This window comes from Ovis aries, chromosome 1 (genome assembly GCF_016772045.2).
Source record: "Ovis aries strain OAR_USU_Benz2616 breed Rambouillet chromosome 1, ARS-UI_Ramb_v3.0, whole genome shotgun sequence".
Lineage (NCBI taxonomy): Eukaryota > Metazoa > Chordata > Mammalia > Artiodactyla > Bovidae > Ovis > Ovis aries.
In genome coordinates this window covers 33,169,987-33,314,165 of record NC_056054.1, presented here as the reverse complement: position 1 = coordinate 33,314,165, position 144,179 = coordinate 33,169,987, and the positions used below count along the sequence as shown (strand labels likewise).

Below are 144,179 nucleotides of genomic sequence, written 5' to 3'. Positions count from 1 at the left end.
ATAAAGATTCTCAGGGCTGGAATGAGTTGTCTTGTGGGAGAGAATGGATGATTCACCAGCCCAGGTAATGCTTAAGCACCTATTTGGGATTTGGAGAAGAGATTTCTCTCTTTGGGTGGGAGACTGGGATAAATGACCTCTGAAATCCTTTTCAATAATTCTAAGAAGCATCACTTGGACAAGGCTTGCCCAGAAAAGCAGGTTAGTGTAGGGGTGAGACCTCGCACCACCTGCCCCCAACTCCAGAACAGCTAAAAGTGCTAAGAAACAGCATACACCTGCATTCCCCTCTATGAGGAATCACACATCACCTGGCCAGCTCAAGGAAAGGAAACGCCAACACCATGATTCATAAGTGTGGGGTCTGGGAAACTTGGCTGCCTGGGGAATGTTGTGACAACATTACCCAATCTCTCCTCATTTGTTGCCAAGTCTCACCGGAAACTGATGTGCTCAAAAGCCAGTGAGATTAACTACACAGTTACTAAACATAGAACAACCATATGACCCAGCAATTTTACTACTGGCACATACCTTGCTGCTGCTGCTAAGTCGCTTCAGTCGTGTCCAACTCTGTGCAACCCCACAGACGGCAGCCCACCAGGCTCCTCCATCCCTGGGATTCTCCAGGCAAGAACACTGGAGTGGGTTGCCATTTCCTTCTCCAATGCATGAAAGTGAAAAGTGAAAGTGAAGTTGCTCAGTCGTGTCCGACTCTTCACGACCCCATGGACTGCAGCCTACCAGGCTCCTTCACCCATGGGATTTTCCAGGCAAGAGTACTGGAGTGCAGCGCCATTGCCTTCTCTGGCACATGCCTTGAGAAAACCATAATTCAAAAGGACACATGCACCCTATGTTCACAAAAGCACTATTCACATTAGCCAGGAGATGGAAGCAACCTAAATGTCCATGGACAGATGATGGATAAAGAAGATGTGATACACATATACAAGGGACTATTACTCAGCCACTAAAAGGAACAAAATAAGGTCATTTGCAGAGATGTGGATGAACCTAGACTGTCATACAGAGTGACGTAAGGCAGAAGGAGAAAAACAAATATATTGATACGTATGTGTGGAATCTAGGAAAATAGTAGTTAAGTTGCTTCAGTCGTGTCCGACTCTGTGCAAGCCCATAGATGGCAGCCCACCAGGCTCTGCTGTCCCTGGGATTCTCCAAGCAAGAACCCTGGAGTGGGTTGCCATTTCCTTCTCCAAGCGTGAAAGTGAAAAGTGAAAGTGAAGTTGCTCAGTCGTGTCCGACTCTTCACGACCCCATGGACTGCAGCCTACCAGGCTCCTCCGTCCATGGGATTTTTCAGGCAAGAGTACTGGAGTGGGGTGCCATTGCCTTCTCCGGGAAAATAGTAGAGATGAACCTATTTCCAAGGCAGGAACACAGATGAAGACACAGAGAATCAACATGCAGACACTGGGTGGGAAGGGGAGGGAAACTGTGATGGACATATATACATACCACGTGTGAAACAGCTAGTGGGACTCTGCTATGAAGCACAGGAGCTTCAGCTCAGTGTCCTGTGAAGATCTAGATAGGCGGGATGGGTGGGGGCTGGGAGAGGTGGGAGGGAGATTCAAGAGGAAGAGGGTATATGTATACACACAGCTGATTCACTTCACTGTACAGCAGAAACTGAAACAACATTGTAAAGCAATTACATTCCAAAAAAAAAAAAAACAAAGTTACTAGGTGGCTTTTCTCCAGTGCTAAAGCCCTGGGGGAAGAAGTCAGCTACCTCTAGAAGAAGAGACCTGAATGAGACGGGAGCCACTTAGGGTTTGCCATTTGTGGCATGGAAATCATGACAAGATCATGAGAAGAAGATGGTGAGTGGCAGATACGGAAGTGACCACAACACAGAGTTTTCGGGTGAGAACGCAGTCAAAAAACAAGCAGAGCCACAGACGTCATAGCCAACCTCTCTTTTAAGAAAAGGAGTTAAGCCCCACCCAGATGAGCACACGCAAACAGAGAAATATGTTGTCTTGCCAGACAAGTGAGAAATCAGATTCCATTCCCTAGGCAGCTGGGTCCCAAAACACACTCAGTTCGCTAGCCCAACATCTTCAAACTACTCTCACTCACTCAAGACTTCAGAAAGAGAACAAACTGTGCCATGGAAGAGTGCAGATCATGTTCAAACTCCTCCCCTATTGATTTCTCGCTGAGGGATCTTAAGCCTCAGCTTCCTGATCAGATGAATGGGGACAAGAATAGTTCATAGAATTGTTGGGGGGATTATATGGAATTTATTTATAAATAATAAATAAAAGCATTAAAGTGCCTGACACAATGTTGGTGATAAATAAGTGCCAGTTCATATTAACAAGAAAAACCATGGAAATGGGGGGGGAAAAAAAAGTAGAAGCAAAAACAGGAAACTTTACTCCAAGTATTTCCTCCAAAACTTAATTTGAAGGATTAACTAGATTTAAAATTTTTTATTATAAACATTTTCACGATAGCAAATAAGAAAATACAGAGTTCCCATTGCCTGGCTCTTTTGAATTCTAATGGTCTGCAATACTTGAGTTGCATTTTTAAAGAAATGAAGCATTGAAGATAAGAGTCCTGTACCTCTTGTCTATTTGATTCTCTGCACCTTGTCCCCAGGCCCTGGGATGACTTCCCATTCTTTCTATGGTTCGTTTCTTGGAGCCTCTGTCCTCTTTCTACCCAGTGATCATCACAGCCACCTTCTCTCTGTAGTTTCTGCATTCTGGGTGGCAGGACCACCTGATTCCTCCAAGACTCCAAGCTCCCTCTGAGGAAGAAGAGGAAGCCTGACCAACTTTCAGGCACTGTCCACCATCTCAGTGGCTGCTCCTTATGGAGCCTAAAGCTGACGCTGGTCAGGCCAGAAATAAGAGTGAGGGCTCTTCCCAACATGGCACTAGGCAGCTCCACGGACACCACACCACTGAATCCTCACGTCTCTATGACGCAACCATTATCCCTGTTCTATAAGGAAAGAACACGGTGAAGCACCTGCTCGTAGCCTGGCAGCCCAGAATTCAAATGGAGGCTGCTTTTTCTGCAAAGCAGAGACGTCAGGGACCACTTTCACTCCAGTGTGGGAGGAACGAGTGATTAGCGGCCTAAGCCCTAGCGTTTCCAGGTGTGAGCTCACTGGTGCGCCCTACACAATTTTAATAGCTATTTTGTGCTCTTCATAAAAGCAGAACTTTCTAAAAAGTGTTTGTATAATTAAGGGAAAGAAAAATAATAAAAGACAACCCAAGGAACGTGAGATGAGATTCTAACCCCTTCATACTTTCAATTCCCTTCCATCTTAATTAATTGACATGTGCATCTGTAGTCAGGAGAACTGGATTCTAGACTGGGCCTCTCTACCTATAAACATGTGACCATGAACAAGCCCTCTTCCCCTCCACAGGTCTCTACTTCCACATCAGTAAAATGGGGATAATAACATCTTCTCTGCCTTCCCCTAGGGTGTTGTAGGTACTCCAACAGAAAATGGGAGTAGAAATGCTAACACACTCTAGATCCTCTCTAGATACTCTCCGTATTCCTGCATCCGGTGGGGCGGGGCAATGATAAGGGTTCTCGGGCAGCTCCCCTCCCTAACACCAGCTCCATGCACAGTCCTGTCAGCAATCCACACAATCACCAGCTTTGTGCTTTTATGATCTTAAAGCATCCTCACATTCCTGAGAGGGCTGATAATAATAGCTAAGATTAATTCCACCTAGAATATGCCAAACACGCTGTTGAGTTTTTTTATATTCTTTATCTTGAAACATTAAAATAATTATGGATGATTAGTATTTTATTAATAAACACACTTTTATTTTTGTGTTTTGTTTTTGCGAATCACCTCCTTGAATAGAAAACTGATGTGTTGGTATTGGTCTAATACCAAGGAAAACCAGAACATCAACAACAGATTAGAAAAGAGTACAAGAATAGATGAAGTTCAGTGGAGGGGGAAAGCATGTTCTCAATAATAAGATGGGAAATTATCCTTTTTCCAGATGTTGGGGAAATGTAGGCATTATTATCCCCATTTTATAACTAAGGAAATTGAGACTCAGGGAGGTGAAGTAATACACAGACAGTAAGTGATGTAAAACCAGAATTGGAGGCAAAGTCTTACTATAGAGCCAAAGCTCATTTTCTTTCAACCACACTACACTGATTGCCTCCAGAATCCTTGTCTATTCTAACCCTCATCAGACTACAATCTTCCTTCCTACAGTTATTAAAAGTCTGGAAGTGAAGCTGCTCAGTTGTGTCCGATTCTTTGTGACCCCAAGAACTGGGGCCTGCCATGCTCCTCCATCCATGGGATTTTCCATGCAAGAATACTGGAGTGGGTTGCCATTTCCTTCTTCAGGGGATCTTCCTAACCCAGGGATGGAACCTGGGTCTCCCGCACTGCAAGCAGACTCCTTTCCGTCTGAACCACCAGGGAAGTATATTAAAAGCCTGGGATAAGAGCAAAAATAGCACTCAGGTATCATTACCTGGTCTTCCTTGAAATGAGGTGCTAGGAAGGTAGGTTATGGTGGGGACAGAGGTTTGTGGCTGGGGTAGGTGATGAGAATTGGCCCAGAAGGGAAATACTGAAATGGTCAACAGGAACATTCCTAAGGGTATATGTTGATACTACAATACTCTGGGCACAACTCAACATTAATTAAGCCAATAAATATATTACTGAATACTTAACACATGCTGTCGCTGGGGCTACAGTGCTCAGATGTGGTTCCTGCCCTGATCTACTCTTGTGAATCCTGAATTCATATAACCCTTTTGTTAAATATTTAAAAGTTAAAAAAGAAAAAACAGAACTAAAGCTAACACATGGCATTTTGCAGACCTGGGTGGGAAACAAAGAATGAAGTGGGTGTCAGAGCTGGGGCTTCTCTTAATAAACCCATCTTGGTGTTTGTGTGCTTGTTAGGAAAAATCTGCCAGAACCACAGAATCTAAGAAAGTGTGTGGGGGGTGGGGAATAGGACAGGGGGCAAGTCATCTTTGCTTCTCCCCATCTTCCATAGACGTTACTGAGGATGGACTCCTGTTTATCCCCTTCTTTGCAACACATAACATGGCTGGAAAAGCCAGGGGTTTGGAGACAAAGCACTAGCCCAAATAAGGCCCAGGCATTGGGGCTGTCCTAGCTAAGTAGACACCATTGTATACATTCCTCAGCTTTGAGACCCTTTTCCCTTCAGCTTTCCTTTTGCTGGTCTGGGACCCATTGGAATATCAAGCAGGTGGCTTTCAGTTATAGGGGATTGTGGCTACCTAGTCACTAGTTGGAAGAGTAAGATAGCTATTTAAATACTAAAAAGGCAGCCTACTATTTTTAGAGTGTCTTACAGCTTATAAAGCTTTGGGATCTACCATCTCATCTATTTATACTGGATCCTCAGGATGATTTATGAAGTAGAGAATTGCTATTATCTCCATTATAGCGGGGGGTTCACCAAGCCCAGAAAAGTTGGTGGTGTCATTCTGGTGTTAGAGGAATTATGAAAGCACAGAGAAGGGGCATCATCCTGACTGCAGCAAGAGGATCAATCAGGGAAGGCTTCCTGGAGGTGACCCAAGAGCTGAGTGTAAAAAAAAAAATCCACAAAATAGGTGAAGGAGTAGAGAGTCCAGGTAGATGACTTCACAAAGGTTTGAAAATATGACGAAGCCTGGAGAGGCAAGACGAAGCAAGATAAACATGGTGATGGATGGGGACCATGACAATAGCTAACACCTATCTATGCTTACGAAGTTTGGATATTGTTAGAACACACACTTTCCTAAGCGGTTTTTTTGGCCATGAAAGTAAAAGACGCTTACTCCTTGGAAGAAAAGTTATGACCAACCTAGACAGCACATTCAAAAACAGAGACATTACTTTGCCGACTAAGGTCCGTCTAGTCAAGGCTATGGTTTTTCCAGTAGTCATGTATGGATGTGAGAGTTGGACTGTGAAGAAAGCTGAGCACCGAAGAATTGATGCTTTTTCACTGTGGTGTTGGAGAAGACTCTTGAGAGTCCCTTGGACTGCAAGGAGATCCAACCAGTCCATTCTGAAGGAGATCAGCCCTGGGATTTCTTTGGAAGGAATGATGCTAAAGCTGAAACTCCAGTACTTTGGCCACCTCATGTGAAGAGTTGACTCACTGGAAAAGACTTTGATGCTGGGAGGGATTGGGGGCAGGAGGAGAAGGGGACGACAGAGGATGAGATGGCTGGATGGCATCACTGACTCGATGGGCGTGAGTTTGAGTGAACTCTGGGAGTTGGTGATGGACAGGGAGGCCTGGCGTGCTGCGATTCATGGGGTCGCAAAGAGTCGGACACGACTGAGCGACTGAACTGAACATTAATTCTCACACCTATCTCGTTAGGTAGATACTTTTATTACAGATGAGGATAGGAAACTAAGGCACAGAGAAATTACATAACTTGAGAAATATGGCCAAAATCACATACGATCTTGTGTGCTAACTTAAGAAGTATGAGTTTCATCCTAAGAGCCAAGGGCACCTCCCACTCTGTGCATGAAAGATTCTCAGCAGAGAGAAGATGGTCACAGATTTGTGATGTAGAAAGCCTTCTGGTGTTCAGGGTGGACTGGGTGTTGGGGAGGAGAAAACTGAGGAGGCTCCTGGTTCAAGAACCTAAACAGAGACAGTGGGAGTAGAGAGCAGAATGCCAGTTCCTTGTGGGTAAGAAACTGACCCCCACGTTTCTGCTTTCTCTGCCTGTAAAGGCAGAATAATATATATCCACCTACCCGCCTCAGGAATTGCTAGAAAATTAATAGGGTAGAAACCTGACTGGCTTTCATGTGTTAAACAACACCCTGAACCACTGTTGGTGTTCTTTAAATGCTGAGCATATAAAATGTGCTCTGACTGGAGGAGCCAGGGATAATTATAGCTTGCTAATCATTGTTAATTTTACCACAGATTTGAAATCCTGAACTTTCTCAATGATTCAAAAAAGAGATGGCAACACTTGCATCCCATCCCAGTAGCCACACAGAAGCAGACAAGTAATTTCTCACAAGCTCCATTCATTATTTGCAGTGGTTCGGCTACTTACATGGGGCATAGTGAAAGAAAAGCAATGATTTGTTCTTTTAGAATCAAATTATACAACGAATTCCTTATAGTCTTGCTAGTTCTTTGAAAGAATGTGCTCCTTTTCATCTCCCTATACTGACCACGTGCATAAATATTCCCAGTTCGCGGTGTTTGAAGGAGAGGGGGGAAAGTGTTAACAGAACTTCTAATATCCTGGCCACCAGGACACTTGGGTTTTAACTGTGCTACGGTAACAGACCTGTTTCTAAACCTTCCTTCAGATTCGGTACCACTATTTCCATAAGCACTTATTTAAGGTGTCAGAACAGCCAGGCAGAGTTGCAAAGGCATCTCCAAGGAATATGAGGAAACTGTTGGCCCGGCGACTTTAAATTCTCTAAGCCTCACCTACACCACCTATGGAATGGGTCTGATAGACAGTGAATACCCGTCAGGACCTGACGTGAGGATGAGATAATGTTTGTGTACTGTAAACTATATGCTGCTGCTAAGTCACTTCAGTCGTGTCCAACTCTGTGCGACCCTATAGACGGCAGCGCACCAGGCTCCCCCGTCCCTGGGATTCTCCAGGCAAGAACACTGGAGTGGGTTACAAACTATTAAGGGAACTGTAAGACTTAAGGGGGTTCGATCCCTCGGTGGGGAAGAACCCATGGAGGAGGGCATGGCAACCCACTCCGGTATTCTTGCCTAGAGAATCCCATGGACGGGGGAGCCTGGTGGGCTCCAGTCTACAGCTGCAAAGAGCAGGACGCGACTGAAGCGACTTAGCACGCAAGCAAGGGACTGAGAAAAGAAGCGAGGAAGTGAAAGAACTTAAAGGAGGGACCAGGGCTGGAACAAAACCTGACAGTCCCACGCCATCCTTCTCAATACAATTTCTGAGAACTCCAGCCGGGGAGAGAGGCCTGGACGCCCAAGGTTCTCGGCTGGAGGGCGCGCCTAGGGCGGGTCCCTTCTCGGGTGGGGCCGCGCGGGCCGGGGGCGGTACTCCGCCCCCCGCCCTCAGCCGAGTATCGGTTTTCCTTTCCCAGGCTTTCGGTCCAGAGGAGACGGGACAGCCTCCGCCTCGCTGATCCTATCGCGGGCGGCGCAGGGCCGGCTGAGCCTTCAGTGAGAAGGGGACGAGAACCCGGGAAGGGGCGGGCGGGGTATCTATCACCCAAATACCAGCGGGTGAGTCGGCGGCCAAACCAGCCCGGCAGGTCTGGCGAAGTATAAGAGCTGGAGGGAGCGGCGGGCGGCAGACGCCTGGATACCGTCGCACACGCCGGAGCCGGAGCCCTGCGGAACCTCCAGTCCTCGCCAGCCCGCGCCGGCTTCTCGCTCCTCCGCCCCACCATGGCCCGGGGCCCGGGCCTCGCGCTGCCGTCGCCGTGGATCCTGATGCTGGCGGCGGTGATCGGCCACGCGGCCGCGCAGAACCAGTGCGTGTGTCCCACCAACAAGATGACCGTGTGCGACGAGCGCGACCCGAGCGGCCGCTGCCAGTGCCGCGTGCTCGGCTCGAACCAGGCGGTCAACTGCTCCACGCTCACGTCCAAGTGCCTGCTGCTCAAGGCGCGCATGCGCGCCTCCCACAGCGGCCGCGCGCTGGTGCGGCCGAGCGAGCACGCGCTCCTGGACAACGACGGCCTGTACGACCCGGACTGCGACCAGCAGGGGCGCTTCAAGGCGCGCCAGTGCAACCAGACGTCGGTGTGCTGGTGCGTGAACTCGGTGGGCGTGCGCCGCACCGACAAGGGCGACCTGAGCCTGCAGTGCGACGAGGTCGTGCGCACCTACCACATTCTTATTGACCTGCGCCACCGCCCGGACGCCCCCGCCTTCAACCACTCGGACCTGGACGCCGAGCTGCGGCAGCTCTTCCAGCAGCGCTATCTGCTGCAGCCCAAGTTCGTGAGGGCTGTGCACTACGAGCACCCCACCATCCAGATCGAGCTGCGCCAGAACTCGTCGCAGAAGGTCCCCGGCGAGGTGGACATCGGCGACGCCGCGTACTACTTCGAGAGGGACGTCAAGGGCGAGTCGCTGTTCCTAGGCCCCCGCGACCTCAACTTGCGCGTGGGCGGACAGCCCCTGGTCCTGGAGCAGATGCTCGTCTACTACCTGGACGAGAAGCCCCCCCAGTTCTCCATGAAGCGCCTCGCCAGCGGCCTCATCGCCGTCATCGTGGTGGTCGTGGTGGCGGTGGTCGCCGGCGTGGCCGTCCTGGTGATCACCAATCGGAGGAAGTCAGGAAAGTACAAGAAGGTGGAGATCAAGGAACTGGGGGAGATAAGACAGTAACCGACCTTGTAGGTACCGGCGGGGCTGGGGTGGGGTAGGGTATCGGATTTCAGCAAGGTTCCAGACCCAAGTGAGTCAGCCAGCCTGCTTGATTCTTGTCCCCCCGCAGGAGACATTTCTCGTCTCACATTCCTGCCTCCCCCCACCGCCACCATGTTTAATAGATCCTGTTCTCAGGGTTACCTCGCTTTCTGACTTCTGTCCTGAAGAAAGCATTTCTAAAATTCCTTCCCTTTCGGTCCAACCAGAAACCTGACTCCAAGAGTTAAGGGCAGTTTGGCATAGGGTTATGTATAAGAATCAAGTGTCTGTATGACAACCCAGCCTGGTTTACAAATGCGGAAATCCATGCTGAAGGCTTAAACGCTTTTAGCTGGGAAACAGCTGCCGTCTTGGGTTTAAGTTATTTCATTAGCTCCACTTGTCTCGTGGCCTTCCTGATGAGTTCGCTAATTGGGCCCATGTTGTATCTTCATTTCCCATCGTTTGTATTACTGACCACACATGCTTGTTACTGGGAAAGAAGCCTGTCTGAGCTGCCTGCACACATGTTAGATGTCTTTATTGGAGGACAGACTTTGGCCCAGAAACTCAGCATCTGTTCTTCAACTTGCCCTTATTACAGCTGATACTAGTAATGTTTCTTTTATAAAATGTTTGTACATAGGTTGTCTTTGATAATGCTGTTGTGATTTTTTTTTTAAAAAAACATGAATTTAATAAAATATGGAAAAGGCACAAACCAAAAGATGGAATTTGTGAAAACTTGCTCCAGATTTATATGATTTGGGACTACTCTAATTTCCTATGACTCAGATTTCTTACTTCAAATTCTAACACTTCTTAGCAGGATGGACCTTTCCCCATAGCCACTCTGGTGTTTCTGAGATCCCTGAGCTGGCCAGTGTAAACACAGGTGTTTCTAAATAAGGTTGTTTGGAAACCCCCTGCAGGAGGGTAGGTCTGAGGGAACCGCCTAGAACCGGACAGTGTTGTTAGGAAAGGGGACCAGCCTAAGGTTATCACCAAATGAGAATTCTCCCCTGGAGAAGAAGACTCTACCTTTGTCTCTGAGTTAAAGGACTTTCCCACATGGGCACAGCCAGTCTATAGCCGGCTCGTGCTCTGGCTGTGTGTGTGCATGTGCCCATGTAGTCTGTTTTCCTAAGATTTTACTAGTAAGGTGCTTTAAAAACTTACTGCGTTTTAGCTGCAAAAAGTCTTGTCTCACGTTTATCTGCTTGTTTTTACTCATTCACGCTTATTTATGTGAAGCAGGGTGTGTTAGAAGGTCGCTGTGGAGTAGCCTAGTGGTAAATAAGTTGCTGCAGTTCCTGGGAAGTTGCTGCAACCATGGGCATGTACAAAGGACAGAGTGGTACATCCAACCCCAAAGAGCTAGGTCCAGGACCTCATTTTCTTCCCCAGAATACATCTCACATTCCTCCTCTGACTTGCACTCTGGTGTATGCCTGCCCCTCAAGAAAGAAGCACCAGTAAGATTTGGGGTGAGGGAACGCTAAGCTGCTGCCTGGGCAGCTTGGGGCGGTGACTGATGTGTGCTGAAACAATGATACCTTATGGTCCCCAGAGTCTCTTCAGCCTGCAAGCACTCCTGCTAAGGGAAGGCTCCAAACATCCTTTCAGGTAAAAATGGGGCTTAACAAGGGGAGAAGGCTGATGTAGGCTGGCTGTGGAAAGGACAGCTGACGTGCCTGAGGTTAGAATGAGAACCTTAACAATGAGAGTGAAACAACTCTCAGGCCAACTTCCCACCCCTCACCCACCCTCCGCACCCCCACTCCCCCCATCACTGAAATACCTTAGCTAAAGAGACCTTGGCTATCACCTCTATCCTAACCTCTCATCTTACGGATGAAAGGGTGAGTGACTTCTCAAGGTTAATGTTTCTGTGACCCAGCTGAAACTAGACAGATTCTTGATTCCTCATCCAGTATTCTTTTCACTGTATCACACTGCCATTGTTTCAAGAGTTACTTCAGAAAACTATCACTTGACTGCCCAGAAAGTAAACAGATTAAGGATTGAGTGGGCGGCTCAACAAAGGAAAAAGTTCTGAGCAACCCCATTCTTCATCAGAATGTGGCTTTTGAATAATTTCTAAATGTCTGCATTCTGGGCTGAGTCATTGATTGCACTTTATTTACAGTTTGTAAAGCACTTTCACTTGGATCGTCTCTGAGCTGCTGGCTTACTGACAATCAAGTGTTGACAAACCTGGGTTCAAATCCCACTGTACTGGGCAATAAGTCACTTAACTCTCCAGTTGCCTCATCTGCTAAAAACTACAAATCTCTATTATAAAAATTAAATGAGGGTAATTGATAGGAGTGCCTAGAACTTGGTGTTCAATTTTTCCCTCTCTTAAAGATTAGGTCCCTCATAGCTCAGTTGGTAAAGAATCTGCCTACAGATGATTCCTGGGTTGGGAAGATACCCTGGAGAAGGAAATGGCAACCTACTCCAGTATTCTTGCCTGGAGAATCCCACAGACAGAGGAGCCTGGCAGGCTACGGTCCATGGGGTCACAAGAGTCGGGCACAACTTAGCGACTAAACCACCATAGATTATGTTCATTTCACATGTCAGGAAACAGGTCCACAGAGGCTGGGGCTGAGTGACTCATGATCACACGTCCTCCAGGTGCCAAAGCCAGAATGCAGAACCCTTGTTTCAGCTTTCTAGCCCAGGTTTCTACCCCAGGCACCAAGCAGGTTCAGTGTCTGTGTGCTCAGTTGCTAAGTCATGTCTGACTCTTGGTGACCCTGTGGACTGCAGCCCACCAGGCTCTTCTGTCCTTGGGATTTTCCAGGCAAGAATACCAGAGTGGGTTGCCATTTCCTCCTCCAGGGGATCTTCCCCACCCAGAGACTGAAGCCACGTCTCCTGTGTCTCCTGCATTGCCGGTGGATTCTCTACCCACTAAGCCACTTGGAAAGCTCCAGCAGGTTGAGACATCTTTCCTATTCACTTCTTCCAAGGAAGAGCTCCTCATACTCTGTTCTGTGTTCTGTACTCAGCTCACTTCTGTCCGTCACAGAAATATACTATCCAGAATTGGCTCTCGCCAGGGGTTTAGCCACCACCAGATTCTCACCCCCCACCACCCCCTGCCCCAACTTAACATTTACTATTTTGAGCTCTAGCCTGGGGCTGCTTTTGACAGGAATGTGAAGAGCAGGTATGATTCACCTTGCAGGTCACAACTTGTCTTCTGAGCCCTGCAGGAGGTTCATTTGATTTCCTTGTTTTGGTCACTAGGGCTCTCTCCACTCTTGCTATTTCCTTAATTGGAGCAATTTTTTGGGACCCGCCTCATGGCTTGTGAGATCTTAGCTCCCCAATCAAGGATTGAACCCAGGCCCTCAGCAGTGAGAGCATGGAGTCCTAACCACCTGCACCACCAGGAAATTCCAAGAGCAATTCTTTAAATCACATCCTTTTTACCTGCTTACATACTTTTGGTGTCAGCGTTTTCCAAATAGAATCACAACGTCAGAGCTGGAAAGAGGACCATTTAGTCCAAGAGTCCATTTTCTGGATGAAGAAACTGAGGCCCAGAGAGGAGAATGGGCTTACCCAAGTCTTGCAGATAGTGGCTGAGCTACCCTCTAGCTCAAGTACCCTGACTTCTGTCTTGTCTAATGTCTGTTCCACTTGTCTCCCTAGTCTCCTCTTTATTTTCACTCTATCATTTCTGTTCTTAAATTGTAGTGCATTTCCTTTAGTTTCTTAATATCACTGAAATGGGAGTGATACTTTGGTCAAGTGTAAAATGTGTGGGTTTTGAATTTACCTGGCCTTTCAGACCTCTTTTTTCTTGTTTGTAAAACAAGTGAGTCTTGTCTACTATGCTTGGTTTTAAAAATTAGACATAAGAAGAGATTGAGTACATATTTAGTAAATGATTGGTCTTGATAGAATGACAGCAAGACCCTTCAAGATCCAACTAACTAACTAGTCACAATTAAACTCTCTCCAATGCAAGGCAAACAGCACTTTCAGACTACTTCCCTATAGGGACTTCTCTGTCCCTAGGTGTCTGCTCTCAGGAAGATGACAGCAATCTTTGAGGTTACCTGTTTATAGAGGTGAAGTCACAGTCTACCTGGTCTGTATGAAATGGCTGCCAAAGCTGAGCGAGATACCTTCGACTCTGATGTGAGAAAGAAATGCTTTTGTTTTCAAATTATGTCATTGTTGGGTCTCTGTAAGAGTCTTTTATTTTAGCATAATCTTTTACCCAGACAAGTATTGGTGGCCATATTATTATTCCTGTAATAGACAAAGGAAAAAAAAAAGACACTGAAAGTTAAATTACTTGCCTGTAGTCACACATCTAATAAGTGGCATATCTGAGTTTAGAGGGCAGGCGCACTGGCCCTTAAACCCAGGTTCTTAACCAATGTATTATACTGTCTCCTAGAAATTATAAATTTGCTAGCCAGAGTATACTAGCTTCTGCTACAACATATTACTACAAATCTAGTGGGTTAAACAGTACACATTTATACATAGTTATTAGCTTACAGTTCTCTAGATAAGAAGGCTAGAAAAGAGATAGGTTTCACTAGGCCACAGTCAAGATATCTGCATGTTGCATTCCTTTCTGAGGGTGCTAGGGGAGATTTTGTTTCCTGCTCATTCAGTTTATTGGCAGGATTCAGTTCCTTTTCAGTTATGGGACCTAGATGTTTGGTTTCTTCTCACAGGCTGTAAACGAAGTGCTTTCCCTGGTTTGTCGTGGCAGCCTATGTTTCTTACCTCGTGCCCCACTTTCTTCATCTTCAAAACCAGTGATGGCAAGTAGAATCTTCACACTCAATCTTTCTCCATTGTCTCATCTTTTTACGAAAAATGTCTCACTTGTGAGGACTTAGGTTGGGTCACCCAGATAGTCCAGGATAAGATTATCTTCCCTCAAGTCCTCTAACTTTAATCATATCTGCAAAGTCCCTTTTGCCATTAATGTAACATGTCCACAAATCCTGGGGATTAATTTGTGGGTACCATGACTGGGGAGGGCATTATTCTGTCTACCCCTCAGAGAATGCCCTGCTCCCCACAAACCCATGCTCTTAACCATTATGCTCTTTCAGGCCTGAGTGCAATGCTGTATTTTGTGATAAAAGATCTCTCTCCCCCATGGCCCTCTGCTTTGTCCCTTTTTGAGCAAAGCCTTCACAAGGAGTAAAATGAACTCTTGGGAGAATTATTCCTGTATCGCACACAGGGTCATGCAAGATGCTTAGCACTGAACAGGCTCTCAAGAAATGTGTTGAAATGAAACCATACCAACTACTGGCATTTATTGAACATGTATAATGTGCCAGACACTGTCCTACAACTTTACCCTGATTATCTCATCCACTTCACAACAATCCCATGAACAGAAGATATGTTCTGTTGTTGCTGTTTTACTGCTGAGGAAACCAAGGTATTAATAAGTGACTTGCCAGAAATCACATTGCTCGTAAGGAATACAGCTAGAATGTAAATCCGGGGCTGCCTTCCCCAGAGTCTGTGCTTTTATCACTATGCTCTACAATACCACAGGGTAAAGAACCATGTTCCATGCCAAAAAGTGATGATGCAAGTTGAGGAGCTTATTCTCGGGGACCCGGAGGGAATCCCCTGAAGGACCACGTGGGAACTTAACACATGTCTTTTATAATCAACAGCATATCCTGATGGGCATCTTCCAGTTGTAATTTCCCTCCTGGAGCCATTCTCTGTCATTGCTAAACACCATCGGAGGTGTTGTTACTGCTTTATATGTTGAACTCTAGGAAGGAATTATTGGAAGGGTGGGGATGCGTACTGGGTCCTAGTTTCATTCAGCGTTGAGAAGTCCACTGGGCTCAGGAGAACTGTGTCCCCTGATTCCGCAGTAAGCTAAGATATTCTCAATCGCAGTGGAAATTCTCAGGTCCATGCTATACCAGGAGGGGAAGGGGGGGAAGAGAAATGTCCCAGAACAACAGTCTGAACACTCTGCTTACCGACACATCGTGTCTTCTTGGACAGACAGGGCCAAGAGTCTCTTGACTAGATCAGTTTAACCTTTCAGTACCTTAGGTCCTTGTGGCTCCCACTCTGGAGCATCGCAGCCCCTTTGGGGTCCCACTACTCTCAACTCGCTGGTTGGTTGGTACTGTTGGAGGAAATGTTCCGATCACTCAAATATTTTGATGGGAAGCACATTATCATGTGCTATCGAAACACAGCTTGATACAGAAGGTGTCAATTCAACTAGGTCAGCAAGGAAGCTTGATGCCTTGGTTCTTTCTTTTTAGCTGTGTGATCTTGAATCTGGTAGTTTATCTCCCTGGTCCTCACATTTACATCATCTAATGGACCTAATAATATCCACTCACTCTGGTTCATAGCACTCTTATCTTCTAATCTCACCTCACTGGGACTAAGGTAAGTGTGACCAAGAGGCTAGTTTGGCCAGTACTAGCCAAACTAGTTGGAGAAGGCAATGGCAACCCACTCCAGTACTCTTGCCTGGAAAATCCCATGGATGGAGGAGCCTGGTGGGCTGCAGCCCATGGGGTCGCTAAGAGCTGGACACGACTGAGCGACTTCACTTTCACTTTTCACTTTCATGCATTGGAGAAGGAAATGGCAACCCACTCCAGTGTTCTTGCCTGGAGAATCCCAGGGACGGGGGAGCCTGGTGGGCTGCCGTCTCTGGGGTCACACAGAGTTGGACACGACTGAAGCGACTTAGCAGCAGCAGCAGTAGCCAAACTAGTACTAGGGAAGAGGTCTTTGCGACCCCATGGACTGTAGCCCACCGGACTCCTCCATCCACGGGATTTTCCAGGCAAGAGTACTGGAGTGGGTTGCCATTTCCTTCTCCAGGGGAACTTCCCGACCCAGGGATCGAGCCCAGGTCTCCCACATTATAGGCAGATGCTTTACCATCTGAGCCACAAGGGAAGCCCGTTACCTGGACACCCTCCGAAACTGGATGACCTGTGTCCTTAAGAATTCTGAAGGTTTATCATTCACTCATTCTCTCAAGTTTTTTTGTTTTTTTGTTTTATTTTATGCCAGATATTGTACTAGCTTTGAGAGTATATGATGCACTGAATAGACATGGTTTCTCTGGTGTTTGTTTTTTGCTTACCCGGAAACCCTGCAACCTTCTCAATGAGGAGACACACCCATTATTATGTGAGTCTTGGTGAGAGGCTAGGTGGTCCTGCTCCTGGCTGATGGAATATGCGTGTGTGACCTGGCTCACTCAACTGAACTCTCCTGCCTGGGACATTGATCTAGAGGACATGAAACCATCCATCACCTGATAAATTAGTCCCAGCAGCGTTAACTTTGCCAACTGTACAATTGCTTCACAGATGTCAACTGTCCCGTGGCAGCACACCAGTGGGCCATACCGATTAGACTGTCCCATTGCTTGCCTCTGGCCATATTCCTACTGCCCAGCCAACCTACTTCCTGACTATTTCCTGAATCTGGTTCTCCAGTCTTCCCACTGATTCTGTATATTTACCCCAAATCCTCCAATAAATTACTTTTATGGTTGAGTTTAGCCAGAATCAGTTTCTGTTGTTTACAACCAACAACCCAACTGGTGGAGTCCCCTGACTTTGTATAACTGAAAGTCCAGCGGCCAAGACAGTCTTTAAATATATGATCATAAAGGTAAGGGCACAATTGAAAAATGAGATAAGTGCTCTGAAGACAAATAGCACATATGGAAGTTCTGACTCTGCCTTGGAGGGAGTCACATCCTTAAGGAATTAATGCTTGATCTAAGAGTCAGGATATGGGTAGATGTTTTTTATGTAGGGAAGGAAGGATTTTAGCAAAGGAAAGTAGCAGGTGGGAAGGTCCTGAAGCAGAGGGAATATGGCTTATCTGAGAACCTCAGAGTAGGCCAGCATTCCAGAATGTAGATAGCAAGGAGAAGGGTGATGCTGCTTGAGGCTGGAGAAGTGGGCTGGGGATAGACTTGTTGTTTAGTGGCTCACTTGTGCCCAACTCTTTTGCAACCCCCTGGGCTACAGCCTGCCAGCTCCTGTGTCCAGGGGATTTCCCAGGCAAGAATACTGGAGTGGGTTGCCATTTCCTTCTCCAGGGGCTCTTCCTGACCCAGGGATGGAACTCATGTCTCCTGCATTGGGAGGCAGATTCTTCACCACTGAGGGAAGCTCCAAGGACAGACTAAGAGAGGCCTTTCAAGCAAATATTTTGAACTTTGTGCAAATTAGTAGGGCATGCCCTCTGTATAACGGCCCTTCTGATAAGCAGAAACAGGCCTCCTGTCTAGTTGGACTTACCTCTGTAGTGAAGGGCTTGGCAAATGGGTGAGTGGGATCCTGACCCCATTCAAGAGTAGCAATTTTATAATATATTGTTGTGGTTGTTCAGTTGCTCAGTCGTGTCTCTTTGCAACCCCATGGAATGCAGCATGCCTGGCTTCCCTGTCCTTCACCATCTCCCAGAGTTTGCTCAAACTCATGTCCATTGAGTCAGTGGTGCCATCCAACCATCTCATCCTCTGTCATCCCCTTTTCCTCCTGCTTTCAATTTTTTCCAGCATCAAGCTCTTTTCCAAGGAGTTTGCTCTTTTCATCAGGTGGCCAAAAAATTAGAGCTTCAGCTTCAGCATCAATTCTTCCAATGAATATTCAGGATTGATTTCCTTTAGGATGGACTGGTTTCTTCTCCTTGCTGTCCAAGGGACTCTCAAGAATCTTCTCCAACACCACAGTTAAAAAGCATCTGTTCTTCGTCACTCAGCTCTCTTTATGGTCCAACTCTCACATCCATACGTGACCACTGGAAAAACCATAGCCTTGATTAGATGGACCTTTGTTGGCAAAGTGATGCCTCTGCTTTTTAATACACTGTCTAGGTTTGTCATAGCTTTTCTTTCAAGGAGGAAGTGTTTTTAAATTTCATGACTGCAGTCACTATCCACAGTCATTTTGGAGCCCAAGAAAACAAAGTCTGTCACAGTTTCCCCATTTATTTGCCATGAAGTGAAGGGACTGGATGCCATGATCTTCATTTTTTGAACGTTGAGTTTTAAGCCAGGTTTTTCACTTTCCTCTTTCACCTTTATCAAGAGACTCTTTAGTTCCTCTTTGCTTTCTGCCATAAGCGTGGTCTCATCTGCATATCTGAGGTTTACAATATATACAAACATCAAATCATTATGTTGTATACCTGAAACTACGAGGAGATAAAAAAGCCCAGAAAGTAAACGTACATTTCAAACAAAAATAAGTAGGGCTCCATGACAGTTTTGTTTCTACTATATCTATGTGTATAGGTGGGTAGGAGAGTTGGGTGACAATGTAAATTGTATTTCGTCTTGTGGATTTCTTGTTCAAAAGAGTCTAAATCCTTTGATATAAAGCTTCTTAAATTCCTGTGCAAAGTGACACACGAGCTGCATTAGTAACACAGGATCATGTAGTTCATAACGTGTTCAACAAGCAATTCATTTAGTGAGAAAAAAGTACAGTAAAAATCATTGAACATACATGTATACGTGTACACACACACACATACACACATATTTACACAGACATGACATAATCCAATTTTGAAAAAAAAAATCACTCTGGCTGGAGTCTGGAGAATAGATTGAAAAGGAACAAGAGTAGAGGTGAAGAAACAGGAGAAGACCAGAATCTCACGTGAGAGATAAAGGTAGTTTAGCCTGAGAACAAGTGTAGAGGATAGTGATGGGGATGGAGAGGAATTAATGGGTTGCAGGGATACCCAGGTCACCAAATCAGTAGGAGTTGGGGCTGGAGTCTACCCGGTGGTGAGGAAGTGGGAGGTGTCAACAACAGTTCTCTGGTTTCAGGCTTTCATGACTGGTTGGAGATACCATTACCCACAATAGAGGACTCAGGAAAGAGAATGTGTTTGGTGGGAGGAAAATAATGTGTGGCATTGGATATGTTGAGTTCAGCCAGGAGCTGGATATAGATGTCTGACATATTATGTATGGGCAACAGATGGGGATTTGGGAGAAGCTGGCATATAGGTTTTGGGAAGCACTCGTATGTAGGTAGGATGAAAATCTATAATCACAGATGTAAGTGGCTAGGGGAAAGCGATAGATGGAAAAGGGGAGAGAACTAGTTCTAGGCGTCTGAAGACTTCAGCGCTTCAGGACATGAAAGAGGAGGATGAGCTGGCAAAGGAGCCAAGAATGGTCAAAACCAGGCATGGAGATAAAAGGACCAGCCCAGTCTGGCCTCAGGAGATGAGACCGAGTCAGAAGGTGGGGGATACTGAACAGATGGTTGAGGGGAGCATTGGTGGGAGCAAAGGCCCAGATTAAGAGGCACCTGAGTGTCTGATACTTACAGTTTTTGTCCACCAGCTGCCTGGTCTTTGGGGACAGCTATATGGGAAAAAGGAGAGGTTTTGAGCAGACATTTCAAGAGACTAATCTGTGAGCTGGCTGGGGGGACACAGGAGGCTGAGATTGCCAAATGCAGCTTCTGGTAAAGTTCCTTTTCAGCATATGATTGGACCAAATTGCTTAAACTTCCTGAGCTTCACTTCCTTACTTGTAGAAGGCAATGGCACCCCACTCCGGTACTCTTGCCTGGAAAACCCCATGGAGAGAGGAGCCTGGTAGGCTGCAGTCCATGGGGTCGCTAAGAGTTGGACATGACTGAGCGACTTCACTTTCACTTTTCACTTTTATGCATTGGAGAAGGAAATGGCAACTCACTCCAGTGTTCTTGCCTGGAGAATCCCAGGGACGGGGGAGCCTGGTGGGCTGCCGTCTCTGGGGTCACACAGAGTCAGACACGACTGAAGCGACGTAGCAGCAGCAGCAGAAGGGCTTCCCAGATGGCTCAGTGGTAAAGAATCCTCCTGCCAAGCAGGAAACTCAGGTTTGATCCCTGAAGAGTAGGGAAGATCCCCTGGAGGAGAAAATGTGTACTGAAGATACCCTGGAGGAGAAAATGGCAACCCACTTCAAGTATTCTTGTCTGGGAAATCTCGTGGAGAGAGGAACCTGATGGGCTATAGTCTATGGGGTCGCAAAGAGTCAGACACGATTTAACAAGTAAATCACCAAACCAATGTACCTACCTCCTCATCAGGTTGGTGAGAGAAGTAAATAGAACAGGTAAAGCACTTAGACTAGTGCCTGGCACACAGGGACTGCTCAGAAATGTTAGCTCTTATTAATCAATGTATTGAACTTGCATACATAGTGTCCAATGCAAGCTCCCCCAAGGGAAGAACTGTTTCCTTTTGCTCACCTCTGCACAGTTCATGGAAAGTAGCAAGTGCTCAATAATGAATACTGATTCAATGATTGTACAGAGGAGATGGGTGGACATCTCCCAGAAGGACTAGCTCTGCCTGGAAGTTTAAATGGGGCCAAATATGTCCCTTCAACATCCGGAATTAACTGTTCAAGAGGGTAAATTTCATTTGCTTCTACCTATATCTCACCATCCAAAATAATACTCAGGAGCAAAAGAAAGAAAAGGAAGCTACTTAGAACTCCAAGAAGGTTTTTTAAGGGAAAGCAATGTGGACCGCATTTAAATCATATATGAGTAAACTAATACAAAACAATGCGCAAGCAACACAGTCAGCACAATATGCAAAAAGTTACTGTCCTTCCTACGTGGAAAACGGAGACAAATTGATTAGAAAAACAATGATCTAATCAAGGCCTCAGCTAGATACCTTAGTCAAATTAGAAAGGGTAACCACCCCACCCCCCCGCAACACACACACACACACTGAGAAGATAAATCAGAAAAAGTCACTCCATATATTTGGACCCAGTCTTGTGGTACAGACTTGCCAAGGACACAGGTAGGTAAGTACTTTTGTAAAGAGAAAATGACTGGAGTCAGACTTGATTTGGGCTACTGCACCACTTGGGCTTCCCTTGTGGCTCAGCTGGTAAAGAATCCTCCTGTAATGCAGGAGACCTGGATTCTATCCCTGGGTTGGGAAGATCCTCTGGAGAAGGGAAAGGCAACCCACCCTAGTTATCCTGGCCTGGAGAATTCCATGGACTCTATAGTCCATGGGGTCACAAAGAGTCAGACATGACTAAGTGACTTTCACTTCACTTCACCCCTTGGCCTTGGTGTAGCACGTACACAGAATGACTTTACAAGATGGCCAGTTTTCAACTAAAAAAAAAAAAAAAAAGACAAAGGTCACAAATAGACAATTCTGGAAGAGAAACTAGAAATGATAATAAACATGTTCTAAAAATATAGCTAGGACTTCACTGGTGGTGAAGATAAAATGGAGGAAGTCCTGTTCAGGCTTCAGAAGCAGGAGAGCAGACCTTTGAACTTGCTTCTGACCTGCTTGGACATAGTCCAGATTCTGTGCCTGCCCGCAAGCACAGCTAGCCAGGCGACACTGTAGATAAGAGAGAAATGGAGTGTGTCTTGGAATTCTTGAGCCCCTGGAGGCCTAGCCAACCCCCAGTATCTCGTGAAATCCTATGACTTAAAAGGTGAAAAAAAACAGCATTGTAAAAATGTTACAGGAAAACCAGAGCTGCATTTTTGCATGCAAGATCCTTGGGTCAGGAAGATTCCCTGGAGAAGGGCATGGCAACCCACTCCAGTACTCTTGCCTAGAAAATCCTATGGACAGAGGAGCCTGGCAGGCTATAGTTCATGAGGTCACAGAGCCAGACACAACCGAAGGGACTTAGCATGCATGCACAAAGATTTACATAAGACATGTTCCCTGCAGCAATTGTATAATAACAAAAAGCTGAAAATAATCTATCCAACAACAAAGGGACGATTACACACATCCACAACTCCGAGATCCAATGTGTTTCAGAATCTTTGAATTTGCAAAGAATAATTTTGTGCATAAACTATTTAGCATTCTTAGTAAGGTCTGGAGCAATATCATCAACACATCCAGATTTCTGCCATGAAACTTACTAATAGCCACACTAATTGGTATAAATAGACCATAAATAGCTATAGGCCACTTCTGGTCATTTGTCATCAAATGAGTTGGCACTAAATTTTCAAAAGTTTTCAGAGCATTCTGAATTGGTGGATAAGGGATTGGGGATCTGTATAAATTATGGTATAATCTTTTAGGACTTTTTAATATGGGGAAATGATTACAATATATTGTTAGCTGAAGGAGCGGGGGAGGGGAGAGAGTGCCAAAGTGACACAGTGGCCCCCCTCCACTTTAAAAGAAAAAGTGGGAACAAATTTGTTCATTTAAATGCAAAATTGGCTGTTTTAAATCCAAACTGACCATAGCTGCTTTTGTTTTCCTCTTTTTTTCCTTCTGTTTTTAATCTTCAAGAGCAATAGTATACTTTTTATCAGTGTAGAAATCAGTCATTACTTCACTCAGCTTTTTTTTGAATAATTTTTCTCTTTTGGCCCCACTGCCTGGCAACGTAGACCTTCTCTGACCAGGAATCAAATCCATGCCCCTTGCAGTGGAAGCACAGAGTCTTAGCCACTGGACCACCAGGGAGGTTCACTGGTTTTCTTTGAATGGTCTGCTGGGGCAGGAGAAAGGGAATCCCTCCATCCCACCTCCTACTTGGTGAAGCAAAGGATAAGGTCAGCTAGTAAAGAATCCACCTGCTATGCAGGAGACCAGGGATTGATCCCTGGGTCGGGAAGATTCCCTGGAGAATAGAATGGCAACCCACTTGAGTATTCTTGCCTGAAGAATCTCCTGGGCAGAGGAGCCCCGTGGGCTACAATCTATGGGGTCGAAAAGAGTCTGACATGAGTGAGTGACTAAACCCTTGCTCCCAGGACTGGAGAAAGAAACTAGATTGCTTTGCACAAAGAAGTGGGAGGAAATTTGGGGGGTGTTGAGTGGAAGCAGGGGGGTGGGTGTGGGGTAGAGAGGGTGGAGAGGTGAGAGAGGAGATCACTCAGCATGGGGCTGACCTAATGTGTTCTGGGGTTGCCATAATTATGCACAATAAGTCTAGTGGCTTAAAATAATACAAAGTAAATTTCTCACAGTTCTAGAGGCTAGAGACTAAAATCAAGGTGTCAGCTGGGCCGCATTCTCTCTGAAGCCTCTAGTGAAGCAGCCTTCCCTGCATTCTCTAGCTTCTTGGTTTCTTAGCTTCAGTTCAGTTCAGTCGCTCAGTTGGGTCCGACTCTTTGCGACCCAATGAATCACAGCATGCCAGGCCTCCCTGTCCATCACCAACTCCCGGAGTTCACTCAGATTCACGTTCATCAAGTCAGTGATGCCATCCAGCCATCTCATCCTCGGTCGTCCCCTTCTCCTCCTGCCCCCAATCCCTCCCAGCATCAGAGTCTTTTCCAATGAGTCAACTCTTCATACGAGGTGGCCAAAGTACTGGAGTTTCAGCTTCAGCATCATTCCTTCCAAAGAAATCCCAGGGCTGATCTCCTTCAGAATGGACTGGTTGGATCTCCTTGCAGTCCAAGGGACTCTCAAGAGTCTTCTCCAACACCACACTTCAAAAGCATCATTTCTTCGGCGCTCAGCTTTCTTCACAGTCCAACTCTCACATCCATACATGACCACAGGAAAAACCATAGCCTTGACTAGACGGACCTTTGTTGGCAAAGCAATGTCTCTGCTTTTCAATATGCTCTCTAGGTTGGTCATAACTTGCCTTCCAAGGAGTAAGCATCTTTTAATTTCATGGCTGCAGTCACCATCTGCAGTGCTTTTGGCTTATGGCAGCCTAATTCCAACCTCTGCCTCCTTCCCACGCCTGTCTTTCCTCTGTGTGCTGTGTTGTGCTCAGTTGCGTCTGACTCCTTGTGAGCCTGTGGACTGTAGCCCACCAGGCTTCTCTGCCCATGGAATTTTCCAGGCAAGAATACAGAAGTGGGGTGCCGTTTCCTACACAAGGGGATCTTCCCCACTCAGGAACTGAACCCACATCTCTCGTGTCTCCTACGTTGGTGGGTGGATTCTTTACCACTACTGCCACCTGGGAAGCCTCTCTTCTGTGTGTGTGTCTGTGTCCAAATTTTTCTCTTCTTATGAGACACCAGGCATTGGATTGGGCTGTGCTGCAGTTTAGTATGACTTCATCTTAACTTGATTGCATCTATGAAGAGCTTACTTCCAAATAAGAGAACATGTACAAGTTCCAGGTGGGCATGAATTTTGGGGGGATACTTTCCAACTTCATCCAGACTATTAGTGTGTGATTTGACTAAGGAATGGAAGTTCTAATATTCCATTTTCAAGAGGAATGAATGAATGAATGATGAATATGGAATTGTGATATAAAATTTCTCTTTGTCTTTACCCCCAGATTTTTAGGGTAAGTTGGTTATGTAAGTATGGAAATCAAGGAAAAGGCATCTCTCTGCTTCTGTGAGATAAGAAGGGGACACACATGAGAAGTGAAATCAGGAATGCTGGAGGGGGGATCCTGAGAAAGTAAGGCCAGGAATGTCCCTGGGGACAAGAGCCAGGATCTGAACTGATCTGGTTACAGATATGCAGAGAAATAAAACACAAAGATTCATCAGTGAGGATAAGGGGGCTTCTCATTTTCTCCAACTGTACTTCTATGTGTATTCCAAATTTTCTATGATGATTATAATTTGTTTCAACAATCAGGGAAAAAAGCAAAAGTTATTTAAAAGAAGCCCATTTAAGGTCATGGATTATTTAGATTTAAATTCAGATCTTCAGAAAATGCCTAAAGAACTGCAAACTGAGCTCTTCCTTTCTTTAAGTCTCATCAGACTGCTCAGTATTATTAAAGCCGTAATCTTCATCCTCCACGAGTATAATTATCCTTTTCAAATTATTCCCTTTGATCAGCTTGGGAGTTTTCAAAAAATTATTACGATGATTTTATTAAGAAATCCCTAAGTTAAAGCAATTAGTAGTTTCCATACTAAAAATTAATCAGGACATATTACAGTTGTCCAGTAGCCACACAGACAGACAGACACACACATGAAGTAGCTGTGACTTATAATTGGTCATAGTCTATTGTACCATACTTTGAAAAACAGACGAAGATTGAAGTTGTGAATAAACAGACAATAATCACCTACTACTTTTCATCACTATGCTAGAAACTGGAATATAGCAATAAACAGATTTTTTTCTGTTCTCAAAGGTCTTACATTTCAGTACAGAGGAAGTGTTAGGATTGTTGTTGTTTAGTTGCCAAATCGTGTCTGACTCTGCAACTCCATGGACTGTAGCCCACCAGGCTCCTCTGTCCATGGGATTTCCCAGGCAAGAATACTAGAGTGGGTTGCCATTTCCTTCTTCAGGGGATCTTCCCTCCCCAGGGATCAAACCCACCTCTCCTGCACTGGCAGGCGGACTCTTTACCACTGAGCTACCGGGGGAGGAGGGGGCGACAAAGCATGAGATGATCGGAGGGCATCACCGACTCAATGGACATGAGAGAGCAAACTCCAGAAGACAGTGAAGGACGGGGAAGTCTGGTGTGCTGCCGTCATGGGGTCGCAAAGAGTTAGACATGACTTAGTGAATGAGCAACAACAACCAGGGAAGCAACTTTAGGATAGGGGAATAAATTAAACAGTTACAATGATGTGATGTAAGTGTTATGATAAAGGAGTGCCAGGCTATGAGAACATCCATCTGGTAGAACTGATGTAATCCGGGGTGGAGGTGGGGGAAGTTTAGGGAAGGTCTACTCCAGAAAGTTGGAACTGAGATCTAAGGATAAATAGGACTTTGTCAGGTATAAGAAGAGAAGGGAAAGCAGATCCATCAAGGAAGAAATTAGATGTGTAGTACTTGATTGTATTAGCAAGTAAGAACTGTTTCAGTTGCTGGTGTTAGTGACTCAAACTAGTTAAGCAAAAGGAATTTGTTAATTCATGTAACTTGAAGGTGAAGAGGAAGTGTTAGCTTCACATGCGGCCAGATCCAAGGGCTCAAATAATGCCAGGTTTCTGTTTCTCTCTTTATATCTTTATTATGCTCATGACTTGGCATCATTTTCTAGGGCAGCTTCCTCCTCATCTGGAGCAACAGGGCCACCAGCAGTTGAGCCTCTTATTCTACTAATTCAAAAGCCACATAGAATGCTTTCTCCTTCCAATTTCCACTGGAAATAGTATTTGTAGATGTTAACTCCTCTTGGTGATGTTAACTCTGGGAGATGGTGAAGGATAGGGAAACCTGACATGCTGCAGTCCATGGGGTTGCAAAGAGTCAGATGCAACCTAGCAACTAGACAGCAACAACTCCTCTTGAGAGGAGATCATTCTCACCGAGGGAGGGCCCTAAACCAATGACTGGTGTCCTTAAAAGAATAGAGGACACAGAAACACAGAGAAAACAGTGATATGAAGACCGAGGCAGAGCTTGGAGCTGTGTCTCTACATCCAAGGGACTCACTTGTATGGGAGCATGTTAGTGGTTTCATCCTGGGATTTGGAGTCAGGAGCCAGTCTGGGTCTCAGAGCCACTTACAATCTCTTAGTAGGAAAGACATAACAAAGTGCTGCTGGTGCACAGAAAAGTGGAGCAACTCACCAGGCTCGCTGCGTATGCATGCAGGACCTTTCAGAGAGGGTGATTTCTGCCCTGTGTTTTAAAGAACGCATTAGCTGGGTGACGGTAGAAAAGGCATTTGTAGCAGATGTTAGTGGTGCCCACTTATACCTCCCTGGATGTTGCTGCCTGGCCCAACAGGTGTATTTCTGCACATGCTCATTATACTTGCAAAAATCAGCATCTGAACGCCTCTGCTTGAGGCTTCTGGACCTCCCAGAAACATATGCAAGAGGCTGAAAGTGCAGAGAATTAATCAGCCTCGGAACAACTTTCCCTCAGTGACTGGATAGAGTTGGTAGATAAATAACCAAGCAAATTCATCCTTCAGTTGGGAAAATTCTGAGTGTGTGTTACATAGTACCCCCATACTCATTAGAGAAACTCCGCTTCATTTGACTCCATCTGTAACCAGTTTGTTAATGCATCATTTATTGGCTTCCCTTCCTTTCCCTGTCTCACTTTTCTGCTTTGAACCTCAACTGGTACTTCCTGGGATCATCTTCCAAGTAAATCACTTGCATTTGATTTCTTGTCTCAGGGTATCCTTCTGAGGGAACCCCAAATTAGATAACATTCCACACAGAAAGGACAGCATGTACAAGTGCATGAGAATGTAAGCATGGACGTCTCACAACATATTTCAGACATTATCCAGATTATTTGAGAGTCTGCTGCCTGGTCTTTTGGTCTAAAGTGTAAAGAATTATCTGGAGCTTAGAAATAAATGTGTAGCATGTTATAACGACCCCTCTTTTATTCTGGAAATTGTTGGAGTCCAGAAGAAAAGCTGGGGATTGTGTATGTTCCCTGGAGCCCTCAGACCTACACAGGGCCCAGCCTATGGTGTGCACTTAATAAGTATTTTTTTTTAAAAAATACTGTATTGTTGATTGATTGACTGGTTTTTGGCTGTGCTGGGTCTTTGTTGTTGTGCGTGGGCTTTCTCTGGTTGCAGTGAATGGGGGCTATTCTCTAGGTGTGGCGTGTGGGCTCCTCATTGCAGTGGCTTCTCTTGTGGAAGCACAGGCTCTACGCATGCAGGCTTCAGTAACTGCAGCTTGGATGACCCAGAGCGCGGGCTCAGTAGTTATGGCACATGCGCTTAGTTGCTCTGCAGCATATGGGATCTTCCAGACCAGAGGTCAAACCAGCATCCCCTGCATTGGCAGGGGGATTCTTAATCACTGGAGCATCAGGGAAATCCAATAAGTATTTTTTGAAGTGATGATTTTATTGTGTTGAAATTGGGGTGTTGCAAAATTCCAGTGCTTAGTATACAATACCCATCTGATAAATACTTTTTGAACAGAATTGAAGGACACTTAGCCAAAAAAATTTTTTAAAAAGCCTTTCTTTGACAGGCATTGTGCCACCTAGTGGTGACTTTGAGGAGGGGGACTTTGCAGGCGCTGGTTGTGTGCACTAGACTCTCAGGAACTTTGATTTTAGTCAGGGTGCAAAGTTGTATCGAGAAGAAAATGGCAACCCACTCCAGTGTTCTTGCCTGGAGAATCCCAGGGACGGCGGAGCCTGTTGGGCTGCCGTCTATGGGGTCGCACAGAGTCGGACATGACTGAAGCGACTTAGCAGCAGCAGCAGTTGTAAACTCAGTTCTTTGTAAGACCAAAACAATAGAAAAGTTAAATGTCCACAACAGGGGAATAATAAATTAAATGATGCTATATCATTTCCATAAAACATTATGCAGCAATTAAAATGAATTAACTTGATCTATCTGCATCTACACAGAAATTTTTCCAAGACTTGCTATTCAAGTGATAAACTGAAGTCACAGAACATACATATAATATGATGTCACCATGTAAAAAAAAAAAAAACTCACCAAAATACACACATATCTTTGCTTGTTTGATTGAATGGGGTGATGAGATGAATTTTAAGTCATTTCCAGTTCTGAGATTCTATAATTTTAAGACAAGTCAAAGTCTATAGTTCTTTTAAAAAACATACTGCTTTGACCCATCATGTAAGAAAACTATAAAGCTTTATGGAGGGACATAAAAGAAGACCTGTATAAATGGAGACACATGGCATTTTCCTAGACTGAGTCAACACTTGGAAAGGATGGGTTATTCAGAACTGTTGGGACCACAGTCACCTTGGTGGTCCTTACCACAAGAAGGACATATGCATGTGTTTGTGAAAGCTCCCTGGGCCTAATCATTCAGAAAATATTTTAGGTTACATTATATTACATTCTATAAATGGGCAGCTAACTGGTTTCTGCTTAATATCTATGACCAGAAAAATACAAGAATGGATGAAGAGAAGTCTCAGTGTAGTTATCCAAATAAAAAGTCATGTTCCTTGCTTAATTCTCACATCTGAGTAAATTTTCAGACCCAGACCATGGAACCCATTGACCGGAGGAGGTGGCTAGGTCCCCAGGAAGAAGGACCCTGAAACATTGGGACAAGTATACTGAGGAAAGAGGAACATCCAGATATTTCTCAGGATTTGAAGGGATCTTGTTACCCAGAAATACAAAGTACTATCATGGCTCCTCTGGAAGAAAGGGGACTTCTGAGTGTCAGAGAACGAGCAGAGTCCTTGATAACACAGAGCTTACAGTGATCCTGGGCCTACAGACCCACCCATTTCCCCAGACTCTTGAATTCATAATTGGGAATATAAATTGGGCAGTTGGAGCAAGCCTGCACATTAAGTTCTTGGCCTGTATTTCTCATGTGGGGAAGTCCAAGTGAACACCTTTGAAACTATCCCTTCTCTATCAAGTTGAAAAAATAAACTAAAACCAATATTTCATCCAAGGGGATGTGGAGGTGACAGTGGAATGGATGCTACCTTGAGCAGCCTAAAGGATGCAGCAATGGGTGCCCCTTAAACGGCCACGTTTCCATTTGGTTTGCCTGTCAGCCCCCTTCAGAAACCAGGAGGATGGCTTACAGACTACTGCAGACCTAACCATGTAGGAGTCCTGATCACAGCCATCGTGTCAGCTCTGTGACCCACATGATACAGAATCTGGACCGCTCGGGCATCCGCCAGAACACCATACCTGTTTCACTGATGACACGATGCTAATCAGGCAGAATGAGCAACAGGTGGCTGGTATGTTGGAAACCTTGGTAGGAAACATGCTCTTCGGAGGGTGGGAGATAAATCTGTGAAGATTCAGGGAACTGCCACTTCAATTTTCAGGGAACCAGTGGTCAGAGATATGCCAACATAGATCCTTTGAAACAAAAGGCAAACTACAAAATACAGACGAGCAAGATAAAAGACAAAATTATTTTAAAATGTTCTAAAAGTGATACCTAAAAACAGTGTTTCTATCCTTTAAGATGTTCTTCAGTGTGCAAAGATATAAATATAACAGACTAAATTTGTAATTAAAGTATCATATCACTATCTAGTATCCTGAAGTCTACTATACACATCACTTTGTAGCCAGCTATTTTCAACTAACGTCCAGATGCTGCAGGTTATCCCTCATCTTCCTTAAAACGTGCCATGTGGAAGCAGACAGTTCTCACACTCTGAAGACTGTTTCTATCAGTGCAACTTCTGAACCAAGAAACCTTAGCGTTATGGTAGCCTTCGAATCACTTTTCTTTCCGGCCAGCACAGCAGGCCATATCTGCAGCGGGCACACCCTTGCCTGGATCACGCTAGTGAAGATGTTCCTCGGCAAGCGGCCTAGCCCATAGTCACGTGCCTCCTCCAGCCACGCGGGGGCACTAGAGCGCCATAGTTCACACGGGACCCCGGCCCTCTGGGAGGACGAATCTGGGCGAGTGTGTTGACTGCCCGGTGTGGGCGGAGCAAAAGGCGTCCCGGTCCTTGCCGGGGGCAGGAAGTGAAGAGGCCGGGCTTCGCTGGCGGGGTGTGCGCGTGCGCAGAGGTCGGGTCGGCGGACTTCGCTTTTGCTACTGCTGGGGTCTGTCCTGGTGGGGACGCCTTCGCTATAGAGTGGGCCGGGCCCCGGGGCGGGGACAGAGTACTGGAGTTGGGAGAGAGCTTTGAGGAGCGCTGGGGTGCGGAGCGAGGACGCTGTGGACCCGGCGGGGTGGGGATGGTGAGGCCTGGGGTGGGGGAGGACAACAGGGCGCCCGGGCGGGAATAGAGGGGGCGGCGTGTGGAGTCGGGGGAGAGGGGCGAGCGGGAAAGGAGGACGTGGGAGTAAAGCCTCCTTCTCCCGCCTGGTCCCCTTTTGGTGTGAATTGCAGGGACGCCAGGGCGCTACCGTGCAGCGCGGGAGTTGCAAATAGACAGGTGGCTGTATTTTCCGGCGAGATAACCCCTCTCCCAGCCTTCTCGTGTAGGGGTCCCTTTTTAAAAGCTGTGTTTCTAATGTAGTATCATGTGCTTCACAGTGACATCTCCCGTGGAAAACCGATTCCAACCGCTTTAGGCATCTTGAGACTCAAACCTCTTTTACTTCCTCACTCTTAAAAGTCGAGAAAAGTTTTCCTACCTAAACCCCAGTGAAAAATAGGAAATTCCCTGTCTGAACAGCTGTAGCGTATTGAAACAATTTCTTCATGAACTTGTCTGCAGAAATCACTTTTTGTGCTCTTTAAATAATGTCTCTTGCTTGTGTAAAGTGGAACAACAGTTACAGTGTGCATGAGACATTTTAGTCCAGGGAAATGAAAATACTTCATTGAGAATTCAGGGATTGATCAGCTATAGTGACTCCAACCAATGCAACCCAATCGTCACTAAAAGGATTTGGGTTCATATCCATCATTCTCAGCTGTGGTGAAAGGGTGTAGGCTGACATTTGGAAGCCTAAGAACCAAGTCTGTTGCCTTCCAATTTATTATTATTTTTTTAAGCCTTCCATCATGTGTGTACTTCGCTTGAATGATTATTTTAAAGTACATGTCCTATTTTTGCCGATCTAACAGCTGTTGCCATAGAAACTAGAGAAGAAATAGTCATTTTCGGCAGAGTTGTTAAAACTGTCTTCTAGGCTTCAGCTGTGAGTGCCAGTGAGGGCTGTACTTGCACATTCTGAGATGGTGCTTAAAGAATTAAGGCTCTGAAATGTTCTTAGAGGCTAACAATCCAAATTGTTTCATTTTCTCACATCATTCATTTAATAATCCTAGAAGTTTGCCAGCTACGTTTGTTGACCTGCTGCTGTTCTTTGAAGAGGATATGTAAGCCTGGATTCTGCTCTGTGAAGTCTAGTCATTGGCTCTTTGAAAATGTATAGACTCCTTCTCCCATTCTTTACCCATTCTTAAGGATAAAGCAGGGATTACAAACTATCAGGCACTATTTCTGTTCTAAGTGACACTTGTCGGTGATACAAATGATAGTGTTTTTGCTTGTATGTGTAATAGGTATGGTGTTGGGCTTTTGCTTATACCTTCTGTGTCAGTAGAACACTTTACATTTCACAGAAGTCGAGAGTGATGAGCAGGAGTTTGCTTGACATGTGAGCAGAGCTAAGCAGTGTAAATAGATAATGCGCAGACAGAGATGAGAGGTTTTTTTCTTTCTTTCCGCTGAGAGGTGTAAGTAAATCCGTGGGTCTGGAACCTAGGAGTTGGTGAAGAAAGGGTGGGGAAGGTGCCTGGAGAAATTGTGGGAAGTGGTAATTTGCAGGGTTTGGTCTACAGTATGTAGGAGTTTATTGACGTGCATGGAAACCAATGGAAATTACAAATACAGTTGGCTTTATTGGCTCGGGGCTTACAACAGTAGTCACACATTCTGTAAAAATGTAAATAGCACAGAAATACAGAATATGGAAATGCTGAATCCTTACAGCCATCATCCTGCCACTCCACATAACTGCTGTGAATGCTTTGGTATATATTCCTTTGGACTTATTTATATTTGTGTATACTGCCATATTTTAAGCATTACTGTTTTTGCAAATTAGGTAGTGATTTTTGTCTGGTTTGTTTTCTGTGGTATCCTTGGCATTCAGAAAGGTATGTGGTATGGTATGTAGCAGGCACTTGTTAAATATTCAATGTACGAATGAATGATAAATAATTCAGAGGTCAGAATCAAAAGGGACAAACATGGCAGTCTAGGCCTATGCCCCAAATTTAGGCTGTAGAGTGTACTTATAAAAAGGGAGTGTGGTTGGTCAGTGACTGGAACTGGCCCCCTAGAGTAATGAAAAGAGTATGTTGTTTTTGCAGTTTGGACTTTTGGTAGAAGACATTCTATATATAAACCTTAAGTACACTTTCATATTTGAAATCTTAAGTTTTTTTTTTTTTTGCATCTGCCCAAATGGTGTGCATAATTGCCTTTCTGAACCATTTTGCTACTCATGGATATACTTTTTTAAAATTCATACAGTGTATGGCACTTAATAAAAGGCCATGTTTTACTGTCCTTTAATAGTCTTACTAAAGTACTTTCCCCCTAGCCCCAACTAGATTACAACCTCTGTGAGGTCAGGGATTGAATTTTATGCTGTGTCCGTAACTCACATACCACCTAGCCAATGAAGAATCTTCCTAGCTACCCAAATACTAATTTTAAAATGATTTCCAGGCCTAAAATATTGTACCACTTTTCATCTAGGTTCAAAGGAGAAGAAAACTAGAAAATATCTTGTTATTAATGTTAAACTAGTATATACAATATCAGCTTCAACTCTACTGATTTAGAATCGGTAGTAATTCAAAAAGGGTTAACTAGAAGTTAATGCTTGCTTAGCATGCTCTTTATTCAGATTATACATTAATAATGCAAGGGCAGAATGTATAAAGTATGTAAAAATGTTGAGTAGTATTCAAATAGTTTGATATATAGATAATACTATTTATGAAAATTGATGTTCTGAAGCATCTTTCCAGATAATACTGTATTAACCTAGACTGAATTAGATTTATGTGTTTTTACCTTCAACTTTTATTGGGCTTCCCCAGTGGCTCAGCTGGTAAAGAACCTGCCTGCCAAAGCAGAAGATGCAATTTTTATTATGAAGATTTTGAAACACTAAAGAAAACTGAAAAAAAAAAAATTTATGGCACATATATAACCACTACTTTACACAAAGATTGCTACCATTTTTAGTATATCAGATTTATGTCCTGTGTGTATATATGTAGGTAATTTTATTATAGAATTTGGAAGTTTCATTCATGATGAAGAGAGTATTCAGCAAGTATTTCAGTTATAAGATACTTGCCTCCATAACCACATCTTTGTCAACTAAGAAAATAAGCAGTACCTACCTAAAAGAACCTAAAATCAAATTCATATTCAGATTATCCCAGTAGTTCCAATTGTCTTCTAAGGCTAATTTTTTTCTTTCAAAGTAGGATCTAATCAGAGTCTGCACATTGTGTTTGGTTGTCTCTTTTTAGTATCTTTAAAAAAAATCTTAATGTGTAGTTTATACACAGTAAATTGGACATATTTAAACTGTGCGTATGTTTGGACTTAGTGTATATTTATGAAATCAGCAACACAATCACAATAGTGAGCATTTTAATTGTCCCCCAAACTTTGTAATTCCTCCTCTTGCCCCTCTTTTACCTCTTCAACCTCTGATTTCTCTGTAACTATAAATAAGTCTGCATTTTCTACGGTTAATGTTACAAAGCTGGAATCATAGAGTATGTGTTTTGGAGGAGAGCAGTGTTTTTTCCTGTGTATGGGTCTGGCTTCTCTCACTTGCTAGTATGGAGAAAATAAAATTGCTTTTGTGTATTGCTCTTGTATTCTGCCACCTTAAGCTCATTCTAATAGTTTTTGTTTGTTTGTTTGGTTTGTAGATTTCTGTGGATATTTTGGATAGACAGTCATGTTATCATAATGATGATCTATATTTCTTATCTGGATGCCATTTATTTATTTAGTTATGTACATATTTACTCAATTCAATCACACTCACCAACATCGCCAGTATAATGTTGAATAGAAGTGGTGGGAGTGGACATCTTTTCCTTGGTCTGATCTTGGGAGGAAAGTATATCATTTACCAGCAAACATACTGTTGGATATAGATACGTGTAAATATCTTAGTTTACTGAGTGTTTCTGAAGATTGGTTCTTGACCTTTTTGGGGGCTGTGTTGGATCTTCGTTGTTTGATTCTAGTTGCAGTGAACAAGGGCTGGCTGTTCTCTCGTTGCAGTGTGTGACTTCTCATTGCAGTGGCTGCTGCTGTTGCAGAGCACGGGCTCTAGGGCCTGCAGGCCTCAGTAGTTGCGGCTCCCGGGCTCCAGAGCATGGGCTCCGGGGTTGCGGCTCCCGGGCTCTGGAGCCCAGGCCTAGTGGTTGCGGCTCCCGGGCTCTGGAGCCCAGGCCTAGTGGTTGCGGCTCCCGGGCTCCGGAGCACGAGCTCCGGGGTTGTGGCTCCTGGGCTCTGGAGCCCAGGCCTAGTGGTTGCGGCTCCCGGGCTCCGGAGCACAGGCTCCGGGGTTGCGGCTCCCGGGCTCTGGAGCACAGGCTCAGGAGTTGGGGCACGCAGGCTTTGTTGCCCCTTGGCGTCTGGGATCCTTCTGGGTAAGGTATTGACCCCATCTCCTGTGTTGGCAGATGAATTCCTTATCACGGAGCCACCAGGGAGGCTCCTGGTTGTTGGATTTTATCAAATGCTTTTTCTGTATCTTCTGAGATGATCATGTGTTTTTTCAGTTAGGGTGAATTACTTTGATGTATGAATTTTTATTCAGCCTTACATTCCTGGGACAAATGTCACTTGGTCATGATGTATTGTCCTTTTAACATATTGTTGAGTTAGATTTCCTAAAATATTAAGAATTTTTGTATCTATACTCATGAGGGTTATTATTTTGTAGTCTTTTGGTAATTATCCTTTTTTTTTTTTCTGTCTTTGTTATCAGGTGATGCTGGTCTTAAGAAATGGGTTGCAAAGTATTCCTTTTTAATTTCCTGAAAGAGTTTCTATAGAATTGTTATTTCTTCTTTAAATGTTTAGTAGAATTCCCCAGTGAAGCCTTTTGGTTCTGGAACTTTCATTGTGGGAAGGTTTTCAACTACAAATTCAATTTAAAGATCGTGTATAAGGTTCTTTATTTCTTCTTGAGAAAGCTCTGGTAATTTGTGTTTTTCAAGGAATGTGTACATTTAATCTAAGGTGTCAAATTTAAGATTTTCTCTTTCATTGGTTTTAAGAAACTTTATATACCTTGGAGTAATTTTCTTTGTGTTTCCAGTGTGTGTGATTTGTTCAACCTCTTGATTTGAAGGTTTACAGTTTTCCTCAAATTTGGAAACTTTTCAGTCAGTCAGTCACTTTAGTTGCTCAGTCATGTCTGACTCTTTGAGACCGCATGGACTGTAGCACACCAGGCCTCCCTGTTCATCAACAACTCCTGGAGTTTATTCTTACTCATGTCCATTGTGTCGGTGATGCCATCCAACTATCTCATCTCCAGTTGTCCCCTTCTCCTCCCACCTTCAGTCTTTCCCAGCATCAGGGTCTTTTCAAATGAATCAGTTCTTCACATCAGGTGGCCAAAGTATTGGAGTTTCAGCTTCAGCATCAGTCCTTCCAGTGAATATTCAGGACTGATTTCCTTTGGGATGAACTGGTTGGATCTCCTTGCAGTCCAAGGTACTCTTCAAAGGTCTTCTCCAGCACCACAGTTCAAAGCACCAATTCTTCGGCGCTCAGCTTTCTTTACAGTCCCACTCTCACACCCAGATGTGACTACTGGAAAAACCATAGCCTTGACTAGACAGACCTTTGTTGGCAAAGTAATGTCTCTGCTTTTTAATATGCTGTCTAGGTTGGTCATAACTTTTCTTCCAAGGAGCAAGTGTCTTTTAATTTCATGGCTGCAGTCACCACATGCAGTGATTTTGGAGCCCCCCAAAATAAAGTCTGTCACTGTTTCCATTGTTTCCCCATCTATTTCCCATGAAGTGATGGGGCCAGATGACATGATCTTAGATTTCTGAATGTTGAGTTTTAAGCCAACTTTTTCACTCTCCTCTTTCACTTAGATCAAGAGGCTCTTTAGTTCTTCTTTGCTTTCTGCCATAAGGGTGGTGTCATCTGCCTATCTGAGGTTATTGATATTTTTCCCGGCAATCTTGATTCCAGGACTAATCTCCTAATCTCTTGGGCTTCATCCAGCCCAGCGTTTCTCATGATGTACTCTGCATATAAGTTAAATAAGCAGGGTGACAATATACACCCTTGACATACTCCTTTCCCTGTTTGGAACCAGTCTGTTGTTCCATGTCCGATTCTAACTATTGCTTTCTGACCTGCATACAGCTTTCTCAAGAGGCAGGTCAGGTGGTCTGGTATTCCTATCTCTCTCAGAATTTTCCACAGTTTGTTGTGATCCACACAGTCAAAGGCTCTGGTATAGTCAATAAGGCAGAAAGGGATGTTTTTCTGGAACTCTTGCTTTTTCGATGATCCAACTGATGTTGGCAATTTGATCTCTGGTTCCTCTGCCTTTTCTAAAACCAGCTTGAACATCTGGAAGTTCATGGTTCAAGTATTGCTGAAGCCTGGCTTGGAGAATTTTGAACATTACTAGCGTGTGAAATGAGTGCAATTGTGCGGTAGTTTGAGCATTCTTTGGCATTGCCTTTCTTTGGAATTGGAATGAAAGCTGACCTTTTCCAGTCCTGAGGCAACTGCTGAGTTTTCGAAATTTGCTGGCATACTGAGTACAGCACTTTCATAGCATCATCTTCCAGGATTTGAAATAGCTCAACTGCAATTCCATCACCACTAGCTTTGTTCATAGTGATGCTTCCTAAAGCCCACTTGACTTCGCATTCCATGATCTCTGGCTCTAGGTGAGTGATCATACCATCGTGATTATCTGGGTTGTGAAGATCTTTTTGTATAGTTCTTCTGTATATTCTTGCCACCTCTTCTTAATATCTTCTGCTTCTGTTAGGTCCGTACCATTTCTGTCTTTTATTGAGCTCATCTTTGCATGAAATATTCCCTTGGTATCTCTAATTTTCTTGAAGAGATCTCTAGTCTTAAATTCTATTGTTTTCCTCTATTTCTCTGCACTGATCACTGCAGAAGGCTTTCTTATCTCTCCTTGCCATTCTCTAGAAAATTCTGGCCATTATTTTTCAAGTGTTTTTTCCTGTGTGCTCTCCCTTCCCACTCTTCTTGGAGTCCATTTACTCCATTTGAGTTATTCCACACCTCATTGATGCTTTATGCATTTCTTACAGTTTATTTTCTCTCTGCATTCCATTTTCGATGGGTTTTATTGTTATTTCAGGTTCATAAGTCTTTATTTCTACAATGTCTAATTTGCTGTTAGTCTCATCCAGGGTAATTTTTATTTAAGACATTGTATTAGTAGTTTTCTTATCTAGAAATTCAACATCGATCTTTTGAAAAATTATATTCTTTGCCTCTATATAACATGCTCAAACTTTCCTTTAAAATTTAACACATATTCAATGTATATAACTACTTTAATATCCTTGAATTCCCAGCTTCATCTCTTTGATTTAGGAGGACTATTGGGCTGCGCTAGGTTTTACCTCTTTGCATAGTGGCCTGAAAACTCTCCAGGCAGAAGGTTGGGATGGTCGTAAGTTTCCTTTATCTGTTTTCTCCCTGTCTCTCAGGGGTGACTGTTGTTCATTGCCTAATGTCCATATGGTGAAACCTTTGTTTTCAGTTTAGTCACTCAGTTGTGTCCGACTCTTTGTGACCCCATGAACGGCAGCACACCAGGCCTCCCTGACCATCACTGGCTCCCGGAGTCCACCCAAACCCATATGTATTGAGTTGGTGATGCCATCCAACCATCTCATCCTCTGTCGTGCCCTTCTCCTCCTGCCCTCAATCTTTCCCAGCATCAGGGTCTTTTCAAATGGGTCAATTCTTTGCATCAGATGGCCAAAGTATTGAAATTTCAGCTTCAACATCAGTCCTTCCAATGAACACCCAGGACTAATTTCCTTTAGGATAGACTGGTTGGATCTCCTTGCAGTCCAAGGGACTCTCAAGAGTCTTCTCCAACACCACAGTGAAAAAGCATCAATTCTTCGGCGCCAGCTTTCTTCACCATCCAACTCTTGCATCCATACATGACCACTGGAAAAACCATAGCCTTGACTAGACGGACCTTTGTTGGCAAAATAATGTCTCTGCTTTTGAATATGCTATTTAGATTGGTCATAACTTTCCTTCCAAGGAGTAAGCGTCTTTTAATTTCATGGCTGCAGTCACCATCGGCAGTGATTTTGGAGCCCAGAAAAATAAAGTTAGCCGCTGTTCCCACTGTTTCCCTGTCTATTTGCCATGAAGTGATGGGGCCGGATGCCATGATCTTCGTTTTCTGAATGTTGAGCTTTCAGCCAACTTTTTCACTCTCCTCTTTCACTTTCATCAAGAGGCTTTTTAGTTCCTCTTCACTTTCTGCCATAAGGGTGGTGTCATCTGCATATCTGAGGTGATTGATATTTCTCCTGGCAATCTTGATTCCAGCTTGTGCTGATACTGAAGCTGCAGTATTTTGGCCATCTGATGTGAACAGCTGATTCATTGGAAAGTCCCTGATGCAGGGAAAGATTGAGGGTAGAAGGGGAAGAAGGTGTCAGAGGATGAGATGGCTGGATGGCAGCACCAATTCAATTGACTTGAACTTGGGCAAACTTTGGGAGATGGTGACGGGCAGGGAGGCCTGGCATGCTGCAGTCCATGAGGTGGCAAAGAGTTGGACCTGACTGAGTGAACAACAGTGATTATAATTAGCAGTGTTGAGCATCTTTTCATGTGCTCGTTGGCCATCTGTATGTCTTCTTTGGAAAAATGTCTATTTAGGTCTTTATATTCTGTTCTTTGAGTTGTTTTCAGTGAGACGATAAGTCCCTTTCCCTCTCTCTTGACCTGAATCAGAAGTGTCTGCATTATATTTGAAAGGAACAAATTGGTATTTTAAAAAATACATTTTGTGTTAGACTTTAGTATTCTATTAAATGCTCTTTGATCTGGTTGCTGCCAATTGCTGAAACTTGCCCTGGTGGCTCAGCTGGTAAAGAATCTGCCTGCAATGTGGGAGACCTAGGTTCAATCCCTGGGTTGGGAAGATCCCATGAAGAAGGGAACGGCTACCCATTCCAGTATTCTGGCCTGGAGAATTCCATAGACTGTGTACAGTCCGTGGATTCGCGAATAGCTGGACATGACTGAGCGACTTTCACTTTCTTACTTTCAGTCCTGTTTTTGTTTAATCTATTTCTTGTTCCCCAAATAATTTAGCTGATAAAATAAAAATAGACTTCTTTCAACTAAAATTTTTAAAAAAGAAGAAAAAAGGCCAGATTTGGACATTGTAAGTACATGTTGCTGAGTTAAAAAAAAAGTTAGTAAAACCTCTTTGGTTTTTGTTGTTAAGAGGAATTGCTGCATGAATGGTGAGTAGAAACCCAAGGAAATTTGGTTGGAGACCTGTTGAAGGAAGAACAACTTTTCAATGTGTTATATTTCCAGTTTGGTAATAAATATTTTGCTGGGATTATTTATAGTTTATATTTTGTGTCCCAGATAATCAAGTAAAACAAAGATGAGCTTCATCTATGGACTGCAGCCTGCTGCTAGAAACTGTTTTTTCTTCCGATTTAATTTACTGACCAACTGGAGAAAATGTAACATGCAAGCTGTAACCTCACGAGACTTTCATCAGGTGAAAATTAACCATATAGTAAATAAATCTCCGGGCCTGGGAGTAAATCACGGTGATAAATGGACTCTTCTGCCTGAAAACTTTCTCTTCTATAGGACTTTTAATACCAAAAGAAAAGGCTGCCTTTTGAGCACCAGAAGTAAGGAAATTTCGATGATTAGCCGAAAATGTACTGCATGCACTGACTCTCTTTCAAGACAGCTACTGATGAAGGACGTTCCCATAGTTCCTGCTCATTCAGTGTTGCATCCCTTGAACTGTTTACTCACGAGAGACTTCAGGAGTTTCCACACTTCTCCACGGTGCCAAGCTGCTCCTGTTCCTGTGTTGTTGATGATTCTTAAGCCAGTGCAGAAACTGCTTGCAATCATTGTGGGCAGGTAAAATGCTTTTTAAAATATAAGCTTTTATATTAAAAGTTTGTATAACTACTTTTAAAGAAAAATTGGTAGATTTCCCTCCCATGATTAGCGTGGAAGTTCAGTTTCTAAATAGTTGGTGTATATATATATATATGTATATATGCTTTAATAATCTTGAAATCATTTGCTGCATATATAATATAGAAATGGGATCTGTAAAAATTATTCTTATATATCTTATCTAGACACTATTTTAAAGATCTTATAATTACAAAAATCAGAAATGTTTGTTGTAGTTCATGTGTAAGAACCGTACTTACAAACATTCCTTTTTAGTTCATGAAATTTGGGGCAATGAATCATGAAACTGAAGAACTTTGCTCATTTAAGAAAGAACTCCTAGCCAAGTTAACTCTTAATTAGTATTTGTTTATTTTTCTATTCTGTTTCCAACAAATCTTTGTTTTCTCTTGGTGATCCTTTATAGCACTTAATGTTTTTAAAGCTAAATAATACTTCGTATTTAACTTAAAACTCCTCCCTCATAATTAATCTTGTTTTCTCTTATTTGCTCCATGAAGATTGAAGAAAGGTAAAGTTAAGCATTGTCTCCCTATAACGTTATTTCATATTTGGTAGCTATGAAGTGCCTTCTAGCCTTTTTACTTCCATAATAATCAACCCAGTTTTCTCTTCATCCAAAATCGAGAACTTGTGCTCTAATTTATGGTGTTCTTTATGACTAAGCTTTGGCACTCAGAAAATATACAGTTAATTTAGCTCTCAATTTAAGTATGAGTTCAAAGAAAGCTAGAGCTAGGCAGTCGTCAAAGAAGTAAAACCAGCTTTTATTCAGAACTTTTGCAGTAGGAGAAAAGAGACCTCAGTATAGAACCAGAGTCAGTTCTAAATACACCATGGGCTGTGCAGGTAGTGTGGGGGTTGGTAGATGGAAAACTACAGAGAGGAAACATCAGGAGCCAGGAGGGATTCTCCTCAATCTGGTCTACCAGAGTTACTGCCGAAGACAGGTGAGAGTGATCAGATACCACCCAACTATGGTGCCTACCCATGGCCTGTTTAGAAACGCAACTTCACAGCAGGAGGTGAGCAGTGGGTGAACAAGCGAAGCTTCATCTGAATTTAACAGCTGCTCCCCATCACTTGTATTACTGCCTGAGCTTTGCCTCTTATCAGATCAGCAGCAGGATTAGATTCTCATAGGAGCATGAATCCTACTGTGAACTGGGCACGTGAGGGATCTAGGTTGCGTGTTCCTTATAAGAATCATCCCAAAACCATTCCCTCACCACCACCCCAGGTCCATGGAAAAATTGTCTTCCACAAACCAGTCCCTGGTGCCAGAAGGGTTGGGGACCACTGACCTGGAGGATAACGGAGAAGGCAATGGCACCCAACTCCAGTACTCTTGCCTGGAAAATCCATGGACGGGAGAGCCTGGTAGGCTGCAGTCCATGGGGTCGCTAAGAGTCAGACATGACTGAGCGACTTCACTTTCACTTTTCACTTTCATGCATTGGAGAAGGAAATGGCAAGCCACTCCAGTGTTCTTGCCTGGAGAATCCCAGGGACAGGGGAGCCTGGTGGGCTCCTGTCTATGGAGTCGCACAGAATCAGACATGACTGAAGCAACTTGGCAGCAGCAGCAGACCTGGGGGATGATGAATGATAAGTAACAGGTTAGATATCACGAGTAATCAGATATGTAGGATGAGGGATTCTGACTTAACTGACCTGTGCAGAGATGAACACAGGAGTCCTGAAGTCAAAATATTCATGGGAGTCTAAGTAGAGTTTGGTCCAGGAGAGAATCTTTGTCGCAATTCAGCCCAGGTTCTTGGGCTGGTAGATCTTTTTCCTCCTTTTAAATTATTTAACTTTTTGTTATTACCGTTATAAATCACCTGAAATTTTGTTTTAGGTTATGTTTTCATGCATTTTAAATAATAGTGTCATACATTTTTAAATTGGAAATAAGTATACTTCATAGCTTGATCTAAGTCTTTTTAGGTTGAAACACTTTAAGGGCCTTTTAGGTATATCACTTAGCAGGACTAAAATAACTTAAAGAAGTTGTTTTATAAAATAAATTTTGTCTAGAGAATGATATATATATATTTTAAATGTTTGTTGCAATTTCACAGATGAACTCATAGGGAGAATTTTTTGTTCAGGTAATGAAAACAGCATTGTTATTTTAGTGGCTAAGTCATGTCCAACTCTTTGTGACCCTGTAGATTGTAGCCTGCCAGGCCCCTATGTCCATGGGTTTTCCCAGGCAAGAATATTGGAATATTTCCCAGTCAAGAATATTCCTTCTCCAGGGGAGCTTCTAAATCCAGGGATTGAATCTGGGTCTCCTACTTTGGCAGGCAGATTCTTTACCACTGAGCCACCTGGGAAGCCACTGAAAACATTACTGGTTGTCAGAATGTCTGTGAATCCTAGGAAGCAGCAGAGAATATTGTTGCCTGGTAGAGCTGGACCTCCTCAGATGTTATCCATAAAATCTCTGATTTCTGTGTTGACAGTGCCTGCGCTCTTATAACCTCTCCTTTGTCGTGTTCTCTGTAGCTTAGTGGAGTTTCTGCTACTGCGCAATATTTGTTTCTAAAATCAGTGCTGAGATCGTTTCCCTTGCATCTGACTGAAGTACCGGCAGATTGTGCCAGATGTCTGATGTCTGATGAGCAGTGGGGGGAGTGGTTAAAGGTGAAGATTTATTGTACTATAAGCCTTCAGTTGTTTATTTGCGCAATTCATCCCTATTATCACATTGCCTTCCTGATTTTCCTCTTATTAACTCTGTGGCCTTGGATAAGTTGTTTAACTTCTCTATGCCTCAATTTTCTCTTCTGTAACAGGGTTATTATGAAGATTAAATGAGATGACATATGTACAGCAATTAGAAGAGTACCTTGAATGTGCTCAATAGTCAATCAATGTGAACTAATGGTAGTTGGTGTAAAACGACTTCTCACTTAGCTCGTTTAAAATAACTGAAGAAGAAAATTCAAATGAGCATTAGAATTTTTACCTGTAGCTCTGTATAATTGATTGCTTTTTTATCATTTGGCTAAGAATTTTACAAACTGGAAAAAACCCATCTATACAGAGAAATAGAAAAACTCAAGCCTTTGATGGCAAAATTTTAGCATAAGCATTAAGTTTTGGTGGTATGTACTGATTTTGTTATCAGAACTTTTTGTTATCAGAATTTTTCTTTTTGCTCTAGGGGCATAAGAAAATGGTGGCAGGCACTTCCTCCTAACAAGAAGGAACTATTTAAAGAAAGTTTAAGGAAGAATAAATGGAAGCTCTTCCTTGGCTTGAGTAGTTTTGGATTGCTTTTTGTAGTGTTTTATTTTACACATCTGGAAGTGAGTCCGGTCACAGGAAGGAGCAAGCTACTGTTATTGAGGAAAGAACATTTCAGACTTTTATCAGAACTGGAGTATGAAGCAGTAAGTAGAAAGACTCATTTTTAAATTAGATTCCTTGATACAATATTCAAAGCAGGAGTTTCTTAAACATGAACAATGCACTACTTTTTAATTTTAATCTCTGACGGGGAATTAGCCTTTTTTTCCAAAAAGTCTCAGACCTTTCATGCTTTGTATTCCTGCCCTCTACATCGCCTTTCCTCACCCAGCCGACTCCTGATTGCAACATGTCACCTTAAATGTCACTTTCTCAGGAAAGCCTTCCTTGATTATCCCGACTGGGTTAAGCAGTGAGGCTGTGTTAGGCCCTAGGGGATATCCTTCATGGGATATCCTTCATAATAGACTACGTTATGAATCAGTCATTTGTAGCTTGATCACTGCTTGGCTATATTGGGGCTAGGTATCCTACTTTTATTTTCTCTTTGCATACTGTACTTTCCTTTTTAAAAACACTTATCATGAGGGTAGAAGCATCATAATTATTTGCATAATTATCTATTTGCTGATCTGTCTCCCTTGCTAACTAACTCCAGGGGTTCAAAGAGCCTGTTTGTTTTGTTTATCATTTTAAGTACTGGCACAGTGTACAAAGTATGCTTACTATGTATTTCTTTTTAACAAATAGATCTGTAATTTGAATTTTTGTATCTTGAAAATTAAGTAGAATAACATAGTTTGCCATCCCCTAAACATCAATTTGGGCAGTTGATTATGTATATATTTTCTTTCTCATTAAAAAAAATTATTAATTTATTGACTACTCTGGTCCTTCACGGCTGCATGAGGGCCTTCTCTAGTTGCAGCAAGTGGGAGCTACGTTCTAGTTGCAGAGTGCAGGCTTCTCATTGAGGTGGCTTCTCTTGCTGTGGAGCACAGGCTGTGGGTGTACAGGCTTCACCGGTTGCTGTGTGGGCTCAGTAGTTGCAACTCCTGGACTCTAGAGCACAGGCTTCTGTAGGCCATGGGCTTAGCTTCCTCGTGGTGTGTGGAATCTTTCCAGACCAGGGATCGAACCCATGTCCCCTGCATTGGCAGGCAGACTCTCAACCACTGGGCCACCAGGTTGCCACAGTTTATTATGTTCTTTTAAAAAATTTTTTAAAAATTATATTCTTTGAATACAAAATAAAGTCGGATATCAGAAGCCTTAACTCCTTGGAAAGTATAGTAACTCAAGTGAACATCTTACACCCCTAGTGAGTTTGAGGGCAGATCATCTTTCTGTCCCTCATGCTTAGCACACGTATGGTATACAAACTGCATTTTATTGTTATTTGCTTTATTACACTTTGCAGATACTGCATTTTTAAACTTTGGAGGTTTGTGGCAACTTTGTGTCAGGCGAGGCTGTTGGCTCCATTTTTCCAGCAGCATTTGCTCACTTCCTATTTGTGTCACTTTTCAGTGATGCAGTATTTTGAGTCTTTTCATTATTATTTGTTAGGCAAAAGAGATTATGTCTCTCTCAAGGCCTAGATGATGCTTAGCATTTTTTTTAAGCTATAAAGTGTTCTTTAAGGTGTGTATGTTGTTTTTTTTTTTAGACATAATGCTATTGCACACAATAAACAGTGGGAAACCAAAAATTCTTGTGACTTGCTTTATTAACATATGCACTTTGCGCTGAATAGCTCAGTAAAGATATTGAGAACTGGAACTGAACCCACAGTATCTCCAACATGTGCTGTATATGCTAAATTAATATTTGTTGAATTTATAGCCTCACTTGACAACTTTGCTGTGGTTAGATTTTTATATACCAATATTTTTATTGATATATAAAAATATATATTTTTATAATGTTGAGCTTCTGAGTTTGTCAGTGGAAAGTTACCATAAAAAAGAAATAACAGATTTTTCACTAAAAAGATTGTTCGATTGTTCTTAATAAAGATGAATCTCTTTTATACAGGTTATACAGAGATTTGAGATGTTTCTTAGAATAGCCTAGTCAGAAGCAAGTTTGAGAAAAGTGTTTTATTAAGGTTGATAAAAGCCTAGTGTTAAATTAGTGTATGTTCTACCATTTATATCACTAAGAAGTTATAAAAAATTACATACATGTACATATTTTTTTTTACTTATTTAGCCTATGCATGTAATACCTGCTTGATATGAAAATTCAAGCACATGTTTTTATGGGATTATTATAAAGTACTGCAATTACATATAATCTTGTTGTGTCTACTTCAGTAGTGTTCTTTTAGACAGTTTACATTGGTGATGTGTGCTTTTAGAAAATACTATGTAAAGATTTTAAAATTCATATTCTGTAAAATCATGTTTATAATGCATTATCAAGGTTACAGACTTCTTAATTCATATATGAAAGAAATTACACATTTTATGGAAATTTAGTAGTTTCAGAACATCCTTAATTTTCAAATGGATGTCTGAGGAACTTTACAAATAGCTGCTGCTGCTGCTGCTAAGTCACTTCAGTCGTGTCTGACTCTGTGCAACCCCATAGACAGCAGCCCACCAGGCTCTGCTGTCCATGAGATTTTCCAGGTAAGAGTACTGGAGTGGGGTGCCATTGCCTTCTCTGTACAGATAGCTGAGGAAAGAAGAAAAGTGAAAGACAAAAGAGAAAAGGAAAGATACACCCATCTGAATGCAGAGTTCCAAAGAATAGCAAGGAGAAATAAGAAATAGCAAGGAGAGATAAGAAAGCCTTCCTCAGCAATCAGTGCAAAGAAATAGAGGAAAACAGTAGAATAGGAAAGACTAGAGATCTCTTCAAGAAAATTAGAGATACCAAGGGAACATTTCATGCAAAGATGGGCACAATAAAGAACAAAAATGGCATGGACCTAACAGAAGCATAGTAAGAGGTGGCAAGAATACACAGAAGAACTATACAAAAAAGATCTTCATGACCCAGATAACCATGATGATGTGATCTCTCACCTGGAACCAGCCATCCTGGAGTCTAAAGTCAAGTGGGCATTAGGAAGCATCACTATGAACAAAGCTAGTGGAAGTGATGGAATTCCAGTTGAGCTATTTCAAATCCTAAAAGATGATGCTATGAAAGTGCTGTACTCAGTATGCCAGCAAATTTGGAAAACTCAGCAGTGGCCACAGGACTGGAAAAGGTCAGTTTTTATTCTAATCCAAAAGAAAAGCAATACCAAAGGATGGTCAAACTACCGCACACTCATTTCACATGTTAGTGAAGTAATGCTCAAAATTCTCCAAGTCAGGCTTCAACAGTACATGAACCGAGAACTCCCAGATGTTCAAGCTGGATTTAGAAAAGGCAGAGGAACCAGAGATCAAATTGCCAATATCAGTTGGATCATCGAAAAAGCAAGAGACTTCCAGAAAAACATCTGTTTCATTGACTACTCTAAAGGGTTTGACTGTGTGAATCACAACAAACTGTGGAAAATTCTTAAAGAGATGGGCATGCCAGACCACCTTACCTGCCTCTTGAGAAATCTGTATGCAGGTCAGGAAGCAACAGTTAGAACTGGACATGGAACAACAGACTGGTTCCAGATAGGAAAAGGAGTACGTCAAGGCTGTATATTGTCACCCTGCTTATTTAACTTCTATGCAGAGTACATCATGAGAAACGCTGGGCTGGAAGAAGCACAGCTGGAATCAAGATTGCCGGGAGAAATATCAATCACCTCAGATATGCAGATGACACCACCCTTATGGCAGAAAGTGAAGAGGAACTAAAAAGCCTCTTGATGAAAGTGAAAGAGGAGAGTGAAAAAGTTGGCTTAAAGCTCAACATTGAGAAAACAAAGATTATGGCATCTGGTCTTATCACTTCATGGGAAAAGATGGGGAAACAGTGGAAACAGTGTCAGACTTTATTTTGGGGGGCTCCAAAATCACTGCAGATGGTGATTGCAGCCATGAAATTAAAAGACGCTTACTCCTTGGAAGGAAAGTTATGACCAACCTAGATAGCATATTCAAAAGCAGAGACATTACTTTGCCAACAAAGGTCTGTCTAGTCAAGGCTATGGTTTTTCCAGTAATCATGTATGGATGTGAGAGTGGGACTGTGAAGAAAGCTGAGCGGTGAAGAATTGATGCTTTTGAACTCTGGTGTTGGAGAAGAGTCTTGAGAGTCCCTTGGACTGTAAGGAGATCTAACCAGTCCATCCTAAAGGAGATCAGTCCTGGGTGTTCTTTGGAAGGAATGATGCTAAAGCTGAAACTCCAGTACTTTGGCCACCTCATGCGAAGAGTTGACTCATTGGAAAAGACTCTGATGCTGGGAGGGATTGGGGGCAGGAGGAGAAGGGGACGACAGAGGATGAGATGGCTGGGTGGCATGACCGACTTGATGGACGTGAGTTTGAGTGAACTCCGGGAGATGGTGATGGACAGGGAGGCCTGGCGTGCTGCAATTCATGGGATTGCAAAGAGTTGGACACGACTGAGCAACTGAACTGAAGGCTGTGTATTGTCACCTGGCTTATTTAACTTCTGTGCAGAGTACATTATGAGAAATTCTGGAGTAGATGAAACAGAAGCTGAAATCCAGATTGCTGGGAGAAATATCAGTAACTTCAGAGTATGCAGATGACAGCACCCTTATGGCAGAAAGCAGGGAAGAACTAAAGAGTTTCTTGATGAAAGTGATAGAGGAGAGTGAAAAAGCCAACTTGAAACTCAACATTTAAAAAACTAAGATCATGGCATCTGGTCCCATTGCTTCATGGCAAATAGATGGGGAAACAAAGGAAACAGTGACAAACTTTATTTTCTTGGGCTCTAAAATCACTGCAGATGGTGACTGCAGCCATGAAATTAAAAGCACTTGCTCCTTAGAGAAAAGCTATGACCAACCTAGACAGCTTATTAAAAAGCAGAGACATCACTTTGCTGACTAAGGTCCGTATAGTCAAAGCTGTGAATTTTCCAGTAGTCGTGTGTGGATGTGAGAGTTGGACCATAAAGAAAGCTAAGTGCCAAAGAAGTGATACTTTTGAACTGTGGTGTTGGAGAAGACTCTTGAGAGTCCCTTGGACTGCACGGAGATCAGACCAGTCAATCCTAATGGAAATCAATCCTGAGTATTCATTGGTAGGACTGATGCTGAAGCTCCAGTACTTTGGTCACCTGATGTGAAGAGCCAACTCATTGGAAAAGACTTGATGCTGGGAAGGATGAAAGGCAGGAAGAAAAGGGGACTACAGAGGATGAGATGGTTGGCTGGTATCACCGACTGGATGGCCATGATTTTGAGCAAGCCCCGGGAGATTGTGAAGGACAGGGAAGCCTGGTGTGCTGCAGTCCGTGGGGTCACAGAGTCAGAGATAACCGAGCGACTGGAACAGCAAAATTTTTCAAAGTATACTTGAAAGAATCTCTCATGAGTATAGCTTCAGAAAAAATGTCTTTGTATGGTGGTTAGTCTTAACACAGTAAAAAGAAAATGATATGCTCATTAGTTCTACAGTTTCAGTAATTTCCTTTCAGTCTGTGTGAATAAGACACTTTAATGAAATGTTGTCCTTTTTCTGGTAGAACTTTAGCTTTCTTATTAAGCATAGGGTGTTTTATGTTATGAAAGAAAGTTTTCATTAATTTTTATTAGAGTCTAGTTGCTTTACAGTGTTGTGTTAGTTTCTGCTATACAGTAATTTCTTTTCTGTTTTGCTTTCTTATATAAAATCTTTATGTTCTCTAGGAAATGCTTTGTTTTCTAAAATATTTAGGAAAGTAGAAATAATACTTAAGCATTTTATTTGTTTATAAGCTAATAGAAAATATGAATGAAATTTTTATTTCAACCAACATATAGGAAAAAATCTTAAGTTATTAGAACTTACTCCATTTGTGAGAAGCCAAATTTTTGCCTTTGCATAACTAATTCAGATTTGAAAAATTTGAGTATTTAATATATGCAGATTTTCCCATAATTAAAAATTATTCAACAACATAGTGCCATATAAATCACTCCTTAAAATAAAGGCTTCCCTAGTGGCTCTGTGGTGAAGAATCCACCTGCCATTGCAGGAGATGAGGGTTCCATCTCTGGGTTGAAAAGATCTGGAGAAGGACATGACAACCCGCTCCAGTGTTTTTTCCTGGAAAATCCTGTGGACAGAGGAGCCTGGTGGGCTACAATCTATAGGGTCGCCAAGAATCGGGTACAACTTAGTGACTAAACAAACAACAATAAAAGCAATATAAACATTTTGTAGAGCTAACACTCTCTTAGAGACGACTTTTCTTTTTAACCTTTCAGTGGATGGAAGAATTTAAAAATGATATGCTAACTGAGAAAGACGCCCGATACGTGGCTGTTCAAGCAGTGGTTCATCATTTAATTGAATGCAATCAAGATATTCCAGGGATCTCTGAGATCAATTGGGTTATTCATGTGGTTGATTCCCCAGATATAAATGCCTTTGTACTTCCAGTAAGTAAATGTTACCCAGCCTAATTTTTAATTGTTAAATTTAATGTCCTTGTTTTTTTTTTTTAAATGGTGTTCTCATTGCTTGCATTATTTTCATTATGGTGCAGAATGGACAAGTGTTCGTCTTCACTGGACTTTTAAATAGTGTGACTGATATCCATCAGCTCTCCTTCCTTCTGGGCCATGAAATAGCACATGCAGTACTTGAGCATGCTGTGAGTATCTAAAGTGAATGTTCAGTTATTGAAATACTCCTTTGAAGTTAGCAAATTAAATCTTACAGAGAACTGGATCTTTTCAGTTTATTTAAATTGATGGTATTTTAGTTTTTAGTAATTGACTTATTCTGTTGCCTGAAAAAGTATGACTGGATAATTTTGAGAATTTCTATAGTCTTTAGTGTTTGATTCTGAATAATTAGTGTTTCTCTTAAATACTGTTTTTATCACCTGTCTTTTTTGGTAAGAAGTAATTATTCTCAACCTCTAATTATTTCAAATTAGATTTTAAACTTTCCATAATTATTAACCTACTTATAATCTAGTCAGAAAATTAACTGGAGGAAAGTGATATTACTATCCAAGTGGTAAATCAGTTTTCTTGCTTTTTTATTCATTCTCAGAGAATAACTTAGAGCATCTTGGAAAATGTCTAGAATGATATGCTGTATATAATGAATGCAGAGTAATAATAATGATACCTTGCCATTTTACAGTTTACTGAGCTTTTTAATATATACCTTCTCATTAATAATTTCAATACTGTCCTCATGAGGTAGGTATTTAGTATCCTTATGTTATATACAAGAACACTAACATTTAAAAAGACCTTAAATAAAATGACTAATCTGACAAACTGGCAGAATTTGAACTTTAATCAAGGCTTTGTCTTTGCCAGTCTAGCACTGCTTTCTTTTACCACAGTTACCTGGCTGTTTTCAAGTCAATTTATCATACAATTCAGGGCGATTAATGCTCTTGTGAATACACATCTGTTTGACTTGGTATGAATCTAAGAAAAATATTTGTTTACTCATACTTTTATTTTGATGCACTAAAAATGTATATGGCTCATTTGTCCGCATGAGTAGAAAAAGGTATATTTTCGAATTGAAAGCACAAAGGTAAATAGTGAAAGGATTGTAAAATGCTGTATCAGAAATGCAAGTAATATTAACTTTAAGTGGAAAAGATAATGTTATTAATCCTTCTAAAAGTCATCTCAAATTCTGTCTTTGCCTTAGAGTATTAATAAGATGAGATAGGCCAAAGTTGTGCTCTTCTGGAGTGCAAATAGTAATTATCACCTTTATTTCTTCTGAGTTATAGGAAAATTAAAAAAAAATTTTTTTCCTTAAACAGATACATGCAAGAATCAGTCTAAGCAGTTGAAATACATTATATCTTTCTAGAAATGGTTTCATAACTGCAAAATCAATTTTGGTCATTTTTAGCTTTTAAAAAGTATTCATTTCAGTACATTAATTTTCCTGGATCTAGATCAGTGTGTTATTCAGCATAATGTTGTCATCTCTGTCTCTGTAAGAACAATAATTAGATGAGACATAAAAAGCAAATAGCAGGCTCAAAAATAGGAAATAGTTATGAATATTTCTTTGTTAGGCATCTTAGCCATTGTCTATACTATGTTTTCTCTTTCAAGAGTCTCCATTTTTATTTGATGATGTTTAGTTATTCCACAAATATGGATTAAAAATTTTTTTTTTAGTTTTCTAAGATTATGTAATAGCAATTATATTTTTTAGTAATTACAAGGATTTTCTCTTCTATAATGATTTCCTCACTTGGAGTTGTATTCTTTAGTGCTAAAATAATTCCGTAATTGTTTATCATGACTCTCAGTTCTTATAATGAAGCAAAAATTGCTTTGTGAGGGCAGATTATATTAAGAAGTATTCTAGGTGATTATTTTTAGTTGTCAGCCATGTTTCATACACTCAGGTAATGTTTCCTGTATTATCAGTGTCAGCATGACAGTAACATTTATTAATCAACAATAGTGGGGAGTGGTGAACTGTCCAGTGCATTAAACTTATATGTAGATATTGCTATTCAAAACAAACACTTTAGAATTTTTTTTTGCTATAAGTAAATACAAAAAAATCTTATAACTAAATTTCCTGGTGGGAAGTATCAGACTGATAAAATTTCAAACTTGCTTGACTTTTCATATATTAGGTCGTGAAGTCAAAAGATTTTTATTTAAAATAATTTCCAATATTTTCCTGAATTGTTCTTGTTTTAACTTCTTCATATGTTCAAGAGTGTTTGATCTCTGTCTAAAAGTATAAACATAATAGACTATTTGATTTTTAAAAAATATTTAGCGACAATATTAGAAACTAGTAACTTCCTAGGTTTGAGTCCTTGTTCTTTTTACTAGCAGCTGTGTGAATTTGGGCAACTCCTTTAACCTCTCTTCATCCTAGTTTATCTATAAAATAGAAAACAATTGTACATATTTTACAAAGTTAGTATGCTTGTTAATATAAGACTCTGTAGGTTAATGAACATGTTATTATATCTGAATAGTGGTATTAGCTCAAGCAGATATTAGTTGTATGAGTAAATGAATACATAATGTGTAAGCAAGAGACAGAAAGGATAAAGCTCACAGAAGAAAGAGAACTTGCAGTCTTACTTGGTGAAGTTCAGTTAAACACATGTAATTATGTAATGTGGCTATACATAGTGAACTAGAAAATGTCAGCCTGTACTGTCTGAATTTATTAAGTATAATATTTATTGTTTTGATTTTTCTCAGGCAGAAAAGGCTAGCTTGGTTCATTTATTGGATTTCCTAGGTCTGATTTTTCTTACGATGATTTGGGCCATTTGTCCTCGAGATAGTTTGGCACTTTTGGGCCAGTGGATACAGTCTAAACTGCAGGAGGTAAGTCTGAGACAAAAACTTGATTTTGCAATAGCCTGTGGTGAAGATATTTTAATATTACTGTAAAGAAAAAAATATCAGAAATCTTTTCATATTTTATCCTTATCATGAAACATGGGTACTATGTTTTAGTGTCTTACATTTTCTTATTTTTAGTGGGTACTCTTAATAATAGGCATTTAAATTAGAAAATACTACTACTCTTAAATGATGGAGATAGATGGGTAGGAAGGGCTTGGCAGCTTCTGCCTAACATAATTTTTTTGGCCTCTTTATTGTTTCTACAGAGAGAAAACCCAGTCACAACCCTTTCCTTCTGTTGTTTACCTTCAGATGTTCCTTTTGTCTCTCGTAGTGACAGTGGTGTGCTCACTGGATGACTCTTCCTTTCCCCAAATATTTACATTTTGATGGGGAACTTTTTTTTTTTTTGAGGATAATTGCTTTACAGTGTTGTGTTGGTTTCTCCTGTACGACAGCATGGATCAGCCATAATTATACATATATTCTATCCCTCTTGAGCCTCCCTCTCCCCTCCCATCACACCCCTCTAGGTCATCACAGAGCACCAGGCTGGGCTCCTTGTATTGTATAGCAGCTTCCTACTAGTTACCTGTTTTACACATGGTAGTATATATGTGTCCAGAGAAGGCAGTGGCACCCCACTCCAGTACTCTTGCCTGGAAAATCCCACGGACGGAGGAGCCTGGTGGGCTCCTGTCCATGGGGTCGCTGTCGTGCCTGACTCCACTTTAACTTTTCACTTTCATGCATTGGAGAAGGAAATGGCAACCCACTCCAGTGTTCTTGCCAGGAGAATCCCAGGGACGGGGGAGCCTGGTGGGCTGCCATCTATGGGGTCGACAGGACTGAAGCGACTTAGCAGCAGCAGCAGCAGCAGTATATATATGTCAGTGGCACTTTCTTAGTTCTTCCCACCCTCTCCTTCCCCACCTGTGTCCAGAAGTCCTTTTTCTATCTTCATTCCTTTCCTGCAAATAGGTTCATCAGCACTCTCGGGGAGCTCTTAAAACCTGTAAACCTGGGCACAGGGTTGGCAGAAGCTGCCTAATTTCTCCCACCGCCTGACTCCAGCTAAGCTAGTATTACGTGGTAAATATCGAAAGGACAGTTTTAATAGGTGTTTGTTAACTTTTGCTTTATGCATAATGGTAGTCATCTGATAAAATTTGTGGGGTCCTCCATCTTGCTCAAAACAGTATACTACTGAAAGGAGGTCTTGCAATCTTAAAATTTGCTTTGTTAGCTGTGATTATTTTATTTTATGTCTTTCATCACATATTTCCTCTTGTCCTGGGAGGTTTGGTTATTTAGGAACAATCTGTTATTTGTGTATATTCAGTGATTTGTGGAGCACCCATCAGAGTGCCATCTGGGTGCTGTTTAAATCTAATCTGTAAAATTCTTTGAGACAAATTGCTTTGGAAATTGAATAACTAAATCTTTTATTCAGTGTTACCGTATCGTTTGGTTTCATTTTTATTGAAATAAAAGTTCTTAAAGGGAAAAATAAAAAATGGTTATTGCTTAAGTTACAGAATCTCATATTTTGAATTTTATTTTTATCATTCATGTGCTGGGAAGTCAAAGAAGGTAATGCAGGTTTTCCACCATTTATCAGTAGATAGCATTTTGTGTAATGGAATCAGAAGATTAAGTCATAAGGAAGATAACTGGAAGCTGTTTCTCTGTTGAAATACTTGATGATCCTGTTGCTTGAGTATAATTCTTTAATAGTTACACTGAAACTCAAGTAAGGATTACTTCTGTTTGAACTCTTTTTGTTTTTTCCTCTATTGTTTTCTCTGAATCAAGGCCCCTTCCCAATAATTTTGGTGATGAGGAAATGTTTCTTTCTCTAGAAGTCTTGCTCATGGTGATTGGAGGGCAGAGGTGATTCTGATAGTGAAGTTATTGAGGGGAAAATGCTGACACTCTTTTGTCAGAGAAAGGAAGAGAGGAAGGAAGAAGGAGGGGCTCTCTTTTAACCATTTGGATATAGTGTAGCAGCCCTCATAGAGCGCTACCAGTTAAGGTTTTGAGAGCTATTAGTAATACAGTAGCTAGCATTTATTGAGTACATACTGTATGGTAGGCACCATGATAAACACTGTAAATTGATTTTGTACAGGGGCTAAGAATACAGGCTCTGATCAGATGGATCTATGTTTGAATTTAATCTCTATTAGGTTTAAATTCTGTAGAACTTCAGTGGATTGCTGCACTTGTTATAGGTCTCAGTTTCTTTATCTGTAAGTTCGGATAGTAGTAGTGGCTAACTCAAAGCATTGTTGAAGGTTTAATGATAACATTTAAAGCAGTATTTCTCAATATAAGCACTATTCACATTTTGAATTGACAAAGAATTGACAAGATAATTCTTTGTTGTGGGCAGTTGTCCTCTGCATTGCAGAAAGTTTAGTAGCCGCCACACATTTAGATGCCTCTACCCACTAGATGCCAGTAGCTCTCCCCACTTCTCCCCACCCCCAGCTGCAGCTGTGACAATCAAAAATATCACCAGACACTTCCAAATGTCCCCAAGTGATAAAAATCATGTTCTGTTGATAACCACTGGTTGAAAGCATTTAGTCCAACACCTGGTATAAAGTAAGGACTCAAGAAATAGGAGTTATTACTTGCTCATTTGAACCCTCTCTGCAACTCTAGGAGTTTGGTACTATATGAAGTACTGCTATACTTTGCCACTATATGAAGTCACTGCTTCATTTTACGTATGATGCTATTGGGCTTAGAAGGGTGGAAAAATACAGCCCAGAGGTAATAGTTAATAAGCACTCAGGCTTGAACATGTTTCTCTCCTTTAAAACCCAGTGTTTTTCATCAGTTTATACTAGTTATACTATTAATGCCAGTCAATTTGTGGGGACACCTGTAGACTGCTTGTGGTGAGCGAAGCCAGTGTATAATATAGTTCAGCAATCTAAAACAGACATGATCAAGAAGGAAGCAAGTCATATTTAATGGTCATGTACTGTGGACTAGATTGATTAAGTTATTTCTAGCTATCCCTGACAGGTAGTTAATTGCTTCCCCAATTAATAGCTCTTTTCTCAAAAAGTCCTGCCTAACAATCCATCTTCTACAAAGTTTTATTACTTACCAAAAATTAGTATTAACTGGAAAGCATTCACATAAATACAAGTAATTAGGAAAATTAAAGTTGCAATATCTATTTGTATTTTTTTATTGAAGTTGGAAGAAAAGTTCATTTTCCTAACTAATCAATACTTAGAAAACAAAGAAGAAATTAAGATAATACATCAAAGAAAGAACATTGTGCTATATGGTTAATTTTCTAACTGAAATAAGTCTCCTAGTAGTGTCACTGGCTACTATATAGCTGCAGTTTTTCAATTTTCTTTTAAGACTGAAAGATCAGAATGTTTCTTGGCCATAATAAAAAAAACCTATGTCAGTAAACTTTCTCAGGGAATCCTCTGCATAGTAAGTGGGGTGGATTCATGTCAATGTATGGCAAAACTAATACAGTATTGTAAAGTAAAATAAAGTAAAAATAAAAATTAAAAAAAAAGAAGAAAAACAAAAAAATAAAAGGACTCTGATACTGTGGACTCTCCAAAAATTTGTAGGCATAGTTTTTTCCTATTCTTTCCTTGTTTTTAAAATATTAATCTCTGATGGGGGAAATAAAGGCTGCATTGTTTTATACCATGGTGTGCTTTAAATGTTATTCATAGCATAAGAACTATATCCTAGATAATCCATGAAATTTATTTTAAAAATCTCATTTTGTTGCTGCTTTTTTAATGAAATAAACAGCCTTAATGGAACTTTCTTTCTTATTTCTTAGTTTTTGTTTGATCGACCATATAGCAGAACGCTGGAGGCTGAAGCTGACAAAATTGGACTACAGCTTGCTGCCAAGGTACAAAGTTTAGAAGTTGAAGATACACTGTCTCCTTCATACAGCAAAATATAATTGAATGTTGTCTTAACGAGGTTTGGCGTGGGCGTAGAATGAGAGTGACTATGTGTAATTTTTCACTAATGCCTTTTTAAAAATAATTTCATTTGTTTATTTTTGGCTGTTCTGGCTCTTTTTCGCTGCATGGCTTTTCTCTAGTTGTGGCGAGTGGGGGCTCCTCTGTAGTTGAGCTGCGTGGGCCTCTCATTGCAGTGGCTGCTCTTGTGGAACACGGGCTCTGGGGCACATGGGCTTCAGTAACTTGCCACGTGTGAGCCCAGTAGTGTGGCTCCTGGGCTCAAGAGCACAGGCTCAGTAGTTGTGGTGCGTAGGCTCAGTCGCTCTGTAGCATGGGGGTGGGACGGGGAGGGTCTTCTTCCTGCATTAGCAGGGGGATTCTTTACCACTGAGCCACCAGGGAAGCCCATCATCAATATCTTTTTAAGGCTGTCCCTGCTGGAAGCTATTGCTGTCTTTATTTGACTCTTTTCCCTTGTTTTGCTGATCTAAGGAGGCTTTCTGAGTAAGATGATGTGTAACTGTTTTTTTCCCACTTGGAAAAGGGTTTATCTTGTTATAGCTATAATCTCAGCTGAACAAACTGAATTTTTACCATTTAAGTAAATGGTAGAAGAACAGTCTTATTACTTTGTATCCTTTAGGTTATAATTTTTGTTTTGGCAGATGACTTATTTTTGCTAGCCACAGAGAGCAGCTCTGGGCTCTTATTCTGGTTTATGTTGGATTGATTTGAAGCTACTTCATGTCTGACTGCTGTTTTTTATCATCTGTGATAACTGTGAATTAGTAGTATTTAACATGAGAAGTAAAACTGCATTTTTAAAAATTGGTGAAAACCGTGCCACTTCACATGTTAAATTCAAATTGTATTTGATTCTTTGTTGAGTTTTCAGTAGTTATCAAAAATCCTATTGAAAATCACTCTTACCCGAATTTCTCATTATGAGTTTTATGTATTTAATTTCATAAATTGAGATAAAAATTCTAAGTTCAAAGAATTCAATAAATCCAAAAAAGCAGTGTTCTTTGAATGTTGCATAAGCAGAATTAAATGAATTTTCAGACCTCATAGATTAAGAGGTTCCCAAATAGTGAGCCACAGGTTGACTCTGTCAAGAATATCCCAGTTTTAATGTACTACAGTCTGTGAAATTTTCACTCTAGTTAATTGCCTTCTGTGTTCTATTTCAGAAATATTTGCTTATTTCAATAAGTGTTCCTGTTTTATTTCCAAGAAGTTTTCTTGTGTTGTTAAATATAAGGAAGAGGTCAAGATAATTTTTCCCCATGTGGATATCTAATAGACTCAGCATTGATTATTGAAGATTTTCTTTTCTCCACTAAACTTCAATTTCTCTTTCATAAATGTGGGAGGCTATATATAAGTCTGTTTCTGGACTCCCTGTTGTATTCCACTGGTCTGTTATTTATCTTTGAGCCAATACCACCTTTTCATTGTAACTATGTAATAAATTTTGACATCTCATATCTTGATGCTGAAGCTGAAGCTCGAATACTTTGGCTACCTGATGTGAAGAGCCAGCTCATTGGAAAAGATACTGATGCTGGGAAAGATTGAAGGCAGGAGAAGGGGGCAGCAGAGGATGAGAAGGTTAGATAGCATCACTGATTCAGTAGACATAAATTTGAGCAAATTCTGGGAGATGGTGGATGACAGAGGAGCCTGGCAAGCTGCAGTTCATGGGGTCACAAAGAGTTGGACACAACTTAGCAACTAACAACAACAACATGCCCAGTGGTGGGGTTACCGGATCATATGGTGGTTTTTGGAGAAGAAAATGGCAACTCACTCCAGTATTCTTGCCTGGGAAATAAATCCTATGGACAGAGGAGCTTGGCAGGCTGCAGTCCATGGAGTCGCAAGAGTTGGACAGGACTTCGTGACTGAACCGCCACCAGGGTGGTGTTATGCGTAACTTGTTAAGGATCTCCATGGTGTTCTCCACATTGACTGTATCAGTTTACCTTCCCACAACAGTGCAGTATGCTTCCCTTTTCTCCACACCCTCTCCAGCATTTATTGTTTGTAGTTTTTCTGATGATGGCTGTTATGATTGGTGTGAGATAATGCCTCATAGTAGTTTTGATTTTCATTTCTTTAACAGTGAGTGATGTTGAACATCTTTTTATGAGCTTCTCGGCCATCCCTGTGTCTTCTTTGGAGAAATGTCTGATTTCTAAGTTTTGACTCTCTAGTCCCGATAGACAGTCAAAGGCTCTTCTCAGTCACCTCCTTCTGCTTGGATTTCTTTTGATTTCAGCATATATTCTTAGTCTCTTGCTCTTCACTGCTTAAAATTTAATAAGATTTGCTGGTTGGAATTGTGAAACAGAGGATCAGACTCACCTCAGTGAGCTTTCCTTCTTTCTGGGATTTTGTCTTTTATAGTCTTGGTTGACTTGGTAACTCTCCAGTACCTTTGAACAAGTATTATTTATGTTTTATCCAAATTTTCTAATCATTTTTGATGGAAACATTGGTCTGCTATAATAAGCTACTTGACTCTGTCACTGTTAGGAGAGAAACTCCCTAATGCAGTCTTTTAAATAGCTATCTAATATTCTGTAATTTGGATAACTCATTTAACTGTATGCTTATTGATGAACTTCTGGAGGTACTTCTATTTTTTGTTGTTGTTATTGTTACTGTTTTTATTGCAATAATTCTGAAATTGGCAACCTTATACACATTCCTTCTGTTCCTTGGGCTTTTATAGCTATAGGGTGGGGTTGCTGGCATTTCAATTTTTACTTTAAAAGACACTCAATTATTTCAGAATGTTACTAGCAAGTCTTCCCAGTGACAAACCAGAATGCTTTTTAAAACTCCCCTCAATAGCACTGTTTTTAATCCCTTTTTTGTTAATTTGGACAAAAACTGAGATCTCATTGCTTTTAAAACTTGAATTTTCTTGCTTAGCAGTAAAGCTGAGCATAATGTTTTATTTTCATTGGCTCTTTTAAAATGATTTCTTCTTTTGTGGCTTGCCTTTTATTGTGTTTTGATGAGTAGATTTTAAAAATACATATTCTAGCTTCCCCCCTTGGAAATTCAGAATCAGTAGCTAGGTGACCAAAGTCTGAGTCTGAGTGTGTTTAGGAGCTGCAAGTGATTCTGATATCCAGGCAGATTTGGAAATTACTACTTTGAATAATCAAATGTCAGTTTTGTGTTTTGAGGTCACTTGGTAAGTTAAATTTCCTATTTTATTAAAAAAAAGAGGAATTAAACTAGAGAAGTTATTAAAGAAATATTGATATTCCTTTGATTATTTATGATATGTAATCCATATATATATATATTTTAAAGAGTATATCTGGGTAGATAAACCTATGATTTCATTTTCTTTGTGTTGTGGACTAGTGACCTTTTACCAGTTGTGATATTATGGTTTATTTAGTTCAAAGGAGAAAACAGTATTGCTGCAGATGTTGAGTCATGCATCCATAGTGATAAAGTAATATCTTTATTATGGAGCACTTAGGATATAAAAATGCCATCTCTGAATGCAAGTATTTCTTTTCCTGCCAAAGGGAGAAATAAGTATTAAAACCTCAATTATGTTTATACTACCACTTTATTCTGTGTCACCTTTATGGATAGTAACACCATTATCTGCCACTTAATATTTATTATATTTTTATACTTTGCTTAGCATTTTATATGATCAGATTGATCATATTCTTTGCAGTCAAAGGTGGAGAAGCTCTATACAGTCAGCAAAAACAAGATCGGGAGCTGACTGTGGCTCAGATCATGAACTCCTTATTGCCAAATTCAGACTTAAATTGAAGAAAGTAGGGAAAACCACTAGACCATTTAGGTATGACATAATCAAATCCCTTGTGATTATGCATGGAAGTGACAAATAGATTCAAGGGATTAGATCTGATAGAGTGCCTGAAGAACTATGGATGGAGGTTCATGCCGTTGTACAGGAGGCAGTGATCAAGACCATCCCCAAGAAAAAGAAATGCAAAAAGGCAAAATGGTTGTCTGAGGAGGCCTTACAAATAGCTGAGAAAAGGAGAGAAGCGAAAGGCAAAGGAGAAAAGGAAAGATATACCCATTTGAATGCAGAGTTCCAAAGAATAGCAAAGAGAGATAAGAAAGCCTTCCTCAGTGACCAGTGCAAAGAAATAGAGGAAAACAATAGAATAGGAAAGACGAGATCTCTTCAAGAAAATTAGAGATACCAAGAGAACATTTCATGCAAAGATAGGTACAGTAAAGGACAGAAATGGTAGGGACCTAACAGAAGCAGAAGATATTGAGAAGAGGTGGCAAGAATTAGCAGAACTATGCAAAAAAGATTGCCATGACGCAGATAGTCACGATGGTGTGATCACTCACCTAGAGCCAGACATCCTGGAACACAAAGTCAAGTGGCCCTTAGGAAGCATCACTATGAACAGAGCTAGTGGAGGTGATGGAATTCCAGTGGAGCTGTTTCAAATCCTGAAAGATGATGCTGTGAAAGTGCTGCACTCACTATGCCAGCAAATATGGAAAACTCAGCAGTAGCCACAGGACTGGAAAAGGTCAGTTTTCATTCCAATTCCAAAGAAAGACAATGCCAAAGAATACTCAAACTACCACACAATTACACTCATCTCACACACTAGTAATGTAATGGTCAAATTTCTCCAAGCCAGGCTTCAGCAGTTTGTGAACCATGAACTTCCAGATGTTCAATCTGGTTTTAGAAAAGGCAGAGGAACCAGAGATCAAATTGCCAACATCCATTGGATCATTGAAAAAACAAGAGAGTTCTAGAAAAACATCTTCTGCTTTATTGACTATGCCAAGGTCTTTGACTGTGTGGATCACAACAGACTGGAAACTTCTGAAAGAGATGGGAATACCAGACCACCTGACCTGCCTCCTGACCTCCTTACGCAGGTCAAGAAGCAACAGTTAGAACTAGACATGGAACAGCAGACTGGTTCTAAATTGGAAAAGGAGTTCATCAAGGCTGTATATTGTCACCCTGCTTATTTAACTTTTATGCAGAGTACATCATGAGAAACGCTGGACTGGAAGAAACACAAGCTGGAATCAAGATTGCTGGGAGAAATATCAGTAACCTCAGATATGCAGATGACACCACCCTTATGGCAGAAAGTGAAGAGGAACTAAAAGCCTCTTGATGAAAGTGAAAGAGGAGAGTGAAAAAATTGGCTTAAAACTCAACATTTAGAAAATGAAGATCATGGCATCTGGTCCAATCACTTCATGGCAAATAGATGGGGAAACAGTGGAAACAGAGACAGACTTTATTCTTTGGGGCTCCAAAATCACTGCAGATGGTGACTGCGGCCATGAAATTAAAAGACACTTGCTCCTTGAAAGAAAGTTATGACCAATCTAGACAGCATATTAAAAAAGCAGAGACATTGTCAACAAAGGTCCATGTAGTCAAAGCTATGGTTTTTCCAGTAGTCATGTATGGGTGTGAGAGTTGGACTATAAAGCTGAGTGCTGAAGAACTGATGCTTTTGAACTGTGGTGTTGAAGACTCTTGAGCGTCCCTTGGACAGCAAGGAGATCCAACCAGTCCCACCTAAAGGAAATCAGTCCTGAATATTCATTGGAAGTCCTGATGGTGAAGCTGAAACTCTCAATACTTTGGCCATCTAATGTGAAGAACTGACTCATTGGAAAAGACCCTGATGCTGGGAAAAATTGAAGGCAAGAGAAGGGGAAAACAGAGAATCAGATGGTTGGATGGCATCGCTGACTCAATGGACATGAGTTTGAGTAAACTCCAAGAGTTCTTGATGGACAGGGAGGACTGGCGTGCTGCAGTCCACGGGGTCGCAAAGAGTCAGACATGACTGAGCAACTGAACTGAACCTCGATGGTCAGTTTGAATATCCAGAACTTGACTCTTATTTGTGGCGTGTGTCCTCTCTTTGGACACTGATGCATCAGACTCTGTTGACTTCTTGCCACTTAATAGTCAGATCACGTAATTCTCTTATTCCTAATCCTTTCCTTTTCAAGCAACCTTCTGATTATAGTCTGGCTTCCTTTGCCTGGACTGCCTTGCCTGCGAGGGAGAGAACATGCTGACTTGAGGACACAGATGCCCTGTGCCCTTGTAGTTGGGGTAGTTATAGTTACTGCTGTCACCTAATAAGTTGGCGTTCTAATTTTACGTCAGTCTAGTGAGCTTGGTTAATGGAAACTGTTCCTGAAAGATGGATCTGTTGGTCATGTGCTGTCCCATTGGATTTATGAGCTTTTAAGGCCAAGGGCTAAATAGAAATATGGAAAATCCATTAGAATCAAGTTACTCAACATGCCTCTTTCATGGAAAGTAGCTTCTCTGCTCTAGAGACACTCTGTGTCTACTCTGCTCTTGGCTGTGAGTGAGTTTGTTTTTTATATTTGCATTCTTACAGTTGTAGTTTTAATTTTTCATTTAATTTTAATAAAAATTTTAAAATTTTAAATTATCATTACGTAAATAACCAGAATGACAAATATAGTTGTAAAAACTGGTAGAACTAAGGTGTCCTAAACACAGAGTAACAGCTAACTGTCCAGCTGACAAAAAGATAGCCTGATTTTGTTGTGTGTGTTTATTCATTTGTCCCTGTAAAAAGAATTTGACACTTTACAGTCATTTACACAAATGACTTTTATTTGTTTGATTTCACAAAAAGCTGTATCAAGTTCGTATATTTTTTGAGTATCTGTTTCTTAAATATGAGAAAGAAAACTAGTTTTCTTTTGTTTGTGCTAAGCTGGGGAACAGCCCCTTGATTATTTTTGATTGTCCTACTGACTGTGGAGGTAGGATTGCTGGTGTTTAATGGGCATGCAGAGGGCAGGGATCTTAAATACCCTGTAGTGGCCCAGAGAGCTCTCCAGAATGAGGTATTGTCCAGCCCCCAAATCTGGAAAGTGCCCCTCTTAAGAAACATAGTTGGCTGATTGCTTCAAGTGATCTGAATAACTGTGCGCATAGCACCATCTAGTGGGGGAAATATCAATAGGTAATAAGCAAACCCTTCTTTCATAGCAGGAATGAGAATATTAAAAAATCTGAACTCTCTATAAAATGATAAGTTATAGAATCCCGGATTTTTGAAGCAGGAAGGAAAACTGGAGATAATCTGATCCATCTTTTCCTTTTACAGATGGGAAAATTAGGGCCCAAAGAGGTGCAGTGATTTGTCCAGTAACATACGTGTGTGCGTGCATGCTAAGTCGTTTCAGTTGTGTCCAACTCTGCAATCCTATGGACTATAGCCGACCAGGCTCCTCTATCCATAGAGTTCTTCAGGCAAGAATAATGGAGTGGCTTCCCTTGCTATGGGCTTCCCAGGTGGCACTAGTGGTGAAGAACCCGCCTGTCAGTGCAAGAGATGAAGCAGGCGCAGGTTCAATCCCTGGGTCGGGAAGATCAAGGGCATGGCAGCCCACTCCAGTATTCTTGCTGGAGAATCCCATGGGCAGAGGAGCCTGGTGGGCTGCAGTCCATAGGGTCGTAGAGTTGGACACAGCTGAAGTGACTTAGCGCGCAGTTGGTATTACAGCAAGAGCCAGGGCTAGAATTCAGATCCCAGTTTTCCAGGTTGGTAATCTGAGCCTTTCACATAGCAGACTGATTATTTTTGTGTCCTATTTGTGTTAAAGTCTTATGTTTTTAGTGATTTATTTAAGAAAGAAAAAATAATAAATGAGAACATCTCATTTACTAGGTGTGCCATGAAGTAAGCTCCCATAATGCATGTATTATAGATTACATCTTATTTTGAACCTGATTGTTTCACTTAGAGAAATGAGACGAGCTGTTGTGATTTCATTTAATTTTTTTTTAATTGCTCCGATTTCAGCACAAGTTTTTGAATCTCGTGATAAAACTTTTTAGGATAAATAAATAAATGCATGAAAATTTATTAAAATTTTATAGAACTGACATGTTGGCAATCAAAAATGCAGAAAACTTTAAAATGAAATGAATGAATTATAAAATAATGGAAGTTGTCATTTTTCCTCTTTGTTAGGGTGCATAAAATTGGTTTTGATAGGTCATTTTTTTTTTCTTTTTAAGTGAGTGGGATTGGCATGTATTGAGAATAGTTTAGCAATAACCATCCCCAGGACTATGTCATGCTTAGTTGGAAAAGAGCCGTTTTTAATTATTGACTGGAAAATGTTGTTTAAACAGGAAGTGGGTTATAAGGTGAGCTTTAACAAACGGTACGATATTGGGAAAAGGAACCTGTAAGAGACTGAAATAAAGTGAGACATCCTGGTAGATGATGATGATAATGGTAGTGATGGTAACGATGATGATTTTTGACAACTGATAATAATAGTTCACATTTCTTTATGTATGTGTTTTTAAATATGCTACCTCTTTTAATCTTCATAGCAACCCTGTGAAGTACAATTACTTTCTCATTTTTATGGATGAAACTGAGGGACAGAGAAAGCAAGTAACTTGTCAAAGGGCTCACAGATAATAAAGTTTTCCCCTCCTACTTCTGAAATGGAACTTTTTGATGATATTGGATTGGCCAAAAGTTTTGCTCTGTAATATGGTATGGAATAACTCGAACAAACTTTTTGGTCAACCCAGTACTTTAACCTGCTAGGAACAGTTTTAGACATCTGTCCTGTTGTCCATAAAATGACCATTTTTATATATGTTTTCAGTTCCTTTAAATTTAATTTTAAAATAGCCTCAGTGTATTCTACATCTAAGAATCCAGTTACCCTTCAGCTACAGTTCTTTATAGTGTTATCTCAGATGGCTGTTTTATCTGCCACATGTCTGTAGAATACAGGGGAGAATGCCAGAATGACTCGGACAAGTGTAGGGTGTTAACTGCCATTCCAAAGAAAAATTCAGAACTGCTAGTGTCAGAATTTACCTCTTAGAGAACATGATATCTGGCAGGAGTTTGGTTGGAGAGTCTAGGTGAATAGAAAGAGCAAGATTTAGAGATACTTTTCTTCTGCCCCATTTCTCTTTCTCTCTTCCTCTGGGCTTCTATAATGTATAAATTGGTCTGCTGATGGATAATAGCGCATAAATTCCTTAAGCTTTCTTCACTCTATTATTTTTGGTTGGTTTGTTTACTTCTCTGACGAGATGATTTCTAATGCCTTGTCTTCGAGTTCACTGATCCTTTCTGGATCTAGTCTGATGTTGAATCCCTCTGCTGAAATTTTTCAGTTTATTTATAGTATTCTTCAGTTCCAAGATTTCTGTTTGGTACTCTAGTAATTTCTATCTCTTGGCTGCAATTCATGCATTTCTCCTGACCTCGATGAGCAGCTTTATGGTGGCTGGTTTGAATTCTCTATCAGGTAAATCACACATCAGTATCACTAGGGTTGATTTCTGGAGAGTTAGCTTGTTCCTTCAGGACTCATTTCCCCATTTCTTCATTTCTCTTGACTTATTGTATTGGTATCTTCACAATGGAAAAAACAACCACTTCTTTCAGTCTTCACAGAATGGCCTCAAACAGGAGGAGGTCTTTGCTGATCAGTCCAGCCAGACTTAGGGCAACCTCTCAAACATTCAGGCCAGTCTGAATCTGTCTTTGGTCTTTGTGCTCCCCAGGCATCTAAAGTATTCTAGAGTCTATCCGTGCCCTTAGGTAGGTGTGACAGTGGCTAGTCCCTTGGGCAGCTCCTAGAAAGGTAGGAACATTACATGTGTGGTTCACCTCCTGCTGCCCCAGGACACTGGGATTTTTGTTGTTGTTGTTTATGTGGTGTATCACATTGATTTATTTGTGGGTATTGAAAAATCCTTGCATCCCTGGGATAAATCCCACTTGATCATGGTAAATGATCTTTTTAATGTATTGTGGGATTCAGTTTGCTAGTATTCTGTAGAGGATTTTTGTATCATGTTCATCAGTGACATTGGCCTGTAATTTTTGTGTATATGTGAGATCTTCACCTAGGTTTTGGTGTCAGGGTGATAAACTGGCCTTATAGAATGAATTAGGAAGTGTTCCTTCCTCTTCGGTTTTTGGGCATAGTTTCAGAAGTATAAGTGTTAACTCTTCTCTATGTTTTTGGTAGAATTCACCTGTGAAGCCCTCTAGTTCTGGACTTTTGTTTGTTGGGCGTTTTTAAATTATTAACTCAATTTCATTACTGGTAATATATTTTGTTTCTTCCTTGTTCAATCTTGGGAAATTGTACCTTTCTAAGAATTTGTTCATTTCTTCCAGGTTTTCTATTTTATTGTCATATAGTTGTTTGTAGTAGTCTCTTACGATCACTTGTATTTCTGTATAGCTTCCCCTTTTTCGTTTCTAATTTTATTGATTTGAGCCCTCTCCTCCCCTTTTTTTTCCTTGAGTCTGGCTAAAGGTTTATCAGTTTGTTAATTTTTTCAAAGAGCTAGCTCTTAGTTTCATTGATTTCCGCCCCCCCCATTCTTTTTGTTTTGTTGCTGTTTCTTTCCTTCTACTAACTTTGGGTTTGGGGTTTTATTCCCCTTTCTCTGGTTTCTTTATGTGTATGTCAGAGTTGTTTATTTGAGAGTTTTCTTGTTTCTTGAGGTAAGTGTGTATCACTATAAATGGCCCTGTTAGAACTGCTTTTGCTGTGTTGCATAGGTTTTGGTTCATTGTATTTTCATTTTCACTTACCTCTAGATATTTTTTGATTTCCTCTGTGATTCTTCAGTGATCCATTGGTTGTTTAGTAGCATAGTGTTAGACCTCTACTAAAACAGTATACTTTTAAACAGGCAAAGAATTCAAAGAAGAAATCACAAGGGAAATTAATAAATATAGAGATGAATGAAAATGAAAACAACATACCCAAAGTTAGCTCTCAAATATACAACCTGACTTTACAACTTAGCTAGAAAAAGAATAGACTAAACTCAGAGCTAGTAGAAGGAAAACTTAAACAGATTAGAGTGGGGATAAATTAAATAGAGAATAGAAAAACAACAGAGAAAAATCAACAAGACCAAAATTTTGTTCTCTGAAAAGATAAAATTGACAAATCATGAACTAGCTGGACTAATAAAAATATGAAGATGAGTCAGATTACTAAAATTAGAAATGAACTTGGGGACACTTTTACTGATTTTGTAGAAATAAAAAGATTATAATAGTGTGCTGTGAACAGTTGTTTGCCCCAGATTGGATAGCCTAGATGAAATGGACAAATTCCTAGAAACACGAAACCTACCAAGACTAGATCATGGAGAAATAGAAAATCTGAATAGACCCATAACTACTGGTGCCAGTGGTAAAGAACCTGCCTGCCATTGCAGGAGACATGAGACACAGTTCGATCTCTGAATTGGGAAGATTCCCTGGAGGAGGGCGTAGCAACCCACTCCAATATTCTTGCCCAGAAAATCCCATAGACAAAGGGTCCTGGTGGGCTACAGTCCATGGGGTCGCAAATAGTTGGACATGACTGAAGTGACTTAGTACACATAACTAGTAATTAGATTGAGTCAATGATCAGAATCTTCTGACAGAGTGAAGGCTTAGATCTGATAGCATCACTGATGGATTCTGCCAAATATTTAAAGAATTAATATCAGTACTTCTCAAATTTCCTAATAAGATTGAAGAGGAGGGAATACTTCCTTATCTGTGAAACCAGTGTAATCCTAATATCAAAGCCAGACAAAGACGAACTACAAGGAAAGAATATCCCATATGAACATCGGTGCAAAGATTCTCAAAAGAATACTAGCAAATAGAATTCCAAAGCCTATTACAAGGATTATACACTGTGGCAAAATGAGATTTATCCCTGGAATGCAAGAATGGGTCAATATACAAAAATCAATGATATGCTATTACCAACAAAATGAAGGAAAAAAGCTGTGTGATTGTCTTAATTGATACAGAAAAAAACATTTGACAAAATTCAGCACCCTTTCATGATAAGGAACAGGCAACAAAAGAGAGACAAAAAGAAAACTGTATCACTGCAATGAAAACCATACATGAAAAACACACAGCAGCAAAGACTGAAAACTTTTCCTTTAAGATCAAGAACAAGACAGGGATGCCCACTTTCACTTCCATTCAACATAGTAGTAGTGGAACGTTTAGCCAGAGCAAGAAAAAGAAATAGAGAGCATCCAAATTAGAAAAGAAGAAGTAAAGTTATTTCTGTTTGCAGATGATATGATCATGTCTGTAGAAAATCCTAAAGACTCTACCAAAAAAGCTGTTTAGTAAGTAGTCAAAAATAATTTCATTTGTAATAGCACCCATAGGAGTAAAAGACTTGGGAATTAACTAAGGAGGGAAAGGCTTGTACGGTGAAAACTACAAAACATTTCTGGAACAACTTAAGACATGAATGAATGGAAAAACATCCTGTGCTTAGGGATTGTGAAACCTAATATTGCTAAAATGTCAGTACCGAAACCAATCTACAAATTCAGTGTGATCTCTGTGAAAATGCCAGTGATTTTTTGGTTTTTTTTTTTTTTTTTTTTTGAGAAATAGAAAAACCCATTCTAGAGACTTCCCTGGTGATCCAGTGGCTAAGAGTCCACCTTTCCACTGCAGGGGTTTTAGATTCAGTCCCTGATTGGGGAAGTTCCACATGCCACATGGCATGGCCAAAAAAAGAAAAAAGAGAAAAACCTATCCTAAAATTCGTATACAATCTTGAGGAACCGAATAGCCAAAACAACCTTGAAAAAGAACAAAACTTGAAGACTCATGTTTCCTGATTTCAAGACTTACTCTACAAGTGTGCAGTAATCCAAGCAGTGTGGTTAGTATGAAAGACTTATAGACCAGTAGAATAGAGTAGATAGCCCAGAATTAAACTGTCATGCATATGGTCAAATGATTTTTTGTCAAAAGTGGAAAATGGGTAAAGGACAATCTTTTCAGGAAATAATTCTTAAAAAAAGAGGATCAGTTCAGTCACGTCCGACTCTCTGCGACCCCGTGGACTGCATCACACCAGGCTTCCCTGTCCATCACCAGCTCCTGGAGCTTACTCAAACTCATGTGCATCGAGTCGGTGATGCCATCAAACCATCTTATCCTCTGTCGTCCCCTTTTCCTCTCGCCTTCAGTCTTTCCCAGCATCAGGGTCTTTTCCAATGAGTCAGTTCTCCGCATAAGTATTGGAGTTTCAGCTTCAGCATTAGTCCTTCCAGTGAATATTCAGGACTGATTTCCTTTAGGATGGACTGGTTGGATCTCCTTGCAGTCCAAGGGACTCTCGAGTCTTCTCCAACTCCACAGTTCAAAAGCATCAATTCTTTATCACTCAGCTCTCTTTGAAGTCCGACTCTCACATCCATATATGACTACTGGAAAAACCATAGCTTTGACTGTATGGACCTTTGTCGGTAATGTCTCTGCTTTTTAATATGCTGTCTAGGCTTGTCATACCTTTTATTCCAAGGAGCAAGCGTGTTTTAATTTCATGGCTGCAGTCACCATCTGTAGTGATTTTGGAGCCTAAGAAAATAAAGTCTGTCACTGTTTCCATTGTTTTGCCATCTATTTGTCATGAAGTGGCAAATGGGTTCAGATGCCATGATCTTACTTTTCTGAATGTTGAGTTTTAAGCCAACTTTTTCACTCTCCTCTTTCACTTACACCAAGAGGCTCTTTAGTTCCTCTTCACTTTCTGCCATAAGTGTGGTGTCATCTGCATATCTGAGGTTATTGATATTTCTCCCTGCAATCTTGATTCCAGCTTGTGCTTCATCGAATCTAGCATGAAGCATAATGTACTCTACGTATAAGTTAAATAAGCAGGGTGACAGTATACAGCCTTGATGTATTCCTTTCCAAATTTGGAATCAGTCCATTGTTCCATGTCCAGTTCTAACTGTTGCTTCTTGACCTGCATACAGATTTCTCCACAGAAGAGTGGAGCTGGACCTTTATTAACACTGTATACAAAAACTAACTCGGACCTAAGTGTAAGACCTAAAACAAAAACTCTTAGAAAAAAAGCACAGGGCAAAACCCTTCACAACATTGGTTTCGGTAATGATTTCTTAGATATAACTCCAAAGGCACAATTGACAAGAGAAAAAGTACACAAATTGGACTTCATGAAAATTAAAAAAAATTGCATCAAAAGACACCATTCACAGAGTGTTAGTTGCTCTGTTGTGTCCAACTCTTTGTGACCCTATGGGCTGTAGCCCGCCAGGCCCCTCTGTCTGTGGGATTTTCCAGGCTCGAATACTGGAGTGGGTTGCCATTTCTTTCTTCAGGCGATCTTCCCAACCCAAGCATTGAACCTGGGGCTCCTGCATTTCAAGCAGATTCTTTACCACCTGAGCCACCAGGGAAGCCCTATCCCCAGAGTAAAAAGAGACAACTCACAGAATGGGAGGAAATATTTGCAAATCATATATCTGATAAGGGATTAACATCTGAATATATAGAGAACTTCTAAAATTCAACAACAATAAAAACCTGATTCAAAAATGGGCAAAAGACTTGAATAGACATTTCTCCAGAGAAGAACTATGTGAATTGCCAATAAGCACATGGAAAGATGTTCGACACCACTGATAATTAGGGAACTGCAAGTTAAAACTGCAATGAGATACTGCTTCACATTCATTAGCAAAGCTCTTATCAAAGTAACATAAAATAACAGGCATTGGCGAGGATATGAAGAAATTGGATGGAAATGTAAAATGGTCCAGACACCATGGAAATGAAATGTTGGTTTCTGAAAAAATTTTAAAATAAAATTACCATATGATCCAGCCATTTCACTTATGGGTATAGTCCCTGGAAGATTGAAAGCTTGGTCTTAAAAAGATATTTGTACACCCATGTTCATAGCAACATTTTCCACAATAGCTAATGTGGAAGCACCCCAAGTACCCACTGACTGTTGAATGGATAAACAAAATGTGGTACATACATACAATGAGATATCATCCAGCCTTAAAAAGGCAGAAAATTCTGTAATATGCTGTAATACGGATGAACCTTGAGGACATTATGCCCAGTGAAATGCCAGGTGTAAAAAGACAAATGTTGTGTGATTCCACTTATTTGAGGTATTTTAAGAGTAGTCAAAGTCATAAAGACAGGAATTGTAATAGTAGTTGCCTGGGGCTGAGGGGAGGGAAGAATGGAGGTTATTGTTTAATAGGTACGGAGTTTCAGTTTCACTAGATGAAAAGAGTTATGAGTCTAGTTATGGGTACAGATGACTGTACAACAGTGTGAATGTAGTCAGTACCACTGAGCTGTATGCTTAAAAGTGGTTAAGATGGTCAAATTTGGTATATGTATTTTACCACAATAAAAAAAGAATGGTATTGCTTTAAACATTGGCTAAAACTTAGTTGAATTTCAGATTTTTTTCTTTCCATTTTCCGAGTATTTAAAAATGGCTTTAATGGTGTTTATTAAAAATGCTGTGGCATAGATGTTGACTGTCTAAATTAGCATACAGTGTTCTTTATTTGTCTTTTCATGTATCACAGTTGCACTGTTTTAAGGCTGATAGCATATTAAGGCTTTTGATAGCACATTTTAGTCAATACAGTGTAATTTTAAAAATCGTTTTAATCAAAAGTAAAACTGGTTGGGAAATACAATATAATCACTTTTCTCCCAGACACTTTTTATAGGAAAAATAAGAAGTGTGAAAAAATTGAATAGGTTTATAATAATATTTACTAAATCGCCTTATGTAGGATTTAGAAAATAAATTTTAGTATAAAATTAATATACTTTAATACATTTCAGAAATAAAAGTCTTGCTCCTCCTCAACCATCAAACACCCCATTTATCTCTTAGGGTAGCTACTATTAATGTTTCTTAAATAGCTTTCCAGAAATGATCTATGAATAGGTAAGTATATGTATATGAGTATATGATGGAATTGTACACACGCATACACAAAATCTATATACCCCATCTTTTTTTTTAAAGATTCATTTTCTATAAGGTATTTTGAATGGCTTAAATATGTTCTTCAGTAAGTTCAAGGAAAAGTAGACAAATTGATGTGTGCATTAAAACTATAACTGTCTTTAACAGAAAACAGCAAAATTCTGTAAAGCAATTATCCTTCAACTAAAAAGTAAATAAATATAAAAAATACATTACTCATACATTCATAAATGTTCACTTCAAGTGGATTGACGAGGTAAATGTAAACAGATGTATTAAAAATAAATCATAAAAAAAAATAAAATAAAATAAAAATAAATCATAGAGTAATATCTCTGATTTCAAACTTGTGAAATCCTTCTTAAGCATAAATACAATAAAAAGAAATTTGTAAAGGAGAAAGTTAAGCTTTGGCCAAAAAAATATCAATAAAACCTATAGTGTAGGTTCAGTTCAGTTCAGTTGCTTAGTGTATGTTTAATATCCTTTAAAAAAGATTTCCAAGAGGGAATGACTGATTTTAAATGTAAATACATGCTAATAGTAGGTGGAATCAAACAGCATAAAAACATTAACTTTTTTCTGGAGTCAACACTTTAATCTTACATTCTAAAATGCAGAACCATTTTTGTAGTAAGATATAATCCAAATAAAATTGGAATTTCATATAAAAGTATAACTGTCTTTATTTGAGGTCTTCTAATTATTCTGGTGGTATAGATGAGTAAACTTTCTTTATTATAGTTTGTTAACAGATTAGATTTTAAAATCTTTTCATGAAAACCTAAAAAATTTTAATTTGTATGGAAGACTTTTGCCCTCAATATGCGTTCTTAATATCCGTCATACTTCTTGGGAGTGGGATTATTGTGAACGTTGTGTAGTGGGAAGGGCAAGGGAGGAGCATGCTTTACCATATTGTTTAGAGTTTTTTTTTTTTAAGCAGTGAGCATATCCTACTTTTATTAAAATGATAATGGTAAATATTTTTAAGAAATGTAATGACATAAAGGTAATTTTAAAATAATGTCCTCATTACTAAGCTTACGTTGTGCTTTTATTAATTTTGGTTTTAGGCCTGTGTGGACGTCAGAGCCAGTTCAGTGTTTTGGCAGCAGATGGAATTTGCAGAAAGCCTCCATGGTCATCCCAAGTTGCCAGAATGGTTGTCTACACACCCTTCTCATGGCAATCGAGCTGAGCACTTGGATAGGCTCATACCTCAGGTGGGCTAACACTACGTAAGGCAAGCCTTTATTGTTATGGTCTCATTTATTTTTAATACTGTTACTTCTTGTGCCTAGAAAAAGAGCACTAGCCTGTCAACCATTTTTATTACCATCAGTTTTCAAAGGATTTCACTGGAAAGTAAGAAATCCTGCTAGTCCACAAGTCCTGGTGAATAAATAGGTATGCATAGCTGACTTTTCATGACAGTCAAGGTTTAGCAACTTTTAGTATCATACTTTGTAGTTTTAACTGATTTGGTGAAAGTCTAAAGGTCAAGGTATGTTTTTCATCATACTTATCATAATCTTAGTGAATTAAGCTTATCATTAAAAATACCAGTTAATGAATTATGTGAAATTTTGGGTTGAGTATTAATTCCAGTAGTGATGCTGGAATTTGTTTTCCTTTTTTTTTTTTTTTTTTAGGAAAAAAACCCTTCAGATTAGTTTGCTTTCTGGTTATTTCTCTCAAAAGATAGAATAAAGTATGTGCCGTGTGCTCTTTTTCTTTCTTTGTAGAATTCATTAATGGATCAAGCTGAAACAGCTTTCTCCCAAGTAGCATTCACTCTCTTCTAAAAATCTTTTGATTTAACATATTCAGAATGTTTTCTGTGCTTTCCACATAGGTACAAAATGAATGTCAGTCATCTCTAAGGCAGCCTACATCCTCTCTTCTGCCTCACTTGCTTAAAAGCAGAATATTCGTTACCAATTTAAGAATTAGTCTTGGGCTAATTGCTAAAGCGATAACACAACAGATACAGATATATTTATTATAAACATCTCTTTAAATATGACTTCAAATTCAGAAGAACAAACATTGAGTACCCGCTATAAGAAAGATGCAAAAGAAATAATACATAGTCTTGATATTTTAAGATGCTAAAATAAGTAAAAAATCATTCTTAATATAATAAGGAATATTATTTATCATAAAAAAGTAGAATACAATGGTATATATTGTGAAGGAAGAATAACCTTATTACTTGGTGTAATAATAATAACCTTATTTTGGGGTAAGCCTCTTATTTGTGGTAAGAAACTACCACAAGATTCATTCATTTATTCATGTGATCACCATTTATTAATATTCATTGCTAATGTACTGTTTTGTATTGTATTGTGCCGGGGAGTGAGCAAGGAACAAAACAGCCTCTTGTTTTCTTAGAGCTAACATTCTAGTTAAGGAATACAAGTAATAAACAAGCCAACAAACATACATATAGTAGCGGTTATAAGCACGTTGCAGAAAAACAAAGCGGATGAAAGGTGGGAGAGAGGCCTGGGCAACAGAAGGTGTACTAGTCAATGTTTGTCAAGGAAGACCTTAATACACAGACTCTGGAAAGAAGCAGGGGAGCAAGTCCTGTGGATATCTGGAGGAAGAGTCTTCTAGGCTGAGGAAGCAGCTGATGCCCAGGACCGGAAGTGAGACTGTGCTTGCTTGGTATATTCAAGGAATAGCAAGACATTGGGGCTGAAAGGAGTAAGGGAGGGGAAAATGGTTGAGGTGTGAGGGGTCTTCTAAACCACTGTAAGGTCTTGATTCTTATTTCAAGTGATATGGGAAGTTAAGCGAGGGCTTTGAGCAGAGGAGGCTTGATCTGGCTCAAGTGTTTTATAGTGATCACTGGGTCTCTTTTGTGGACTATAGGGGAGCAAAGGTGGAATCAGGAAGCCTATTTAAGAGGCTCTTGCAGTAATCCTGGTAACAGATGATGGAGGCAGAAGAGCAGGAGAGAAATGGTCAGATTTTGGTTGTATTTTGAAAAGAATGATGACTGGATTTGTTGATATTTTGAGCTTACTTTATGCCTTTTATGAGCACTGGGTCAGCCAGACATAGGTTATTGAGACCTATCCTAAATACATTTCATTTATACTCTTAACTTTAAGGAAAAATACGTGAGAAAGAAAGAGCAGTGAAATTTACTTGATACAATGTGTAGTAGTTACTCACCTTGAGAGACAGCATGGGACTGGGAGAATCAGTTGCATAAGTAACTGATTTGTATTGAAGAGCACTGACTCTGAGAGTCTTCTTAGTGGCACCCCAGACCCAGGAACCTCATACTACCCTGGGAGTGGCTTAACCTATCTCTAAATCCGTAATAACCATATGGTTTTCTCTTAGAATTTCCTTTGCTTTTTGCTTAATGAAATTCTAAAAATACATGGTTTGCTTAAGTTGGGTAATGAGTTCTACCTATCTTTTATCTGAAGCCGGTTGTAAATTCCAGGTTTTTGTTTCATCATCAGATACCTAAGGATCTTTAAAGAAGTAGTAAATGTTCTTTAGAAAAGTCTTTAAAATAATAATGAATTGAGTAGTGAGTATGAAAAAAAAAAAAAAGAAAAAACGGTTGGAGAAACAGATATGTTATTTGGAAGTCAGTGACAAAGAAAAAAATTAAGAGATATTTTTCTTCTAAAAATAAACTATTCTAGTTCAGAAGCTTAATTTGAAAACCTCATATAATTTCTTGTATTTTTTCCCCCCAAGTGATTAAATTCAATTTGAAGGTAATAAAACTCTACTACAATATTGGGAGTAATTCAGTGGTTGAAGTGAAACTGATAGTACAAGAGTATATTGTTAATTAGAATACATAGTCATAATTCAGAGATAGGAATTCCCTACTATCATAGGTCTAATTTCTGTAATGAAAGAAAACAATTCCTCAGGCAATATATGGGATTATATGAGTCTGTGTCCTCTTAGAGACTATGTTTTTTGGGTTAGATTTTCTTTAAGGTTTCTTTCCTACTAAAGTGAGGACTGTGTTGGGTTCCACCTAAAGCTCCTGTCCTTTGCCACTTCAGACAGTGATGTGCCTCTAAAGGGTGGTTGGGAATATTGCACCAGTGTGCAGAGGTGTCTTGGTCAGAGATGAGGATTTCAAAATCACCAGGAAATCGTGGTAGTTAAAGTGGTGAGAGTGAGTGAGTTCACTTAGGAGGTAAGCAAAGGAAATGCTCCTGGACACTTAGGTGTGTTAGGTAGAGTCCATGCTTAATTGGCAGGAGGAAGAGCCTGTAGTAGATTAGGTTCACAGGAAGAGAAAAGACCAAGAAGGCCAGGAAAATGAGGTTCCTTGGTCCTCTGAGAATACAAATCTTGGTAACTTTGATGTTTTAAAATTTAAGTTATTAATGGTTGTATGTTTTTCTTTTTTATTGTTTTCCTGTAGATCATTACAGAAGTGTATTGCCTTACCATAACATATTAATGTTTATGATGTTTTAAATCTATATTTGATGCATTTTTCAACAAATATTTATTACCTCTTACGTGCTAGATTATAGGTATTGTAGGTGTTGTGACCAAAATAGACAAAACCGCCTGCCCTCAGGAAGTTTATTTGGCAGTAAAGGGTGAGAGACAGCGAATAGAATAAGTTAGTAATATACAGAACAAATCACCAATATATTGCGTGTTAGTCAGTAAGAAGTGTAAAGGAGGGACATAAAGGAGGAATTGTGTATTATCTTGGGCTGCCATAACAAAATCCATAGACTTGGTAGCTTAAGCAACAGAAATTAATTCATTCACAGATTTGAAGGCTAAAAGTACAAGATCAGGGTTCTGCCTTAAGCAGCAGAAATACACTTTTCTCAATTCTGAGGGCTGGAAGTTCAATAAGGCTCTGGCCAGCTCAGTTTCTGGCGAGGTCCCTCTCCGTGTCTTGTGTATAGCTGTCTTCTTGCTGTGTCCCGCGTGGTATAGAAAGAGTGATTGCTGTTAGGAGGCACTGTTCCATCACAAGGTCATACCCTCATGACCTCATCTAAACGTTACCTCCCAGAGGCCGCATCTCTAAATACCATCACATTGGGAATTAGAGGCTCAACATATGCATTCCCGGATGACACAGTTCATTCCATAGCAGATAGGTAATGTGTGAGCAGAGGTAGTCATGGTTGCTGGAACAGCTGTGTGAAATGGGGTTGGGTCAGAGAAGCTTTCACTGGGAAGAAGGTATTTGAAGGAAGACTTGAAATAAGGGAAAGAGTGAGTCATGTGGCTTCCTGGGAGGAGGAGCTGTCCAGGCAGAGGGAATAGTAAGTACAAGTCCTTGCGCAGGAGTGAGCCAGCTATGTTTGAGGACCAGCAAAGAAATCAGTGTAGCTGTTTGGGGTTAAACGAGGGAAGGTGGAAGAAGCAGGTTTTATAGGCCACCAAAAAAAACAAGGTGGGGGGCTAGGTTTTGCTCAGAGATAGAGCAGCAGTGGGGGCTTCCCTGGTGGCTCAGTGATACAGAGTCTGCCTGCAGTGCAGGAGTCGTAGGGGACTCGGGTTCCATCCCTGGGTCAGAAAGATCCCCTGGAGGAGGGCGTAGCAACACACTCCAGTATTCTTGCCTGGAGAATTCCATGGACTGAGGAGCCTGGTGGGCTACAGTCAATAGGGTCACACAGAGTCAGACATAACTGAAGAGAGCCTCAGTGGAGTGTTTTGAGCTGAGGACTAGAGGAGTAACAGGATCTGTGTTGTATTTGAAAAGAGTGTGATCTGCAGCTCCTACAAAACAGTATAATCATGTAATTTTGGAGTGTTTTAGTTTAGTATATTGTTCAGAAAATAAGCCAGTTCCTTTTTGTGTTTTGTTTCTAAATCAAGCCTCCAAATTGGAAAAAAATATCCTTGCTTTTTTAAAAAATGTGAATGCTTAGATAATGCATATGTAAATGCCTTTAGTTAAATATAGTCCTGTGATCCACTAGTATTTAAAAAGGATAAATAAAGAGTTATAGTAATGATATTATTTGTAGTTAATGATACGGTATGTTATAATTTTATTTACTTGAAATAATCAGTTAAATTTAGGAAACACATACCCCACATATTCCGTTACCATAACAACTTGGGTGAAAAATTGAAGAACAGATGTTATATCAACCTGTTGATGTTTATTTAATAGTATGACAATTTTAAAATTATATTCAAATTTTAAATTTATATATACCATACATAGTCCTTGAAAGAGATATCTTATTTAATTTTTTTCTGTAAGTATCATTATACTATATGAATAGATGTTAATAAGAAAAACTGTATAATAACCTGGGGTTGAAATTTACTTGAAGGATTTATTTTACAACTGAAAGCATTTATACTAAATTTTTTTATATTTCTTCTCTCACCAACTCTCTGTCATCCTTTCCTTGGCATAGGGAAGGGGAGAGAGAATAATAGAGTATCTAGGGAAAGCATTTAATTTGGAATTACTAGTTGTCTGGGGTTACGTTATTATAATTTTGAAAAGGATTTATTTTTTAATACTCTTAGAACTTTCAATGTCAGCTTTATTTGTAAACTGTTTTTTAAATCTTGAGTTTCAAATTTACTAGATTTAATTTTTAGGTACAAGAATCACTCAGTGGCAGACCATAAATGCATTCATTTTAATCTCATTTTATTTCAGATTCTTTAAACTTTCAGGAAGCTGGGGGTTTTAACTCACGTGTAAATCATTCTTACATATTTATAATTGGACAAAGTAAATGCATAAATCATTAATATTATACGTCTCATAAGGAGAAAATATGAGGGTGTTTAACATTGAAGTGAAATGTCATTGTTGGCCAATGTACACAAACATACTGTTCACCTTACAGAATTTCATTTTGTCTGACATGAAGAGTGTTGAGGAGAAGGCAAATATCATAGCAGCTACTGTAATTGAATTGGCCTCTGAATCATATAAAACCAGTAAGCCTGACAGTACCATTGTCTAAAACCTTAAAAAAATATTATGGTGCATTTGATGTGTATCTACTTGAGGCTGAAATGAATGGGCTATTAGAAAAAAATTGCTTTTGGGAGGAAAGGGGAGAAAAGTAATGATATTTCTAGAAAAACGTGTTTAAAAAAATGGAGGTGATTTTTTTTTTTCCCCTTGAAATGTCTTGGTTTCTATTTTCAAAGGAGGCTTTTAGCCTAACCATGAGGCTTCTTTGGCGTTAATTTTTTTCCTGTTCTCTTTCCTTTTTCTCTTTTGAACTTAGTTAATTTTTTATGCATATGTAATTGCTGTTTTACTTGATATGTAATACCAGATATAGTTCATTTCCTTTTCTGTGGACAAGTATCATTTACAGTGTTTAAAGTTTTCCACAACTTACACTGTGGTAAAATAGCTCTAAGGCTATGAAAGACAGAGATAATACCCAAGGATGCACTTGGCAGGACCCCAAATGATCTTTTACTACCCATTTCATATTCTTTCACAGTTTTTCTCTTTGTTTCCTATTGTCTTCTGTTAACCTTTCAAGTAGACCCCAGATCAGATCGTCCTGTCAGACTAATAAAAAACAAGTTTTCTGGGTATTTTTAAGTAGCCACACATTGTATTGTGTTTTCTGTTGTATTTCCTGTTCCTTGAAGTGGTAACCTTCTTATTCTCATTATTTTCTCTTAAGTTTGTTTCTAGTGAGTTTTAGCACTGAGGTTATTGATACTAAAATTTCAGGTCTTTTGAAAAGTATATGCTTACCTTCAGAAATTAAGGAAGAGAGTTGGAAATTCAGAGGATGTAAAGGGACTGCTTTCATATTTCAGGAAAAACATTTAAACCTCTCATGAGTCATTTAGAATTAAAAGATATTGATGCAAAATCAAGGTTGAAGTTATAGAATTGTAAAAATGACAAAGGAAAAGTGAAGATAGAAAAAAAAGGTTTTTTTTTAAAGAAAAGATTTTTAGTTTTATTTTTGATGGTAAAAATGTTAAAACATATATAAAGATAGAGAATAATTTAAATAATTTAATGAACCCCCATTTTCACTCACATTCAGTAGTAGTAACTTTTTATACATTTGCTTCATTTGCCCCTTCTCTTATTTCTTTACCCTGAAGTATTCTAATGCAAAACTTACAACATGAGGGCTTTCCCTCCTAATACTTCACTGTGCATTTTAGAAAGTAGTACTGTTTTCTTCTGTAATCACACCATCATCATAGCTAAGAAAATTAAGTAATTTCCCCTTAATAAAGTTAAATATCCTTTATATACTCAAATATGGCCCCCAAATATAGTTCTATAATTAGTTTATTCAAATCATGGTTCAGCAAATCCATATAGCATTTCCCTGCTTTGTCCCTTAAGTCTGTGATTTTAGAACAGTCTCCCTGCCCTTTGGTTTGTTTGTTTTTAAACATGTTATTGATGTGTTGAATAAATTTAGACCCACATTCTAGATTTATCTGATTGTTTCCTTGTGGCCTTGACCAGCTTCTTTCTCTGTATGCTTATAGGTGGCCGTTAACTTTTGGCAAGAATAGTTTATAGGTGGTGCAGTTATACTTCATATGCCTTCACATCAGGAGTCTTTTAATCTGGCTGCTCCATGTCCAGTGATGTTACATTTGATCAGGGGGTCTGGAGGGTGATACCATAACCCCTCCTTTGGGAATATGGTTTTCCCTCTCATAGCCAGCAAGTGATTGTGAGGTGATGATATGGCACTCTGCCAGAGATCCAGTTCTTCAGCAACCTGAGAAGTGTTTTTAATTGAAGAAATATCCTCCTCTCTCTCAAAAGGCTAAGCTGATGGTGTCTTCAGAAAGTGAAAGTGTTAGTCGCTTCAGTCGTGTTCGACTCTTTGCGACTTTATGGACTGGAGCCCACCAGGCTCCTCTGTCCACGGAATTCTCCAGGCAAGAATACAGGAGTGGATAGGTAGCCATTTCCTTCTCCAGGGCCTATTCCCAACTTAGGGATCAAACCCAGGTCTCCTGCATTGCAGGTAGTTTCTTCACTGTCTGAGCCAGCAGGTAAGCCCCGTGTGTCTTTAGGAGGAATCTGCCTATGTAGAACAGTGAAGAAGGAACTCAGAACAGCCAAGTCAGCTCTCATGGAACAAAAGATGTTGCAGGCACATTTTTCTCCTATTTAAGAGTAGATTTAAGACGTAGATAAGAGAATTATTTCTTTTAAATCACAATGATGATGAGTACATAAGAGTTGAAAGGAAGGTTGGTCACAGATAATTGTATTGATATTTAATACATAGGTAGTGTCTGAGAGTCCTCCACTAATAATACCACGAAGATCTTCATCTCAACTAAATCTAGCATTAACGACAAAAACCAAAGCCCCCCAAATGCCCATTTTCCTCAAATAAGATAAGCTTTAAATAGAAAAACTAAAAAAAAAAAAAACACAGAATCTCAAATCTCAAGCTAATTTAAAAAATTAACTTCATCAGAGATGCTTCCCTGGTGGCTCAAGTGGTAAATAGTCTGCCTGCCAATGCAGAGGACTTGGGTTTGATCCCTGGGGCAGGAAGATCCCCTAGAGGAGGAAATGGCAACTCACTCCAGTATTCTTGCCTGGGAAATCCCATGGACAGAGGAGCCTGGAGTGCTGCAGTCCATGGGGTCACAAAAGAGTTGGACACAACTTAGCTAGTGAGCACATGCAGAGGCAGCACCATGTAAAGCTGCATGATAAGGCTGATTCAGCTACATGGAAAGTGACAGGAAGAAGGAAGAATGACTTTACAAATGTAAGACACACCCACTTCAAAAAGTTTCTTCACTTGTGAATACTGCAGAGCAGCTATTGCAAAGAGCAGAATTGATGCTCCAGAGCAAAGACTTATTGATGCTCGGAGATAGAGCGACATACATAGCACATCCAAATTAGAACATCCGAAGCTAAAAAAGGTGTTTAAAAATGGAAGCGTATTGAAGACACAAGGAAATCCAAGCTGCATATAACAGTGATAAGGGTTATTTGTTTTGTCTTTCGACAAGACAAAAGACATTTCTTTAACTTGTTTCTATGTCACATTTTTAATTTAGATAACGTTTCTCAGGATAAGTTTTTAGAAGAATCCCAGAGCATCATGCAAGAGAAACCTGACGTGAACAGACCTAGATACATACATTTATCAAATGTTTGCCCTTCATTGCAAAGACAGGCTTTTACAAGATGCCATGGTATAAAGAGAAATTTTAAAAACACTTAAAGAGACTTTGGATCTTACTTTTCAGACTTTGGAGAAGTGTAAGAGTTTAGAGGGGAATGGAACAAAACCAACCAAACAAAAGCCAGTGGAGTGAATACAGTTTGCTGTGGCATCTAGCCAGACCAACTTGTCTTGCTTTTAAGATGGTGTGTGCTCACTCAGTCGTGTCTGACTCTTTTTGACTCCATAGATTGTAGCCTACCGGGCTCCGCTGTCCATGGAATTTTCCAGGCAAGAATACTGGGGTGGGTTGCACTTTCCTACTCCATGGGATCTTCCTGACCCAGGGATCAAATCCACGTGTCCTGCATTGACAGACAGATTCCCTACCACTGCACTACCTGGGAAACCCCTTTTGTGATGAAAGATCCCTTAATAAATGAAACACATACAACAAAGTGTCAGTGAAGTACTCAGTAGCAGTAGTGAACTTTCCAAATCCACTGATGCTTGAGAATTAGATAAAATATATAGTTTAGCTTGCTATTTAGCAATATATAGGATTGTGATTATAGCTTGCACCCTGCTCTTCTTAGAAATCCAGAGATCACGTAAAGAAATTAACAGAGAATCGAGTTGAATAGTACAAAAACAAGATTTAATGGACATTATAAATTAAATGCTTAGAAATGAATGTTTATTTTCTTCTTTACTGTGTGCGTGCTTAGTTGCTCCAGTTGTGTTCCAATTCTTTGCAACCCTGTGGACTCCAGCCCACCAGGCTCCTCTGTCCAAGGGGTTCTCCAGGCAAGAATACTGCAGTGGGTAGCCATTCCCTTCTTCTCCAGAGGATCTTCTCAACCCAGGCATGAGGTGGATTCTTTGTCATCTGAGCCACCGGGGAAGCCCTGGTGGCTTCCCAGGTAGTGCTAGTAGTAAAGAGCCTGCCTTCCAATACAAGAGACATAAAGAGATGTGAGAAGGAAACTGAGATAGCAGTCTCTCCTGGATGTTTAATGAATGTTTTATGTATTTGTGTGGAGATCATGCCTCCTTCTCTCTTGGCCTAAGAAAGGGAAACTTTCTCCTTCCCTCTTTCCACTATAAGATGCTTTAATGATAAGTATTTAACACTGAGCCCAGGATTTCAAAGTAGTTCTTATCATAACACCAATTTAGATAAAACACCTGGCACAGGGCAAGACACATAGAAAATGAATGGTGAATGTTGGTTTCTTTCACTCCTAGTGGAAATCTTTAGGCTGGCTAATCCCATATTTAATGCTAGGTCTTCCATGGGATTCTTAGAACTGTATATTCTTATGTGACTACATTCCTGCTTTCTCTTAGGCTATAAAAACTCTTAAGAATGTTTTTCCTATGACATTTATCATAATGATTTATTCATAGCTTGTGTTCTATAAATGTTTGTTTAAAATTCAGCATGCATTTATTAAGTACTATTATGTGCAGTGCTTGGGTTTAAATACAGAAAACAAAGTAAGGGAAAAAGCATATTCTAGTTACATAGTAGGAAAGCATTGCTTACTTCAAGAGAGGAAGGCATATTAAATAAGATAGATTTGAGTTTATAAAAAAAAATAAGTGTTGATACCACAAAGCATAATAAAATAAATGTGGAAAGGAAAGTGAAAAAAAGAATGTTTTACCAACATGTGATAAAAATCTTACTATGCAAAACAGATGAAGACTTGATGAAAATATATGTGGTCTGTAACAGGATTCTGCTTGATAGGTAGAGGAGAAAAACAGTTGACATGTGAAGAAATACTAATATAAACCCTTATGAAGTATATATAGTTTTTCTAGCAGTTAAGGAAATGTAGCTCAGATGTTGCTGAAGTTCGTTTTGTTCAGTAAAGGATTACTCAGGAAACATAATGTGCAAAAAAAAAAGAAAGAAAAACCATTAGTACATGTAATGCAGAAGTATAAAAAACAAAACAACAACAGTGGGTTCTAATTCTTTTTTTCTAAACCTTTTTGCTTTTCCATGTGCTGTGCTGTGCTAAGTGGCTTCAGTCATATCTGACTCTTTGAGGCCCCTTAGACTGTAGCCTGCCAGGCGCCTCTGTCCATGGGATTCTGCAGGCAAGAATATTGGAGTGGGTTGCCATGCCCTTCTCCAGGAGATCTTCCCAATCCAGGGATCAAACCTCGTCTCTTATGTCTCCTGCATTGGCAAACGGGTTCTTTACCACTAGTGCCACCTTGGATTACTTCCATGCCAGCTTTTGAAAAAGATAGTTTTGTTTTTAAGACACATCTTAGGTTCATAACAAAATTGAATGGAAGATACAATTTCCCATCTACCTCTAGCTTCCATGTGGGCACATCCTCCCCCTCTATCAAAATCCTGCACCAGAGTGGTACATTTGTTACAGTAGATGAACGTACATGGCCACCATTATTATAGCCAAAGTCCACAGTTTACATTAGGGTTCACTCTTAGTTGTACATTTGGTGGTGTTTTGACAAATGTATAATGACATGTATTTATCCTTATAGTACTACATAGTGTAGGTTTCATTACCCTAAAAATACTCTTTGCTCTATTCATCCTTGTCTCCCTTCTGCCCCCTAACAAACAAGGATCTTTTCAGTGTCTCCATAGTTTTGCATTTTTCTGAATGTCACATATATAACTGGAATCACACACTATGTAGCCTTTACAGATTGGCTTTTTCTTCCCCTCTTAAAAACACACATTTAAGGTTTCTCTATGGCTTTTTATGGCTTGAAGATTTTTCTTATTGGTGCTGAATAATATTCTGTTGTCTGCTTGTTCACCTACCAAAGGACATCCTGGTTGCTTCCAAGTTCTGGCAATTGCAAGTAAGTAAACAAATAGTAGGCAGTGTTTTGTTTCCTCTCTAGGGTTCAATTTGCTTCTCTGTAAAATTTAACGCATGATTTCTAAGAATTCTGAGGTTTGAAATTATGTGGTTATCTAGATAGAAATCATGCACTCTTAAATAGATTAGGTCAGATATGATTGTATGCTGATGACATTATAAGGTGATAAACCCTGGTGAAAGCAGTCTGGTCCTGTATCACAAAAATTACACTCTGTGCTTATGCTTTTGATCAGATCATTTTATTTTGGGGTATTTCCCTTCCCAACTGGAGGTTAGAAAATAACATCTTTTTTTTTTTTTTTAAACAAAGATTTTCATAGCAGGGTAACTTATAAAAGCCACATAAAACGAAACTATGGAAACTATTCACAAGCCCAGTAATGGGGAAATGCAAAGTGAATTGCTTGAGGGCAGGGATCATGCCTGTTTGTTCTGATTCGAGTGTACCTAGCACCTGGCTCAATATTGTGTTCTAGGTTTCTGTTGAAGGCAAAAGTATTGAGTAGAGTAAGGGAAAGAGAAGAGCTTTTACTGAATATAAAAGACTATTGGAGATGGTATTCTCTTCTCTTTGTTTGCTTTTTCACATCTCTCATTGTTAAACTCAGTTGTACCACCTGTTAGCTGCTGAGCCCCACTCTAGGGCCTTTACTGACACCTGGGAAGGCTTTGGGCGTGTGATGCAGCAGCTGTGACAGAATGGCTCCTCACTTGGGAAGGAACATCAGCCTGGTTATAAAGGAGTTAAAGCAAGAGTGGTATGTCCCAGTTTTGCCAGGACAGTCTCAGTTTGTGCCTGATGTCTTGGTGTAAATCTTACTTAAATAGCATTTCCTTTCACTCTCAAAGGTATCCTTGTTTGGACAGTAGGTCACCATTTGGCTGAGGGTCTGAATTTCTGTTTACTTTAGTGCTGTAGCTGGGAAACATTGTTTTTCTTTTTTCAGTTCAGTTTAACAAACATTTACTTAACGCTGAGTACATATCACATTCTGTCATATTGTGAAATACAAAGAAAATTCAGACAAGACCTCTGTCACCAAAGAATTTCACTTCAGTGCTTTTTCCTCTTTATTTTGGTAACTCACAGCCTCATTCAGAGTCAGAGTCCTAGACCCAAGCTCTTGCCCTGGCCTCAGCCATTTAAAAAGACCCTTTTCTGACTTGCCTCTGGTTGTATGCCCTCCTCTCCTGTGAGACCTAAGGGAATAGTCCCTTTTAAGAACCTATGCTGTCATCATTTGGGATAATGGAATTCCTCACCCAGATCCTTTGGAGTCTGTTTCCGGAGCCTGTGTGGACCTCTTCCCTTGGACACGTGCACACAAGGTTCTTCGTAGTGCCAGGTGGGCAGTGGTGGGAGAAGGGAGTGGACAGCAGGCCAGTGGCAGCAGCCAGGGTGGGCTCCCTGCAACCTTACAGTGAAATTCAAGGATGCTAATTTTGTGTTTGGCCATCATCGTCATTTTGATTGTCTGTTCCTCAGAGTAGAACAGAACATTTTTGTGTAGTCATTTTAGATATTTAAATATATGGTGTCTGAGCCTCCGTTTGCATTCTTGCCATGGACCCCACAGATGTCAGAAGCAGGTGCATTCAGAGGAAGGCCCAGATCCCTTCCCTGACCCGTGAGATCCCGCACGACCTGCGCCTGCCGCGCACCCACTCTGCTGCAGCTGCCCTGGCTTCCTCACTGTCTGGAGCATGGCTCTCCCATCTCGGGTTCTGGCACTCACTGCTGCATTTTGGAATTATCTTCTTCTGGATACCTGAGTTATTTCTTCCCTCAGGTCCTGTCCTCTAGGTCTTCCCTCCACCCCTCCAGGTCATTATTTTATCAGTGAGATCTAATGAAATGTTCAGTTCAGTTCAGTCTCTCAGTCATGTCCCACCCTTAGCGACCCCATGGACTACAGCACGCTAGGCCTCCCTGTCCATCACCAACTCCCGGAGCTTACACAAACTCATGTCCTTCGAGTTGGAGGTGCCATTCAGCCCTCATCTTCTATTGTCCCCTTCTCCTCCTGCCTTCACCCTTTCCCAGTGTCAGAGTTTTTTCCAGTGAGTCAGTTCTTTGCATCAGGTGGCCAAAGTACTGGAGTTTCAGCTTCAGCATCAATTCTTCCAATGAATATTCAGGACTGATTTTATTTAGGATTGACTGGTTGGATCTCCTTGCAGTCCAAGGGATTCTCAAGAGTCTTCAGCACCACAGTTCGAAAGTATCAATTCTTTGGCACTCAGCTTTTTTTTTTTATAGTCCAACTCTTATATGGAAAAACCATAGCTTTGACTAGACAGACCTTTGTTGGCAAAGTAATGTCTCTGCTTTTTAATATTCTGTCTAGCTTGGTCATAAATTTTCTTCCAAGGAGCAATCATCTTTTAATTTCATGGCTGCCGTCACCATCTGCAGTGATTTTGAAGCCCCCCAAAAGAAAGTCTGTCACTATTTCCATTGTTTCCCCATCTATTTGCCATGGAGTGATGGGAGTAGATGCCATGATCTTAGTTTTCTGAATGTTGAGTTTTAAGCCAACTTTTTCACTCTCTTTCACTTTCATCAAGAGGCTCTTTTGTTCTTTTTCGCTTTCTGCCATAAGGGTGGTGTCATCTGCATATCTGAGGTTATTGGTATTTCTCCCAGCAGTCTTGATTCCAGCTTACGCTTCATCCAGACCAGCATTTCGCTTGATGTACTCTGTATATAAGTTAAATAAGCAGGGTGACGATATATAGCCTTGATGAACTCCTTTCCTGATTTAGAACCAGTCTGTTGTTCCATATCCAGTTCTAACTTGCTTCTTGACCTGCATGCAGATTTCTCAGGAGATAGGTAAGGTGGTCTGGCATCCCCAACTCTTTCAGAATTTTCTGGTTTCTTGTGATCCACACAGTCAAAGGCTTTGTTGCAGTCAATAAAACAGAAGTAGAAGGTTTTCTGGAACTCTCTTGCTTTTTCTATGATCCAACAGATGTTGGCAATTTGACCTCTGGTTCCTCTGCCTTTTCTAAAACCAGCTTGAACATTTGGTTATTCACAGTTCACGTACTGTTGAAGCCTGGCTTGGAGAATTTTGAGCATTACTTTACTAGCATGTGAGATGAGTGCAATTGTGCAGTAGTTTGAGCATTCTTTGATATTGCCTTTCTTTGGGATTGGAATGAAAACTAACCTTTTCCAGTCCTGTGGCCACTGCTGAGTTTTCCAAATTTGCTGGCATATTGAGTGTAGCACTTTCACAGGATCATCTTTTAGGGTTTGAAATAGCTCCACTGGAATTCCATCACCTCCACTAGCTTTGTTTGTAGTAATGCTTCCTAAGTAAGGCCCACTTGACTTCACATTCCAAGATGTCTGTCTCTAGGTGAGTGATCACACCACTGTGGTTATCTGGGTCATGAAGATCTTTTTTTGTATAGTTCTTCTGTGTATTCTTGCCATCTCTTGTTAATATCTTCTGCTTCTGTTAGGTCCATATCATTTCTGTCCTTTATTGTGCCCATCTTTGTATGAAAAGTTCCCTTGGTATCTCTTATTTTCTTGAAGAGATCTCTAGTCTTTTTCATTTTTTTGTTTTCTTCTGTTTCTTTGCATTGGTCACTGAGGAAGGCTTTCTTATCTCTCCTTGCTATTCTTTGGAATTCTGCATTCAAATGGTTATATCTTTCCTTTTCTCCTTTGCCTTTAGCTTCTCTCCTTTTCTCAGCTATTTGTAAGGCCTCCTCAGACAACCATTTTGCCTTTTTGTATTTCTTTTTCTTAGGGATGGTCTTGATCACTGCTTCCTGTACAATGTCATGAACCTCCGTCCATAGTTCTTCAGGCACTCTGTCTATCAGATCTAATCCATTGACTCTTTTGTCACTTCCACTGTATAATCGGAATGGATTTGATTTAGGTCATACCTGAATGGTCTAGTGGTTTTCCCTACTTTCTTCAGTTTAAGTCTGAATTTTGCGATAAGGAGTTCTGAGGCACAGGTAACTCTCAGTCTTGTTTTTACTGACTGTACAGAGCTTCTCCATCTTTGGCTGCAAAGAATATAATCAATCTGATTTCATTATTGACCATCTTGTGATGTCCATGTGTAGAGTCATCTCTTGTGGTGTTGGCAGAGGGTGTTTGCTATGACCAGTGCATTTTCTTGGCAAAACTCTGTTAGTCTTTGCCCTGCTTCATTTGTATTCCAAGGCCAAATTTGCCCGTTACTCCAGATATTTCTTGACCTCTGCTTTTGCATTCCAGTCCCCTTTAATGAAAAGGACATCTTTTGGGGGTGTTATTTCTAGGTCTGTTAGGTCTGCATAGAACTGTCCAACTTCAGCTTCTTCAGCATTACTGGTTGGGGCATAGACTTGGATTACTGTGATATTGAATGGTTTGCCTTAGAAATGAACAGAGATCATTCTGTCATTTTTGAGACTGTACCCAAGTACTGCATTTCAGACTCTTTCATTGACTATGAGGGCTACTCTGTTTCCTCTAAGGGATTCTTGCTTCTAAGGGATTCTTCTAAGGGATTCTCAAATCCCCTTCCCTGCTTCTCTTCCCTTAATGTGCACCACTATCCAAGATTTAGAAGCGGTAAAAGACTAATTTTTTCCCTCAAATATGTTTCTTTCAAAATCCCTTAAGAATCAAGACTTTCTTCTCTTAAAAAATTTCTATTTTGGTTTTCATGTTTCATGTTCCATATACCTGCTTTAAAGAAGTAGGTACTAGTTCTCTGAGGCTAGTGTGTGAAGCAACAGTCTCCCTATCATGCTTCTAGTTTCAAGGGTAACTGCAACTCTATAAATTGGTTCTTTCAGTATTTCCTACCATGTCCATGGAACATGCTTATATGGCTACTTCCTAACTTTTTGGTGTTGGGTATTATATGTTTCTTTTCTCCCCATGGAGGATGAGAATTAAGGTCTCTCTGACCACTGTCACATCCTGTGCATACACAGGCATGAATATAGCTCTCCTCCTTTTGGTTAGATAAAGATAGATTTTTAAAATATTGTAAACACTAATCACAGCTGAGCCATTTGTATACTATGCTTACTTTTTCTTTTTCCTGCAGCATTTTATTTTCCCTGGAGTTAAAAGGTGTTGTGATTTTGATTTGCTTACTTGTCTAGGTTACTAGCATCATTTCCACCCCAGACTGTCCCACTTATGTATATCTTCTTTCAGTGTGTTCACATCTTTTTTTTTTTTTTCCTCTTGAAAAAAGTCTCTGAGTCTTCAGATCTTTTTGATCGGAATATTATTCTCAGGATTGGCTTGAGTTTGACAAATCATAGAGATACCTTCAAGAAGCCTTGTTTATCCCCAACAAGACAGTGGGCAGTCATTGCAAATACAGTTGTTCTTTGCACATACCTTATTGTATGGATAAATCACGTAAATATGACTATTTACTATGAATTTACATATGTTCTCTTTTACATGTTGTATTTAAGATTCCTTTATTGCAGAAATACAGAATGTATTCTTATTTTTCGTTGTTTTAATTAATTTATATGTGTGTATATATTTTGTATTGTATTCTTTCTTTATAGGCTCTCAAAATTAGAGAGACCTGTAATTGCCCACCACTTTCGGGACCAGACCCTCGATTACTATTCAAACTCAGCATGAAGAATTTTCTTGAAGCAGAGAAAGAAGACCTAAATATCACTGTTAAACAGAAAATGGATGCTCTTCCCATCCAAAACCAGAAGCAAATACCATTAACATGTATAGTGGACAAAAGAACTGGCAGCTGAATTAAAATTTATGAGACACAGGATACATGAAGAATGCAGCAGTCCTTATCATTTTCATGTTATTTTTTTAAAAATGATGTTTGAAAGGAAAAAAAATGGATACTCAGGGTCAAATCATGTATATTACAGGTATTATCTAAATTCTTATACTAGGTATTTATTTTTCATGAAATATTGATATATTTAATAAATTTAAAAATATCTTTAATCAGGAAAATGTCACAGAATAAATTTGTATTACACATTTTTTTTGAATCTTGATTTTTTTAATCCGCAAAAGTGAACTAGCAGTTATATTTCTTATTTTCTCTGACGTTTCATTTAATTACCTTGTGGTAACTCAGATGTTAAGGGAGTTGAATCAGGCTGATACCAGTATGAAGATAATTTAACTGATCAACTCTTTCTAACACAGAATATTGAGCCTGTTGTGTATCTTTGTCATTGGTGCCAGCACTAGATCTACTTTTTCACTTCTGAAAATAAAACAGACTAAGAAATCATCTTGGTGGTTAGCTATCAAACGCAGGAGTTTGGTTGACTGTTAAAGATAGCTGACTATAGATGGAGGGTTTTCATGGACAGTGAATGGAACTGCTGGATGATAATTTGGTAAATATTAAAGAAATGGTGAAGATGGATTTCTTAGCTCACTGTTTTGTTCAGGCATTGTGGTCTCAACTTACTTGAATATCTCCAGATGTTTAATATCATTGATTGCCCTTAAAAAAATGTTATGTAATGTTTGATACATGGAAAAGGGTATACAAATACACTATAAATCTATGGGTAGATTTGAATGAGGAGATACCCCTCATCCAAAGTAAGGAGCAGCGGCTGCGCTTTGCTGGAGCAGCCGTGAAGAGATACCCCACGCCCAAGGTAAGAGAAACCCGAGTAAGATGGTAGGTGTTGCAAGAGGGCAACAGAGGGCAGACACACTGAAACCATACTCACAGAAAACCAGTCAATCTAATCACACTAGGACCACAGCCTTGTCTAACTCAATGAAATCAGGCCATGCCTGTCAGGCCATCCAAGATGGGCGAGTCATGGTGGAGAGGTCTGACAGAATGTGATCCACTGGAGAAGGGAATGGCAAACCACTTAAGTATTCTTGCCTTGAGAACCCCATGAACTGTATGAAAAGGCAAAATTATAGGATACTGAAAGAGGAACTCCCCAGGTCAGTAGGTGCCCAGTATGCTACTGGAGATCAGTGGAGAAATAACTCCAGAAAGAATGAAGGGATGGAGCCAAAGCAAAAACAATACCCAGCTGTGGATGTGACTGGTGATAGAAGCAAGGTCTGATGCTGTAAAGAGCAATATTGCATAGAAACCTGGAATGTCAGGTCCATGAATCAAGGCAAATTGGAAGTGGTCAAACAAGATGGCAAGGGTGAATGTCGACATGCTAGGAATCAGTGAACTAAAATGGACTGAAATGGGTGAATTTAACTCAGATGACCATTGTATCTACTACTGCGGGCAGGAATCCCTCAGAAGAAATGGAGTAGCCATCATGGTAAACGAAAGAGTCCGAAATTCAGTACTTGGATGCAATCTCAAAAACGACAGAATGATCTCTGTTCGTCTCCAAGGCAAACCATTCAATATCACAGTAATCCAAGTCTATGCCCCGACCAGTAACGCTGAAGAAGCTGAAGTTGAACAGTTCTATGAAGACCTTCAAGACCTTTTAGAACTAACACCCTCAAAAGATGTCCTTTTCATTATAGGGGACTGGAATGCAAAAGTAGGAAGTCAAGAAACACCTGGAGTAACAGGCAAATTTGGCATTGGAATGCAGAATGAAACAGGGCAAAGACTAACAGAGTTTTGCCAAGAGAATGCACTGGTCATAGCAAACACCCTCTTTCAACAACACAAAAAAAGGCTCTACACATGGACATCACCAGATGGTCAACACCAAAATCAGATTGATTATATTCCTTGCAGCCAAAGATGGAGAAGCTCTATACAGTCAACAAAAACAAGACCAGGAGCTGACTGTGGCTCAGATCATGAACTCCTTATTACCAAATTCAGACTTAAACTGAAGAAAGTAGGGAAAACTGCTAGACCATTCAGGTATGACCTTAATCAAATCCCTTATGATTATACAGTGGAAGTCAGAAATAGATTTAAGGGACTAGAATGAGGTTCATGACATTGTACAGGAGACAGGGATCAAGACCATCCCCATGGAAAAGAAATGCAAAAAAGCAAAATGGCTATCTGGGGAGGCCTTACAAATAGCTGTGAAAAGAAGAGAAGTGAAAAGCAAAGGAGAAAAGGAAAGATACAAGCATCTGAATGCAGAGTTCCAAAGAATAGCAAGAAGAAATAAGAAAGCCTTCTTCAGCGATCAGTTCAAAGAAATAGAGGAAAAGAACAGAATAGGAAAGACTAGAGATCTCTTCAAGAAAATTAGAGATACCAAGGGAACATTTCATGCAAAGATGGGCTCAATAAAGGACAGAAATGGTATGGACCTAACAGAAGCAGAAGATATTAAGAAGAGATGGCAAGAATACACTGAAGAACTGTACAAAAAAGATCTTCATGACCTGGGTAATCACTATGGTGTGATCATTCACCTAGAGCCAGACATCCTGGAATGTGTAGTCAAGTGGGCCTTAGAAAGCATCGCTATGAACAAAGCAAGTGGAGGTGATGGAATTCCAGTAGAGCTATTTCAAATAAAGATGATGCTGTGAATGTGTTGCACTTAATATGCCAGCACATTTGAAAAACTCAGCAGTGGCCACAGGACTGGAAAAGTTTAGTTTTCTTTCCAATCCCAAGGAAAAGCAATGCCAAAGAATGCTCAAACTACTGCACAGTTGCATTCATCTCACATGCTAGTAAAGTAATGCTCAAAATTCTCCAAGCCAGACTTCAGCAATATGTGAACCATGAACTTCCTGATGTTCAGGCTAGTTTTAGAAAAGGCAGAGGAACCAGAGATCGAATTGCCAGCATCTGCTGGATCAGGGAAAAACCAAGAGTTCCAGGAAAACATCTATTTCTGCTTTATTGACTATGCCAAAGCCTTTGACTGTGTGGATCACAATCAACTGTGGAAAATTCTGAAAGAGATGGGAATACCAACCCACCTGACCTGCCTCTTGAGAAATCTGTATACAGGCCAGGAAGCAACAGTTAGAACTGGACATGGAACAACAGACTGGTTCCAGATAGGAAAAGGAGTGCGTCAAGGCTGTATATTGTCACCCTGCTTATTTCACTTCTATGCAGAGTACATCATGAGAAACGCTGGACTGGAAGAAACAGAAGCTGGAATCAAGATTTCCTGGAGAAATCTCAATAACCTCAGATATGCAGATGACAACACCCTTATGGCAGAAAGTGAAGAAGAACTAAAAAGCCTCTTGATGAAAGTGAAAGAGGAGAGTGAAAAAGTTGGCTTAAAGCTCAACATTCAGAAAACGAAGATCATGGCACCCAGTCCCATCACTTCATGGGAAATAGATGGGGAAACAGTGGAAACAGTGTCAGACTTTATTTTGGGGGGCTCCAAAATCACTGCAGATGGTGACTGCAGCCATGAAATTAAGACACTTACTCCTTGGAAGAAAAGTTATGACCAACCTAGATAGCATGTTCAAAAGCAGACGTTTCTTTGCCGACTAAGGTCTGCCTAGTCAAGGCTATGGTTTTTCCACTAGTCATGTATGGATGTGAGAGTTCGACTGTGAAGAAGGCTGAGCACCGAAGAATTGATGCTTTTGAACTGTGGTTGGAGAAGACTCTTGAGAGTCCCTTGGACTGCAAGGAGATCCAACCAGTCCATTCTGAAGGAGATCAGCCCTGGGATTTCTTTGGAAGGGATGATGCTGAAGCTGAAGCTCCAGTACTTTGGCCACCTCATGAGAAGAGTTGACTCATTGGAAGACTCTGATGCTGGGAGGGATTGGGGGCAGGAGGAGAGGGGGACGACCGAGGATGAGATGGCTGGATGCCATCACTGACTCAATGGACGTGAGTGAGTGAACTCTGGGAGATGGTGATGGACAGGGAGGCCTGGCGTGCTGCGACTCATGGGGTCACAAAGAGTCGGACGTGACTTAGCGACTGAACTGATAACTCTATAAATTAATAGAACATTATCAACACATTGAAGGTACTGTGTGAGGAGGAGCTTAACTCATTTACTTCATTATTATAGCTTACTAAACATTATTCGTCCATAATTAAATACTTCTAGAATGCCACTTCTGTGTCTTCTGCCAGCTCTCTGGTGTGAACCTGGGGTCTTTATTGCTCAGTCGGTTCAGTGTTTGAGAAAAAAAGAGCTAGACATGGACCAGAGGGGTGTTAGGATGGGCTGAAACTGGTAGTGTCAGTATCTGTGACCACATCTAACCAAGAAGAGAAATCCTATGGCTGCCTCAGTTCCTCCTCTGGCATCTGAAGTGAATTCCTCTTTTGCCCACCTCTGCCTGGAGCCGTTTGTGACCAGGGATTCTGGGACATGTAGTTCCCCCTAAGTCAAATTGCTACAGTGTAAATCTGCGCAGGTTCCGTTCCTATACTTGTTTGTTGTATTGTAAACAAGAGACATTCATCATTATTTCTGCTTAGAAATTATCAGAAGAGTTATTTAATATATCAGAATAGTTTAAAAATAGAGTTTAACGAGTATGTCATTGTTTTGTTTTCCATTAAACCATATCTTTTATTTTCAAAGCCATGAGATGAGATAAGATAGGAGTAATGTAATCTTACCTTCTTCTGTTGAAAGAAAGAATTCTTTAATTTGATAAGTAAGTTGAACCTTGAGCTAAAAAAATTTTTTTTAATTATCCAGTACAGTGCTATCTAGTGATAAATAATTTACTTTCTGGTTGAAGATCACTGCTACATTTTACTTCTTGATAAATCAAGAACCTCACTTTTAATCATGCCTAACTCCTTTTTTGTTTTTTAATTCTGGAACAAAAATACATTTTATTTATTTTTTATTTATTTTAATTGGAGGCTAATTACAATAGTGCAGTGGTTCTGCCATACATTGACATGAATCAGTCATGGATGTACATGTGTTCCCCATCCTGAACCCCCCCTCCCACTTCCCTCCACATCCCATCCCTCTGGGTCATCCCAGTGCACCAGTCCTGAGCACCCTGTCTCATGCACCGAACCTGGACTGGCAATCTGTTTCACATATGATAACATACATGTTTCAATGCTATTCTCTCAAATCATCCCACCCTCGCCTTCTCCCACAGAGTCCAAAAGACTCTTCTATACATCTGTGTCCCTTTTGCTGTCTCGCATATAGGGTTATCGTTACCATCTTTCTAAATTCCATATATATGTGTCACTATAGTGTATTGGTGTTTTTCTTTCTGGCTTACTTCACTCTGTATAATAGGCTCCAGTTTCATCCACCTCAGAACTGACTCAAATGTATTCTTTTTAATGGCTGAGCAATATTCCATTGTGTATATGTACCACAGCTTTCTTATCTATTCATCTGCTGATGGACATCTAGGTTGCTTCCATGTCCTGGCTATTATAAACAGTGCTGCGATGAACATTGGGGTACACGTGTCTCTTTCAGTTCTGGTTTCCTCAGCATATATGCCCAGCAATGGGATTGCTGGGTCATATGGCAGTTTTATTTGCAGTTTTTAAAGGAATCTCTACACTGTTCTCCATAGTGGCTGTACTAGTTTGCATTCCCACCAACAGTGTAAGAGGGTTCCCTTTTTTCCACTCCCTCTCCAGAATTTATTGTTTGTAGACTTTTGGATCGCAGCCATTCTGACCGGCATGAGATGGTATGTCATTGTGGTTTTGATTTGCTTTTCTCTGATAATGAGTGATGTTGAGCATCTTTTCAGGTGTTTGTTAGCCATCTGTATGCCTTCTTTGGAGAAATGTTGGTTTAGTTCTTTGGCCCATTTTTTGATTGGGTCGTTTATTTTTTTGGAATTGAGCTGCAGGAATTGCTTGTATATTTTTGAGATTAATTCTTTTGTCAGTTGCTTCATTTGCTATTATTTTCTCCCATTCTGAAGTCTGTCTTTTAACCTTGCTTATAGTTTCCTTCATTCTGCAAAAGCTTTTAATTTTAATTCGGTCCCATTTGTTTATTTTTGCTTTTATTAACATTACTCTGCGAGGTGGGTCATAGAGGATCCTGCTGTGCTTTATGTCAGGGAGTGTTTTGCCTATGTTTTCCTCTAGGAGTTTTATAGTTTCTGATCTTACATTTAGATCGATAATCCATTTGAGTTTATTTTTGTGTGTGGTGTTAGAAAGTGTTCTGGTTTCATTCTTTTACAAGTGGTTGACCAGTTTTCTCAGCACTTCTTGTTAAAGAGATTGTCTTTATCCATTGTATATTCTTGCCTCCTTTGTCAAAGGTAAGGTGTCCATAGGTGTGTGGATTTATCTCTGGGCTTTCTATTTTGTTCCATTGATCTGTTTTTCTGTCTTTGTGCCAGTACCATACTGTCTTGATGACTGTGGCTTTGTAGTAGAGCCTGAAGTCAAACAGGTTGATTCCTCCAGTTCCATTCTTCTTTCTCAAGATTGCTTTGGCTATTTGAGGTTTTTTGTATTTCCATACAAATTGTGACATTAGTTGTTCTAGTTCTGTGAAAAATACCATTGGTAGTTTGATAGGGATTGCATTAAATCTATAGATTGCTTTGGGTAGTGAACTCATTTTCACTATATTGATTCTTCCAATCCATGAACATGGTATATTTCTCCATCTATTAGTGTCCTCTTTGATTTCTTTCATCAGTGTTTTATAGTTTTCTATATATAGGTCTTTTGTTTCTTTAGGTAGATATATTCCTAAGTATTTTATTCTTTTCATTTAAATGGTGAATGGAATTGTTCCCTTAATTTCTCTTTCTATTTTCTCATTGTTAGTGTATAGGAATGCAAGGGATTTCTGAGTGTTAATTTTATATCCTGCAACTTTTCTATATTCATTGATTAGCTCTAGTAATTTTCTGGTTTTCTATGTAGAGGATCATGTCATCTGCAGACAGTGAGAGTTTTACTTCTTCTTTTCCCATCTGGATTCATTTTATTTATTTTTCTGCTCTGATTGCTATGGCCAAAACTTCTAAAACTATGTTGAATAGTAGTGGTGAGAGTGGGCACCCTTGTCTTGTTCCTAACTTTAGGGGAAATTCTTTCAGTTTTTCATCATTGAGGATAATGTTTGCTGTGGGTTTGTCATATATAGCTTTTATTATGTTGAGGTATGTTCCTTCTATTCCTGCTTTCTGGAGGGTTTTTTTAAAATCATAAATGGATGTTGAATTTTGTCAAAGGCTTTCTCTGCATCTATTGAGATAATCATACGGTTTTTATCTTTCAATTTGTTAATGTGGTGAATTACATTGATTGATTTGCAGATATTGCAGAATCCTTGCATCCTTGGGATAAAGCCCACTTGGTCAGATGTATGATCTTTTTAATATATTGTTGGATTCTGTTTGCTAGAATTTTGTTAAGGATTTTTTCATCAGTGATATTGGGCTGTAGTTTTCTTTTTTGTGGTATCTTTGTCTGGTTTTGTTATTAGGGTGATGGTGGCCTCATAGAATGAGTTTGGAAGTTTAACTTCCTCTGCAGTTTTCTGGAAGATTTTGAGTACGATAGGTGTTAGCTCTTCTCTAAATGTTTTGTAGAATTCAGCTGTGAAGCCATCTGGACCTAGGCTTTTGTTTGCTGGAAGATTTCTGATTACAGTTTTGATTTCCATGCTTGTGATGGGTCTGTTAGGATTTTCTATTTCTTAAAGGTTCAGTTTTGGAAAGTTATACTTTTCTAAGAATTCGTCCATTTCTTCCAAGTTGTCCATTTTATTGGCATATAATTGGTGATATTAGTTTATGATCCTTTGTATGTCTGTGTTGTCTGTTGTGATTTTTTTCATTTATAATTTTGTTGATTTGATTCTTCTCCCTTTGTTTCTTGATTAGTCTGGCTGATGGTTTGTCAATTTTATTTATCTCCTCAAAGAACCAGCTTTAAGCTTTGTTGATTTTTGCTGTAGTCTCTTTTGTTTCTTTTTCATTTATTTCTGCCCTAATTTTTAAGATTCTTTTCTTCTACTGACCCTGGGGTTCTTCATTTCTTCCTTTTCTAGTTGCTTTAGGTGTAGAGTTAGGTTATTTATTTGACTTTTTTCTTCTTTCTTGAGATAAGCCTGTATTGCTATGAACCTTCCCCTTAGCACTGCTTTTACAGTGTCCCATGGGGTTTGGGTTGTTGTGTTTTCATTTTCATTCATTTCTATGCATATTTTGATTTCTTTTTTTGATTTCTTCTGTGATTTGTTGGTTATCTAGCAGCATGTTGTTCAGCCTCCATATGTTGGAATTTTTAATAGTTTTTCTCCTGTAATTGACATCTAATCTTACTGCATTGTGGTTAGAAAAGATGCTTGGAATGATTTCAATTTTTTTTTTAATTTACAAGGGTAGCTTTATGGCCCAGGATATGATTTATCCTGGAAAAGGTTCCTACTTGAGAAAAGGGTGAAATTCATTGTTTTGGGATGAAATGTCCTATAGATATCAATTAGGTCTAACTGGTCCATTGTATCATTTAAAGTTTGTGTTTCCTTGTTAATTTTCTGTTTAGTGATTCATCCATTGGTGTGAGTGGGGTATTAAAGTCTCCCACTGTTATCATGTTATTGTTAATTTCCCCTTTCATACTTGTTAGCATTTGCCTTACTTATTGCAGTGCTCCTATGTTGGGTGCATATATATTTATAATTTTTGTATCTTCTTCTTGGATTGATCCTTTGATCATTATGTAGTGTCCTTCTTTGTCTCTTTTCACAGCCTTTATTTTAAAGTCTATTTTGTCTAATATGACTATTGCTACTCCTGCTTTCTTTTGGTCTCTATTTGTGTGGAATATCTTCTTCCAGCCCTTCACTTTCAGTCTGTATGTGTCCCTTGTTTTGAGGTGGGTCACTTGTAGACAACATATACAGGGGTCTTATTTTTGTATCCATTCACCCAGTCTTTGTCTTTTGGCTGGGGCATTCAACTCATTTACATTTAAGGTAATTATTGATAAGTATGATCCCGTTGCCATTTACTTTGTTGTTTTGGGTTCAAGTTTATACACCCTTTCTGTGTTTCCTCTGTTTCCTGTCTAGAGAAGATCCTTTTGTATTTGTTGAAGAGCTGGTTTGGTGATGCTGAATTCTCTGAGCTTTTGCTTGTCTGTATCAGGGAATCTACCTGATAAGGAATTCAGAATAATGATAGTAAAAATGATCGAAAATCTTGAAAACAAAATGGAGTTACAGATAAATAGCCTGGAGACAAGGATTGAGAAGAGGCAAGGAATGTATAACAAGGACCTAGAAGAAATAAAAGAGTCAATAATGAATAATACAATAAATGAGATAGAAAACACAGCACCAGTGATGAAACATCTTGGTAAAGAATCTGCCTGCAGTGCAGGAGACCCGGGTTTGATTCCTGGGTTGGGAAGATCCCCTGGAGAAGGAAATGGCAACCCACTCCAGTATCCTTGCCTGGAAAATCTCACGGACAGAGGGCTGCAGTCCATGGGGTCGCAAAGGGTCGGGTACGACTGAGCAACTAACACTAATGATGAAAAGCTTCCCACAGTGAGGGACACCTGGAGAGGTTCACAGAGTTACATGGAGAAGAGAAGAGGAAGGAGGGAGTTAGAGGTGACCAGGAGGAGAAGAGGGGCAATCGAAAGGAGAGAGACAGATCCAGCCAGTAATCAGTTCCCTAAGTGTTCTCCACAGTCCAAAACACACAGAGATTCACAGAGTTTGGTAAAGAAGAGAAGGGGGAGGGAGGAGAAAAAGGCAACCTGGTGGAGAAAAAAGAGAGTCAAAAGGGGGAGAGAGCAATCAAGCCATTAATCACATTCCAAAGTTAAAATGGGTACTGAAGATTGGGTTCTTAAAGGTACAAAATTGATAACAAATACCAAAAAGCAAAGATTAAAAATCTAGAGTAGTGGTTAAATTCTCAAAAATACAATATTTTAAAAAAGTCACAAAAATTATATATATATGAAGTTTGCTTTAAAAATAGAGTCTTTTTTTGCAAGTTAATAGTAGGTTATAAAAATGAAAATTGAAGTAATAGAGGACTTAAAAATTTATTTTTCATTTTTTAAAAATTTAAAAAGTGATAATAGTAAAAGTATATCTAGGAACTTCTCTGGAGCTGTTGTAGGCAGTGTGTGGTCAGTTCAGTTTCAGATAGTTCCTTGATCCAGCTTATACTTCTCAAGATCTATAGACCCCTTCCAGTGTAGTTGGTGCTAACTAGAGGTTTTAATCTGTTGCACCTGTCACTTGCAAAACGGTTCCCTCTGTTTATTTTACCTTCTTCTGTTTGCTGCTCTCTTCAGTGTCTAATTTCCTCCCTGATACACGGGGGCAAAGGTGGTCACTTATTTAGGCTCACTTGTTCAGTGATGCTGTGGGGAGGGAGAAACACTGCAAACAAATACCACTGGCGTGTGTGGGGAGTGCTCACAGTGCCTGGGCCACACTGGGTGCTCCGGCTCATGGCACATGTGCTTTCCCAGTCTACACTTCTCAGGCTCTAGGTTGCTTTGCTGGGAACTGTCTGAGGCGAGCCCTGGGTTGTATGCACTTCCCAGGTCTAAGCCGCTCAGGTTCAGGTTCTCGGGTACTCCACAAAGGCGCAGACTCAGTTGGGTCTGTGTTTTGTGCCCTTCCCAGGTCCGAGCAGCTCAGGTGACCAGGTGCTTGGCGAGTGCAGTCTCTCCAGGTGGGGAGTGCGTCTTGTAACCTCCCTGGTCCCAGCAGCTCAGTTTCCTGGGTGGCAGCGGGTGCGCCGTCTCAGGTGTGCTGTGCGGTTCTTCTGGGGAGCTGGACTCTGGCTGCGACCCTCCTGGCAGATGTCAAGCACCCAGAATCCCAATAAGTCTTGGCTAGCAACTGGGAGCCTGCTTGCAGTTTGGTAGAGGATGCCATCTCTGGGGCTGAGATTGCCCCTTTCTGGCTCTGGCTGTCCCCGCCTGCCTCCCTGTCTCCAGCGGGGGATGGGCTGGTCTGCAGCCGGCTAGCTCTCCTCTGGTATTCGCTCAGTCCTCTGTTCTGTGAGCGGACCTGGCAGTGCCTTAGGTTAGGGCTTTTCACAGGATAGTTCTCTCTCTCTCTTTTTTTCTCTCTCTCTCTCTCTGGCTATCCCACAGTTTGGGTTGCTAACTCACGTTAGTTCCCTCAGATTGCCCTCAGAGCATTCAGGCCCTGTCCTTACTCTAAACAATGCAGCCCACGCCTCCCTGTTCAGCCCCCGCTTGGCGGATGCCCTGGGAGTTGCCCTTAGGCACGTAATCTGTGGGTTTTATTGATTTATTTTTCCTCCCAGTTATGTTGCCCTCTGAGATTCCAAAACTCCCCACAGACCTGCCGGTGAGAGTGTTTCCTGGTGTTTGGAAACTTCTCTTTTAAGACTCCCTTCCCAGGATGGATCTTCATCCCTACCTCTTTTGTCTCTCTTTTCATCTTTCATATTTTGTCCTACTTCCTTTGAAAGACAATGGGCTGCCTTTCTGGGTGTCTGATGTCCTCTGCCAGCATTCAGAAGTTGTTTTGTGGAATTTTCTCAGCGTTCAAATTTTCTTTTCTATGAATTTGTGGGGGAGAAAGTGGTCTCCCCATCCTATTCCTCCGCCATCTTAGGACCGCCCCTGTATTACACATTTTACTGTGTCTTATACTTTTGATTTTGGGAGAAAACCTCTAGTGGGTAAAAAATCAGAATATCAGAATGTGAAATAATTGTTATGATCTAGAGGAAAATTCTCAAAGCCAGGCTTCAGCAATACGTGAACCTTGAACTTCCTGATGTTCAAGCTGGTTTTAGAAAAGGCAGAGGAACCAGAGATCAAATTGCCAACATCTGCTGGATCATGGAAAAAGCAAGAGAGTTCCAAAAAAAATCTACTTCTGCTTTATTGACTATGCCAAAGCCTTTGGCTCTGTGGATCACAATAAACTGTGGAAAATTCTGAGAGAGATGGGAATACCAGCCCACCTGACCTGCCTCTTGAGAAATCTGTATACAGGTCAGGAAGGAACAGTTAGAATTGGACATGGAACAACAGACTGGTTCCAAATAGGAAAAGGAGTAAGTCAAGGCTGTATATTGTCACCCTGCTTATTTAACTTATATGCAGAGTACATCATGAGAAACGCTGGACTGGAGGAAACAAGCTGGAATCAAGATTGCCGGGAGAAATATCAATAACCTCAGATATGCAGATGATACCACCCTTATAGCAGAAAGTGAAGAGGAGAGCGAAAAAGTTGGCTTCAAGCTCAACATTCAGAAAACGAAGATCATGGCATCCAGTCCCATCACTTCATGGGAAATATATGGGGAAACAGTAGAAACAGTGTCAGACTTTATTTTTTGGGGCTCCAAAATCACTGGAGATGGTGACTGCAGCCATGAAATTAAAAGACGCTTACTTCTTGGAAAAAAGTTATGACCAACCTAGATGAGATGGCTGGATGGCATCATGGACTCGATGGACGTGAGTCTGAGTGAACTCCAGGAGATGGCGATGGACAGGGAGGCCTGGCGTGCTGTGATTCATGGGGTCACAAAGAGTCGGACATGACTGAGCGACTGAACTGAACTGATGTATGGATGTGAGAGTTGGACTGTAAAGAAGGCTGAACACCGAAGAATTGATGCTTTTGAATTGTGGTGTTGGAGAAGACTCTTGAGAGTCCTTGGTCTGCAAGGAGATCCAATCAGTCCATTCTGAAGGAGATCAGCCCTAGGATTTCTTTGGAAGGAATGATGCTAAAGCTGAAGCTCCAGTACTTTGGCCACCTCATGCGAAGAGTGGAAAAGACTGTGATGCTGGGAGGGATTGGGGGCAGGAGGAGAAGGGGACGACAGAGGATGAGATGGCTGGATGGCATCACTGACTCAATGGACGTGAGTCTGAGTGAACTCCGGGAGTTGGTGATGGACAGGGAGGCCTGCCATGCCTTGCCTGGAGAATCCCATGGGCGGAGGAGCCTGGTGGGCTGCAGTCCATGGGGTCCCAAAGGGTCGGACACGACTGAGTAACTTCACTTTCACGTGTTGCAGAAGGAAATGGCAACCCACTCCAGTGTTCTTGCCTGGAGAATCCCAGGGATGGCAGAGCCTGGTGGGCTGCTGTCTATGGGGTCGCATGACTAAAGCGACTTAGCAGCAGCAGAGGGTTCCAGCTGAGCCTAAACTGAATTTAAGAGTCTCGATGGTTGCAAGGAACTAGGAAATTGATAGTCTGAAATAGGCAGAAATTGGTTTGCATTAGGGCTGCAATTGTGTGGAATAGGGCACCTTTGACTAGAGAGTTGCCTGATCCTCATCTGTGGGCCATGAGTGATTAAGAAGAAGCTGAAGAAGCTCTTTCCATAGGCAGACACACGTAGTGCTGTTTGTGGTCTAAGTGATCAAGTGAGAAAATGTGGAGAAGGATCTTCTCTGCAGACATGGTGTGCTTCTGGTGCACTGAAGCCGAAGCAGGCAGTTGTGTCGTCTGGGCTCGTTGATGGCATTATAGTCTCGGTACCTCAGGGGTTCTCAGCACAGCCAACCTGTTCTCACTGAGGTTTCACGGAGACGCAGGCAGGGGCGAGGTGTAGTCCCCAAGTTGATCTCTCTGGGCAGTAGACATCAAAAAAGATCTGGATGAAGATGAAAGAAGCACAAGACACATCCCTAGTGATACCCAGAAATTACTGTATTTGCTACATGTAGAAATAGGTTTTTAAAATGTATTGTTGTTTTTGTATGATTTGTACTCCCAAACTGGGGAAGTCTAGTGATGCTGAGGTTATATTAAGAGGGATTTTTTCTTATAACAGATTAAATCAAATAAATAGTTTAATAGAAAGAGGGAAAATAAGCTACCTTTTACCTGTGCCCATTCATCACACAACCCTGTGAATACTTCTTACTACAGGCATACCTCAGAGATACTGCAGGATCGGTTCCAGAGCACCACAGGAAAGTGAATATCCCAGTCAAATGAGTTGCAATTTTTTTGGCTTCCCAGTGCATATAAAACTTATATTTATACCGTACTGTAGTCTATTACATGTGCAATAGCATCATGTGTAAAAAACAATGCACATACCTTAATTAAAAAATAATGCTGTCGGGACAGGGTGACACAGTCTTGCCACAAACCTTCAATTTGTAAAAGACATGATACCTGCAAAGTGCAATAAAGTGAAGCGCAGTGAAATGAGGCATGCCCGTATTTTCATTTTATGATGAGAAACAGGCTTGCAGAGGTTCAAAGATACACTCAGTGTCTCTCACCTAGAAGGAGCAAAGCTAGACCTGCCTGACTACAAATAGGTCCACTTCCCCACTCAGCTTTCTAAAAACTACCAAAAGGAACAAACTCTATTCTAGGTTGTTTGTCAGCTTCCTCATGTATGACTTTGATATAGGTAAAAAACTAAGTTTAAAATCAAGGGTCACTTGTATCATCTATAAGACTGTTTTCCAGGTCCTCCTCTCAGACATTTCTATCAGGCTTCATGTGAAAAACCTGGAATGAGGCAGGACAGAAGTGAAACCTCTCGCCCTGCCTGTGAAACTCTTACTTCTCATTGGGGATATGTCTGGATGCAGTTACATTTTCTTTGACAAAATATTGACCTAGTTGTTAAGAAGACAAGTCCAGAGTGTATTTATGTTTTTTGAGGCTTTCTGTGTATCGCTTGGAAGGAATTGCCTCATCTGCCCACGAGACAACACTTGTAAGGCAGAGGTTTGGATTAACCATTCTCCATTTGGTTGTTCTTTCCTCCATTGGTGATTGGAGTTCTGTCACTCCATGCCATGTAACGACACCTGGAGAAGGTCCCCTACAGGTCAACAGTAAAGCACAGTTTTAGATTGCCCTGTAAATTTCCTAAGAAAATTATATGGTGGAGACCCTAGTCTATTTGTTTTCTTCTATTCTCACATCTAATTGTATTGTTCAGACTTCCTAGAAAACATACACAAGTTGACATCTTGTCAGAAAGAGCAGAGAAAATATAGAGATGATAATTTCATAGTGTACATGAAAAGGATTCTTTTAAAACTAGAATCAATAAATGTAAAAGAAATGTTACGTTTCAGCTCAGGGTTTTAGGAGAAATTAGATAGCGATTGGAACATAATATGTGTACATATGCTTTAAGTTGTACATGGAAACGACCTCTCTATGTCCTGCATTTAGTTGCTTAACTTACTTTCAGTGCTTTTTATGTGCTTGAAGGATTTAGATGCTATTGGCTGGAACGTGATGCTGGTTAATCCAGGGCAGAAATTCAATCTAATTTTGTTTATAATCCAAATAGTTTTAATACTTTACCCTCTAAAACTAAGCTCAAAGAAAACATGTATATTTACTGCTATATCGCTAATACCTAATCATTTTTAGCACATTTGCGTTTTGCTGATAATGTACAATATCATCTGGTCAAAAGATTAGAAAAAAGGAAAAGCAATCATACTTGGTGAAATCTCTACCTTTTGGTAGCCATGGGACCCTGGACAAGTCTCCTAAACCCTCTAACCCTCATTTCTTCATTTATAAATGGAGATAATAAATCCTACTTTATAGGTTAATGTGATGATTAAGGGAAATGATGTACTGAAAGCATTTAGCGCAATGTCCAGAGCTCCAAACATAATAAAAATAGCCACAATTTATTGAATTCTTACTTTGTACTAAGCACTGTGCTAAGCATTTTTCAAGCACTATTGAACCTCACTGTAACCTTGTATATGATAGATATTATATTATCCCCTATTATAGATCAGGAAACTGATGTTCAGGGGGTTAATGAAACTTGCTTAAGGTCACATGGTATATTTCTTAAGATTATTTTACTTGCAAGAACAGAAAAACCAACTCAACCTCAATCAAGAAAATTTATTGTCTTAGCCAGCAAGCCCAGAAGTGCACTAGCTCTGGACACAGTTCAGTCCAGAGGATCATGATATCAGCAGGGCAATGGCTCTTTGTGATTTTTCTCAGCTCTGGCTTCTCTCTCCTCTGATGATAATCAAGATGGCTGTTGGCAGCCGCCAGGTTTACTTCACATCTAGGTGGGAAGAGTGACTCACTTTGCAACTTTTGAAACAAAGCCTTCATTTCTAATTGCAGCCTCTAAAGATTAACCCAGAAGCAGTCACCATCACCAAGGTAGAGGATGGGATTGTCCTGACTGGCAGGAGCCAAGGATGGGTACAGTCAACAGCACCCAAACAGAGCTCTATGACACGGTGGGGGACATGCAACCGAAGGGTCTTTTGAGTGATGAATAAAGATACCTGTTACCTTTGCCTCTTTGAGCAAGTAAGGAAACATGATCCTTTGAAGATTGGTCTGAAATGATATTTAATCTGGACAAAAACACTGTAGCAAAATTTTATGTTGATATGATAGTGGATTTGTGTTGAAATATTTGTTTTATCATTTATTTATTTATTTATTTTTTGCCTATCCTGAATTATATCCTCAAAATCAACCTATGAGATTGGAAGGACAAGTGAGTTTTGCTCATAGGGGATAAAACTAAAGCTTGAAGGAGTTAGGCAAGTTATCCAAGTGAATGGCTGAACTGAGATCAGAAGGAAAAGATTTGTTGATTTATAATCCTATGCTCATTCAACAGTAACACCACACTGTAACTCCACTCTCTTTGGAGAGGCAGGCCTTACCTCCATTTTTTATCTCAAAACTGAAGCTCAAAGGTAAAGCAACTGTGTGCCCAGCACTGCTCAGCAAGTAATGGCAGAACTGAGATTCAAGCCTTCATCTTCTGATTCCAGAGTCTGTGCTCCTCATCAATTTACTGCTTCAGCTGACAAATCTCATAAAGGAAGTGGAAACGCACAGGGTTCCTTTCTTTTCACTCCTCACTTGTGAACAGCAGGGCCAATACCTTCTCTTCCCTTTCTTAAAAGCACTCATTTTAATGCTGTATGGCTTGTGGTAAAAATATCTATTTTAAGCATATTCATATAATGAAGATAAAATTCCTGGTAATTGTTCTATTATATAACATGTTTTTTAAAAAATTGAAATACTCATGATTTACAATGCTGTGTTAATTCTGCTGTATAGCAAAGAGACTCAGTTTTATATATATGTATACACACACACATACATATATATGCACAGAAATTCTTTTTTATATGCATCACCATTATGGTTTATCTCAGGATATTGAATATAGTTCCATGTGCTGTACAATAGGACCTTGTTTCTCCATCCTAAGTGTAGAAGTTTGCATCTTTCAACCCCAGGTTCCCAGTCCATCCCTCCCCCATCTCCCTCCTCCTTGGCAGCCACAAGTCTGCTCTTTATGTCTGTGAATCTGTTTCTCTTCCATAGATTGTTCATTTGTGTCATCTTTTAGGTTCCATGTATGAGGATATCATATGTCTTTTGTCATATATCATTTGTCTTTTTCTGATTTACTTCACTTAGAATGATAATCTCATTGCATCCGTGTTGCTGCAAAGGGCATTATTTTGTTCTTTTTTATGGCTGAGTAGTATTTATTGTATTTGTGTACCATATCTTCTTTATCCATTTGTCTGTCGATGGACATGTAGGTTGTTTCCATATCTTTGATATTGTGAATAGTGTCACTGTGAACACTGGGTTGTATGTATCTTTTCAAATTAGAGTTTTGTCTGGATATATGCCCACTTGTGGGATTGCTGGATCATGTGGTAATTCTATTTTTAGTTTTCTGAGGAACCTCTCTACTGTTTTCCATAATGGCTGCACAAACTTAAATTCCCACCAACAGTGTAGGAGGGTTCCCTCTTCTCTACACCCTCTCCAGCATTTGTATAATGTATTTTTATTGAAACCTAGAGAGTTCCTTAATCTGTGTAAAAACATGTATGTGTATATATATATCTCATTTCACTGTGGAAAGAAAGCACTATCAGTGCATCCCCCCTTTATTCCTTCAGTTCAGTTCAGTTGCTCAGTTGTGTCCGACTCTTGGCGAACCCATGGATCGCAGCACGCCAGGCCTCCCTGTCCATCACCATCTCCCGGAGTTCACTCAGACTCACGTCCATCGAGTCAGTGATGCCATCCAGCCATCTCATCCTCTGTCGTCCCCTTCTCCTCCTGCCCCCAATCCCTCCCAGCATCAGTGTCTTTTCCAATGAGTCAACTCTTCACATGAGGTGGCCAAAGTACTGGAGCTTCAGCTTTAGCATCATTCCTTCCAAAGAAATCCCAGGGTTGATCTCCTTCAGAATGGACTGGTTGGATCTCCTTACAGTCCAAGGGACCCTCAAGAGTCTTCTCCAACACCACAGTTCAAAAGCATCAATTCTTCAGCCCCCTAATTTCCATCAGAAAACCAGTAGCCCTCCAAAGTAGGCCAGCGGCTCTAGCTTTTAAATCACCAAGAATTCTTTTTACATGATCTGGCTCTGTGTGCATGGATGTTTGCACCAAGTTCTGTCTGTCTTGAAGGGTTGGAATGTCTCAACCCATGACCAGGGTCTCTTGCTGCACTGGCTGCTTAGGAGCTGAGATAGTTGGGTGAGGGGCATAAGTCACAGTGTGGTTCTGCTTCCAGGTCTCAGAGTTTCTGTGATGTCATCAATGACCAATCAGGACTGCTGATCATCATGTGATCTCTGGTGTTACCAAATTCCAGCCAAAAGCAAGATTTGTGATTTTAATTAGTCTGTGTGGCCTAATTATATGAGAGAAAATATAAACTTTTTAGTTAGGTTCTTTGAAAGATTCCAATAACATCTTTACAGGCCACAAGGGGCCTGGGACCTCTTCCCAGGATGTATGGGTTTAGAGTCAGATTCACTTTTTTTTCTCTAGAAGATGAAAGAAAGTAAAATTAACATGTATTAATGTTGACCAGTGTATTAAATTAGAGCCATATTGCTGTAGGTTAGGGATGATGGACAGTCTACTGAAGGTAGACAGGTCTATTGTTTTGTATATAAGGATATATTTTTTAAGTATCATTTTTGCAGAAAAGCAAGATGAATTTAATTTTTTCCACAACTCTTCCCCTCTGATGTTAGAATACCTTGAGAAAAATCAAGAACATGACTCATCTTTTTTTTCCTTTAGGAAAATAGGATGATAACATTTTCCCTGCCTACTTCCTGCAGTTATAATGGGTTTTAAATATAGTTATGTGTCTCTGCTTTGTACATTATCCAAAATGCTGCATGCAGTTTGGGGCTGGCTTTTTATCGTTTTGTATTTAAAACACCTGTAATTTATTTTTGTATTCTAAGATATACAACCAAATTTATGCCATTAACTTATTAAAAACTGCTTCATTTCTCTTTCAAAAAAAAAAAAGAAAAAAAAACAATGCTGCATGCAGGCTGACTCTAGCATCATCTTAGTCTGGGTGATAAGGTTATTATTTGACTTCCCTGGTGGCTCAGATGGCAAATTATCTGTCTACAGTGCGAGAGACCTGGGTTTGATCCCTGGGTTGGGAAGATTCCCTGGAGAAGGAAATGGCAACCCACTCCAGTACTCTTGCCTTGAAAATCCCATGGATGGAGGAGCTTGGTGCCGGCTACTGTCCATGGGGTCGCAAATTATTTAGGAGAGGTCATTTCCAAAAGGATGACCATTGCCTGATGTGATACAGCCCAGAACTGATGATGATCTGTTCTTACCCAAGGGTGACAAAAAGGGAAACCTATCTGTAGCAGGTTAAGTTTTCATCTGATTTATGAGCCTATAGATGTGTGTGTTTAACCTGCTACTGCGCTAAGTCATGTCTGGCTCTTTACGACCCCATAGACTGTAGCCCTTCAGGCTCCTCTGTCCATGGGATTTCCCAGGCAAGAATAGTGGCGTGGGCATTCATTCCCTTCTCCAAGGGATCTTCCCGACCCAGGGACCGAACCCAGGTCTCCTGCATTACAGGTGGATTCTTTACCACTGAGCCACCTGGGAAGCCCCATCACAGTTTTAACCCAGTCATTAATCCATACTGCAGTGGTTTCTCCCTCCCCGCTCTCTCTGTCCACTTCCTTACATGAGTTCCTGAGAGCAAGGCCAGATAAACCATCTCAGGCCTACCTACTTTACCCTGGTGCCTGGCTTGGCTTTATTTTGGGGGAGACCCAAACTGGGAAGTTAGTTAGCAAACACTATTATTATTATTGAATGCCCATAACAACCCCACTTAACAGATGACAAACCTAAAGTTCAGAGAGTAGGAATCGGCCCATGGTTACACAGCAGTGCATAGTTTAAATAACCCTTGCCTCTCAGGATTGTTATGAGGAGGTAATGAGTCAACACTTAAATATAAATGGGCTTCATAAACTGTAGTACTGGGCATGAGTGGCTTATTGTCCCTTCATAAGGCCACCTCTTCTAATGATGGTGACACAAAAGCGATCATCTGATGCTCAGAGTAGCCATAAACATGCCCACATACAATAAGTAAACATCCCTCATTCAGGCCCATCATTAGTCCCCAGGGCAGCCTCGGAGCTGGAACCTATTATCTCTGATTCATACGCTCTGGATCCGGAGTGACCCTAATAACCAGCCAGGCAGTGGGAATTTTGACTTGGAAATCAGAGTCCAGACGTAAAGTGGTTTTTACACGCCCATGACAGCCCATCCAGGAGCAGAAGTTTATTTAACAGCCGGAGCAGATGGCAGAGTCACACTCAGAGGCCTTGTCCAATACAAGGAAACTGTCAGGAGTCAAAATACGAAACACAGGCTGGGAAGGCAAGCCAGTTTTGGGGAAGCCCACTCAGAAGTGCTCCAGCTTACTCTGCAGAGGACATTCAGGTTGGGTTGTTTTGGAAAGTGGTCACTGGGGCTTCCCTGATGGCTCAGATGGTAAAGAATCTGCATGCAATGCAGGAGACCCGAGTTCAATCCCTGGGTTGGGAAGATCCCCTGGAGGGGAGGGCATGGCAACCCACTCCAGTATTCTTGCCTGGAGAATTCCATGGACAGTGGAGCCTGGTAGGCTATGGGGTCGTAAAGAGTCAGACACGACTGAGCGACTAACACTTCCACTTCACACTTCTAAGTTCACTTCAGGGCTCAGCGAGATCCAGTCACTGACAGTGAGACCAGTAAGCAGAGCAATAATAAGAGCCACCATTGGTTAGTGGATGAATAGCTAATCGCCTCTTACAAGCCAGGACCCAAAAGCACTTGACATCCAGGGGCTGATTTGATCCCTGCAGCCATTCTGTGAGGTGGATATGATCATCTCACTTCATAGATGAATGCAGGAATCAGAGCCTAGAGAGCATGGGTGTCTTGACCCAGAGTCACAGTTTGGACTATCCCCATCCTCCAAGCTCATGGGCCCCAGATTTAAGGCCATCTGAAGTCGTTCGATGACAGTGGGTTGGCTGTTTGACTGACTGGTTTACGATGCACAAAAATACAGTGTGATGTATTGGAAAAGACCCTGATGCTGGGAATGATTGAAGGCAGGAGGAGAAGGGGACGACAGAGGATGAGATGGTTGGAGGGCATCACTGACTCAATGGACATGAGTTTGAGGAAGCTCTGGGAGATGCTGATGGACAGGGAAGTCTGGCATGCTGCAGTCCATGGGGTTGCAGAGAGTTGGACATGACTGAGCAACTGAATTGAACTGACAGTGTGATGTGGAGAAATGTCTTTTGAATCAGACAGACCTTAGAAAATTCCTTCACCTTCCCAGGACTGATTTCACTCCCGCTAAATATTCGGTGATACCTTCTTCACGGAGCAGCCAGGAGAAAGCAGTGGATTTATGGGCAGAGGTGCCTGGCACGTGGTAACTAATCACTTCTAGTTCTTTCTCTTTCCCCCTCAAACATATGCCTTATAGTCCACTTACTTCCAAAGATAATTTGCAAAGGAAAGTTTGGGGCCAAAAATCTGACTCTTCTTATCAGGCCTCAGATGATTTAAGAGATTCTTTTGTAAGGCAGAGAGTATCAAGAAAGTCTTTTGTTTTCTACTCAAGATAGCATTAAGTAATATTCAGGAAATACCTGCCCTGGTTTCTCTATTCTCTGCTGATGAGTCTCTTTGAATTGTTTCAAAGATGACAGCAGAACTGGAAATCCTGCCTTCCCCCCAACCCCACTGCCATATGAAGGGCAGATAGAGGTCCCATGGTCAAGTTCAATGACCACAACTGGTCACTGACTCTATCCCTTAAAGGGAGCTGCCTGTCCCTGTTTTTACTCAAGATATTGATAAGATGTTAATCCAGGCTAAATTCCTAAAGTTTTTGTAGGGTCAAATATACCAAGAACAGGAGGGGACTGCTTATGGGAGAAGATGGTATGGTGAAGACAGGTGACACAGAAAGAACAATTTTACTTCTAATAGGCCCAAGGCTAGCAGTCACACAAGTTATATACTGCACAACTCCAGAGGGCGCCATCTGCCCAGACTACAATGTGAACAACTCCCAGTAGAGTAATGCAACAAGGAAGTCCTACCTTTAATGCTTTTATCTTTTCTGTCAAGAAGAATGATCCTCAAGGTAGAACATAATTACAAGGTAGAACTGAAGTTCTAGGTGGAAGAAGAGATCGTCAGAGGGAAACTGGATACCTTTATTAATGTTTGTCATCATAATAGGCAATAGTAAGAGTTAACACTTAAGGAGTAAAACATGTCAGAAATTACTAAGCACTGTGTGCATAGTACCACATTTTACCCTCAAGTGCAGTATTGTTGCTGTTCAGCCAACAGCTAGCAAAGCTTCATTTTGTTTAAATGGCAACCTGCCCTGCCCAAGGAGATAAAACCTGGTTGTCTAAGTCAATCATGGCAGTACTATCTCCCTAAGCTAGTGATTGGTCTAGAAGTAGGCATGTGACCAGATCCGACCCATGAGAAATAGAGACAAGTCTCATATTTTCCAGGATGGCAAATGTTTTCCACCCTGATAAGAGAGAGGCCATATATAGTTGATTTACAATGTTATATTAATTTTTGCTATACAGCAAAGTGATTCAGTTATACATTCTGATATATACACACACACACATATGTATATTCTTTCCATTATGGTTTATCTCAGGATATTGAATATAGTTCCCTGTGCTATACAGTAGACCCTTATTGTTTATCTACTTTATTTTTAAACCTGTGTCTTCTATCCCTGCTTTGCAAGTTTTGTGTTAAGATATGATACTTGCTGCTGCTGTGGCCTTTTAATGAACTTGAGGGTGGGCCAAGAGACTCATGAAGATACCAACCTGAAGCCCAATATCACTGTGTTGCTGAACAAGTGCCAGTGCTGCCTCCCTTGAAACTGTTTACGAAATGAAAAGTTAAGTGTATTGTTTATGCCACTGTTAATTAAGTATTTTCTTGTTCAGTTGCTCAGTTGTGTCCAACTCATTGCAACCACATGGACTGCAGCGTGCCAGGCTTCCCTGTCCTTCACCATCTGCCAGAGCTTGTCCCTGTCCTTCACCATCTCCCAGAGATTGCTCAAACTCATGTCCATTGAGTCGGTGATGCCATTCAACCATCTGGTCCTCTGTCATCCCCTTCTCCTCCTGCCTTCGATCTTTCCCAGCATCAGGATCTTTTCCAATGAGTCGGCTCTTCACATCAGGTGGCCATTCTCACACCTGCACCAAAAAGAAATCCTACTGATAAAATATTATTGGTTGCATTTTGCAAATTAGTTCACTTTCCCAGTTCACCTAGCTAGTAAATGGAAAGTCCATACTTCAAGGCAGGTCTGCCTGAGCTTATCACTGATGCTCTTCTGCCTGCAGTGAAGTCTAAGGTCCAGGGGAATTACCTTCCTAGGGCACAAATAAGAAGAGCTCTCTTATGGACAGCTCTGGCAGGGAGGGAGCTCTTGGTTACTGGAAATATTCAGGCAAAGTCTTGCCAGACTACCGTTTGTAAGGTTTGTTGGAGAGGAAAGTCTGGCTCTGAGTAGGCAGAAATGAGGAAGTGGGACTGCAAGTGAGAGACAAATGTTCTATGTATATGTTCTGGAGCAGAACCAACTGGATCCAAAGACTAGGTAAAAATAAGTTGCAGCCTTGGCTAACTGGGCTTTCATTCTGAGCCTGTGTCTTAGGCATCTGTGCTCAAGGAATGGGTATCATGGCTCTGCTCCTGGACCACCAAGAGCAGTGGTGCGGTGACTGGTCAAGGTCAGGTCTGAGGCTACATCAGGGTCCTGAAAGTGAAAGTGTGCTCAGTCGTGTCCAACTCTTTGTGACCTCATGGACTGTAGCCTACCAGGCTCCTCCTTCCATGGGATTTTCCAGGCAATAGTACTGGAGTGGATTGCCATTTCCTTCTCCAGAGGATCTTCCCAACCCAGGGATCGAACTCAGGTCTCCCACACTGTAGACAGACGCTTTACCGCCTGAGCCACCAGAAAAGTACATCAGGGTCCTAGTTCTTCCATTTCTTACTTGTGAGACTCAGCTTCCCCTTTTATCAAATGGGAAGAATGGATTTGGTACACTTCACAGGGGTACTGTGAGGACTCCATGAGATGACTGCATATGCCCACAAACATTTATTGAGGACCTACTATGTCACCCTGCTTATTTAACTTATATGCAGAGTATATCATGCAAAATGCCAGGCTGGATAAAGCACAAGCTGGAATCAGGATTGCTGGGAGAAATATCAATAACCTCAGATACACAGATGACACCACCCTCATGGCAGAAAGCGAAGAAGAACTAAAGAGCCTCTTGATGAAAGTGAAAGAAGAGAGTGAAAAAGCTGGTTTAAAATTCAACATTCAGAAAACTAAGATCATGGCATCTGGCTCATCACTTCATGGCAAATAGATGGGGAAACAATGGAAACTGTGACAGACTTTAATATTTTTGGATTCCAAAATCACTACAGATAGTGATTACAACCATGAAATTAAAAGATGCTTGCTCCCTGGAAGAAAAGCTATGTCCAATCTAGACAACATATTAAAAAGCAAAGACATTACTTTGCTGACAAATGTCCATCTAGTCAAAGCTATGACTTTTCCAGTAATCATGTATGGATGTGAAAGTTGGACTGTAAAGAAAGCCGAGCATTGAAGAATTGATGCTTTTGACCTGTGGTGTTGGAGAAGACTCTTGAGAGTCCTTTGGACTGCATGGAGATCCAACCAGTCAATCTTAAAGGAAATCAGTCTTGAATGTTCATTGGAAGGACTGATGCTGAAGCTGAAGCTCCAGCACTTTGGCCACCTGATGTGAAGAACTGATTCACTGAAAAGACCCTGATGCTGGGAAGGATTGAAGGCAGGAGGAGAAGGGGATGACAGAGGATGAGATGGTTGGATGGCATGACCGACTCAATGGACATGAGTTTGAGTAAGCTTTGGGAGTTGGTGATGGACAGGGAAGCCTGGTGTGCTACAGTCCATGGGGTCACAAAGAGTTGGACATGACTGAGCAACTGAACTGAACTGAACTATGTGCCTAGCCTGCTGAACCCTGATGTCTGTGTCAGCTGTGAAGAATTCCCCAAATTAAAAATGTTAACTATTATTCATTATTTTAAAAAAATTGTCCAACTCCTCTCTCCTTCCTACCCCACCAGGGGAATAAAAAAAGGACCCCATTTATCTATTTTGAAGTAAATTGAGCTCTTATCCAGGAAAGTAGAAGAAATGGCTCCAACAGACAGTTTCCAGCAAGACAAATCCCCCAATGGCCTCTCTCTGCCATCGCTCAATAATGGTGTTTGCTATAAATCAGAGAGCTTCTTTATCAAGTGCCTTGGAAGCGCTTGGGACTGATTTAGCCCTAGAGTGAGATTAATCACAAATGCTGCTTTAGAAAGAGTGATGGGTGTGAATAAGAAGGGTCAATGGAGATCATTTCGATTCACCCTGATTGCTATAGCTGGAGTTTGCAGAACTAGGGCTCTAAGTTTTAGCAGTTCTGTTTGAGAAAAAATTTTCCATCCAAGAATGTTGGATGAGGAACCTAATTGCCTCATGTTTTTTAAGTCACCTACTATGTGTGCCAGGTACTATCTTTACGTCACCTCTTTTAATCCTCATAACAGCTCCATGAAATAGGTCTGGATACCCTCATTTTTGAGACCTAGAGCAAGGTACAAAGGTCTTTGCACAAGTGACCAAGTGGCAGAGAAGAGAATAAAAACAGGTCAGGTCTGTATGACTCCAAAATCTTACCTTGAAGCCTCTTGGGACCTTGACTATAGATCCCTGGCAGTAGAGCTCTATGTGGTCACCCAGACAAAAATGACTTCCTGCGGCTGCTGGCCCCAGTGATGATATCTGAAACAGTCCTCTAAGGACCCAGCTTTCATGGCACTGTTCTGTGATGACCTTCTCAAACATCTCAATTTTTTTCTAAGACAGAGAATGAATGAACGAACGAATAAGTAAGTAGGAATCTGCTCGTTCTCTGCTCATGCACAGTATGGCAGCCACAGAGGTTGTGGACCCACTCAGCACCCCATTCCAGAGAACCTGCTGTATGGAGCTTAGCTGACTGATGCCCCAGCTGCCACACCTTCAGATTCACTGTGACATTTCATCTGGATGGCTTCCAGCCAGTGACTGGACACAGCAGCAGCGCTAGAGCTGGACTGGGCCATTCCGGCCTCATGGTGGGTACCTATAATGGACAACCTTTGCTCGAGGACTCCCTGTTGGCCTAGCTGAGACTTGCTTAGAGCCACGCTAGCCAGAAGTCTTCCTGACTGAGTCCTTCCTTCCTTCCCACTCTCCTTTCCTGTGTCAGACCTGCACTGTGGTCTGAAGGCTCTCTCTGCCTACTCCTCCTCCCCTACCCACATCACTCACCTGTGTCTCTCCAATTCATCTCTTGTACATCTGATTCCATCTTGGTGTCTGCTTCTTGGAAGTCTCTAGTAGACAGACAGAGTGATTCTGTTTTCCCAATCCAAATGTTTATCACCAGGAAAACAGATCAATACTGTGATATTGACATCTAATGGAATGCTACAGAGCAGTGAACATGAATGATTTAGAGATAAAGGCCTCAATGTGGATACATCTCAAAAGTACAGTATTGAGCAAAAACAACCAAAAAAGTTGCAGGATGTGACTTACATCCTGGATGTCACATACATACATAAAGTTTTAAAACATGAAGAACCAAACAATACATCATTTGTAGATATGTGCATACATAATAAAAGTTTAAGAACACACTGCTGCTGCTGCTGCTCAGTCGCTTCAGTCGTGTCCGACTCTGTGCAACCCCATAGATGGCAGCCCACCAGGCTCCCCCGTCCCTGGGATTCTCCAGGCAAGAACACTGGAGTGGGTTGCCATTTCCTTCTCCAGTGCATGAAAGTGAAAAGTGAAAGTGAAGTTGCTCAGTCGTGTCCGACTCTCAGCGACCTCATGGACCGCAGCCTACCAGGCTCCTCCATCCATGGGATTTTCCAGGCAAGAGTACTGGAGTACTAGGGAGTGATTAAGCACAAACTTCCGGATTGAAGTTGCCACTGGAGAGAGAAAGAAAGAAGAATGCAGTCAGGTTTTCTGTTTTAAGCTGAGTGGTTGGTAGATGGTTGCTCTTTGTACCTGTGCCTACAGTATTTCATGATAAAAGTAATCCATATTAAATCATACTCCACAGATTACCTTTCTTGAAAATATATTAAATGACTTGAAATAGGCTCTGCTTCAGAAAATCTTGGGTCTTTGTTATCACATGCCAACAGTTGAGTCTTAGCCTATGGTGGCTTTTCCTGCCCTGAGTAGCATTTCTTTATTTTTATGCTTGTTTCTCCTCTCTTTCTCTCCCAGACCCTCACTGGACCATGAACTCTAAGAAGGAAGATTCTCATCTGCTTGTTTCTGAATCCCCAGTGCTGATGACAAGCAATATGTGCTTATTATGTGTTTATTAATCAGGAGATGGAAAATCAAGGGAAGAGAGAAGGCGGGTAGAGCAGATAGTCGAATGTAAGTAACTGTTTTGAAAGTCAGGAAAGCAGAGCCTCTGCCTTTGTCTGAGCACTGCTGTGTGAGGTACTAGATCTATGGTGGAGGACCCGGGGGGCCAGGTCAGAGGGTCTGACGCCTGATTTCCTACTACTGTGACAGCCACTTTGTTAAATGCCTCATGTGTTTTATTTTCAGTCTTCACAACTTGGAGAGTTGAGTATTACAACCCCTTTTAACAGATGAGAAAACTGAGGCTCAGCGAATTTGGGGTCACTCAGCTGCTAATTAGCAGAGCTGGGTTCACACGAAAGTCTTTCTTGTGTCAAGGGTCCTCAGCGGTGCCCTGCCTCCAGGTTCTGGGTCTGTTTTGCACAAGGCAAGCGATGTGTTTGTCTGCTATGAGGCCAGTCATCCGCTTATTAATGTGTTCGGTCATTTCAGTCATTGATTCACCACTCCTACGTTCCAGGCACCAGAATACAGTGACAAGTAGCACAGACTCTGACTCACCGCCCAGGAGCCCCCACCCTCATCTAGCAGGAACACAGAGGCATGGGCAGGTGCCCGGGCAGTGGGATGAAGCCCATGCTGGGTGAAGGCCGGGGCAGTGGGAGCACTGAAAGTGACCCGTCACCCCGTGTCGTGGCGTCAAGGCTTTCTGGAGGAAGTGACCTCCAGAGGAGAACCAGGTGGAGCCAGGGAAAGGAGGAGAGGATGGCGTGTGGCCGGGGAGAGAGATTGTTCCTTCAGGAAAGAACCGCCTCCCCGAGGCCTGAGAAAGGGAGAGTAAAGTGATAGTGCTTCACACGACACCACTCGAACATCCTCCCTTTCCTCTGCCGTCCGGGCTCGGAGTCCAGGGCCCCACAGACTCCAGCTGGGCTTCTGTTTACACTCACTTGAACTGCATTTAGTCCAGGTCCATAGAAGAAGCGGAAACCAGAGACAGACAGGATTAAATATAGGAAATCTGAAACAGGAGAGAAAATGAGGGGAGATGGGAGGAGCTACAGTGTGTGAAGTTGATGTGACCCTGAGTGAAGGACAGAGGGAAGGCAGAGGGTTGGGTGGAAATGTCTTAGACAATCCTGAGTCTGGCAAAGCTGTCTGGGGGTCCTTGAACCCAAGTTGCCTGGGAGAGGAGACCTGAGTCTCCCAGGAATGGCCCTGCTGAGTGACCCTCGCTGGATTCTGCCACTGGCTGGGAGCTGCCAGGAACCAGCATGGTGCAAAGGCAATACTGGACTTCAGAGCACAGTGGCTGGGACCACTGGTCAGTTACACTCCCTGAGGTTGGACATCTGAGAGGCATGTTCTTGCAGCCACCATACTGGTCTAGGTTTCTTCCTCTCCAAAATCTGGCTTCGCTGTTAGCCTCAGGTCCTGAGTTCTAATGGGGAAACATTTCTGACCAGAGGTGGTATAGGGGTACAGCTTGGAGTCATCCCCCCAGCTCAGACTTACCAGCTGAGAACTTTAGTCAAGCTACCTAAGCCCCCAGTTTTCTCATCTGAAAATGTGGATTCTCACACTGTGTCATAGGAGCAAATGAATGAAAGCACATGGCAAGGGCTCCATAAATGTTATCCATTATAACTCTAGTGGACCCATTTTGATTTGCAGGCTATTGCAGTGCATCACCTTGACAGGACTGCATCAAATGTGAAATACCGTGTGTCCTACCACGGCCTATGTCAGATATACCCAACCTCACTCTGTCCATCTTTCTGCAAAGCTATTCCTGACCCTGGGGCTTGGTTTTAAGATCCTCCTCTGATTCTGCTTCCCTGGAGGCTTAGATGGTAAAGAATCTGCCTGCAGTGCAGGAGACCTGGGTTTGATCTCTGGGTTGGGAAGTTCCCTTGGCAAAGAGAATGGCTACCCACTCCAGCATTCTTGCCTGGAGAATTCCAGGGACAGAGGAGCCTGGCGGGCTACAGTCCATGGAGTCACAAAGAGTTGGATATGACTTAGAGACTGAACCATCACCACCACAACAAAGGTCTAAAGACAAGAGCTGACTCACGTGGAGGTCTGGATCCTCCACTTCCTCTCTCAGACTGTCACCTGGTCACTTCCTTCTCCTCCTAGGAGCCTGCTGGACTGAGCCCCACTCATCACATATGCTATGTACTTTATGCTTTATTAGGTGACTTCATATTTCTTACTTCCTTTCATTGTCACAATAGCCTAGTAACAATAATTGGTATTATTATTTCATCTTGCAGATGAGGGAAATGAAACTCAGAGAGGTTAAATAACTTGCCTAAGACCACAGAGCCAGTAAAAGGAGGAGTTCAGACTTGCACATAAATCTAGACAGTAGAATGCCTGAGCACTTTCTTTACTTTGCTTATTTTTTTCTTCATTGTGTGTGTCACTCCTCCGTTTAGAAACTCAGGCTCAAGGGACTTGCTTTCACTTTGTTCCAATTCCTCCCAAAGACCCCAGGTATACAATAGGTGCTGTGTAAATACTGCCTGAGTAAAAGCCAACATGCAGTCATATCATATGTCAACCCCCAGAGAAGCCCTGTGTAGAAACAGACCCTGTGTATGCACGCCAGTCCTCAGACTGTGTGCCCTAGGCAACTGGTGTGGCGCCTTTAAGGAGACATTTCTGGTTAAAAAGCAAGACGCTCTTCTGTCTGTGCTTGCCCATTGGTGGTGGGTTTGTCAGCCAGATCTCTCCTCCCCCCTCTTGCACTGTGTTCTTCCTTGTCCTCTCCTCCCTACAGCCCAGGCTCCACATCTCTCATTTAGGTCCACTCTTACTTGACCCCTTTGGCAGTGAGCTCACTTTCTCCCAACCACGGCTCCCTGCCAGTTCCTAGCTTTGGGGCATTCACCCAGAGCCCCCCAGATCCAACTCCACAGGAATCCCATGGGCAGCAGCCCCACAGGCTGCCCTGTCTCAGTAACCAGGCACCACTGAGATCCACAGTAAGAGCTGTACAAACTCATATATATTTGTGTTCAGACTTGAACACAAATCTAGACAGTGATGCCAGGATCTTACACAGATGGATCCACCTGGCCACAAGGATCCACGCCCACTGGGCCAAGAGCAGAGACCCAGACATGCATGTGTGCCCATGGGGGCAGACATAGGGCCCACAGGCAAACCCACTTGTGCTTCGCATGCAAGGTGTGCCCAGATGCACAGGTACACGCACAGGCAGACTCTGGTGTGCATATGACCTTATGCTTCTGAGAGTTCATACCCCTCAGTACGTGGATACCAGTGTGTGCAAACTCAGTGCCGTGTGCCCTTCCATGGTGACACACACAGGCCTGCAAGGGCGAGGAAGGCAGCCTTAACTGCCTCCTCCCCCGGGGGAATCCATCCCAGCTCGTGGCCTTTTCAAAGACAGGTTCACACCTTTTCTTTGGGGTCAGCTCTGCCTGTGTCAAGCTGTCTGCCCCCAGGAACAGAGCTCAGGCTGGTGGTCTCGGATTCCCCAGGTGTGCACACGATGGCCTGTCACCTCCACACTCAGCCTCCCCTCCCACCAGGAGCTCGCTGCTCTCGGCAGGGAAGGTGGTGAGTCTGGAGGTAATTAAATCTCTCTTTTCTCTTCAGCAACATTGATCTGTACAGGGACACACTCTGACTCCAAAGGAACAAAGCTTTTAATTTCCCGGCTGGAATGTGCTGTTCTCAGACTTGTTTCATGTGTGAGTCAGAAGACTGAGAAGTACAACACCTTCTGTCATCTTCGGAGCGTGCTGTAGCTTGTCAGGCACTATTGTACCATTTCATTTGAGTCTCGCAGTATGCCTGTCGGTAGTAGGTAGTATATGCATTCTCCTATTTTACTGATGAAGAAACTGAGGCTAAAACAATAATAGCTGTCACTGATTTCCTGCTAGATGCCAGGCACTGTTCTAAGTACTTTGCATGTTTTGATTTTTAAAAATACCAACCACAACTCTTAGAGGTAGGTCTATCTTCACCCCTATTTTATAGTTGAGGAAACTGAACACAATAAGGTCTTATTAACAGCCTGAGGCATTCATTCATTCAACAGCCCATCTGGCTTCACCAGATGCTATATGAAGTTGAAGGGACTTGATGCAGGGTACTTGTCGTTTGGATAAAAATCTAAAGCAGTGAGTTCCCCCATTTTGACCACCAATGACCCATACATGATTTTCATACATTGATTGACTGCACCCTTGAAAGATTTTACCCAGTACAAGCACTGTGTTTATTAGTAAATAGCCTGTTTTGTGCCATTTTTTAGACATTTTGAAGTTTGGAGAATACCCTGAAGTTTTGGGTACCCTGAACCTCTGAAACACTGCTATAGACAGAGATTCCTTGGGATTGAGGTGACTCAGTCTGGGGACACTTGAGATGTGGCAGAGAAATTTTAAGGTACTTCCCTTATTGATCTGGGTCCAAATCCTGGATCTGCCATTTACCGTTTAGGTGTCCTTGATCAAATAACCTGTCTGAGCCTCAGTTCGCTTCCTTGCAGTGTCAGATGGAATGAAGAGCACCCCTAACTGTAGCATCAAGGCACAGTGGGGTGATCACGGGTGACCAACAACACCACTGAGTGAGCAAAGCAGTATTTGTAATTGTCAGAGACACAATGTATATGCAATCAGTTACATAAATTGTGAACTATATGTCAAAGTTCTATTTGTCCTGAGACAGGGTGGAATCAGCACATTTCTCATCAAGATAGAAACTAAAAACAGAGAAAAATGAGCCTTTTGAATAACTCCATCATAGGGAGAGCTCATTCTCTTCACGCTGCTCTGTTGGGACACCACAGTACTACCCTTGTTCATGTTGATGCTTGCCTGCCTCGGTGTCCATTAATGTACACCTTTTGACTTATTTTTTTTAAAAAAGCTCTGTAGTAGTTTAGCTGGGTTCAGTTGCAGTTTTGTCCTTGGTTACTGTACTTATATGAAATCAACTTCAGAACAAACCTTGCTTTCTCCTTGGCAATCCCTGAGTAGCTCTGACTTTCCAGAGTGGCCATCTCTTGTTTGCTTTCCATCTCTGCTCTCTCCTTTCTCACTCATCCTGCCTGTTCCTTACTTAGAAATGTTTCAGGAGAATGAGCACGAGTCTTAATCACATTGGAAATAAGTGGGCTCTAGATCAATCCTTTTTGATCATGAGCCTCTATTGGCACTGGAAACTTTGAGCATCCAGTATCAATGTATGCACAGTTCTTTGTTTAAAAATTGTATCGTTACACATGTACTAATATTTTGTGTGTAAGACAAACACAAATGGAGATTTGTTTCTTTTTTGGCCATGCCACATGGCATGTGGGATCTTAGTTCCCTGCCTAGGAATACAATCTTCACCCCTTCATTGGAATTTCAGAGTTTTAACCGCTGGGCCTCCTTCTCTGGTGGGAAGTCCACAAATGGAAATTTTTAAGATTGGAATTTTTTGAAAGCCTGAAATAAACATAAATGCTAATTAAAAGAAATTAATGACCCAGAAATGCATACTCACACTAAAATATTGTGATTTTGAAAATCTTGTAACACTTTCTGAAATAGTTATTTAAAAGTTTGGCCCAGGGCCTTCCCTGGTGGTCCAGTGGTAAAGACTCCATGATTCCACTGCAGAGGGTGCAAGTTGGATCCCTGGTCAGGGAACTAAGATCCCTTAAGCTGTCCAGTGTGGCCAAAGAGTTAAAAAAAAAAATAAAAAAGTAAAAGTTTGGCCCAAAGTTTAATTTATTTGAGGGGTTGAATTTAATCATTTTCTTAGCTGTAAGGGACTGCCAACAGCTGTTTTCATCACAGGAAATCTCAGTATATTTCAAACCTTTTTCTTTTTTAAAAATAATTTCATATCTCATCTCTCTTCTAGACAACACTTTTAAGTATTTAGCTCTGGGATAACTACTGAGCCTCTGTTTGGTATAGAAGATTTTCACCATCTTCACCCAACTCTAGTATCTCAAACAGTAATCTGTAAAGTCACTTAATTATACTCATGTCCATACAGTAAACCATTAAATGCTGAAAAGTAAAAATTGAATGAGGATTCTGTGGGTAGCCTTTCTGTCTTGTGGGACACTTGCTTTTTATGCAGAGAAAGAAACAAGAGTAGAGAGTAGGTGACAAATAGACCCAGTAAGAGCATAAGAGCATCAGAGCATCAGAGCTTATCTGCATGTTCAGTTCAGTTCAGTTCAGTCGCTCAGTCATGTCTGACTCTGCAACCCCATGAATCGCAACATGCCAGGCCTCCCTGTCCATCACCAACTCCTGGAGTTCACCCAACTCATGTACATCGAGTCGGTGATGCCATCCAGCCACCTCATCCTCTGTCGTCCCCTTCTCCTCCTGCCCCCAATCCCTCCCAGCATCAGTGTCTTTTCCAATGAGTCAACTCTTTGCATGAAGTGGCCAAAGTATTGGCGTTTCAGCTTTAGCATCCAATGAACACCAAGGACTGATCTCCTTTAGGATGGACTAGTTGGATCTCCTTGCAGTCCAAGGAACTTGCAAAAACTTGCTGGAACTTCTCCAGCACCACGGTTCAAAAGCATCAATTCTTTGGTGCTCAGCTTTCTTCACAGTCCAACTCTCACATCCATACATGACCACTGGAAAAACCATAGCCTTGACTAGACCAACTTTTGTTGGCAAAGTAATATCTCTGCTTTTTAATATGTTATCTAGGTTGGTCATAACTTTCCTTGCAAGGAGTAAGCGTCTTTTAATTTCATGACTGCAATCACCATCTGCAGTGATTTTGGAGCCCAAAAGAATAACGTCTGACACTGTTTCCACTGTTTCCCCATCTATTTCCCATGAAGCAATGGGACCAGATGCCATGATCTTTGTTTTCTGAATGTTGAGCTTTAAGCCAACGTTTTCACTCTCCTCTTTCATCAAGAGGCTCTTTAGTTCTTCTTTACTTTCTGCCATAAGGGTGGTGTTATCTGCATATCTGAGGTTATTGATATTTTTCCCAGCGATCTTGATTCCAGCTTGTGCTTCTTCCAGCCCAGCATTTCTCATGATGTACTCTGCATAGAAGTTAAATAAGCAGGGTGACAATATACAGCCTTGACATACTCCTTTTCCTATTTGGAACCAGTCTGTTGTTCCATGTCCAGTTCTGGTGGCCTGGTATTCCCATCTCTTTCAGAATTTTCCACAGTTTATTGTGATCCACACAGTCAAAGGCTTTGGCATATTATAGCTTAGTAAACATTAATATTTTACTTATTTTAAGTTTAAACATATGAATAGAGGGCTCTACCAATATGTTTTCCTCCACAAATCCCATGAATCATTAGAGTAGGTCAACCTCATTTTGGAGACCACTCAGAGAACAATAGTCTATGGGTCGCAAAGAGTCGTGGACACAACTGAGCATGCAGAGAGCACTGCAGGTTGTCTCCCTGGTCAGGGGAGCACCCACAGAGAACAGTGAGATTCAGGACCATGGACAGGCATACACATGAGTTGGGGGACACCATATCTAGGTGGCTCAGTGGTAAAGAATCTGTCTGCCAATGCAGGAGATGCAAGAAATGTGGGATCGATCCCAGGATCAGGAAGATCCCCTGGAGTAGGAAATGACAACCCACTCCAGTATTCTTGCCTGGGAAATACCAGGGGTAGAGGAGCCTGGCAGGCTACAGTCCATGGGGATGAAAGAGTTGGACACAGCTGAGCACACACACACACATGCACACACACATTTTAATAATCTGTCTTTGACACCTATCTGATAGGATATTTGTGAGAAACAAAATGACATAGCAGCTATTCAATAAATATTAATTTCTTTCATCCCCTTCTCTGCTGCTCAACCTAGGGCCAAGTGAAAGACAGGAGATGGATTCAGGGAAGGCGCTCTGGCCAGAAATAAAGTTTGGAAGTGTTTCTGGTGCCTCGTTCCCCAAACATGGTGCCCCAGTTAGGAGAAAGAATTTATATATAATAAGTGTATGTCCTGTTATAATACAGGTGATGTGCCCTTCCTTCCCTGCCCCACACACATGCATAAACATTACTGATATGTCCCACTGCTGCCAACTTCTTCATCTGCCTTTTGCTATCTTCCCTCATCTGACTCAAGCTTCTGGATGGTAAAGTGGTATTTATGTGCCTAGATTTTTGTCTTTGACTCCTGGTCCATCCAGGCACTCTGCTCAAAGGAATACCTGGGCACCCAGCCCAGTTCATGCTTGTGGTAGTTTTAACATATGTCCACAAATTCTTTGATGCTTCTCCTTACAAGCTGTAGAGCTTAATTCCTCTCTCAGTCCAATATGGGCTGGATTTAGTGACTTGCTTCTAATGAATAGAACATGGCAAAAGTGGTGGTATGTTAGTTTTGAGATTACCTTGTGAACAGACTATGGATTCTCTCTGTCACTTGCTCTTTCTACCCTTTGGGTCAGTTGCTCTGGGGGAAAGCCAGCTTCCATGTCTTAAGAACTCTTATAGGGCTTTGTTTAGAAGCCCATGTGGTGAAGACCCAAGAAGACCAAACAGAGCTAGAGAATTTAGACCCTGACAGCAGTCTTGGGACTAAATTCTCTTGCAAGTTGAGTCTCCTGCCCAGCCAAGCCTTCAGATAATACAGCCCCAGCCAAGAACTTGACTGCCACCTTGCTAGATATCCTGAGCGAGAGGCACCCAGCTAAACTGCTTTCAGATTCATGACCCTCAGAATCTATTCTACCTGTAGCTATGCTACCTGTAGCTTTGATCCTGTTTCCTTTACTTACTTATAGATTTTGGTGTAGGAGAAACCTGAGTTCAAACCCTGACTCCACACTGACCAGGTGGTCCCTGCTTCCTCCTCTCTAAAATAACGGAAACTACGCTTACCTCCAAGGTTCTATGAGGGAGAGATGATATAAAGTGTCTGCTTGTCCCACTAGACCAGTGCTGTCTAACTGAAATTTCTCTGAAGATGGAGATGTTTCCTGTCTATCCAATGCGGTAGCTACTAGCCACAGGACTACTGAGCACCTGAAATGTTACTAGTACAAAGTGAAGTGAAAGTTGCTCAGTCACGTCTGACTCTTTGTGACCCCATGGACTATACAGTCCATGGAATTCTCCAGGCCCAGTTACTGGAGTGGGTAGCCTTTCCCTTGTCCAGGGGATCTTCCCAACCCAGGGATCAAACCCAGGTCTCCCACATTGCAGGCAGATTCTTTACCAGCTGAGCCACAAGGGAAGCCCAGCTAGTACAAAGGAGGGACTGAACTTTTGATTACACTTAGATCAGTTTAAGTAAGTACACACTTGTGGTTGGTGATCACTAAATTGGATAGCACAGAACTAGATTAGAAACTCCAGGAAGGCAGGGTCTCTACCTGTTTAGCTCACCAAGGTATATTCGGCTCTTTGCACCATGGCTGACACCAGAGAGGCACCTGTAATTAATTGTGGAACAGATAAATACATACATGAATGTGTGTCCCATTGTGGGCATTTGAAAAATAGCTTCTCTTAGCTGGGTAAAGATAGATGTTTCTTGGAGCCTTCCTGCCAATGCACTTTTTGCCTTTTCTCCCCTCGTCCACAGCGGCCAATTATGCTCTTCTGCAGAAATGTCATTTGAGCCAAGAATCGGACAGAGACTAGATTTCAGGTGACTGGGGGAGGAGGGAGAGAAGCCCCCTGCATCTCTAATGGGCCACAGAGGACAGGAAGCCCCCTCCTCATCCCTCCAAGGCTGACTAGAAAGTTTGTCTGTAACAGAGACGGTTAAATTAATGATGAGGCTCAGTGACAGGGAGGCCAGAGCGGCCCCCCTAAATGTCACCTTCATTATTTTTCAAGCCCACACGATGAACTGCCTTCCCAGTCAGCATCCATGTTATTATTGTTCTGCCTCGGGGTGGAGGGATTTTTTTTTCCCCCTAATCCCTACACCATGAGCAGTGTAAGTTCAGCGAGGGCAGGAGATGAGATGGTTCAGGACGCTTAATAAGGGCTTTTGCTGTCACGAGCAGGCACTGCTGTGTAGACTCAGGGAGGGGACAGGGTAAGGGTGGCCTGCTGTGGCTCCCTTCTCGTTTCTTTCCCGGAACACAGTCAGCCTTTCCAGACAGGAGAGTGAAGCAGCGCCCTCTGACTGTCTGACCCGGCACTCAGGTGGTTTTCCTCACTACTTCGTCTCTGTTTCAGAATTCTAGTCTAAAACAGAACACGGCATGTCTGGGAGCAGTGAGTGCTGGGCTGGGGGTCCGGAGAGCCAGGTAGGAGTCTGGTGTGGCACAGCTGGTGTGGGTAACCTCTGGCAGCTCACTCCCTCCCTGGACCTCCATTTTCTTCTCTGTGAAATGGGGCTGGGCATGGCAATCTTAATTTAAGACCTCTTTCAGCCTCTCAACCTACGGAGTAGCTGAAAGCATGGGCTTTACAGCTACGTAAAGTCTGACACTTGGCTCTTTTTCTTAGTTCTTCCTTAGCCTTTCTGAGACAATAATAGTAGGACCTCATAGGGATGCCGGAGGAATTAAATGAGATAATGAATTAACAGTGGTCTCAGCCCTGGCCACATATAATAATCACCTGGGATGCTTTTTTAAAAAATACCAGTGCCCACAGCCTCAGCCCCGCAGATACTGACTTAATCGTCTGTGTCCGGATCTAAGTGCTGGGATTTAAAAAATAAGCTTCTTGGGTGTTTCTAAATCATATTTAAGGCTTGGTGGGAGTTTTCATATTTAGTAGATGCTTAATAAGTAGTGGATGACTCAATGGATTCTTTTTTTAATATAAATTTATTTAATTGGAGGCTAATTACTTTACAATATTGTACTGGTTTTCATTTGTGTCATCCTTTTTTCCAAAACCTGGCCTTCTGGCCCTAAGTTACATATGCTAAAAATAGCCCCGGGCTTGGAAAATACAAATACTTGTGGATTTCTCCTTTCTTCTCCTTTTCCTAGACCTCATAGTCCTCCATTGCCATGTCTCTTGTGTGCACGCCTCCCTTCCACTCCCTCCTATGCCTGCTTTGCTCTGGACCATCCATTATTAGTGTACTTTCGGATGCTTTCACCAGCATAGTATCTTTCTTCTTCCAGTATTCATTCTCAAACAATAAGCAAAGCATCATGAGCATATGAACATGGACTCTGGAGCCACACTGTCTGGGCTCTAATCCCAGGTGAGCCATTTATTAGCTATGACCTTGGATATTTTTCTTAACCTCTCTGTGCTCAGTACTGTCATCTGCTTACTGAGGAGCCCAAAGACCCCTATTTTTGAAATCAGTTTTTCCTCCCACCATTAGACCCTCTTATAGGGTTACCTTATATTAGGGGAAGGAAAGAAAATTGAGAAATAAAGTATTAACACAATGTTGAATGTTTTCCATACATTTATGTCATTTCATTCCCATAAAAGTAAGCAAGGTAGATAGGCCCATTTTATAGACAACAAAAGTGAGTTGTTGAACCAAAGTGATAACAGTGAATGGAGGCAGGGCCAGGATCCTGCCCGAGCTGGTCTGACTCCAGAGTCTTTGTGCTGTGTGCCTCTGTTGGGACAAGGCTCACCTCTTCAGAGATGTTTCTCTGCTTTGATTGACCCCATAGCTCTGAGAGGGATGCTGGGGCCATGGAGGTGGGGATAAAGGAGACACCCACCCATAGATGCTCAACCACAGTTTCTGAAACAATTACCCATTGGGTGGCATATATAACATTAGAGGATGTACTTGTCTAAAAAATATTTTTTTTATTAAAAAAGTTTGTACTGAAGTATAGTTGATTCACAATATTGTGTTAGTTTCACACATACAGTGGAAGAACAGTTAAGAGAAATAGAATACTTTAGTAACCGTACTCTGACCCCTTGGCATGAATTAAATATAATGAAATTCATTCCTTCTTTTGTATATCACTCTTTGGTGATACCAAAGCTAATTCCTAAATATCTCTGAGTGAACTTAATCGCTCATAATGCAGTAGATATTTGTTAAGCTCTGTTGCATCACCCATATCCCCACCACCTTGTGACTTCATCTTTTGCACCAAGTTCCACCGGCCAGTGCCTGTCTGTGCTGAGGGCTTTTTCCAGCTGCCAAAGCCTGCCTTGCCTGTCCTAGTGGTGGACTGTCATCCCAGGGAAATAATGCCCCCTAGAAGCAGCCCTGGGCTTTCCAGTTGACTCACTGGTAAATAATCCGCCTGCAATGCCGGGGATGCAGGTTCAATCGGTGGGTCAGGAAGATCCTCTGGAGAAGGAAATGACAACCCACTCCAGTATTCTTGCTTGAGACATCCCATGGACAGAGGAGCCTTGCAGGTTACAGTCTATGGGGTTGCAAAAAAGTTGCAACTTAAGAACAAAAAGCAGCCCTGGCCCAATGACAGATAGGTGTTGGTGTATAACAACCAGCTCCCTCCAGTAGGGTAACTCTGAGAAGAACATGTTTCCCTGCCAGAGTTCTGCCAGTAGGATTAAGCTTCACTTGTCCCTATTGGTAGCTGAGTTTTAATGGGCTCTTCCATTGGCTGCTTCCCCATCCTTCCCTCTCTTACTTTCCCATCCCCACAGGTGTTTCCTGGAATTCCATCCCAAATGAACTACTCACCCTTAGATCCATAACTCAGAATCACTTCTGCAAGAGTCCAAATGCAGACCCTACTCAAAATTGTTCTAGGTGATGGGAAACACAAGATAAAGATGCAATATCTGAGGAGCTCGTGAACCATCAAGGGTGAAGAAAGCGTACAAATGTAGCTCAAGATGCCACAAGTCACCATTGAGATGTGGTCCAAAGGCACCAAGGGCAAGGCCAAGTTGGCTCTGCTTTTGAGGTGGTAGGGAAGGAGAGGAACTGGAGCTTTCCAGAATAAAAGTGAAAGTGAAGTTGCTCAGTCGTGTCCGATTCTTTGTGACCCCATGGACTGTAGCCTATCAGGTCTACAGAGGACAGGTCCTCTGTCCATGGGATTCTCCAGGCAAGAATACTGGAGTGAGTTGCCATTTTCTTCTCCAGGGGATCTTCCCAACCCAGGGATCAAACCCAGGTCTCCCGAATTGCAAGAGGACACTTTAACATCTGAGCCACCAGGGAAGATCTCCCTAGATCTTCTAGAAGAAACACATAGTTAAATGTGGGAAGAGCGTGTGACAAAGTATTTCCTCTCCGCAGAAAGAGGACAGCACTGTAGTGTCACCGCCCAGGTCTGGAGGGTTGTGTCTGGGAGCAGGTGGCACTCAGGATGTCTCAGAAAGGTCTGTCCAGAGGTGATAGGTGGGGGGCTCTCTATCAAGCCTTGGGTGAGGAGGGTGGGGCCCGAGGTAGAAGGGAAAAGACAAATGACACTCAGAAAGCAAAGAGGTGTGCCGCTGGGATGCCTGTTTCCTCTCCTCTCTTCCTCCAGCACCCTGGCATCTGCCTGCCCCTGTGGACCCGCCTCCTGCACCCTCCCCTCGCCAGCCCCTTCATCTGTCAGCAAAGCTGCTCTGTGTGGCCTCCACTCAAGGTGAACTTTGAGTCTGGGGCAGCCACCGCCCCAGGCCTCTTGTACTAGCAGGCCTCCTGACCTTGCTGTCTCTGACTCCTCTTGCTCTGGCTTGTCTGGAAGGCATTTCTGATCACCAAGCAGCAGCTGGACAATGTGTCTTGATACTGAGGCTCCCCAAAAGGAGTTATACCCCTGTAGCTGGACTCATGTCACTGACTTTGTGCAGAAGGGGAGCTGTGTGTCTACAGCCTGACATACCAGTAAATTCATTTGAGCCATACTTTAAAAAAACTTAATTTTATTAAAGTATGGTTGATTTATAAGGCTGTTAATTTCTGCTGAACAGCAGTGATTCAGTTGTATATGTATACACACACCACACACACTCACACATTCTTTTTCATATCCTTTTCCAGTATGGCTTATCACAGCACCTTTGGAAGGGTCTGCCCTTGTCACAGCTCTTGGAAGGAGCAGCTCATAGTGCATTTGATCCTGTACTTCACCTAGCTGCTCACTGAGTCAGGGGTGGACGCATAACCCAAGCCCGGAATTGTGTGGCAGCCTCCAACAGCTGGGTTGAGCAAACTGATTGCTTTCCCCAAACTGCAAAACATAAGAGACTGCTGCCAGCATGTGGTGGGCCCTGGAGCAGGAAGGTTACATGCACCAGAAGCTGAAGGAACTGGGGGGCCACGTACAAGCTGGTGTGCAAACAGAAGAGTGCAGGGCCAGTCCAGGGAATGGAGCAGACCCCACGGAGAGAAGCAGAGAGCTGCGGGCCCTGTGAGAGAGCGGCCAGGTCTCAGGCCCCCTGGGACTGGCTCTGCTTAATTCTCTCTCATAGGTTCCCCAAGGCCTCTGGGAAGCCCTGCGGTTAATGCCTTTCCCCCAGGCTAGCACAAGTGGGTCTCTGCCGTGCAGTCATGAGTCTTGATGGAAACAGAACCCAAGGGTAGCTGCCGCACTGACATGTAGCAGCCCTGGAGAGCACCCTGAGGGAGGTGAGGCCGGACTCGCACCAGCATACTAGAGAAGCTGACCCCAACGTGCCTTTTTGCACCAGGTCTTTTTGGCAGTATGCCTTGGGCTACAAGGGAGCACTGAGATACAGTTAGAGAGGCATCTTGAGAGGTGGGATTCCAGGTAATTAGTGGAGATGGCCAGAGGTTCACATAAGCTGAGAAGAGGGAAAAAAAATCCTTTATGGATGGGGACAGAGTGAGCAAAGACACCAGAATATGAATATATTCATTCACCATTATTATTATTGCTATATATACATGTAGAGTCCAATAAATTTCCTTTTTCTAGGTGTACAGTTCTAGGAGTTTTAATACATGTACATATTTATATAACCACCATCATAACCAGAACACAGAGTAGCTCATCACCTCAAAAACCCCCTGTGCCCCTTTGTGGTCAAACCTTCCTCCCACCCCTAACCCCTGGAAACCTCTTCTCTGTCATTGCGCTTTTGCTTTTTCCAGAACGTCATATAAATTGAATCAAATAGTATGTAACCTTTTGAGACCATCTTCTTTTCCATCGCATATCCCTTTGACATTCATCGCTGTTGTTATTTGTTGTTATTGATTGCTGACTAGTATCCCACTGTATGGATGGATCACATTTTGTTTATCCAATCCATATGATTTCCTATTTTTGGTAACTATGAGTAGAGCTACTATAAAATTTACATAAGGGCTTTGTGTGAAGATGTTTTTATTTCTCCATAGTAATACTTAGGAATGGGGCTGCTGGATCATTGGTAAGTGTAGGTTTAACTTTATAAGAAACTGCACTGTTTTGTGAGGTGGCTGTAATGTTTTGCATTTCCGCCAGCAATGAATGAAAGTTCTAGTTCACCCATCTCCTCATCAACACTTGGTTTTGTTGTTCTTTTAAAACGCAAATTTTATCTATTTACTCTGGTCTAAATGTTTCTTTCTCCCCTACTCTCTGAATAAATTCATTTGTTGAAATACTAATGATGGTGATGTATTAATAGGTACATGAATCCTAAAGAAAGTGTTAGTTTTCTCAGTCTTGTCTGGCTCTTGGTGACCTCATGGACTGTAGCCCACCAGTCACCACTGTCCATGGGGTTTTCCCAGCAAGAATGCTGGAGTGGGTTGCCATTTCCTTCTTCAGGGGATCTTTGACCCAGCGATCGAACCCAAGTCTCTTGCATTGCGGGCAGATTCTTTACCGTCTGAACCACCAGAGAAGCTACCAGGGAATCCTAATGAATGTGGTGGAATTAGTAGGTAGAGACCTTTGGAGGTGATTAGGCCATATGGCAGCTCATCCCAATCCCCAAGAAGGGCAATACTAAAGAATGTTTAAACCATGGACTATTGCACTCATCTCCCATGCTAGTAAGGTTATGCTCAAAATCCTTCAAGCTAGGCTTCAGCATTATGTGAATCAAGAATTTCCAGATGTTCAAGCTGGGTTTAAAGAGGCAAAGGAACCAGACATCAAATTGCCAACACTCACTGGATCATAGAGAAAGCAAGGGAATTCCAGGAAAACATCTACTGCTGTTTCGTTGATTATGCTAAAGCTTTTGACAATGATTCAAAGTCATAGCACACAACACACTGCAGAAAACTCTTAAAGAGATGGGAATACCAGACCATCTTGCCTGTCTCCTGAGAAACCTATAGGCAGGTCAAGAAGTCACAGTTAGAATCCTGTATGGAACAACTGACTGGTTCAGGATTGAGAAAGGTGTATGACAAGGCTGTTTATTGTCACCCTGTTTGTTTAACTACTGTGCAGAGCACATCATGCGAAATGCTGGGCTGGATGGGTTAAAAGCTGGAATCAAGATTGTTGGGAGAAATATCAACAACCTCAGATATGCATATGGTACCATTCTAATGGCAGACAGCAAAGAGGAACTAAAGAGCCTCTTGATGAGGGTGAAGGAGGAGAGTGAAAAGCTGGCTTAAAACTCAGTATTGAAAAAAAAAAAAACACAACTAAGATCATAGCATCTGGTCCCATCACTTCATGGCAAATCGATGGGGAAACAGTAGCTGACTTTACTTTTTGGTGCTGCAAAATCACTGCAGATGGTGACTGCAGCCATGAAAGAAGATGATTGCTTCTTGTCAGGAAAACTATGACAAACCCAGGCAGTGTGTTAAAAAGCAAAGACATCACTTTGTGACAAAGGTCTGTATAGTCAAGGCTATGGTGTTTCGAGTAGTCATGGACCGATGTGAGAGCTGGATCATAAAGAAGAAGGCAGAGTGCCAAAGGATTGATGTTTTCAAACGATGGTGCTAGAGAAGACTCTTGAGAGTCCCTGGGACAACACGGAGATCAAACCAGCAAATCTTAAAAGGAAATCAATCGTAAATACTCATTGGAAGGACTGATGCTAAAGCTGAAGCTCCAATATTTTTGCTACCTGATGCGAACAGCCGACTCATTGGAAAAGACCCTGATGCTGAGAAAGGTTGAAGGCAGAAGGAGAAGAGGGTGACAGAGGATGAGACAGTTGGATGGCACCACCAACTCAATGGACATGAACTTGGGCAAACTCTGGGAGATGGTGAGGGATAGGGAAGCCTGGCATGCTGCAGTCCATGGAGTTGCAAAGAGTCTGACACACCATGGTGACTAAACAACAACAAAAAGAGACACCATATGGCTTATTTGCCATGCGTAAAATTGGAGCCATATGACTCCTTGAACCGGAATTAGAAGCAGCTTCACATTCATCCAATGCGTGGTCTAGACTTCAGGCTGCATTCGAGTCCAGGCTAGGAAATATTGGAGAAAAATTTATAAAAAACTCATCACTAGTTTGGTATCACTTGAAGTTCTGTTTCTTTTGCTACCATTTGCTTTCAGAGTCCTCAGAGGGCTCCCCCCCTGCTTTCTCTCCACAGAGTTTTTAGTTGCTTTCAATGGGAATAAGACAGTATGGAGGGTATCTTGACTCCATCTTGACTAGAGCCAGAAAACACTCATTTGCTAATTCTTTCACTCATTCCCTTTCATTCATTCACGTATCCTTCACTTGTTAATTCTTTTATTCATTATTACTCATTTGCTTAGCAATTATGTATTTTAATCAGTATATCTGCTTTAAGAAGTGACTATTAATTAGATGCTATGTTAGTTGCTCTGGATACAGACATGACTGCAGATTCACACAGACATGAAACATAGTTTCTGTCTCCAAATAATCTTAGGCTAGAGAAAAAGGAGATTGATTACCAGATAAACATAAATATGAGCTTCCCTTTGTGGCTCAGCTGGTAAAGAACCTGCCTACAGTGCGGGAGACCTGGGTTTGATCCCTGGGTTGGGAAGATCCTCTGGAGAAGGGAAAGGCTACCCACTCCAGTTTTCTGGCCTGGAGAATTCTATGGACTGTATAGTCCATGGGGTTGCAAAGAGTCAGACACGACTGAGCGACTTTGACTTTCACACATAAATAGAGGGGAATGATGCTATGGTCCTGTGGGAGCAGTCAGCTGTGGAATACTATATTCTATGCTTTATTTAAGCAATCCCTTAAATGAAGAGATTCATAGAAAGGCAGCCTGGCTTCAGGAAGTTGTCTCTTGAAGGTGTGTGAATTTGGAGTAAGAAGGCAGTTCACCATGAAAGGATAGCATGGGTATAAAGCATGGGATTGAGAAGTCAAGGGGTCATGTTTGAAGAAAGGATGTCTCTCATCTTTGACCCTAGCACTCCTAGGTTTTTAGGACAGGGATGTAGCTGAAAATAACAGTAGAGCAGACGATAGGACTCCTCTGAGATCCTTCCTGAGTTTCGAAAAGTGGTATTTGGTGGTCTCTCCTATTCTTACCCATCCTGGTGGGTTCCATCTGCTTGGTATTCTATCACTTGTAAAAATGTACTCTTCACTCCAAGGAACCTGTATAGTCTGTGAGAGGGCCCACCTGTCATCTGTAAAGAGCAGGGAAGCAGCACAGCCTGCCTTTGCATCTGCATCTAGAAAACGCATGTGCGTGTGTGTATGGTGGGGGTGGGCGGTCAGGGGAGGCCTGTAACCTGACTCCTACTGATGTTCAGATCCAATCCAAGAGGTGCCAAGTCCTGAGATTTCACAGTCATCTTCTATGACCTTCCATCTCCCTCTTCTCTCCTGAATCCCACCCCCCAGAAGTCCCCCTGTTTATTCCCTGATATATACAGTACCTGCATCTTATCTGGCATTTCCCCTATATTTGCTCATTTATTCAATCATCTGTGTATTCACTCATACATTGATGGATGCATCCGAGTGTATCCATTCACACTCTACGCCAGACCTTGTGTGGCTGTCCCTTCCCTGTGGATATTGGGCTCTACTGTCTTTATTATTCCCATTCCTTTCCTACCTCTCTGACCGTTCTTTCCTGTCTCTTCTGGTGGATTCCCTTTCTGGCTCTACTTTACAGGTGTGGGCGCCTCCCCTTAGACCTGTTCTGCGGCCTGCCCCGTCCTCCTCTGGCCCTCCGGTCCTCACAGCTGAGGCAGCTGTGCAGCCCAGTGCTGAGATGGGGGCGGGGAGCTCATAGGGGTTTTACTCAGTCTCTAAGCCCAGCTGCTAGTACTTCAGTTCTAATAGCTGTGACTCCTGTCTCATTCCTGAGACCCTCATGGGATCTCTAGTTACAGTAGTTTCTTCTGCTCATGTTCCCCGTCTCCGAGTCTCTCGCTTGAAAATGTGTTGGGCCCTCTCTGCTCTCAGCCCCTTGTCTCCTCCCACAACTGGGGCTCCTTCACCTGCAGTCTCAACAGCAGGACCAGCCCCTGATCTTGCGTCACAGAATGAAGCCTCCCTGAATCTGGTCCATTCTTCACTGCATGATTGGATGGAGAGGAAAGCATGAAATCAGGATCAGATTCATCCATGCTCCAATCTAAAGTTGCAGGACAGAAGTTGTTTAACCCTCAGATGTCAACTTCCTAATTGTAGCGATTTCCCTGGTGGTCCAGTGGTTAAGACTCCACCTTCCAATGCAGGGTACATGGGTTCAATCCCTATGTCAGGGAACTAAGATCCTACATGCGGCAGGGCGACTAAGCACATGTGCCACAACTAGAGAGAAGCCCGCACACTGCAGCTTCTGAGCTTGTGTGCCTGGATCCTGCACTCCACAACTAGAGAGCCTAGGGCTGCAGCTAGAGAGCCTAGGGCTGCAACTAGAGAAGCCCAAGGGTCTCGATCAAGAGCAGACACACTGCAACAAAGACCCAGCGCAGCCAAAAGAAAAATAAAAATCTAATTGTAAAACTGATTGTGAGAAAAATTCTTATGTTCTGCCTTGCTCATAAACACTGTCTTTGTTTAGCTATTAAGCAATCACAGACTTCTGGGGGGCAGGAGTTGAAGTCTTGATCTACACTGATTATGGTGGTAATTCCTTGATTGCTTTAGGAAAGAGCATGGGATGAAATTCTGGCCAAAAAGGCACGAGTCAATGTCTGTCTGTAGCTTTGGGAAAGGATTCCTTCAATGGAAAAAGCCTCAGGGGAGGAGCACACTCACCGGCTGTCTCCCAGTGCTGCCCCTTGTGTGATGCCTGGAGTTATGACAGCCACTGAATGAGGGACTGCAAGCACAAGCCCAGGAGGAAGACAACAAGGTGGAAAGATGGGAAAACCTAGTTCTGGATGCCACTGTTAAGCCGCTTAATTGAACAACCCAGAAACTGTGCTTCCTCTGGTCTTCTTGTTACGCAAGATAAATTTTCTTTCACTTGCATCATTTTTAGTTGAGTTTGCTCCTACTCACAGCCCCAGATATGCTGATATGGGCCTATAATGCCTATTTCACAAAGTCCAAGTGAAAGGCTTTCTGCTTATCCTTTAGAACTCAGCTCAAATGTCACCTCCTCAAGGAAGCCTCCCCTGATTGCTCATGTTAGGTCATATCATCTTGCCGAGCATCAGTCACTAGGACCATATAACTTTCCTTTTTTTTCCTTGCACTTGTCACAGTTCACCTACCTGATTGTTTACACTCTCCTTCACTGACCTTGGGGTTCTGTAAAGCAGAGGCAGTGTTTCTTCTGCTGGCCTTTGTGTCTCCTATGGCTGCTAGCACAGTGCCTGACAGCTAATCAACCCTCAATAAATCCATGTTAAATAAAAGACGGAATTAATACATGAATATATGTAGAAAAGAGCTGGCACTGGCAGCAAAGTCTACCTTCATGCCCTTTCTGAGACTGAAAAGTTGATCAACTCTCTTTTTATTTTTCATCTTGACAAATGACTCTGTACCCTACCATTGGCTGATAGATTTCAAAACAGTTTTAAATTTACTTTGAAATACACCATTATTTCATCCCCTCAGGAGCAGGTGCTACTTATTCCTCCCTACCCCCTCTCACTACTGTTCTTTTAGCATTCATGACAGCTAAGCAAACCCCTTCTTTGATTTTTCTTCTTCTGCAGGCTGTAGGAGACTGATCAGTCATTACCTGTGAATAATGACCAGGGAGGTTGCCAAGCCAGGCAAGAGTCTAGCTTCCTCATCTCTGAGCACTCAGCTCTTAGATGGTGAAATGAAGGGAGTTTTGTCACCAACTCCAGTCTGCTGGGATGTCCAAAGAGCTGCCTGTCACTATCTGAAAATGGCCACGGGGTCCGTGATTGCAGGGAGAGATGAGGATTTGGGGGAAAAGAGCTGAAACAGTCTTGCCATTCTTCAGGAGTATTTCGGGGAAACAAGCCAGCATATCATGGTGATTTATTTTTATGAAGCATTAGTTTGCCTTGGAAGGTGAAGGTATGGGAGTTTGGAGAGTCAGGGCTTGTGAGAAGCAGAGCTTATCCTCATGTTTCTTTTATTCATAGACAAGGAACAATGGCCTCAATAACAGCAATAATAACAGCAGTCTTCCAGAGGAGATTGGAAATGGAGTTGGCAGCAAGTACACACACTATCTGGTCCAGCATTTCTCAAAAGATGTTTTTCAGATCATAAGTCCTCCAAATGCTCTTTGCTCAAAGAGCTCATGGTTAAACTGGAAAACATAGTATACATTTCACTCGGTAAATGCAAAGGTCCCTGCAAAATAAAGAAAATCTGATCCACTTTGTTTAACCCAGAGTTCTGGTGCTTATTTTACCAAGGAAACACTTATTTTTTGGTTACTAATATTAATGAGTCCCAGAAGGAAGACATTTTGGGAAATGTCAATCTGAGCAAAGGTGGTTACTAGATATTTTCATACAACAAACATTGACTGAGTGACTCATTCATTCATTCATGTAATCATTCATTTATTTGAGGAAGGTCTATTGAGAGAATACCCTGCATAATGAGCTAGGAGCAAAGGATGCCGATTTGATCATTGCCTGCCTAAAGCTATAGTCTAGAGGACAAGACAAAAATAACACATTTCACAACTGGCTGTGTAATTACAACTGTGATAAGTACTAAAAAGAGAAGCATGGAGTGCATATAAATTCATACAACAGAATAAGGGAAGTGGTTTGAGAGGCAATCTGAGAAGCCATGGACCAACCAACCATCCTGGTTTGCCCAGGAATAGGAGTGTTCTGTGATGAGTTACTTTAGCAGTGAAAATTGGGACAATGTCAAGCAAACCAGGATGTTTGGTCACCTTAGCAGAACATGACTTTTGAGTTTCTATCTGATGATCCTAACTGTGGCAAACAGAACTCTGGTGGGGGTGGAGAGCTGTCTTCTGGAACTTCTTCACTACCCTGGGCTTGCATTTCCCTACCTGAGGAAAGAAGAAGGTGGAAGCTCTTCTGTCCTCTCACGGGTCATAGAAATGGCAAGTGGAGGAACTGCTGGAGAAGACCTTTGCCAGGTGTAACAGGCGTCCTAAGTGCAAGGAATTACTACTTCAGGGGAACTGTAATTCATCACTCCCTGAAGGAAAGTCCCCATTCCTCCAGGAAAGATTTTTCTGAGAGCATCACTAGCCATACAGTTGGGTTTCTAAATCCAACAGCAAGGAATACATTCCACAGCCGCAAGACCAGGAGCACATGCGTAGGCTCACAACAGGGAACATACATTACGGAGCGGGAAACCATCCAGATGTTGTAGGGAAACACTTTCTGCAGACCAGAGAGGGGCCAGAGCCCAGTGGCACTGGGCAGAGCCAGATGAGGACAGTGTCTGGTCTCTGCAGCCTGAAGAACAACGTTGCACGTTGTTTTTGGGAGATTTTCATCACCTGCTGGGGTTTCAGGGTCTTCATCTGTAAAGCAGAAATAATGTTCATGATATCGTCAGAATGTAATGAATTTACCATGCACAAAGAATTGTTGTGTTTACATATACCTATGGTTTTTCCAGCGGTCATGTATGGATGTGAGAGTTGGACTGTGAAAAAGCTGAGCACCGAAAAATTGATGCTTTTGAACTGTGGTGTTGGAGAAGACTCTTGAGAGTCCCTTGGACTGTAAGGAGATCCAACCAGTCCATTCTGAAGGAGATCAGCCCTGGTATTTCTTTGGAAGGAATGATGCTAAAGCTGAAACTCCAGTACTTTGGCCACCTCATGTGAAGAGTTGACTCATTGGAAAAGACTCTGATGCTGCGAGGGATTTGGGGCAGGAGGAGAAGGGGACGACAGAGGATGAGATGGTTGGATTGCATCATTGACTCGATGGACATGAGTTTGAGTGAACTCCGGGAGTTGGTGATGGACAAGGAGACCTGACGTGCCACAATTCATGGGGTCGCAAAGAGTCAGACACCACTGAGCGACTGAACTGAACTGAAACCTACAAAAGTAGATTTTAATAATATTATTACCTTTCATGTTACAAATATAAACAATGGTTTAGGGAGATTAAGAGGCTTGTCAAAAGTAGGGTGACCAACTGTCCAGGTTTGCCTGGGACTTTTCTGATTTTAGCACTACAAGTCCAGTGTTGCTGGAAACCCTCAGTCCCAGGCAGCTTGGAATGGTTGGCCGTGGTAGAAGGTCACATAGTAAATGGTGGAGCTTGTAAATATTCAAGAAAGAAAAGTGTTTGTTAAACTGTGAACAAAAATTATAACAACGAAAACTACTGATATAATTCTATTTTATTTAATAATATGGGGCTAATAAGTATTAAACCAACTTCTGTTTCAATATTAACCAACTGTTTCTAGTTTTTAAAGAAGATCCTTTTATTTTAATAATGATCAGCAGACATTTATGTTACTCTGCAGTGTTAGTAGTTTTCTTCCTTCTGGGCCCAGAACCTTTGATGTTTGGTGTGACCAAAGGGCTTGTTTTGACCAATGGCATGTGACTGGAAGCGACTGATTTCAATTCAGGACAGAAACATGTATGAATCAGTGTACAGTTCTCCGTCTTCCCTGCAGTGGGTGCTGG

At 41.5% G+C, this 144,179-nt stretch overlaps 2 protein-coding genes across 9 annotated transcripts; both read left to right on the top strand.

Annotated features, from left to right (window-relative positions):
- Positions 1 to 8,351: 8,351 nt before the first annotated feature.
- Positions 8,352 to 10,145, top strand: TACSTD2 (tumor associated calcium signal transducer 2). Its single transcript, XM_004023556.5, has one exon. The coding sequence runs from the start codon at positions 8,448 to 8,450 to the stop codon at positions 9,393 to 9,395; it is 948 nt and encodes a 315-aa protein (XP_004023605.2). The 5' UTR covers positions 8,352 to 8,447; the 3' UTR covers positions 9,396 to 10,145.
- Positions 10,146 to 30,809: 20,664 nt separating this feature from the next.
- On the top strand, positions 30,810 to 93,016 carry OMA1 (OMA1 zinc metallopeptidase). 8 transcript variants are annotated; one of them, XM_060409765.1, is made up of 10 exons: positions 30,823 to 30,879; positions 40,434 to 40,572; positions 40,668 to 40,952; positions 44,191 to 44,419; positions 50,622 to 50,795; positions 50,903 to 51,010; positions 53,580 to 53,708; positions 57,565 to 57,639; positions 74,665 to 74,814; positions 92,169 to 93,016. In XM_060409765.1, the coding sequence occupies exons 3-10, from the start codon at positions 40,726 to 40,728 to the stop codon at positions 92,373 to 92,375; spliced, it is 1,299 nt and encodes a 432-aa protein (XP_060265748.1). In that variant the 5' UTR covers positions 30,823 to 30,879; positions 40,434 to 40,572; positions 40,668 to 40,725; the 3' UTR covers positions 92,376 to 93,016. The 8 variants fall into 8 exon arrangements, with proteins under 8 accessions (XP_012011326.1, XP_060265748.1, XP_060265749.1 ...); XM_060409766.1 differs by having other exon boundaries at positions 30,823 to 31,017; XM_060409768.1 differs by lacking the exon at positions 30,823 to 30,879 and adding an exon at positions 30,964 to 32,764.
- The last annotated feature ends 51,163 nt before the right edge of the window (positions 93,017 to 144,179 follow it).

Coding starts and splice junctions, on each gene's coding strand:
- TACSTD2 (XM_004023556.5), top strand. CDS start 8,448: ATGGCCCGGGGCCCGGGCCTCGCGCTGCCGTCGCCGTGGATCCTGATG.
- OMA1 (XM_012155936.4), top strand. CDS start 40,453: ATGAGCTTCATCTATGGACTGCAGCCTGCTGCTAGAAACTGTTTTTTC. Junction 40,953..44,190: donor CTTGCAATCATTGTGGGCAG/GTAAAATGCTTT, acceptor TTTTTGCTCTAG/GGGCATAAGAAAATGGTGGC. Junction 53,709..57,564: donor TACAGTCTAAACTGCAGGAG/GTAAGTCTGAGA, acceptor CTTATTTCTTAG/TTTTTGTTTGATCGACCATA.